The sequence below is a fragment of the Pseudopodoces humilis genome, chromosome 3 (genome assembly GCF_049639895.1).
Source record: "Pseudopodoces humilis isolate 2021_Gansu_Grassland_sample_001 chromosome 3, ASM4963989v1, whole genome shotgun sequence".
In the NCBI taxonomy this organism is placed as follows: domain Eukaryota; kingdom Metazoa; phylum Chordata; class Aves; order Passeriformes; family Paridae; genus Pseudopodoces; species Pseudopodoces humilis.
This window is the reverse complement of record NC_142202.1, coordinates 9,269,324-9,413,139: the sequence shown is the minus strand read 5'-3', so window position 1 is coordinate 9,413,139 and position 143,816 is coordinate 9,269,324. Positions and strand designations below refer to the sequence as shown.

General features: G+C 43.3%; 2 protein-coding genes across 12 annotated transcripts in view; one reads left to right on the top strand and one right to left on the bottom strand.

Moving 5' to 3' along the window:
* Window positions 1–42,481, top strand: part of AFTPH (aftiphilin) — a 42,524-nt gene extending 43 nt beyond the window's left edge. Inside the window, exons 1-10 of one of the 4 annotated variants that reach the window (XM_005525402.3) lie at window positions 1–106; window positions 9,023–10,802; window positions 20,388–20,539; window positions 21,043–21,169; window positions 21,494–21,550; window positions 23,086–23,208; window positions 29,678–29,738; window positions 31,399–31,482; window positions 35,409–35,532; window positions 41,258–42,481. The exon at window positions 1–106 is cut by the window's left edge and continues 43 nt beyond it. In XM_005525402.3, coding sequence (XP_005525459.2) covers window positions 9,033–10,802; window positions 20,388–20,539; window positions 21,043–21,169; window positions 21,494–21,550; window positions 23,086–23,208; window positions 29,678–29,738; window positions 31,399–31,482; window positions 35,409–35,532; window positions 41,258–41,402 — 2,643 coding nt within the window. In that variant the 5' untranslated portion in view covers window positions 1–106; window positions 9,023–9,032 and the 3' untranslated portion in view covers window positions 41,403–42,481. The other 3 variants (XM_014254676.2, XR_015772161.1, XM_014254677.2) reach the window with 3 other exon arrangements.
* A 17,689-nt stretch (window positions 42,482–60,170) lies between these two features.
* SERTAD2 (SERTA domain containing 2) lies at window positions 60,171–139,313 on the bottom strand. 8 transcript variants are annotated; one of them, XM_088053490.1, is made up of 4 exons: window positions 139,080–139,313; window positions 137,392–137,489; window positions 82,464–82,621; window positions 60,171–65,682 (listed from the first exon to the last, which is right to left on the bottom strand). In XM_088053490.1, exon 4 carries the CDS (start codon window positions 65,676–65,678, stop codon window positions 64,734–64,736), a length of 945 nt encoding a protein of 314 aa, XP_087909616.1. In that variant the 5' UTR covers window positions 65,679–65,682; window positions 82,464–82,621; window positions 137,392–137,489; window positions 139,080–139,313; the 3' UTR covers window positions 60,171–64,733. The 8 variants fall into 8 exon arrangements, with proteins under 8 accessions (XP_087909616.1, XP_014110095.1, XP_087909615.1 ...); XM_014254620.2 differs by lacking the exon at window positions 137,392–137,489; XM_088053489.1 differs by lacking the exon at window positions 139,080–139,313 and having other exon boundaries at window positions 137,392–137,528.
* Window positions 139,314–143,816: the final 4,503 nt, after the last annotated feature.

Genomic DNA, 143,816 nt, shown 5'->3' with positions numbered 1-143,816 from the left:
GGCCCCTCTCCCCTTCCTCCCTCCCTCCCTCCTTCCCTCCTTCCCTCCCCCTCCCCGCCCGCCGCCATGCCCGCCCGGGCCCCGCCGCCCCCCGCGCAGCCCGCAGGTAAGAGACGGGGGGGGTGCGGCTCGTTCCCGCCGGGCCTGGCCGCCGAAGGGCGCCGGGGACCCCTCGGCGCTACCCCCGGGGGCCGGCGGCGGCCGGGGCCTGTCGGGGAAGCGCCGTCCTTCCTCTTGGCCCGCGGGGGAGGGCGGCGGGGCCGGGCGGGGCAGGGCAGGGGTGAAGCCCCGCGGCTCCCCGGGCTCGTCCCGCCGCCGCCGCCGGAGAGGGGGGTTCGGCTTTGTCCTGCGGCGGGGCCCGCGTTTTCCTGGGGTTCAGTGGCGCCGCACCTGGGAGAGGGCTCAAGGATGTGGTGCAAGAAGTTAAGCTGTCCTGTGCGTTTGGCTTTTCGAGACAAGCTTTCTCTTTCGAGGGGCGTAAAGCGTGTCGGCTGCTTAATGCGTCTGGACATGACAGGCTGAACAGAGTTACGATAATTTTAAGTATGTTTTTTTGTGGGGTTTTTTGGTAAAAGAGGTAATTCTAAAATGGGGCGAAATTGCTCAAATGCTTAATTAGGTGCTAACTCTTCAGTTTGCTGTGAAAAATGTCTACTTGATGAACCAAAATATAATGTTTTTCTTTAGAGAAGACAATGCCTTAAAAACAACGATTAAACCTTGGGATTCCTTCAAAGTGTCAGTAAATTAGCCTCTTAATGGTGACAGCCCCTTCCTTCCAGCTTCAGCACAGAAATGGAAGCCTTCAGCAGCTTAATGCTCCTTAAGCAAACATCTGTTCATAAATGATTGGAGTGAGTAGAGAAACATTGTTGACAGGAGCTGTGCTGAGTTGGTTTTACAAGTTTTGTTTCCATGCATGGTTTAGAGCCCAACATGCTTCATTGGAACTCACATTTCAGCTGTTGAGTCCATGTTAAAGTGAGTTTGATGTATGCTGCTTTTTAACTGGATTGGTCCTTGCAGATTGAGCAAAATTAAAAGTATTTCCTCCTTGTTTTATTCTCTGGACATGCGAGCTAGACTTGGAAAGGCAATTGGCCTACTTTAAAAATAAAAATGTTCTGTTGTATTGTCAGCACAGTCAGAAGTGTACTCATGCAGTGCACAGGTAGCGGTTTCTCCTCCTGAAGTTGGAGCTATACCTGGAGGAATGTAACATTAGTTGTGAGAGCCTGGGGAAGAGTTGGAGAACCTGTGACTACTGAGGGCTTGTTTGCTTATTTTAAACAGTCATGTCAGTGAGAATAAATAGCGTGAATGTGAGAATGGGACTTAAAAATACGTGGAAAAGCTAATGTAGCTCTGGTGTTTTCATTCTGCGTGATAGTTGCATAAAGTACACATTGTATGACCTTTTAAGGTCACATGAAAGTATGACCTCTTGTTTTTACTTCCTTAATTTGTTTATAAGTAAGCAGTTGAGGGATCTCAGCCTCAATTTTTGTTTTTGTTTATGTACTTTGTTTTTGCTAAGATGATGGTTTTGTTTAGTAAAGGATTTAATAGGCTGTGAAATTTGGAGTTCACACAGTGTATCATATTTGTGGTGATGAAGGCTCTGTGTGATCTCTACATTTCTACTTAAAAATTCCACCAGTGACTTACTAAGTTAACACAAGCCTTTTAACACCTTAATTACCCAGAGTAATATTCTGAAACTTTCAGTACTTTGGAAGGACTTGTCTCTCACAGTGGAAATAATAGAGCAGCTTAGGTGGACCTCAATCAACTCTGCCTTTTCCTCTTGAAATATTCATTGAGTTGTCCTTGCAGATCTGTGGTGGTATCAGTTGGAAATCCAGTGGTAAAGAAACTGATGCTCGATCGGGTTGTTTTCACTACACTCAGCAGCATAATCTTCTTGCAGATGCCATTATCTATCTCGACAGAGTGTTCATTCCTTTCTGTGCTATTGTGCTGTTTGACAACTTAAACTGCTTCTTTGTGAACATTTCAGCGCAATGACATGCTAACCCTTTCACAGGGATTCAAAATTCTTATAATTTTTCTGGATAGTCACAGAAGTGTCTTAGATCCTATTCGTTCCTAGGTGTTAGAAATTTAGTCTTAGATTTTCTCCTTCGTGCAAAAAAACCACACTGTGTAAGCTGCTGCTATTGCACACACATACAGAAAAAAAGCCTTGAAATTTGCCTTGCTTGAAAACTGACAGTCTCATTTTCAGTGGACTTTCTTTCATGCTCATGTCTTTAGCAATGAAAAAATTGCAAGGAATATTTCTGTATTGGTGCCATTTGCAAGGTGATCTAAGAAATCTGCTTGTGTAAAGCAAATAATTTGGATTTTTCAAAGCAAAGAGTCCTGACTTGGGAGAACCACAGGGAAGGGCAAATCCTCTCTTGATTTAGTGTGTTTGGAAGTAGGGTGAAGGAAATGTGAAACCTCAAGTTCATATGTCTATTGATAAGCAATGGAAAATGGATTTTATTCTTTGGAGTATTAGGTGTCCCTCCTGTATTGTGTTTTTGATATGAGGTAATGTCTGTAGGTGGGATAAATTATGAATAATGTAAGCCTGCTCACTGGAAAACAAGCAGTAAGTATGTTTGCAATAATGGAAAGAAGACCCATGGTTGTTTTCCTTGTGCAGCTATATTTCCTCTGCCAAACTCTGAGAAGAACCTGTCACAGAAGAGTGCAGCCCTGTAGGTTAGTTCTAATCTACTCTTTGCTGTAGTCTGTGTGAAGTTTGAAGGGTTTCTGTGTGATGGAGATCATACTGCTCTGTGAGGAAGTCTCTGAGAACAGTTTACCCTAGGTAATCTAGTTCTAATACTTTCTAATCTAGCATCTTTTTATCCCAATTTAGAACACATTCCCAGCTAGCATGTTTGAGGGTAACATCCAGAAATAGATTTCTTGCTGAGTTGAGCACTGTTTTAAATGGAATTTAAGAAATTGTAAGAAGGGAAACATGTCAATTATCATTACTTAAAACATCCATCTTTGCACAGTGTGTGGCTGTGTGCTATATGATGGACACAAATCATGCATTCCCCAGAGTCAGATTGTAACCTGATTGACTGTCCCAGCCAGTTGTGTTTGCCCATATGAATTTAAAGTGTGCTTGTTCTTACAACATTTTCCCCACTATCTCTTTACAGGTTTAGGTGCAGTCAGCATCTTCATCTGCAGCTGTTAAAGCACATCAGTAGATTTTGAGTTTAAACATTTTTTTGCTTATAGTAACTTTGAGGATAACCTGGTCTTTTAGGTTTGGGAAGTGATGCTATTCTTGGTTAAAAAAAAGAGTTTAATGAACCAACAGAACGTTTAGATTCATATTTTCCAACAGCTTCTCTCATTCCACAGCTAAGCCAAAATGAAACAGGGAGAAGTGAAGCAGCACAACTACTGAAAATACATGTTTGCTTCTTTATATAGTTTAACAACATTTAAAATGAAAATGCTTATATCCAAGATCTGTTTAAATTTCACATTTGTGCCACCTAACTTGGTCTTCCTGCATTGTCAGTGAAGAGAGGAAGAGCAGCACAGTCAAAGAGGTTTAATATTGCATGGGCTGGATTGTCTAGGGGTGCCTGGTGTTTATGCCAGCCTGAGGAGTGCAGGAGAACAGGAAGAATGAGCTGCCTGAGATTAATGCCAGATTCTTGGTGAAACTCTCCTGAGTTGTGTTACTTTAATGTTCATTATACATACAACACTTTGTAATAGGAGGTTTCCAGCAAATTCAGTGTTTGAAACCACAGTAATGTATAAGGCTTAGATATGTTTGTCTTACTGGAACTGGAGAACATTGTTTTCCTCAACTCATAGATGTCCAAGAAAAGGTACTCTGAAACTCCTGCTTTGGGTAATAGACCTTCTGGCTGTAACAGCATTAAGCTCAAAATCGAAAACATTGATTTCTTGGAGGCTTTATGAAGTAAACATTTTCTTGCTGTATTTTGTTTGCTGGTAACTATTTCCAAAAATAAAAGCAAGCTTATTAAACCCATTTAAGAACATACTGACTTCAGCTTGGACAGACACTCTCTCTCTTGAGTGGATTTGGGTTGTAGAAGTGCTGTTCTAACAGATAGGCTCTCCTCATTTACAACCACCCTTCTAGAAATAGGATCTCAGGTGCAGAAAGACTGGGAATCTGGTTTCCATTGTTCATAAGCCAAAGAAAAGGCAAAGGGATAATGGAAGAGGACAGCTTTTCCTACTGGAAGCCAACACTGTGCTGTAATAAAAAGTCTAAATCTGGTCCTTACTGTGGTATTTTTGGCATTTACTAGAGGAATTCCCTTGCAGTAAGAGTTAAATGTTCTTGGAAAGATCAGATGCTAGCAGCTAATGACTTGAATCCATCTCCTTGCCACTGCAAGGCTTTTACTGTAGGGTATTTCAGTAACGTTGTAATTTCTGTCATGGAGATCTTGATGGTGCCGTTTCTGATTATTGTGTTTCCTGTATGCTTTAAGGAGATGATTTGCTTGACTCAGCTTTTCTTCAGAATAATCCACAGCTGAGAGGTTATTCATTGCTTTACTTCTTCAAGTTAAAGGAAACATTCTGCTCTACAAGGGGTTTCTTTTGAATTTGCACGCCTCAAGTATTTTTTTAGAGATACTCTTTGCGACCTCCTGATTTTGTAGGTCTTATGTAAGAGCCAAACATGCTGTTTCAAGTTTTGCTTTAGAAGATACACAGAGAAAACTATTTATACCTGCTTTTGTGTAGCATAATTGCATTGTTCTCTTTGCTGCCTGGTCTTTGTTAGGCTGTTGCTATTATTCTACAAAAAGGTAGTGAACAAGGATGTGGTCTGTGTCTGAGGAAAGCACATATTGTTCCCTATTTACTGCAAACAAATAATAAGATAGCCTGGTTTTGTTGTAAATGTTTTGGAAACCTAGTTAGTGATCATAAAAGAAGGATATGAATTTTCTCTTTCCAGTTCTTTGCCTATCAAAATTTTCCTAGCTTTACTGATTTCTGTTTTCTCTCTTCTTTTAATGTTTCAATTAACTTGAATTACATTCTTAAATGTTTGTGACTTGAGAAAAAAGGTTTGAACCTTGAATCGTAATAAATTAGCAATTTTTTATTTAGAGTACAATGTCATTATGTACTTGAGAGTGTATTGGTGAATTGCATTTATAGTGTGACTTAAACAGTGGTCTCTTGTTTGTGGTACTGGAACTTGTTAGAGAAATTCGTTGAGAAACACCTGGATGCAAGAACTAGCATTTCCAGTTTTAAAAAAAACCCAACAAGCAAATAGGTAAAAGACAGAAATACAGAAAGTGGCATCTGAGAGAGAATACAATTCTTTTTTTTCTTCTAGAAAACATTGGTATAACCTCATGCCATGAGCAATTGATGGAAATCTGTCTTCAGTCTAATCTTAAACTGTTGAGATCTGCAGAAGTTACTGGCATTTGTCAACATAAGTCTGTGTTTGCGATTAAATCAATCCCCTAAACATGAGCACTTTAACTGTGTCAGATTCCTCACCTCGAGGTGTAAGGTCTGATGCCTGAAACCTGGGTTGTTGCTTATTACAGATCACAGAAGTTAGGCATGTTGTGCTCTGTTACACAAGTAGAAACTGTTATATCCTTCAAATTATAGTTGTTATTATATAGTGTACTGAAAAATAGGTGGTTTCTTTTTGTTTAAGAAATACATGTTTAAAGAATCTGTAAGTGAACAGAGCATTTTAGCTTTATACTTGATTTTTAAATTTGGTAGCAAATTCCCTCAAAAATAAGATGATAAATAATCCATATTATTGGTCATAGAACTTGTTCAAATTCTACTTTGGGTTAAATCATGTTGTAAACATCACTTGAAATACCGGGGTTACAAAATAATGTAGTGGAATGTCTTGACCAAGAATATGTCTGAGTTGGGTAGAAGGACTACCAAAGATGAAGCCACAGTTCCAGCTTTATTTGAGATGCCAGGCAAAGCAGGGATTAAGTAAATGAAATAAGGAACAAAACAGTTGTTCTGTCAGACCTGTGGCTTTTCACCACATGTTTTAATGGGCAGTAACTAATTTGGTTTCTTGTTGGCAGATAGAACACTTTTGGAAATCATGAAAGGGAACCATAATGAAATTCTTCCTGAAGAAAACTACATTAAGACTATAAAATTCCCATGCTGTTTTATATTGTGAAGAGAATTGAGATTATGCCCATTTAAAAAATTTATCACTAATTAGTCAAGAGGAGGGGGAATGCTAGTATGACTTTTTTTCCTTTTCCTACAATATGAGTATGATTGAGTTCTGCAAACAGCAATTACATTGTGTCAATGTAACCTTACACATCTTTATAATCTAGATTCATACATTTTGGAGTTCTTTGTGTTTGGCTTTTAAAATGCAGCAGTAACATACCTGCACTTAAAAAATAATCATACAGAAGTCCATGCAGTTGGTGATGCAGTGGGTTCTTGTGGGTTAAACTGATTAAACACATAGTAGACTATCAAACCTGTGATCAAATTTTTAAATGTACAGTTAATGTTCCTTGCAGATCCTGTTTTGGCAACTGTTATTGAAGCATAGCTGGAGCATTGTGCTGCTGGACTGCTGCTGTGTAAATGACCCCTGTGATGTTTTAAAAGTGCTTTGAAATGAAAAATTGAAGGAAGTTTCTTCTGCTCTGTGTCAGAAGTTGCAGGAGAGAAAATTTTTAAATGGTCAGACCTCTTTCTATGTGTTCATTTGGGCTTTGGCAGTTTGCTTCAGCTCCCATGCAGTTATCTTTGTCCTGTGCTTATCCTTATTATTCTTGTTCCTTGTCTCCCCTTTTTTATGTTAACTGGAGAGAAAAAGAGTCTTGTGGGTAAATTCCCTGTGATTGTGATGCTTGCTCTTCTCACATTATTCAGTTTATTTTCTGAAACTGCATATTTGGGTTATTTTAGATCATCCTTGCCTCCAAGGGTGTTCTCAACTCTATTGTGATTTATTTTTGGCTGAGGTTAAAATACTCATACAGTAAATGGTCAACAAAAAAATGGGTAGAGTTGTTATGATGGATAGCATAGGGATCTATGTAGTTTCTAGTGTAGGTTAAGAATTAATTTTTCTTAGCAAACCCTAAGAAAATGCTTTCTGCCAAAATGAGCTCCACTGATGTAAGGTGGTGTAGTTACTAATACAGACCTGAATGTGATATTTCAAATAACTTAGGTGAAAACAAACCTATACAAGCCTATAAATCTGAAAAGACTTTAAACACATGGTTTTCGATGAACCATCCAGACAAATTTTTCTTTTAATGGGAAAGTTCAGAAGTTTAGAGTGAGTGAAGGTTTTTTCTCAAATACCTTGTTAAGCAGCTGGTGCTGAGTAAGCCTATGTGGGAGCTTGTTGACAACTTAGGCTTTATTCTAAACAAAATTCCTTTGCAGTTCTCTTCAGTTTGCATGTTATGTTAGAAATTACTTCAAGGTTTCATCTGATAAGCATGATGTACTTTTGTAACTGAAAACCACCCTTTTAAAAAGAAATTATAGGTATGTTAGTTCACCCTTTTAAAAAGAAATTATAGGTATGTTAGTCACCTCAAGGATGCCAGTTCCCTGGCAAATATCCAGAGCTGTTTGGCTGAAGTGCTTGGTGTGTTGTGCTTGAGAAGAACTGCAGAGCTTCATTTGTTGCTGTTTTAGCCTTTGTGTGCTGCTCTTAAGGTGCTTTTACAAAGTTGTTTGCTGAAGGCACTGGACATAAGGATCATGTTTTATCTGTGTTGCATAACTACTATTGTAGAGTCTGCACTTATATTGGTGGTCAGAAGTTTAATATTTGCTAATATGTATAGGTTGTTTCCACTCTTTTTCTGTGAGGCTTAGTGTTGTTACAATTCATTCATGTCAAGTATCATTTGGAGAGAGCTTGGTGTGAGCTCTTCTTTTAAGGGTTTTAAGGTATGAAGTAGTTCAGTGATGTGTATAGCTGTGAATCTATACATACTAGTAGTTATTGTTTCATTAATTGCACACAGCATTGAAAAAGTCAAGATTATTCCTTAGGAAAGAAAATTTTCCATCCATAGGTATGTGTGGCTTGTTCTGTAGTGGTTTGCAATGGTAAGACAGAGTCCTTAATCTGTTTGTATCTAGGCCATGGGAATACTTTCTTACTTTTTCTTTTCCCCCTGTGGTTTAGTGATTTGTGTTTAAATATTTCATGAATAATCGTGCTCTGCTCTTCTTTTGAGAATAAGTTTTGATGAAGTGTGTTTGGCTCTAGGCTTTACTGGTGGCATCATGATGGCATTTCTTGGCTGGTTCCTAAGACAGAAGCAGGCTGGTGGCAGCAGCTGTGGGGGCAGTGTGTTGGCTTGTGGGTAGGAAATCCAGAGAACAGGGCAACCAAACAGAAACCCATGGACTGGTAGGAAGAGACTTAAACAGCAGGGCAGCAGATCGTAGCTAGCAGTTCTAACAGCAGTTCCTTCCTCCACTCTTCCTCATTTTCAGAGCTTACAGAAACACTTTTCAAAGTCTTTGACTGTGGTGAAGGTCCCTTATGTGTATGGCTGTTGTGGCATAGTCCATGGAGTGGCTTAATTCTTGTAACACACCTGAGTGCACAAAGGAGTGTGGCAAAACACGTGTGGACCAGGGTCACTGGCAGCTTTGTGAACTGTTGGTGATGGGAGGTAGAGAACTGATGAGAGAAAACTGAGTTTAGTTGTGCCAGTGAGTTGCACAACAGCTCAAGAGGATCATTTCAGCACTGTCTGCTGACAGTTTGATCATGCAATAGTTTAGAAGAGACTTGAACTGTCCCAGTAGATTCTTTGTGACTTGTAAAACAAATGGGTTTGTTTCTTTCTGGTATCTAATACAGATATTGACCTATATACACACTTAAAAAATGAGGCATGAAACTATAAAAATGAAATATATAAGAACATGAAAGCTAGCCAAGTTCTAATATAGCTCTGTTTTCTCCCTTGTACAGAAATGCATTAATGTTGAAGCAGAACCAAACAATGGAACCAGACATTATTCGAATGTACTCCTCATCCCCTCCACCACTTGACAATGGAGCTGATGATGACGATGAAGATGAGTTTGGAGGATTTTCTGGTGTGAGCACTGCTGGCGTAGCTTTTGCTGATTTTGAAACACCGGACTACAGTCATCCAAAGGAAGAGTTTATACCCACAAATCATTTCATCCCACTCCATGATTATTCTGACAATGTAGCTAGCATTGCAACTTTCACATCTGTTAAAAATGGTAAAGACTGCATTGCAGAGCTTCCTACTCAAACTAAGGAGCTTTCTGATATGTCAGCTACTAGTACTATCAAAGAAAAATCTAAGTTTAGAAGTTCAGGTACTGCTTTAGAAGATGTAAACAGAAGGGCGGAACAAAGAGACAACACTGGAAAATCAGAGGGTTTTTCTTCTCGTGTGGTTAGAACTGGTGTAACAGTTGAGAGCCAGGATGAGCAAATAGATGCTTGTAATGGTGAGAAACTTCCATGTCTAGAGATTCTAACAAACGGATTTGCAGCATCAGACCCTGTAAATCCTCAGGGAACAGAAGATCTAGACAGCGTTGGTGACTCAAAGGGACTGAAAACTGTTAGCACCCGTAGTACTGAGCAAAATTTGAACTCAATGCCTAGCTCAGGTGAAGATACTGCAGATTTTGCTACCTTCTCAAACAAAACCCCAATCCATTTAGAGGGAACAGGGCCGACAATATGCAGTGATCTTGATGAAAGAGACTCAGTGAGCATTCAGGAGAACAACAGAATAAACAGAGTAACTCATAGTGAAGAAGAGGTTTGCATTTCAGAAATTAGTTGTGAACAGGGTCCCTCAGCACTGGAATTTGCAATTTCTAGTACGTTTCAGACAACTGGAAGTTCAATATGCACTACAGAGAATGGAGAGCACAGTGGGAGGAGAAGACAACATCACATAGAGAATGGCAAAGATTTTAGTAGGCCTGAGGATTCTTCAAAAGCAGCAGACATCAAGGTTGATAGGATCCAAAGCCTAAGCTGTGATACTGCAGGAGAAAAACCAGGTACTTCTGAAGATCTTAAGAATGGTGGAAGTAGCACTGAAGTTTCAGTTTGCAGTGACAAGCATGATGATGTGTTTGGTGACTTTGGTTCAGTCAGCAGTGCATCTCCCACCTTCAGGAATGCTCAAGACTCAGTAAACGCTCTAAATTCGGAAAGAACTTCTGACCAGCCTGCACATATTAGTGAAACTAACGTGGAATTTGGTGAATTCAGGGACACGAGTACTTTTTCTCAGCAACCAGCAAGTTTGGACCAAGCTGAACTAAATCAGGCTGCTGACATTTTAGAATGTGATACTACCAGTAAAACTTCTGGACTAGACTTCCAGCATACTACTGAGGTAGAAAATGGTGATGATACTGAATTTGGAGACTTTGATTCAGTGCCAAAACCTCAGGATGAGAGTGTTGCTTTCCAGGACTCGGACGACTTTGCGGACTTCAGTTCAGCAGGTTGTAACCAGGCTACAGACTGGAATGCTTTTGAAGATGAACAAAAAGACAGCTGTTCTTGGGCTGCCTTTGGAGATGAGCAGGCTGGTGAATCTCATCACAGAAAAGAGACGTGGCAGTCACATAGGACAGATGCGTCTGCCGGGAGTGATGGCCCAGCGTTACACAAGACTGACAGTGTTGCTTTAGCGTCTTTCCAAGGCACTATCAGTAAGCAATCCCAAGAGCTATCACCTTCAGTTCAGGTGAGGGTTTGCTTGGTTTTCCTCAATCTTGTTCTGCTCTTATGCATACAGTTCTTCCTGGTTCCTGCTTCTGCGTACAACAAATATTTGAATAGTCCTTGTTTGCCTTTTGGAAGAGATTTAATGTGCTGTGTGAGACAGGCTGGTATGAAACATTATGCTGTGTTTGGATCTTGCAGATCTTTGCAGCACTGTTACTTTCCACAGACAAATGAGCAGGGTGTGCTGGAACTTGTAGGAATTTATTTTGATAATTACATGTGATCCTTTACATAAATTGATCAAAGGAATAAGCCAACATGAACATTTCAGAGCCTGTGATAGTTTTTCCTTTTGCTTCATTGTTTACTGCCTTTTGGGAGGCACTCTCTTGCCTTTTTGTAAAATGGGTGTGACTGGAAGCTGGGATTACTGGTTCCCAAAATTTTCCATCCCCATTCTCTGTCAATGTTTTCAAATGTGGTTAAAAATGATGATTTGATTTGTAAATAGCTGCCCTAATTCACTTAGAGCAGACGGAATTCCTCAGCTTGTGTTCTATCATTCTGTCTTGGGAATTCAAACTCCTGGGAAGTTAACTCTTTAAAAGTTCTTTAAAAATAAGTCTCTGTTAGGTATTAATTGTGGGAAGCTGTACATTCTAGCAACATCACAGAGGACTGGTGATTTGTTAAAGCTGCTGCTATTTCTAATAAGAAGTTTCCAGGAGGAGGAAGTAAATGGGTTTATTTCTTACCACCTCTCCTGTGTTTTTTGCTTTCAGTGCTAAGTATTCATTAATTCCTAATTAGTTACTTCCTGAGCCTTTTTTACAGTCATTTTGCAATCTGTGGCTATTCATACAAAGGCTTTTCTTTGTTAAGCGTTTAATAATACTTTTACAAAATTCGGAACAACAATTTCAGTTTAGAATTCAAAGCTTCTTTTTATTCACATCATTTCATATGAGTAGTTTAGAGTACGCTCTGTCTTTTTGAAACGTGCAGCAACACCCGCAGTAAAGGGTGTTAGTGGTAATATGTGTCTGAAAGGTTTGGATCTTCTCTGGCAATAAAAGGAAATGAGGTAAGTCCTTTCTTTCAGGACCTTGCTTGGTGACAGCCCTGCCTCTTCCCATTTCCTACCAGTGACAGGTGAAATGGCTTTTCAGAAGGTTGTGCCAGCTGGAGCTCTGCCAGCATCAGCAAATGGAATAGAGCTTTTGGGACTTAGCACTGATTTCTTGTCACATTAAAAGCTGTGAGTCTCAGGTCCTTACTCTTCCTGCTTGCTGTTCCGTGCAGTGACTAGCATTCCAAACTCAAAGAGATTTCACAAGCCAAAAAAAAAAAAGCTCCTGAGTAAACCTGCAGGCAGATTTTTGTGTCTGTGCAAGGTGTTCCTTATCACCTGAATGTGTTGGTCCATTTCTTAAATTGAAAGCACAAATCTATTGTTATCTATTCACCCATAAAATTGGAGAGTACGAAGATCATTAGTGCAATTAATCTCAGTTGTTTCTCTTGCCACTTGAGAGACTGTCCAGAATCTGAGAAAGAAATGGGGAGGGGAGATGATTCAAGGAGATCATCCTTTTTTTTTTTTTTTTTTTTTTATTAATTAATGAATATTAAGGGGTCTGAAGGTTTCAAATATTTATTTCCATTTAAAGTTTTTTATAATTTTATTATAGGTTTTCAGTAGAAAACACTTCTAAATGTACATGTTTATAAAAGCAGAACCCTCAGAGGCTCTATAATTAAGTTTAAATCACTAAGTCTGACTTAGCAAAAGATAAAAGTCAAGTTAAATTGGAAGTTCCTTACTTAAAGTCTACCATGAATTTATACAGTAGTTTGATTAGATTGTAAAGCAAATTTTAAGACTTCAAGTTTTTTCATTCCTTCTCTTTATGCTACAATTAGTTGTGACTCTTTGGATCTAAAGTGATGTTCTCCCTCCTCTGCCAGTGAGGAAGTACAGCGGAGAGAATGTTTTACACAAATAAACTGGAGAGGAAGTTGAGCTGGACATGTTTTCTCTGTTGAAATAGTTTCCTTGGCCATGCAATGTCAATTGCTACTTTTTTTTCCAGTTAACTCTTAAAAACAGTAGCTATTTTGTAAGTGCTTTAACTTTTGGAAGGATCTTTCAAAACTTTTTTATATTAAAAAATACTTTTTCTAAGATTAAATAGTAATTCTGTTTATAATCCATTGAGCCACAGTTTGCTAATTTGCTGTTAGAAACAGAGATAAACTAATGAGTCAACATGAGCCAGCAGACAGTCCTGGTAATCTGAGTGCAGAATATTAGTAAAATTAAACTCAGATTTTGATCAGCTTCCTTGCTGTTATTTAAGAGGGTGTTACTGAGGTCAAAACGCAAAACACAGCATTTTAAAGGAGTTGCCAATCTTCTGTTTGCTATGTATTAAACTTAGTTCTGCAGCTGTTTGATGCAAAAGCAGAAATACTAGCAGGCAAGATAAATCTGGTGAGAGGGAAGAGAACAAAGTTTTTTATTACCCAGCCTAAAGAAGGATAGGGAGGAGGGGATCACTTGCATCAATGTATTGCTGGCAGATCTAAAAAGGGCTTGCTGTAGCAACCCAAAGGGAACAGGCTGTGTACAAGGGAGAAATACTGCACGTGTTAGACACTTGAGATAGATGGGAAAATTGAGATCTCAGCTTAGGCTAAAGGTGAGCTGGGATCATTTACAAGATACTGAATACACTTGATCAGTGATGGTGAGGCTGGGAGAGTCACTGTAATGTGGTAGTGAAAGAATCCTGAATGGTTTATAATGATCCTAATGGAATTCTTTGCAAAAGCAGAAAATTGAAAAGAATACTTAGCCAGCAGCACTGCTGTTTAAATGTGGTAATAATGTATACAGCAATTTTCATCCATCAGAATGCAGTATGAAAGCAAAGTTATTTATCAGTAGCTCAAGTTTCCATTGAAAAGGTCTCTGTGTATTTTCCTTTCAGTTTCTTAGTTTGTATATTCTGAATGTGGAGATGGCAGTAAAATATTGTGCTTTCTGAATGCAGTCTTGATTGTACGATGTATGTACCATTGGCAAACTGTTTAAAGACTGTGGATTTGGTATAATCTTAAAAATAGGCTTTGCTTCAATTCAACTATTTAATCCAGTTTTTAATTAGAAAATATACAATAGAGAGGATGAAACTAAGTGGAGGGGAGTTCACAAAAATGACCTTACATAGCGACATGTAGTGGCAAAAAGATCATAGTCTTTTCTTCCCTGCCTTTGGTCTCAGGCTGTCTGAACTCTGTGCAGAATTCACAGTGCAGGATTTGTAAAATGCTGACATCTTCTATTCAGTAGCTGTGTGTAGGGGGAGAGGAGAAAGACCATGGTGTACACACAGACTGCCATCTGAACCCATATTAATACTACATATACCTTAATCTATTTAGTTTCTGTCTTCAGCTGGAAAGATGTGATGCTTGGTTTCAGTAGAGCTGCAGTTTGCATTAGAGATGTGCCTTTGTGTTCATGAACAGGTTTCAGATGTGGTCGATCCAACAAGTCTCGAGCAAACCTGCACATGCATTATCCCTTTTATGTGATCACATTGCACACTACCAAGCTATGTTTATGATGAATATAAGGCTTGTAGCACAGCTTTTTCCATGAGACAGTGCTGAACATTAGTCAGCTGAGGGGGTTATTCTGCTGCATTAAGAACATATATATATATATAGGATTCAGCAGTGAGGCACAAGAGCAGTAATAATCCATGGTAATCGTGTGGGTGGGGAATATGGCTGTGCCTGCCTGTGTGCAAGGAGCCTGGGCATCTCCAGAGGAATAGGAGCTAAAGAAGGGCTTGGTTGGAAGGCCAAATCTTATCTGATTTAGCTGAGAGTTAACAAATCCTGGAAAGGGATGAAGGAAAAGGTGAACAGTTCTCCAAATGGGTTTTAAGGTTCTCCACTTATTAGAGAGCCTGTGCTTGCAGACTCTGCCTCTTCAGATTAATCAGTGTGGGCGAGGCACAGTTACTAAGCCACGAATATGTAACAAGACAAAGAAAACCCTGGATCACTGTCAATTGGAGTGTACTCTGTCTTGGGCAATGATCATGCTTTAGGAAAAAAGTAATTCTGACCATAAAGACTTCAGCCCCTCAGTTCAGTGAGGTAAATTAAAATAGTATTGGCTAGTTATGTAAATATATATTTTTGGGAAGGTTTGGGGGTTTTAAGTCCATAGCACAGTTCTGAAGTATTTGCAGCTGAATAACAGTAAAAATCAGACTATTAAAAGTAGCCCATAATTGCTGTTTTTCAGAACTGACTGGCTGAGGGGAATTTTACAAAAGAAAATAGTTTGAGAGGGGGTTGTTTTAGCATTACTATCTATATATCTCAGGACAAAATTATTTCCCATTTTGTACATTTAAGTGTCATCTGCTGTACTTCCTCTCAGACTCTGACTGAAAAGTTAGTACAACACCAGTAGATAATAACTATGCGACAAACTGAAATGGTCAGTGAGTTTTATGTGGTCACAATAAATAACTGTTAAACTGTACTTTGTCTGCATGGGAGATGCAATATTTGATGCATCCTTCAGCTGAGGGAGAGTAAATGGTGAAGCTTCCAGCAGGAAGGAGAGACGCAGCTTCGCATTTCTAGCCTGAACTTCCCTGCAGTTTCTAACTCTATCAGATCAACTAGTAAAAAGAGCAGAGAGGTCTCTAACCATTTTTTTTCACCTTAAGCCACTACATTTTCAGATTTGCTTTGCAGCTGAGCTCAAAACTTTTATAGTTACTCTTTAAAAATGGGTTTGGGATATTTAGGGCTAACATTACTTTCTTTAATTCTTTAAATTACTAAAAAAAAAAAAATCTGGTTCCTCATTTTATGTTGATGAAGGTTTTTTTAGCTCTTGTGGCATCCTCTTCTGGCTTGCGAATCTCAGTTACAATGAGCGTTTTCATTATAAACTTCCCATGTAAATAAAAACAAATATTTCAATTCCGTTTTTTACATCTAAGAAATATATAGCACTACCTTATATTTACCTGCTTTTAAAGTGGGGATGGAGATAAGCCATCACATTTGAAACATGAGAAGTTAAACTAGTGTTCTTTGTAAGCTTTGCTTGTCTTTACTCAGGAGTTTTTCTGCCTGCAGCTGTTCTTTCATTGCTTCTGAGGAGGTGTTGCCTATGCTTCAGACAAAGAAACAAATTGTTGCTATGTGAAAAGGAAATGGGTTCATAGTTTAAACTGTCCATAAACTGTTTCAAGGAAAAAACTGTCCCCATTTAATTGAGAACTCAAGGATTTGTTGCTTGTGTGCTTTTAGTTAACCGTTCAGCTTTGTTTGATGCTAGAGTCCAGAAAATTTTGAGACCCACAGAAGTTGATTGGTGTGTTCCCCATGGTGAGTCGCGTCCATTGAAACTGGCTCTTCAGCTCCCTTGTGTTAGCTATGAGGTCATGAAGTTTGGCTCTTAAAAAATCCCCAGACCAACACCCCCCCCTCCCAAAATGCTCCACGAACACCAATAAAACTGACCAAACAAAAACCCCAAGTACACCCATCCCATGCACACACATGGTGAAGACAGAGGAGTAAATGGCGACTTAGCTCTTCACAGGCAAATGTGTTGCTGGAAAATGTGGTTTGAGTGTTAAATAATCCAACAAAGGGAGTTTCTCATTTAACCTCCACTTGATTTTATTAAACTAGTCATAAAAAGCTCTGCTAGGCATTCTGCAGAACAGTGATTAGAGTTCATGATTTAAGTTAAATAAAATCTCAGCGGTTAATAATTTTCTTTCTTGGCCCCTGAGCTTTGTTCCATCATTTTGAGAGCTTTCATTCGTCTTCTGAGTTCCAACTAGAAGCCAGTTATGTCCATATGAACTTTTTTCCTTTCCTGCTAATTTATATGTTTAGCATCTCGGATCTTTCATAGGCTCATTTCTATCTCCTTTAAAAGGTTATTTTTTTTTTTACATTTCACATAAGTTTGAATATCTAAAGATGCTCAACAATTTAACTATTACACTGGTTTTATTTATTCTTGGGTCTTCCAGTTTTGTGTTTGGTAGATGCAAACAACCCAGAGTTTGTGTTGCTTCCTCTGTGTCCTCTTCTCTTGGTAGCAGGATGAGGAGGGTTGAAGGCATGCTCTGTTTTTGATTCTCCCTTCTTAAAGCACCTCTGGAGGCTGCCAGAGCAGAGATGCTGTGGGATGTAAGATTTCCTAAGAGAAAATAAGGGCTTGTGTTAAAAAATGGGGCTGTGCCCTCCAGTGGAAAAGGGACAGGGTGGAAGGACAAAGTGCCACTCCACTCTTTGAAGGGGAGTTCACCTGGATGAGTTCCTCTGTCTGCTCCACAGCCCATATGTGATCAGAACCATGGAGAGAAGCAAGACTGGATTTTTTCCACTCCTGCACGCAGAGTTCCCCAAAACTTCACCCACAGCAGCATTACAGCAGTCATATGGTGGAAACTGCCATCTGTGTCCACTATGTCTGTAGTGGGGCTCAAGTGTGTTGTTTTTATGGCAAATTTTATTGTCTCCTCATAGCTCTGAAGAAAGGCAGTCACCTGTCACTGTTGGGTTCATGTGGGGGCAGCTGGGGAGGATTTGGTGTGCTGGGTGGTCAGTGAAGGGCTGCTGTGTTGAATGAGGTCATGGAGTCTATGACCTTGTGGCAGAGAGAAAATAAAAACCAGGTTGCATAAACCAACTACTTCAGGCTTTTAGCTCTGAGAGATGGATCTTGCCCGCTGTTTAATTGCCACATTAATTCTAATCCTGTGGTTATCCTTATTTTTTAAAAGTATCTCTGATACTTTGGTTCTGGTGCTGATTACCACATATCTTAACTGTCTACCAAAATCTTCTATGCATTTATAGAAACTATGGGGCTTTAAATTTATCAATTTTTTTTTGTTGTTTATTTATCAACTGTTTGGAGAATCACAGTTAATGTTTAATGGTAGCTGTAGCCTTTTCATATCTTCTGTAAGTGCCTTCAAGAATTATTCTTCTCAAATGGCTGTGGAGAATAATCAGGTGACATGAAAATGGATAAAAATTCTTGTTTTCTGCCTTTTTTTTTTCCCCAGAAAGACAGACTGTCCTAAACTAGGACACAGACGTGACATTACTTCTGGTCATACACACTATTTTGTTGCAGTCCAATTTATGCACGAATAGATTAAAGTTTGTAGGAGGTGGACATTTACACCAGCTATGAAATTTTGGTGATGTCCTTTTTACCTGGAAGATGTGACCACAGGACTTCATCACCAATTAGAAGAACAAGCTCAGCCACTTCCATTACCACTGCCTGGAGATGTTTGTGCACTCTTCCCTTTGTCCATTGGCACATACAGAATTAATTACTCCGGTTTGCTATGGAAACCATTATTTGTCATATAGAAATAAGAGCTATGCATCGCTGGAAATTTAGAAAAGATGACAGGAAGTGTAAAGAATGCTATAGTTAAACTGTTCCTGAAATTTTGGCACAATTCTTAAACTCAAATTTGAAATGTGACACTGACTGAGATGCTGCTTCGTTCTTAGAGATGTTCTGTTAATTCTTTCATTACCTAAGCAAGCATATTTTTAGTCACTAGCATGTTCTCAAATGTTGATCCTTTTCAAGAAATGTGATGCCTTGCTGTTTCCATGATCCAATGCCATTCATCTGTCTCTTGCTTTTCCCTGGGGATATGTACTCTTGCTGTATTACAGAAATTAAGTAAGCATCACTTGTTGATGTAAGATAAGGGAAAGTGATACATTGTGGGCAAAGTTAAACTTAAAAATTGAAGCAGAGTATGCTTTTGTGTGCTGAAGCATTAGGCCAGAATCTGGAATACTCTTTAGTTTTACTTCCTAAAAATGTAAATTAGTCTCTTAGTTCTGGACAACAAACACAAAACAGCCTACAAGTATTGCAACTTAGTGTATAGGCAGAGTGACTGAGCACTGCAAGATAATTAAAAGGAAATATATACTGTAGAACACAGCTCATTATGGTCAGAATTTACCAGAGAGGTAATGAAGAAAAAAAGAAAAAGGAAAGAAAAAAAAAAGGGTGAGTCAGGTATGCTTTGAATTCAGATCTTTGCACCTTTTTAAATTATAGTTTGGAAGTGACTGTACCTGGTGGCTGTCCCTGCCAGGCATTTCTTTCACAGGTAGTAAAACTGAAGAGCTGATGCTCTAAGCCAATTCATTTTCCTGTTTTTTGCAGTTAGTGGCTGAATAGAAAGAATAGTCTGGACAGACTTGATCCTAGTTCCTGACTCATCATCCCAGTTCCAATACAGAATCCAGATATTCTGATAATGTGTTTACCTCTGTTATGTTTGCTGATGTACATGGCCAATGAGTTGGTTAGTTGAGATGAGAGACAAGGCAAATTTTCAGCTAAAAATTCAAATGAGAAATGTTGTAGATAACTCTTGAAATTGTGAAGCAGATATTTTGCTGCATGAAAGTTTGTCCCAGTTGTATTGATTGGCCTAACTTAAATGGATAACTTCTCCCTGCAGCCTTGCTTTTCTGAACTTTAAATCATCTCAGTTGTAACAAAAGCCCTGTTTTGAGGGCTTATGTGTATAAATTCAACATTGTTGCTGGAATATGCTGCATCTCCACAGGAGGGCTCTGCTGGCACAGCTAGAACAGCACACGCCGTGGGATCCTCCTTGGATTTCTGCCTACTCTGTTTCGTTTCCATTTCCCCAGTAGAAAAGCAGGTGCTGGAGCAGCTGGATGCTGCCCTGTGTGTGTTGCAGCAGAACACTGGGAAAGTGGTTGTTGAGGAACACTAAACTAGGAAGATGGAAACACTGCATTGAATGCCAGGCTTATACCTCCTTTCCTTAGCAAGAAAAGAGATTCAGGTGTTTCTGGAAAAAATTAGTACATTAAAAAAGGCTTTAATTTAATTTTTACAAGCATACCTTGCGATTGGTATTTTAATAAATAATAAAAGCTTGATGCTTACCTGTTTTTAGTGGGTTGAACTAAGAAAAAAAAATTCCATATCATTACTACATCTGATGTCCAAGACCAGTTAAGAGAGGTGCAAGAAGTTGAAATCCTGTCTATCTGGAACTACGAAAGAGAAAAGAGAAATGTAAGGGACAGACCTGAAAAGAAAGCATACTATGCTTGTTAAAAAAAAAAGGGGGGAGGATTTTTTTTGTATTTGTGAGGGCAGGAAGTTGTTTGACTTCTGGTGCAGTGCATGCTCTGGAATTAAAATGTCTGGAGACCATTAGTTCCAATATATGCTGTTTATATTGCTGAGACATCCTTTCACAGCATAAATCTTGTTGCATACATTTTCTGCTAATTTCTAACAGAGTGACTTTGGACTCTTCTATAAGAACTCACTTGCAGAGGGCAAGATCCTTACTGTTTCTTAGTAGCTAGAAGCCTGTATTTGGTGTTTAAAGAGTCCTCTAACAGTTAATATTTTGTGGTAAGTGTTAGCTATAAGTTCCATCTTGCTATAATATTGAACTTATCTGTATAGCAGTTAGCAAAACTTGACATAAATATTTTCTCTTTGGTATAGACAACATTACTAAGTCGTCTGGAACGAATATTTGAAGTCTGTTTTCCTTCCATGCCTGTTGCTGAAATTGAAGAAGAAATAAGTTCCTTGAATCATTTGTTGGAAGCAGGTGAAAAGCAGATAACAACGGAGGAGACCTTAGGAAGTACTGGGTAAGAAATTACAATGCAGCAAATACAAAATGAACTTGAGCCACATAAGGCAGTAATTTAAAATGAGGCATTTGCTTCAAGCATTTTGAGAAGCCATCGTGTGAAAATTATCTATCTATCACAATACTTCTTTTCAGTGACTGCATGTGCCAGGAGTACTTCACTTAGCAACTCAGCAGCCTATCATCTTCTTTTCAATGATGTCTCTGAATTAACCAGATATGTCTCATTAGTTACACTTGCTATAAATTAGTATACGTATTCATGTGATGAAGTCTAAGCAGGCTTTGTCCTGTCTGCTGTGGACATCATTTTCCAGTAAGAAGTCTGAACTGTAATTGTTCTGAGAACACTGTGCAGTTTTAGTTCCCCTGGGTACTGTGCTTGGGCATAAGTTTAATTGGAATGTATATTAAGTCACTTGAATTAAAAAACAGAATAAATATTCAAGGCTGCTGAGCTGTTTTTCTGAATGATAACTTGATTTATGATGGGTTGTGCAGGGAACTGATGGACGTGTGGGCAGAGCTGCAGGACATCCACGATGCCTACGGACTGAGATACCAGTGGGGTGGCTCCCACAGCAACAAAAAGCTTTTGTGCTCCCTGGGAATCGACACAAGAAATATTGTGAGTCTGCCAGTAAAACTGTCTTTCTAAATAACGAGGCTGCTTTATATGTAGAATCATCAGGTGGAAGTGTCTGGTGTGAGTGCCTTCTCCTAATTGCATAGTTGCACAGAACATGGTTGTTCATGACAGACCACCTGGCAACCTTTTATAAGCCCTAGTAATATAAAAAGTTGCATCAGTTTTTAACCATTGTATTATAATTAACATAGTATTTATTCTGTGATACTAACCTTACACAAGTTATGTAGCATTGAAAAACATTTCCATCACTGACATAGAAACTCTTAAGTAAATTCTTTGTTGTTGTTGTTGTTTTATCAGCTCTTTACAGGCAACAAGAAGCAGCCTGTTATAGTACCCATGTATGCAGCAGGACTGGTAAGCTTTTTTTAGTATTATTTTTTGTTATAGATCCAGTAGCATCATATAATGAAATATATGAAATGGCATTAAACACCAAGTGTGCTGAAAGATATTTTTGTAAGTACAGTTATGGCGTAGGCATCAGTAGAAATGCTAGGAAAAAAAATAGCAAATAATTTTCATTATGTGTGTGAACAGATAACTGATTTTAAGTGAAAGTATTTGGTAAAAACAAGAAGATAAGGTTTGTGATTTTTGCTGGTCTGAGCAGAGTAAATGTTCCTGTTTTCTCAAAAAACATTACATATATATGTATACACACATGCAAACACACCTGTGTTTTCATATGAGCATTCACAAATGGAATAGTAAAAAAATAGTTTTCTTTGGTTTATATTAGCCTGATTTAATGAAATAGGTTGATTTTATAGAGTGACTTCTACAGTTTTCTGATGCATCAAGATCAGCTCGTGTACTTCTTTGGATGTAAACATGGTATTCTGATACAGATAGTTAAAACAACTCAAATATTACTGTTTTCTTCCTGTTTGTGAGCAGGACTATGTTTGCAACATATACAGTTATTTTTTGCAACAGATTGCTCTTGCTGATTAATTAATCTCCTTTTGCACACAATAAGCTGAATTGCAGTGATAGCAGAAATTACTTGTTGCCTTTCTGTTGCCACATTGCTTTCTGTGTTTTTGTGCTGTCCAAAACAAGTGATTTAACTGGTGGGTAAATTCAAAGCTCCCCTAATATGGTGTAGAAACATTTGTGGTACAGCTGATCTTGGCAAGTGACTTCCTGAAAATGGTTTAAAAAGCTGTAGCTGCATACCCCATGCTTTTATTTGGGGGTATCTCCTTGTTCTCGGGTGGTTGGCACGTCTCAGTGCAAACTTTGGGCTTTCTGTAGATCTTCTTGCCCTCAATTTTTTTTTCAATATCAGATTTCAGACATTTTTCATAATACAATCTGTATTTGAAATGTTTGCTTAAAATTAAAAACTTTATTTTCTTAATGGTTATTAATGCATTTTTTTCCCTCTCAGTACTTGGTATCATTCTGAAAACTGATTATTTTATTTTATTTTTTTTGTGGATTACTTAATTGTTGAAATGGAATGAATGCACTTGTACTTTTGTGATGGGTCATTTGATATTTCTGGAATAGTCTACACACAGTTGGGAGGAGAAGACATCACCTTATCAAGTAACTCTTTTCTCCAGCTTAAATTACATTACTGAAAGTTGAAAGCAAGCTCCAGCTCAACACTTGGGTTTCTGTTACTGGCTCTAAAATGTTTCTTAGGCTAAGGACCCCAGATGATTTTCCCCTCCATCTACTCCTTCCCCTCTGGACACAGTGAAAGTGTCCCAAAGATACATGGTTACCTCCAAGCCCTTAGTTGAGGGCACTACTACATAGTAGTGTATTCTAGTCTTTGGCATCTGCAGTTCTTAAAATGTCTGTAAATGTGTGTGTCTGTGTGTGTAAGTAATTTTTTTTTTTAATTAGATTATTTATTTGCTTGTTTATTTATTCAGGGTATGTTAGAACCTACCAAGGAACCCTTGAAACCAATATCTGCAGCAGAAAAAATAGCTTCAATAGGACAGACACCTCCTGTATCACCAGAGATGAGCACATGTGCATCTGATCAGTTCCAGGTAAAAAACAGAAAGAGGATGAGGAGAGGAAAAGAAAAAATTATGGAAATAATGGGATGCTTTGTCTCTTTATGTTTAAAATATCTAGATGGTGTATTCAAAGACACCTCTATGTAAAAGGCAGGTGTTGGTTGTGTCAGATTGAAGTCCTGCTCTTGGATCTACTTTTCATGTGTGACTGGGAGTCCCTGTGACGAGGCTGTAGCAGTTGGTGGCCACCATTTCAGAGTCCTGATGATCCTTACTGTTACACAGCAGTTTGCTCTCAAAGGCAGTGGGCAGTTAGACAGATTTTATATGTAATGTTAGACTCATCTGACCTCTGGCTAAGGTTCTTCATCTTTGCTTATTGTGGAGCTTATTAATGGAGGTTGTTCTACTTGTTGGTTAGCACTTGATTTTCTGAATTATTCTATTTGCATTTTTACTGTCCATGTTCATTTCCTTTTGCCCTTTCTTATTTCTTTAGAGTGTCATGAAAAGTAGCCCAGCTGCATGGCGAGAGATTTTGGGTGTGGTCATTACAAGCATATGTGTCTGACTTTTTGATTGCATGAATTCTCTTGGCCCTTTGTGCCAGATTTTATTGAATTATCTTTTACACACATTTGCTTTGCTGGCTTCTCTGTCTTCCAAGTCTGATACAAAATGAATTCAGAGGAGTTTAGGAGTGAGCTTTTGAATTTCACAAATTCTTTGTTGTTGTTTTGATATAAGAATATTAGAAGAGCTCTTGAATGCCATGCATGTTGCAATGTGTATGGATGCCAACAAGGTAATGGGATATGCAGAGATACTTCATTTTCAGTGTCATTACAGTGATGCTCAGTACGTATTCAGCATCTCAGCTGTGTCCTTCCTTAGTTCAGGTCTTGTTTAATCCACCTAGCATCTTCAGTTCCCTGCTATGCTCATGACTTCTGATTGAAGGCATTCCAGAAGGAATTATTCCTGAGCTACACCTAACCTTAACAGTAGGTACTTATGACTATAGTGATGTTCTTGCAGTCCTTGCTCTGCCACACTGCTCTAAGAATGAGAGCTCTAAGAATGACATGCTTGTAGCAGAGAGTTCTTTTTCATTGTTGAGTAGCAGTTTGTCAGTGAGCTCAGAGCTGACATTGTTTTATACAGCAATACACATTTGATGCTTCCTGTGCTGCTTCTCATATGTAGGGGAACTGAGCAGCTGAACTGGATATAAGAAAAGGTAACAATACTGATTACTGCAAATAGTCTGACCTGAAGAAACCTACTGTGTGGTAAGAAAGCTGGAACATTTCATGGTCTTTTTGCAGCATTCAAAGTGCCTTTTTTTACAGAGGAGATAAAACATAAATTAAGTCGTACACTAAGCAGTGTAGAGAGCTGTGAGAACCTGAAGTAGCAACATCTCTGACAAGTGCCATTTTCTCAGTTGCTTGACAGTCAGAGTGCTGAAAATAAGAACTTCTACTTACCAAAGTCTCTCTTTTTTTTCTGTAATTATGAATTCCTGTTACAGAATTTCTGATTACTTGTCACAGTTTGATAGTCTTGTCCCATGGCTTGTTCTGACAAGACCATCTCTGTTTAATAGCTGTGGTCCATGAATACATCTGAGAAGCTTCTGTGCTGTCTGTCTGCACTGTTGGCATTAGGTTAGTTTTTCCAAAAAGACAAACACTAAAATAAGCTTTTGGGGAAGAATTGGGTTACAGATTGTGCCTCTAGGAGGCTACACTTAGATGATATTCTGAAAGTTTCAGGACATGATCAATTCTCCACCTCAGAGACCTCCTTTCTTTCTTGGTCTCATCTTCCTGTCAATGATTGGTGGCTTCTGTTTGCTTTGGGGAAAATCCAGTTTCACATCACATTGTGCAAATGGCTCTTTCAGAATATTTCAGGTTGTGGTAATAAGATGATGTGCCCAAACATTTTGTTAGGAACTATGCTACAAACACTGTTATGATATTCAGTGGAAATACAGGCAGTTTTAGTGGACTCTGAAATGTCTTATTCTAGAATTACTCTTATTCTGAAACTTCTTATTCTAAGTGCAAGTGACTTAGGTGCAACAATTCAAGTATCTCTAAAGTGTACCTGGTTAATATGTAATTATTTAGTTAAACTTCTAAATTTCTCCATTTTCAAAATGATGATTTATCCCTATTTTCAGAAACTTCAGAATATTGACATTCTCTTTGGAAGGAGTGGCTCTGGTTGATAGATTTGTGTTCTTTGCTCAAGGAAGAGTTCTCTGAGAGCTGGCATTTATGGCACTTGGATACAGATCAGTGTCTGTGCATGTATGCATATGACTTCCTGCTAAGGGAATAAGACTTTGGAAGACTGGTGAGGCAAAAGTAATAGTGGAAAGAACATTTGTAGAAACACAGAAGTGCGTCCTAAATGTTTTTGTTGTTGGCAAACAGACAAAAGCTTGCGGAGATTTAAAATGGGGAACTTTAGAGCAAATAGAATGAGGTAGAAAGCAGCAAGTGAGCTGCAATGTTTCTTCCTAGTTATCGTATAAACTCTGAATGTTTTGCCTTCATTCACTGCAGTGGATCTCACTGAGTTAGGCTGTGGAAGTAGGGTGGACAAATTTCCATCTGAGCCATTCAAGCTACAAGGACAAGGGTTTTTGAAATTGAGTTCTCAAGTAAGTTACTGACTGGTTTGTTGCGTTAGTTTATTGTATAAAGATGATTTTTGTGGAGTCATTCTCTTTTATATTTGAAGGTAGCATCTAAATTCTTCTTTGATCAGTTGTTTATCTTGACAATTGGTTTATTTCTCTGTTCCTCTGTGCTCATAACTGTAAGGCAGTAAACAGAATATGAAATAATCCCCTAATTACTGTTGCCTTGATCTAAGCATGGCATCTCAAAGACTTCACAGGGCTGAAGTAAAAGGCTCTGTCAAGGCACATCAGGTGTAAGGAGTGGCTGGTGAAATAGGCACCCTTTGATTGTGAGACCCAAGACAGGTGCCTTTCTCTTCTTTTTTCTGCAGCTCTAGTGGACTTCTACATCACAGCCAAGTCTTCAGGCAGTGCATGCAAAATACATTCCAGTGTTAGTCGAAAGGGTTGCTGACTGGACTTAATGATGACTGCTTTCTCTTGGTTTGATACTGTTTTCTGGTTAATGTTGTTTTAAAGTTCATTTATCTGCTTCTCTTCGGGTTTTTTGAGAAAAGTTGTCTAGATAGTTCTGCTTTACTGCTATTTCTTCAAAGATTCTCTTCTCTCCATTTGAGATTATGTTCCTTTGGTAGGGTTACCTGCCAGGTTTTACTTAGTAAGTTTTATATTGGAATAAAAATCTGCAGTGACCCAGACATTTCTAGAAGAAAATTACCAGTGATTCTTTTCTGCAGGTGCCCATTACAGCACATCTGCTTGCATGTAAGCCACTGAATTAGGGATCAGGTTATAATAGAAATATACATCTTACACTTGCTGGCTATTAGGGACTGAACCTTAATTAAACCCCGTGGGGTGACAGTCTCTAAAAACACTTTTAATTACATAAGAGACCATCAGGACTTCTAACAATGACAGATGCAAACTACCATATTATTGGCCACTAGCCAAAGGCTCCATCAGGAACAGCTCTCCAGTTATACGTGTGAGAAAGATCCAAGAGTGTGAGAGTGTCTGTAGCTTTGTTAACAGAGTAAGAAGGAAAGATTTGCAGGTAAGAGATGCTGCAGAACTTGCTGTTCTGTCAGATGTGACAGCTGTGTAAAGGGGTTGTCTGAAAAGAGCAGTTTTCAGAACTGATATAATTTTTCCGATGAATACACACAATGAAATGTATGAATTACTTGTATGTAAAGCTTTTTCTGGAATGTGTATGATACTCATTTGTGGGATCCATCTAAATATTGACATTGTATTTGTATTACAAGTCCTTTTATTCTTTTTGCCCAGCTTTAAGACAGCAAAATGCTTCCTTTTTTGTATTTTGTTTAATTTTCCTTGGGTAATTGTTGGCACAGACACAAACATTTACATTTTACTCTTTTGATTATAAGAGCTCTTACATAATGCATTCTAAAATTACTGCGTGAAAACATCTCTCGCTTGTATCAAAGTGAAATATGATGCAGTAAAACCAACAGGCATTTTAATTTCCTTAACATTTCCTTCCTTAACATTCAGAGTTGTACTCTTGACAGCTGAGTATGCTTTTTCATTTCTTTACTGTGTCCTGTAATCTAAGATGGAGGCCTCAAGGATTGAAAGCAGTGTGCTTCATTTCTCAGTATTCTCCTAGATTGGACACTTCTCCTTAAAGCATGTTATTAAAATAATAATTGCAGTAGCCTAACAACCTCATAGTTTCAGAAAGGCTAAACATTATATTGCCATTTGCAGGGTATGTTCCCACTGGCTGAGGTTTCAATGCCTGTGTTCAGGTGTCCCAGTGTAGTTTTCTTAGGGCTGAGGTAATTAGAAACAGAAAACTTTGTTTAATTTTGCTTTTTCCTCTGCCTTCTCCTTTCACTTTCTTTGCTACTGTATAGACTGAGGCTTGCCAGCATCCTGTATAGGTGAGGGCTGCTTTACTTACCCTCTCTTTTGCAAAGTTTAAATCAGCAGAGAGGCCTCATCCCACAGAGCAGAGTAATATACCTGGTATATTCTTACTGATTTGGAGTCAGACTCGGATTTTTTCCCATTTTAGGAAGAATTCATCACATCCTTTGTCCTTTCATTGTCAAATCTGAGAATCAAGCCATCATTAAAGGCAAACACTTAGCAATCCATTGGTGCCACTTTTTCCATGCAGCTCTGTCACAGTCCTCAGTCCCAACTCAGGCCTTTGACACAAAATCTAGTGGGTGCTTTCCTCAGTAAGAGAGTTGGTAGGAAGCCACTTTGTTTCAATTTGACTTCATTTTGCTCAGGACAGAAAGCTACTAAATTGTCATACTTACTACCCTTTTATTTTCCTACAAACTCCTTTCAATGTTAATATATTTTACATGTGACAAAGTTTAAACAAGCTACTGATGATAGAGATCATTACTTCATCAAGTGGAGCTTGCACACTGCTGACATTATATCTACATGCAAATCATTTCAATGCCAGTAATAGCATTCCCAAAGCAAAGTAAAAAGTGAAGAATCAGTTTCTTAACCTCCATGGAGAGAATACTGTTCAAGCTGTCCTCAGTACTGAAAGCATTTTTAAAGTCGTTAAATAGTAAATGTCTTGCTTAGAAAAATCTTTGCTATAAGTAAATACAGAAATCTCCAGCTCCCTTTGTTTTGCTTCCTGTAAACATCTAGCACTGAGGAAATGTCTTTTAATGTGAGTATAATTGGGCTACAAAGCTACCTCAGGTTGCTACAGTCTTGATTAGTGAATTTGCCTTTTTCTTCAGTGTCAGATGGTTGGAAGTTTTGAAATTAAAGAATTAAGGCTGATTTTCTACAGAAGCAAAGAGAAGGTATGGCTCAGCCACTAGAGTCTTAACAAGTACTGATGCATTTTAAAAAATATTTCTGAGAACATCCATTCGTTTCTTCCATACTGTGATTGTTTCATTGGAAGTTGAGGGCACATCCTTCTCCAGTGCTTCACAACAGTTGACTTCTCTGGGGAGAGAGCAGAGTGTAATGCACAGAAGTAGAAAGGTTTAGCTTCTTTCAGACATTTCTGCTGCTGTCCCATCAGTTTGTGTCCTGAGAGTACAGGAGGACAGTGCTTGCAAGTCACGCTGCACCTGAACACACCTTCCCTGTAGAGTATGGTCCCTGCTGCTTGCTTGTGTCCAAAAGGCTTAACAAGAGGAAATGAAAAGCAAAGATGGGCTCCCAGAAGGAGTCAATGTTTCCATACTCCTCTTGTTCAAGCATTGCTGCCAATGGTTTGTATTTAGATCAGGATGAGTTAACTGTGAAAGGATAATAAGTCACAGAACTTTTATTTTTAAAGAGGGTGGAGTGGAGAGGGTGTTGGTAATTTGTCCCTCATGTGTGGGGATTATGTTTCTTAAGAGCAAAACAAACCAAAAGAATGATGGGTTATTTGATGATAAATAATATATATGATCAAGACAAAGCATGGATACACAGACAGCTTTCACTGCTCTGAATTTGCCCTGTAATTGTGTATACATAACTTTCTATGCTATGTTCTTCATCTTCCATGAAAGTAATAGTTTAATTTTCAATGATGCCTTAAGGTTTGTTTTTCAATTCATATGTTTTAGTTAATTTGAAAATCCTGTTTGAGTTAAAGTTACCTAATCTGTGCTGTTCAGAATTTAATAGATTTTCTGTGGTAGTACAAATCTGCTTTGAATCTCTAGTGCATATTATGAAAATACACACCCCCCAAAAGTTTGGGATTGATCATTTAGTATTTTTTTTAGTGTTTAGACGCTAAAGAATCTGTTGTTTGAACTGCTTTGCATTGTTGTAACCTGAACTGACTATAAAATCTGATTTCTGACTTTTCAACTCTAGGAATCTCTACCACCTGTCCAGTTTGACTGGAGTAGCAGTGGCCTTACTAACCCTTTAGATGGTACGTCTCTCCGTAGAGCCTCTAGCACCAGAGCTAGAGATAAGAAAGCTACAAAGTTCAGACAAACATCTATCTGCTGATTATTTTTTTAAAATATATACACACACACATATATAAAAAAATATATATAATACTTATTTCTTACTCCTAACTTTGGAAATTCAGGCTTTCTTTCTGATTAGCAGTGCCCCTATGTGAAGTATTCATAGTTTGAAAAATACAAAGTTAAGTGTTATTTTAGATTCCTTCTAAATGCTAGTGACACAGTGGCAATATTAACACTTCATTATGTATAACTGCAGACTATAATGAAGCTCTGAACAAATGAGCATTTTAGATTGATGAGTTTTACTTCTTAAAAGTATTTTTCACCAGTCAGCTATCTCTTTAGACATCCTCTGAACGACAAACTTCTGTATAGTGGCTACTTCAAAGCACAATATTTTAACCTCAAACTGTTTGCAAAATATACACTTCCTGAGCTGAAAGTTTTCAGATTTAAAGATAATTTTATATTTCAAAAATGTAACTTCATTCATTATCCCTTTTGCTTATACTAAAGAGCTAATTATAGCCAATATATTAAAGAGGTAGCTACAAACTTATTTGTATCTGTAAATGTATATAGTTATCACCTAAAAGACACCTTTCACCGATGTCTATTTTAATAGCCAAGTGAGTTGTGCCACTGCCTCCAGTGTCAGAAATGTAAGTGCATGCAAAAGAAATAAAACAAGTTCTGGAAACTTGTTTGATTGACAGACTAGAAACCTATCAAGAAGCTCCTTGACCAGGAGCCTGCTGACAACAACTGATTGATAACACACAGGTTCAAAGGCAGGCTCAGATAAAGTGTATCTCTTTCTGCACTGGTGTTGCCACACTGTGTTGTTGCAGAACGTGTGGGGTGTAAGAGTTTGGATAGCTGTATCATGGTGCTGAAGGAAAGCCTGGATGGACCCTTTTGCTGTTGTCTGGTGTCTTACTACTTCAGTCAATCATCATGCTTTCTTTTTAACAAACAACTTTAAAATGTATCTTGGTTTGATTTCTGTTTTAGTACTAAAGGGGAACAGTATAATTTGTCAGTGAGGAACTGGACATAAGAGTGGCATTTGTTACCCAGTGGTCACACTGCTTTAAGATAACGATTATTAATAGCTTAAAGCTGCTAAATAAAATTTTTAATTTTTTTTTCTTTTTTTCTTTTTTTTTTTCTTTGCTATTTGAGGATCTGCTAAGTTTTCCTGATGAAAGAATGGCTTTCAATTTCAGTGAGGGGAGAAAAAGCCTATTATATTTCAACTATCAATTGACCTATATATTGTTTCCCTTTAACTGGTCACTTCTCTCTCTCTGGGTCGTGCTGGTTCTCTTTCATTTTTAGATTGAAATAAATATTTCTATTTTAAAGTTACTAGTGTTGATTTCCTTGCTGCATTGTACATGAGGAAATGTGCACTGAATTAAGTTGTTAACATTTTAGAAGGTACAAACTAATACTGTAAGCATTGTTTTCATGTCGATTTTTAAATTGCGTACTGAGTACTAATTATAACTTGCATGTTCAAGTGTGTGTCTTACCCCTTTTTACACATAAACCCCTCCCTTGGCTTACCTTCTATATGGCTGCCTACCAACACGGTCACTGAATTTCAAGCTAGTGGAGGTTCCACTCTTCTGAACCTTGATTTCTTTGGGCCCGTGGATGACAGTAGCTCTAGCAGCACCACCACAATCCCAGGTCAGCAGAGTGTTAAAACCACAACTGTAAGAATATAACGACTTACTAAAAGCATGAGCACATCACTTGACTTTCCTACAAACAAGGAGAAGTTTTACATAGCAGTTTCTCTAAAATGTCTCTCTACTGCGTTTTTCCTTTAATCTGTGTTCTGTTTTCTGATGTTTTGTATCGAGTACGAAGTATTTAAAAGGTACTGTCAGCTCTGTATTTGTCACCTGCTATAGGAATGAATGGCTTTTATGCTCTTGCAAATAAGATGTTAAAACACTTGTTTCAAATGAGAAATTCCAGAAGTTAACTCTTCTAAGCACTTAAGGAAATTCGAAAAATGGTATAGATGTGGCAATTCCTAAAATATGAGGCTTGCTCTCTTTTCTAAGTGCCTCCAAATTACAGGATTATGACGATGTTTAGAAGCCATGTGTGAATATAAATTTATCAGTCTTGGTATATCACAGCCCAGGAGGTCATGGATTGCTACTAATAATACAGTGAAAAAGGTGTTTTAACAGCCTTTATAATAGAAAAGAAGGATAGTTGCATGTTTGTGGGATATTAGAAGTTCATTAATGTTAATTTTGAAGCCAAAGCACATTATCTGCAACTTACTTCCTTAAAAAAGAGATGAAAATACCACTCTCTCATTGAATAATGCGTGAAAGTAATTGAATTAATTTATCATGTGGTTTTTATGTGCTCTGAGTATTTTGCACGAGCTTGTGAAAACCTACACCTTGAATAAATTTCTGCAGGAATTTCAGGGAACACTTTGGGGATTTGTTCCAGTGCTTAGGTTAAGTTGATAAAGCAAGTACTCCTTCAATACAATGCCTGAAGCCATGATAATAAATTTTTTTCATAGGAAAGATATTTTTCCTCTTAGTGATTTTAATTTTTAAAATCCGTTCATAAGATGTTTGGGGTCCTCCCACATTTCAAATAAGTGATTATAATTATTATGGTATTTTTTGGTTTTAGAAACATGCTTTTTTAGTTTTAAAATCTAATCACTGAAAGCAATTTTATGGCATGGCAATCTAAATGACTTTTTATTCCACCCTTGAGAAATGTCATTATCAGATGAAAGAGGGCAGATTTGTCATGGAAGTGACAGCTAGCAAAGTCAAGGTGCTTGAATCCTGCAGATTCTTTTAAGTGTGTGCAAGTCCACTGACACAAGTCACCAGTGCCCAGTATTACTGCTTGTGTAGTTGGGTACATGCATTATTGCTTGTGCAGAAGGTGTGCACACTGGAAGGGGTTACTGGAGGAATAGTCTGTTAGTCTTCTATTGCATTTTATTTTTTATGTTGTTTAATCAAGTTACAGGTATCACCTTCTGTGGTATGCCCTATAGTGCTTCTTTTTTTCTTCTTTTTTTTTTTTTTTTCCTTTATTTTGGTTTGGCTTTGGTTTTTTTTTCCTTACTGACTTGTTTCTGGGAAAGTCATTTGTTTAATGGCTTGCAGCTCGTGTGTTTGTGTGTGTGTTTAGGAGCTTTGTGTGGGGTTTGGTTGGCTAACTTTCCTTCAATATCTCATTAAGGTTTTACAGTGGTTTCCATATATATATTCTCTCATCATCTGTGGTGATTGAAATTTCCATTTCAATAAAATGGAAAATATGCAACTCTTAAAAATACATAAAATAATTGAAATACAAATTGCTAGATTTTTTTTTGCTTAAAGAAGATACTTTTATCAGAAGTTTATTCTTTCTTTGGAGACTTAATTTTACTTGTTATAGATTGACACTGAATTCTTCTCAGTCTGATGTCATCAGTACTCAAAATAACTTTTTATATACAAATTTTCATTCCACATTATGAACAGGGAGTTACTAATTTCTAATATTTTCCCACAGATACAATGTATTGTTTCATTTTTCATGTAAAGAGTTTAACATAAATGCAGCTGAGTAAGAGGTGCCTAAAGAACAGTAAATTGATCAGTGACATCCCAGTACAGGACTGTAAATGGGAATATCTAAATGATGTAACTTACAAGGTTGCATTTAATGTTTGTTGCAGAGTTGCATGTCAAAGGGCTCCTTCCTTCAATTAGCTTTCCAATTTGTACCTTAATGGGATTTCGCAGGCTTCTGCAAGTCAAAGTGTATTTCTTCAAGGCTTCCTCTCCCTGATTGAAAGTGGATATTTTATGGAATATTTGGGCTTTTTCCTATTTCTAAGTTCTGTAAACATCTGACATTACTAGAAGTCTTGGTATACCAGTCTCAGTACAGTACGTATTTTGATATTTTGCATGGAACTGGATCAAATCCACTGTGAAAATCCAGACGTAAAAAACCCCCAAAAACTCATGTAAAAAGGACATCTGATTAATTTCTCATCAACTCATATTATACTAAACAAATCTTCCACATCCTGTAACTTAACCAAAATGTCTTTATTTTACATTTTGGTCAGCTTAGTTTCCTCACAATAAAAGAAGAATTAACTTGTGCCAAAAGGATAAATGGTGAAGACACTGCTTGTGGAGAGCTCACGCAAAGCAGGTTTGAGGATGGTTCTGTTAGCACACACAGTGCTGCAGTTACTGGTGGTAAAGGCAGGACAGTAGGCACTGGCATTTATTTTTAGTAATCTTTTGGTGTTTCAGGAATACTTCTAAAAGCATCTTGGTCCTGGGAAGTAAGCTGGATACAATCATCAGCAAACATTAACAAATGCTATTTTTGTATCAGGGAGCTGCAGGGGACCATCAGGTCCCAGTATTTGCAGTGTTTGTTCTGCAGTAGGATGAAATGATTTTATGTTGCCCACACCAACAGGCACAAGTGTGACACCTGTTTAGCACAGAGGTGTTTGTAAATGAACACAGTGCTTATGAACAAAAATTCTGTGCTGTCTTTGAAAAACACCTTGGGAATGACACATATGCACATTTCATGAAACACATGAAGTGAAGCATGGACTATCTGAAACTGTAACTAGGGAAGTATCAGCAATCTAAAATGCAACAAACTTTGTTGTAACAGTCTTTCCTCTTGATTTGTTTTGGTAATTCTAATTCCTAGATATTTTTTTAAAATAGTATTTAATATTTAAAAATCCTAGAGCTACTTCCTACTGAGATGTGATGCTTGATATTAAACAGATAGAGTTTAACTCATACATATATATTTTTTGCATGCAGGTTTCCATTGTTTGCAGTGTTTTCAGAATGACCTCTGCTGCTAAAATTTGAAATCTATGTGCAACAAATGTGATGTCCAAATTCAGCATCTGACTTCAGATACCTGAAGCTGCAAATTCAAGGCTTAAACATTCAGATTTTTAATGCATTAGAAATACGTGAAAGGTGAAAAGGGAGTGCAGACTAAAAGTTTTGGTAGTCCTGTGCATATTACTATGTAACAATGGCATTTTTAAATGCCATTCCACTTCTATGATTCATAAGAGCTGCTTTTCCTCACTTAAAATTTCAACACAATCCCTAGAGAAAAGCCACATACTACATGCACTCTATTGCATGCCAGTGTCATTTGTAATCTCTAGGTGAAGAGTTGGTCCCTGTTAACATGCACTGCTCTTTTAATACAGGCAGTTGAGTTGAAGTAGTTGAAACAATCCTTTTTGACACAGCTGATATTTTTTATAGAGGTTTCACTCTGAAAAGTCAATCAGACTGGTTTTGTTTACTCACAAACTGAGACCTGGTATGCCAGACTTGATCCAAGTTGTGTGTTTTGTACTACAACTAAAAAAGCTGCTGAAAAAGGATGGGGAGAGAGGATGATGCTTCAGAAATGCAGATGTGTTCTGTCATGTTCTTTTCATGTATCTTGAAATTATAAATGATTCAGATGTTTACAGAAAACAATCTCTAGCAAGTTGGTCTGTGACTAATTATGATTCTACTTGCCTCCAACCATCACTGATTATTGTTTTATACTGTAAGGTGTGGATCCTGAGTTGTATGAATTGACAACCTCAAAACTGGAAACTTCCAACGCAAGCAGCAGAGTGACTGATGCGTTTGCAAGGCTCATGTCCACAGTGGAGAAGGCAAGCACGTCCACAAGGTAAATGCTCTTCATTGCACGTTTTCCTTCTGTTTCCAAGGGTGATGTGAAATGTGAGGCGTGAATGTGTGTGCAGTTTCAGGGCAGAAGTTCCTGAACGATCAAAAGGCTTTAAATTTTAAATCTGATGTTCATTGTACTGTAGTTCTTATTTCAAATGATCTCAGAATTCTGAAATGAGATGGGCAAGAGTTTATGAGCTGAAGGAAAAGGATCACCAGGACCAATGTTGGGAAAGTAGAGCCAAAGACTGAACTGGAGGAAGCAACTTTCTGAACATCAGAGCTGGTTCCTGAGAGTGGCAGGGTAAACTGAATCAGTTCTGTGACCTAGGACTGAGAAGACTCTCCTTGGACTCTGTGTAATTTATAAAAATAGAATGTTTCCCAAGTAAAACAGTAACAGGCTAATAATTTTGACTTTATTTGTTCCTTCACATATATTTCTAACACCTGTCAAAACTTCAGTGACCAAACATCAGTATAATTTTGCTGTTGCAGGTTAAGGATTGAGTGTTTAGTTGGTTCAGGATGTAATTTCTGCCTCAGTGGAGCACATTGTGAAGTAGTTTTGTGTTTTTTCGTAGGTAGTATCTATAGAAAAGCTTTAGACATCAAACAGCTTTCTTGGAGTATGGCCTTTTGATTTGGTACCAAATAGTCTCTCCATTTATAAGCTTGTATTCTTTGGGTTTATTTTTTTATGTGTATCTTAGCAGTAGGATCCTAGACTGTCTTAACATGTGATTAATGTCTGTGCCCATTGAAAGAAATTCTGAGGAATCTTTGCTAAGTAAAACATTGTTTTTTTGGAAGTGTGTGGCTCGACATGCAACAAGTAGATGGTAACTTATCTTCACTCTCAAGTGAGCTTTAGGGTTTATTCAGCACTCTTAAACTAGATGTGTTTTCATGCAACAGCCCTTAGGAGGAGGCATGGTAGTGGTGGGATAGAGCTGGCTTGCTTAGAATGACTAATTTGTAATTTTCAAGAGTTCTTTTAAAACATGCTCTTTTACTGAGAAATCTATCTTCCTGGTTTTCCTGCAGTGATAATTTGAAAGTGAACATGAAATCAACAAGCCACGAAGTTTCAAGGGAGAACCAGTAGAGGGAACTCCCCACTTCAATGCTGATTTTTGGGTCTTTTGGATTGTTTCTTTTTCTATCCATGGAGTGCACTTACTCTTCCTAGAGATTGTGTAGTGGAAGTTTTGGCTTTCAGGAATTAGAAAACATAGTTACAGTTGAAATACTTGTGTATTATATTCTAAGCTTAATTTAAAAGTAACCACAGCAGGACATGCAAACTCCAAATGTATCTTTGTTGTATCTGCACTCTTAGATTTGTACATTGCTTTAAGATATCTTAGCTTTTTGTTTACAAAGGAACATAATTTAAATGAATGTTGACCCTCATTTTTCTGTAGTTTTTTTATATGAGGGGTTTGGGTTTTTCCCAGTGTTTCCACAGTGCACTTGAAAGCTCTTATTTGTGCTTTTAAAGCTCTTTATCCAGATGTCAGAGCTCTTCCCCTGTTCTGGAGAGCATTACTTACCAACAGGAATTGGTTCTAGATCTGTGATGTAGCAATATATCAGGCTGAGGACCTCAGACTTGGAGGCTAAGTTCAGACATACACAAGGATTAGCTGTTCTCACAATTTAATACATTTTGTTTGTTCTTATCAACTCTAAATTAAACAAAAATAAAAAATCAAGTGCTTTTTCTGCTTGATTTCATGCTCCCCAAAAGAAAAGCAGTCTGTTTTTTCAAGCTAGAAATCTTCTGAGAAATAAAAAGGTATAGCCTCAGCAGTATGCCAAATAGTGTGGCACAATGTTAGCTTTTTGTAATAAATTTATTTTTCTTTTCAGTTTTTTTAAATTCTTTTGTAATGAACTGGAGACTTTAAAATAGGAGAGGCTGGGTACAGCCAGGTCAATGGGAGTAAGGTTCATGCACCAGCCTGGAAATGTTAACTGTTAGACATCCATGATAACTGACTGAGGAGGGCAAAACCAGTGGATTAGGATCACTTTGATGGCAACTTCAGTTGTGCTGAGGCTATCCCGTGTCTGTAACTTGGCTGAACTCGGGATCTTTAGGGTGAAATTTAGAGTGAAAATACCACTGTCCAGCTGTGGGATGCCATGTGAAGAGTTGTCTTTATCTAAAATAACCCTGTCTTTAGTTGCAAAGCCATCTCTTGAACCAGAAAGTCAGTTTCTCAGCAGGAAAGTATTGGGAGAGGAGGAAAAAACTTCCCCCTCAGCTTGAGCCTGAAACCTTGAAGGCAGCAGTAAGTGTTGAAGGTCAGGGATGCAGTGCAGCATTCCACAGAGAGTCTCCAGCCTTGCCTAGTTCCATAGAATTGGCAGAGATCAAAAGTTTATCTGCTGTCTTTTTGAAGGAAAGCAGAGCACTGATACCTTTCCAAGAAATGGCCAAAACCCTCATTTAAACTGGAAATACTCCTTGGGGATGGTGTTGTCTGGAGCAGGCTAACTCTTAATTACAGAGTGTTTTTAAAGTGCATTTCTCTAATCAGCTCATTGTTGCTGATAAAGCCTGGCCTTGTGGGTGCTATCCTAAAAACACTCTGCAAACATGAGAGGTGACTGAAACCCTGAAAGACTTGAATGCTGCAGGAAGAGGTTGGAATGCAAAACAGAACAGTGGCACACAAGTGATGGATGGACAAAGCATTCCCTCTTTCTTGCCAGATTTTCTTCCAACAACTTTCCTGCCTGTCAGTCTGGTTCATTTCTTGTGGCTTAGTGTTAACATGCCTTTGAAAAGGAAATTTAGTGCCTACAGGTAGAGGTACTGATACAAATGCTTGGGTAGGGGTATCCCTCCTGTCCTTTTTGGGAGGGAATGTAATGTAGTGTAAGAGAAGAGATGGATGGGGACAAAGTGTGCTGTAGAGGATTATTTAGAAACCAGAATGAGGCAGAGTCCTTGTTTTGATCCAGGGATAGGTCCTTTCATGGTTTTGTAATCAAAAGTTCTGATTCCAAAGCAGACAGTTGTAGTACAGCTGCCACTGACAGTCCACTCACTCAGTGTCTGTTCTTTGAGCCATGGCAGCTAGGAGTGAGGAGTGCATTAGCAGGAGAAGCTCTGCGAGACTCCCCTTCACTGATCAAGGCTCAGCAAAAGAAGCTCCTGGCAATGGGAATGTTTTCAGCAAAAGTGGTGCCTGAAATTAATGCAGTTATTTCTCTTGTCTCTGTTCAAGGACATCCCAGTTAGTAGTCAGTTTGCTAAGTTTTAAGGGTAAAACCTGTCTTCTGTGATGGTGCTACTTAGTCTTTGAAAATTAGAGAGTTAATGAGTAACTCTTTAGGGTTTCCCTGGTGATATTTGCTACCAAAAGTGTTGATTGTTACAGGGAAAGGGTACTTCCAGTGTCCGGTTTTATTGTATTGCAGAGGAACCTGCCTCTCTCCGTTGAGGAATGGAGAATTTTGGCCGTCTCACCCTTTTCTGCACTGAGATAATTTCAAGAAAGGGTCTGAGTCTCATTACCAAGCGTTTCTATCTGTAGTTCTGTCGTGGTCACAGCGAAGCAGTGGTTGCTGTGTTGGTGTGTCAGCTTCTCCTGCTTTAGAGATACTTTTTACATTGCAGTGGAGTAGATAAATTGTTGCAAAGGGGAATACTTCAGCCAGAAAGGGAGCAGTGGTAACCGGGTGAGATTGAAACCTGACTGGGCTCAGTGGTGTGCCCGTTCTGCAGAGAGAGCAGCTGGTAGAGCAGGAGTGATGGCATTGTCCTGTGATAAAGGTGCTGTATGTGACCGTGGAATGAAATGCAGCGCTGCCTCTGGGACCCAGCAGTGCCATTTCTTAGCATGCTGTAGTTGAGCAGAGGAGGAAGAGGAATATAAATAGCAAGGAGTGTGTGAGCTCCATCTTGCCTGATGAACAATTACAGGAACATCTCCAAGGCAGCCCTCTTCCCTTGGCTTCCTCTGTCAAACACTCCTTTGTTAGCTCTGAGTCCTTGATCATCAGGAGTTTGTACCTTTAAGAGGCTTGTGGTAAGTGATTATTAATAGTGGCACCAGATACTGATAACACAGTGGTGGGTGAGAACCACATTTCAACAGCTCAGAGGTAGTCCTTTGAGTGCAAACAGAGTTGACTGTGAAGTTGTTAGAGGAGGCACATATTGGCTCTCTGCTTCTTCCTTCAGTAAATCCAGCACACAGCTTTGTTTATCCTCCAGAATTTGGTAATCTGCCTAGTCAGTAGCTCGTGAAATTCCATTGCAGCAGAGAAAAAAAAAATTGCTGTTCTGTGAAGGTAAGTCAGTAGACTGCCTCATCTAGAGAACTTTTACCGAGTAGGGATTTCAAGTAGCAAACAAAAGTGATAGTTCAGTGTCACCACAATGATCAGTGATGATGGTCAACACAATCATCAGATGTCAAGGATGTGTTTGACTCCAGCTCTTTTTTTTCTTCTAGCTAAGGAATTCTGAGGCTGCTGTGGAAGCAAACATGTAGCCCCTTGCTTTCCACTGGTCTCTGCTCAGCTGAGGAAACAATCCTCATGGGGGCTGACAAAAAGTACATGCTGCTTCATGGTTGGAGTGGACATTGCCCTCTCATGGGCTTGGTTTAAAGTTTATAAATAAGACCAGATACAGAAATAAAATTTCTGAAGTGTTCTAGGGAAAGCAGTTTCTTTGGTCCAAGCATTTTGTCTCAGCTCGTTTTTTTTTCCCCCAAAGCTGAGGGAGCTTATTCAGTTGGAATTTTATCATTACAAGATTTAGCTGGTGCCTTCTTGAAACTGGAATAATGTTTGCTGGAAAACTGAGTATTTCTAGTAGTAGGCAGTGTTCTTCAGAGATAAGCCAGATGTGTGTAAAGTATGGATTTTTGGGCAGAGGAGGGGGCTCTGTAGCAGTCTAAGCCAGGCTTCATTTTACTTGGGAAGTGTGAGTTTTTTGCATAATTGTGAGAACCGAGAGTGACATGGGATTCAGGCTTCTTTATTCATTTGTGCTCAGTAATTCTTGTGAATAATGCAAAAGGCAAAGTAAACCCTAGTGATTCCCAAAGTGCTGTATGTATCATGGCTACTCGTACTCCTGCACTTCAAAGCAAGTAGATACACTTATTTGTGAGGCACCTTCTGCTGCTGCTGAACCCTGAGGGGAGAAAAGGTTTTGGGATCACAACATAGAGTGGCATGTGTGCAGTCTGAGAATAGTTGTATTGAAAACACAGCATAAGTGCTTTTTTTATTTTAAAATGGTTGAGAAGTAACTTAGGAGTTTCTTAATGTCCTTTTAAGAGCTTTTCACTTTTATTTTTGAAGAATTGTAGCAGATTTAGGAAGTTTAGAGCTAATGCTCTGACTGTTTTATCTCTAGAATATGGGCATGGTTGTCTCTTCAAGTGAGTCTCTTGACTCTTGAAGCTGCTAAAAAAAAAGGAAAAAAATCTGTAAAAATTATCATTTGAATAGGACTTTTTTTTTTCCTTATTGCAACAATATACACAGGAACATTTTGCTGACTCTCTCTGTTAACACATTATTGGTAGGCAGGTAGGTATTATAACATTAGACTACCTTCAAGTAGCTTACAAAAGTGCCTGTCAGTGGGAGACAAGCTGACAGAACATTGCTTCAATCAGTGGTTGTTTCAGTGATCCCAGGGATATCGGGTACTGGATTAATGCACTTTGTTCTTTTCTTCCCAACAGGAAGCCTAAAAAGGAAGAACATCTTAGTGAAGAGGCTGCCAAGGTGATTTCTAGCCTTCCTGACTTAACTTTCATGCATGCCAAGGTGTTGATGTTCCCAGCCACATTAACACCTTCAACAAGCTGCCAAGAAAAGGTAGACTAAAAGTGATGTGAATTGGACGTTTTCTATTGATTTTTTTTTTTCTTCCCTCTGCGGGTCGTAAAAAGCAATCTTGATTTAATTAAAAAAATATCAAGTTCAGATGATTTGTTGGTAAGCAGCACTAGAAAGGTATACATAGTAATGTATATTTATTTACATACTGGAGTCCTAAATTTATATTAGAGAAAATTGTAAATAATTGGGGGTAAATCTTTTTGAAGATCTATTCTTTTTGTTGTGCTGGGCTGTATACATTTATGTCTTTGTGAAATACACTGGTGGTGTCCTTCTTAAAAAACTTTTAAAAGTTAAAAAAAAAAAATCGTTTAAACACACAATGAAAACTTCAATCTTCACAATCTGTGAAGTTCCCCCTTAAGACTTTCAGATTGCATTGAGCAACTTTTTCTTTCCTGCATATATTAAAATATTTCTTGCTGGAAAAAAAAAATCAAAAGGTTATGTTGTCCCTTTTGTGAGTTTTTCAGTTCTTGTTTATTTAAAACCCAGTAATTTCTTTTGTGTTTTAACAAGCTTAAGATGTGTTTTTCCTTTTCTTTTCCCCCATCCCCTTCCCCTGTTTGATTGGTTGGCTGATCAGTTTTTATGTTCTTGAACTTCAGTAGTATGGCTTTGTCACTATATAGCCTTTTGAAAGGTATGCTGTCAGTAATTTCTTGTTCCAGTTATGGATTACTGTCTAAACACTTGATTTTTTTTTTTTTTTGGTCATTAGAAGGTTGTCTGCTTTTAATCAGTTTGATTTGGCAAAGAAGGACCAAAACAATATGAATGTCTTACAATGAATTTACCTGTTAAAAATTTTTATGTTCTGTTGTACCACTATTCCTGTTTGATTTTGCACAGTGTAAAATGACATAATCATAGATTGCTATGGTTTTAGGCTGTATATACAGTAAAAAACTATGGGTTGTAAATGTCTGGGGAAATTCCTATGGAAAAAAGAGAGCTATGTCGAAGAACCTCTAAAAAGGTCAATATGCATGCCCAAGGTCTTTTGAGATTTAAGTGTGTAAATTTCCTTTTAGCTTACACAAAATAAAATAATTTAAAAGATACTTATGTATACAGCCTGCTATCTTTTTTTTCAGAATGTGTGCATTACTCACCTCTCTGTTTGTGGTAAAATTGATGCACTGTAGGACCTTCTGATTTGAGTTGCTGAGTCCCACAAACCACACCTGGCAGGGTCCTGTGGATTTTCCTTCAGTTCTCCTGTCTCTTTATCATGCTGGGTGTCAGTCTTTTACTTCTGTCTCCAATTTCCCTTCTGGCTTGTAGGGCAATGTGGCTCATGATATTTGGGGTTACTGACTTTTTCAAAGCAATTGGCAGCACTCAGCTGTAAGAAACACCAGCTATGGTGAGGATAAAAAGGACAGCTGGGTTTGCTGATTTCTTAGCTACAAAAAGCCAGAAACACTGTAGTTAGTGAAGTCTCCTTTCATGTTAGCTTGCACTGTATCTCTGTGAGCAACATCTCATCAGAGGGTCTCAGTGGATTGGCTGCAGGTAAGGCATGTTCTGGGTGCTGCTGTTTCTTGATAGTACATGGACATAGACTCTTCCATCTCCTTACTAAGTGCACAGCTCTTTAAGTGCTCAGTAGTCACCACCAGTTCATCACTTAACATCTAGTTCTGAGAAATCTCTAGAGTGTTTTTTAATCTATTATTTGAATTTTTTTTTGTCTGACAGCACTTGGGTCTGAAAAGCCTGAGTTTGATGACATCAGCTGGGTAAGATGAAAGGTTGTCCTTGCAAAAGGAAGCTTTTTACTTCTTGAAATGTCCTTGAGACACCAGTGCTGGGGTTCCATCTTAGTGAATGCAGGAGTTTCAGTGAGTGGTGGCTGCTCAGAACTGGGAGAGCAGCTCCTATGGCTATGGTAAAGTTAATTTGTAATGGCTACACTGTCTCCTTTGCCCTCTAATTAGTACTGCAGTGTACAACGATGTGGTATCAAACTGCACCCTGTTGTAGCAGAAGAGGTTTAAGCAAAAGCCATCTGCTTTAACATGTAGTCCCAAACCCACTTCTGTTTGCTGTTTCTGCAGATTTTCATTACAGCACTGACTTCATGCCTGTTACATGTCAAAATTAGCTTTGCTAATCTCCCAGGTTTAGCACAGTGTTCTTTAGTGCATGCTTATTATATTGTTAAGTTCTGGTGTTGGGCTGCTGTAGGTTAAAATTGGTGCCTTTGTTTCCGTGACTGTGGCGTGTCCCTTGGAGCCAGAGCAGTGGGATAGCTGCAGCACAGAGCTATAGCTATTGTTTCAAGGAGAATATGTTTAGGAGCTGACTCATGATCCTTGTCTGGCAGCGAGTGGACTGAAGTATTAAGGAGAGGTGGGGGTGGAAGTGCCAGCTGCAAGTTGATCTTTAGTCTCCTCACAATTGCCTCCAGAGGCAGCTGCCCATTTGTCTTCCAGTCTCCAAGTGCAGTTCTGGTGGCCTGCCGTGGATGGGGGAGGGGAAAAAGGAGATTTCTATTGTGACTGATGTACCAATCTGAAACTTTGTGAAACCTGGTACTACCCAGAATGTGTTTATGGGGTTTTTATGTTCTTTCTGCATCCCACAGACCTTCACACTGCTGAAAGATGTAAAGCTTACATCCAAATTCAGCTTTTTGGGATAGATGCTGCCTGCCTTAAAATGTAGGACTGCTTTTTGTCTCCTAGCTTAAGCCTCCTTTTTTGCTGTTGATGGATGGGATGGACAAACAGGATCCTCTTGCCTCTCTCCTCTGTCTTGTACAGGTGGCTTTGTTCATATGCAGAAAGTTTTGGCTAACAGATTCAGCTGCATCGGGGTTGTCCTTCTATGCTGTTCCTGTTGACACAACACGTGTTGTCTAGTTTAATCTTGCCAGTAGCCTCATGGGCAGGATGGCAATTGATACTTTGTGCACATTTGGGTTGCTGTGCATTGTCACCAGACATGTCAGGGTGCATCACTTTCACCCCAGAACTGGTGTCACTGAAGAGGGAGCTCTTATGTGCCCATCCGGCACAAGCAGCACAGGACACCTGGTTCAGATGCAATTCCCTGAGCTGGCACATGGCCATGAGGCAAAGTCCAAAGATCCCACTGTGAAGTGAGCTGCAGGCTCCTAAATGACTGCTAAGAAGGGCTGAGCTCTGCTTGTGAGACTTGAGGGTTCAGCTCTGCCTTACCAGAGCACCACCACCTGCTGCAGGTGCTGGCAGTGCTGGACTGCCCACAGCACCTGGAACGTTGACATCTTCTCAGAATATCATTAGCTCAGCAAATTCATTTTGAGATGCCAAAAGTGAAGCTTGCAAATAATGTGTGTGCATGTCCTCAAATGCAGTGAGTGCATACTGAAGTTAACTCTTCATCACATTGAGGTGTTGTACAGAATTTTGCCTGGTCATGAAATCAGCATGTGGAAAGTTTTGCTGTTGGGCTGCTGCACTTGAGCTGAATATCTGGTGGGCTTTATAGGATGTGAGAGACATAGCTCAGTGCATGTAAGGTGAATCACCCTTGGTCAACCATTTACATTTTGTGCCAGTTCTGCAACTCTGTATATTTATCTTCTAAATTTCAGAGCATTTTGAAAATACAGGGTAGTTGCAAAATACACTTGAATATAACTTTTAAAAGCATACGTCATTAATAATTGCATAGTACCTGCTAGGAGTATCTGCTACAAAATCAGAGAAGTTTTTTGTCTTCTGGCCTCTGCCAAAGAGCACAGCCACTAAAGGCAGCAAGCAGCTGGGTCTGCTCCCTCCAGAGAGCCTGGACTGTGAAGGGAGATGGGGAGAAACACATTTAAATCCAGAGGGCTAAAAACAAGGGGAGGGGGAGCTGGAAGAAAACACAAAGCAAGAGTTCAGCAGAAGCTCTGAGTAGGGGAAATAGGAAGGTGAAGCAGTACTCAGAGTATAGGCAGCTGGGATAGCTGTAGGAAGAGCAGATGGTGGAGAAAGTGGGATACAAGCATGAGGAGCAGGAGCATTTGGAGAGAAGGGAAAGCCTGGGCTGGATTACAGGTGCACACACTGTGCCCACTGGCTGCTTTCCTCCAAATCTGGAACTGAGCCTTGGAGATGCAAGGGTCTGAGTTCCTGTTCTGCAGAGGAAATGTGTCACAGCCGTGGGGTGAGTGGGAGCTGCATCGGCACAGCCCCGCTATTGCTGTCAGTTATTGTTGGCAGAGAGCTGGACTGCAGACTAAGGGGTTTAAATGCAGCTGCCAGTGCCTGTCGTAGCATTGATACAAGTCCAGATGTTAGAAGACCTTTTTCAAAAATTATTTTTAGATAAGGAGGCACATTATAGTTCCTCACTGTAGATATAAAATCAAATCCTCCGTAGCAAAGCTCTGCTGCGGATTTGGAACTGCAGCTTCAGTCCTGTCATGTGTCTGCAATGTGACAGTTGTTGCTTACATATCCTCCTGTCTTCACCTGATCCTTGCCTCGTGCCCTGTGCAGATTTATTCTCTGAATCAGTGTAGTGCAGTGAAATTCTCTGAAGGGTCCCTGCTTCCTGTGTGGCTGAAGGGAATGGCTGGCCCTATGTGGAAATTGCAGAGAAGGCACAGAGGAGTGTGATGCTCTCCTGGCTGGAAGCAGCTGGCTGTGCCAGCTTTTTTTGCAGGAGGTCACTTGTGCACTTCTGCCATTTGGTACCCAGCATGAGTTGCCTGATTGGGATGTGCAGAAATGCTAATTTCTCTGGGATGTAGCTTAAGCAGTTAGGAGCTTTCCTTGTTTGATACTCAGTCGTGGCTCTGTGGCACTGGGGGTCAGGTGCATGTGATGCATCCAAAACTGATGGTGCTCTTGTTTTCACCTTGTCCACCTGTACTTAAAAATGTAATATATGTTGTTAGCCCTGTGTTACGGACAGGTTGCAAAGATCAACTCTTTGTCAGCAATATCTGAGAAGGACTCAGCTGGCACAGGTCTCACACACTTCTCAAAGGCAGAGGAGAATTCTGACTATCTCATGTCTGGATTCACTATGTGGTCACCAAAGAAAAGTATTTTTCCTAGTTTAGGGTCTCTGAGTCTTCCTCTGCAGCTCCACCGATTCTGTCAGGACCCTGCTGACCAGGCACATATCTTGCAGAGGTTCCTGGTGCTATACACATTACAGTAATTGGAATGTGTGCCTCAAGTAAGGCTTGGGACTACTTTTACAATATGAAATGGCCAAAAAATGTTTCTCCTTGAATTAAAAGACACTGGGGTCCTGTGGAAAACAAAATAATTCAAAGGCTAGTCAGATTAGGGTATTGTACATATTTTTTAAAATGTTTGCCTAAATATCCTTAATGATTCTTCTGGCATGGTTTTCCACATGTTTAATGATCCTTTTGGCACCATTTTGTATGTTTAGAATATACCCCATGTGTGCAATATACTGATCTGAGGCATCAGACTGGGCTGTATTCCCTGAGGGATTCTGCTAGGCTGTCACCTGTGCCCTCACTGCTTTGTGTGCCCAGGTGGCATTTGCTACACCTGCTGTCAGTGGAGCTGTTGTGGGTGCTCCTTGCTCATCAGGGTTTGTTGGTGCTCGTGCATGGCCAGGTCCTTGTGTGGTGGCGTGGTTCACACTGGGTCCAGCAAGCAAACCCGCTCAGGAGACGAGGTTTCCTGCTGGGATTGCTGCCATGGTGTGAGCCTCACCTGCCATGTTCTTTGGATCAGACCTTATAGCGTTGCTTGGCCTCCAGCTGCTCAGCAGGGTACCCTGTAGGAAAAGGAGTTACCTGGGGTACCTCAGGGAGCTGTGGTCTCGTGCCATGATGCTGTGGGCACCCCAAACCTTGCTGCAGTACAAACCCCAAAAACCTCTGTGGTGTTCAGCTCCATCCTCATGAGCCATGCTGCCATAGCTGGCCTGGCACTGCACAGGGGTGAACCTTTTGGACTTGTACCTTGGGGCAAAAAGCCCATCCCAAGCACTTTTGGTGGCAGGGATGGAGCACCTTGTGCCACACTGGGAAGTTTGTCTGTTACAGACCCCAACTCCAGTAGTAAAAGAAGCAGACAAATTGACTTCTCCCATGCTAGTTCCACATTGCTAAGTGTCAGCTGCAGCGTTTTGGTCTAAGTAGAACCACTAGTAAGGGTCTCCCTTATTGCTTGAGGGAGCAACTAGTCTTGGCCACAGTGACACAGGGGGAAGGAGGGCAGTCCTGCTGCTCCTGCCACACAACTCTATCCCAACATGTCTTTCCAAAGGCAGTGGGCAGCTCTGTGATCAGAGGAGCAGCTTGAAGTACAGTGGGACGTGCAGAAGGCACATGTGTGGTCATGGCAGAACTGTCTCTGTCTAATGTCCATATTCTGGTGTCTTCTTGGGCTGTCACTCCAGTCTGCAGAGCTGTGATATTGTCTGAATTGTAATTTTTGCTGTGGTTGGAGCTGGTTTTTCAGGTCTTCTTCAGCTGAGGAAAATAAGTGTATGAGGAGACTGCCTGGAAAAAGCAAGTGAACACTGGCAGCTGTGTGCAGGTACTCCATGAGTAGCTGGACTGCTGGTTTGGTTTTTTTTTTTACTCTTTTATGCTCACCAGTCCAAGGAGTTTACAGAAGACAAGGCAACAAAATTTGCTGAGCCTCTCCCCAAAGCACTTCAGTTGCTCACAGTAGTCTTGGAGAAGGATGTGGGAGCACCTTCTACAGGAATTCAGAGCAGAGTGGAAAATACCTAACAGGCACCTTCAAAAATGCAAAGGCTGGCTCAGGATCCATAAGGCTTTTTTTGATCACGTTTTGGCTCTTAAACTACAGGGAGCCTTAGCACAAATAGAAAACATGGATATTTTGGAAGCAAATCAAAAGCAGTCATGTCCCTCTAACATCTTCAAATCCTCCCTTTCCTCTCAATCTCTAGCCCTAAATATCATCAAACATTTTGTCCCAATCACAGCAACTTGGACCTGAAACCTGTTTGCACATGAATTCTACTACCAAAAAGGGTTTTTTTTTCAAGGCTGTGTTATTTTACTGGTGCAGGGACATGTTTTCATGAGGAGCACTAAAGCCTTTTGTCACTTAGTTAACGCTGAAGCCAGTTAAGAATCAATGTGCAGCTGGTGGCGGGTGTTTTGCAGCTGTTCAGACTCTTGCAGGTTACTCCACTCTCCCTTGGGCAGAGCTGCCTCCCTCTGACAATGGCAAAAGGAGCAGTTGTGCCGCTGCTTTGTGCTCCTACGGGAACATTTTCTCCCCTTTTCCATTTTGAAAGGGTGTCCTCCCTCTATCCGTGGACACCTAGATGAAGTCTTTTCTGGCAACTTTCCACCTCCCCTGGACTGAGGAGGAGGAAGCAGGGTGGAAAGGGAGGAACAGACAGCTGTCCTTTAGGTTTCCAATCAGTCAGCTCCTTAGCGGGCTGGCAGTGTGAGCTCAGTCCTTAGGAAAGCTGTTCTTTCATTCAGGAGGTGGCCTGAGCCAATTCTCCCTAGTCCAGGGCTGAAGAGGTAGAGAGTTTGATCCTTTCTAGCTTACAGGACCATTGCAGCAGGCACAGGCTCCTGTTTATTCCCTGTGTTTGCTTCATGCAGTGCACTGGAGGCTGGTTCATGCTGGCACTGTGGAGGTGAACCTGTCTCAGGACACTGCTGAAATGTTGCAGTGTGTGCATTTCAATTTTCATCTCTTCATGAAAACTACTTTCCCCTGAGACTGGGAGTGGCTGTAGGGAGATACCTGGTGAGGTGCAGCACTGCCCAGGCCAGCCTGACACCACAGCATGAAGGGAGAGAGTCCAGGACTTGCTCTCAACAAATTCCTGAGTGTACTGATCCCGGGGGTGTGTTTTGAGTCGGGAGGATCACAGCTGAAATCTTGTTAGCAAATAATAGCCCTGGTGTGCAGAAATCTGCCTGGCTGACATCTTGGTCTTACTCTGCCACTTGTGGTCAGCAGGATTGAAAAGTCACCTTTGTGTTTGCAAGTGTGAGCACAGTGTGGCTGCCCTGGTTTGCAGGTGGTGGTGAGGAGAGCCATGGTGTGTGGTGGCAAGGGAGATTTTAGTGTGTTTGCAGGAGGAATTTTACAGTTCTGGTGCTGTTGCTAGAGAAATCCCCCTTTTGATGGATACAGAAAATGCTTTCTGCAACTGGGATTCCAAAGGTAGATGTGTCTGTAATGAGGCATCAGGCCTCATTTAGCTGCAGAAAGGTTGATCAGTGAAAAAAATACTTTTATCTGGTGCTCTCTGGTTTTCCCCATGAATTTGGGTGTCTGAATATCATGTGTCGCCTGGCACACTGCTGAGTGTCCCTAAATCAGAAATGGTCTTCAAATCTGAGAGTTTCCAGGGGCAGAACATCGCCACTAGCAGCAGATAAATATGAAAAGATTAAGTAATGCAATGTTGTGCTATACTGCCCCAAATGAAATGTTTCCACCTTCAAAAGCAGAGCCCTACTCTCCAAATTTTAAAGAAACCTTGCAAAATGCAGCTGAGCTGCAGGCAGGGACAGATTTGCAGGAAGGGAAGCTGCACAGATACGGCATTGCTTCAACTTGGATGTGGGCATGGGATTTTCTGGTCCTCTACCTGTGCAAAAGGTCACCAGTTCTCCACAAATTTTTGAAAAAGGATAAAAGGATAAAAGAAAGGGGTGGGGGGGAAGCCTGTTGTTTTTTTTTGGTTTTTTTCCTCTGTAAGGGCTGAGTTGGTTCTGCAGTGATGACTGTGAGAATCCAGCAAAGGTGCGCTAAGGGTTTCTCTCAGCTGGCTGCCCTGCAGCAAGTGGAGCCAGAGCATTTGGGCAAAGCTGAAGTATTGAGAGGCAGAGAAAGGCTTTGATTTATGCATTAGCAGGGTCTAGTCAATCCTTGGTCTGCCTGGTTTTCCTGTTTTCTGTCTGCATTGCTTATTTTTGCCTCCCTGGGTGCTTCTCCCAAGACTTCTCAGCTCGTTCAGGTTTAATCTCTGTGATTTGTCTACAGCCCCGCTCACTCTAATCTCTGCAGGTCACCGTGCAGGGCACGTTGGGTTCTCTTTGGCTGTTTGCTGCCATCAGCACATCTGATCGTGGCTGAATTTACATCAAAGGAGCACCTGACAAAGAAGCCGGCCTGATAATAGGCTCTGGTTTCTTCTCAGCAACCCAAACAGGTGGAGGCGGGCAGGACCACCGTGCTCCACTTTCAACAGGGCTTGCTTTTCCCTCCTGCCTGACAGAGCACTGCAGACCCCACTGCTGCTGCAAGCTCACCAAAACCAGAGCTGCCCCTGGAAAAGAGGAAAGCGAGACAGAGGTAGGCTTTGCTCTTCTCCTGCAAAACAAACTCGCCTGTGTGGGAAACTAAGTCACAAAAATTAATTTTAAAGCTCTCCTGCAGTTGCTGTTGTAGCTGCAGAAGTGCAGCCCCGGAGTTACAGGTGTCTTTTCATTGCAGAGGGAGAGGCCAGGGTCAGGAAAGTCACAGTGTGATTGCTGCCTGTTTGGAGCTGGTCACAGAAGGGGCTGATGAACTCAAGATTGCACTCTCTAGCCAAACTCTTCAACTTAAGTGTCAAATAATAGGGATTTGCATTTGCTTTTTTGTGTAATTTATGCTGCCCAGACCATTTTCCCTGTCTAGAGTTTGCTGTGAGGAGCTGATTTTGAATAATTATCATACACAGTTATATTTGGTCACACACACACACAGAGTTGATACAGGGAGATGTTTCCTGCAGTTGGAATTATCCTGAGAGGTACTGGTTGCTGTTTGGGCTGGTACAGATGTGTCTCATGAGCACAGTGCACATGGGAGCTGCTCTTCTTAGGTGCTGCAGCAGTGATCAGGGTGCTTACAGGTTTGTTCTCTGCTGGAAGGAGAACCAGTGGCACCACATCCCATCTCCTGTAGGTTTTCTCTGCCAGCGTTGGGTCCCTGGTACTCTGAGGGGACCTGCAGCTTTCCAAGGATTAAGTGAGTCTGGGCTCTGATCTATCCTGGCGGGCTGTGTGTGCTCACCTTGGGCTGGAGACCTCTGACAGGGGAAAAGCTCTGCTCCCAAAAGGCTGGGCAGGGAGATTTGGAGCAAATCTGGTTCATCCCTCTGTTGATCTGTCACATCACAGGAGGTGTGAAACCAGGAGTAAGTGCAAGGAACAGGAATGTGTGTGCTGGGAGCTCCCTGCAGCTTGTCTCTTCCAGAGGTGTGGCCAAGGACTGCAGAGGTCCTGGGTGCAGGAGCTCCAACTCCGCGTGCTCTTCTGCACAGAACCAACCTTGCTTATTCTTTAAGTGGGGCTAGGAAGCCCCTCTGCAAGTCTGTGTGTTTTGTGGGGTGCTGTAGCACAGGATGGATTGAGAAGCTGCTGCCTTTGGCTGAAGGACGGAAGTGGTGACTGGAGCTGTGCAGTCGGTGCTGGAACTCCCTGGGCTCCCACTCCCAGTGTGCAGGGCTAAAAGCCACATCCACCTAGGAGGGTTTTCAGCTCCTTTTTGATCTGAGCAGGGTTGGAGATGTCTGGCTCCTCCCAGGTGCGAGTGCTGTTTCCAGGGAGAGCTGAGGCTGGAAAAGCAGGACAGCCCTTCACACCTCACCTGCTGGAAGCCCCGTGGCCCGAGGGAGCAGAGGTGCTGTGCTGTCCAGCTGCTCACCCCTAGCCCTGCTGTGCTGATAGCCAGCTGTTTGGGGATTAAAGGAGCTGTTTAAACAAAACAATAATAATAGCACTGCAGGCAGGTTTGATTTAGTGTGTAGGGACTCTGGTATTCAAATGAGCTCATGATAGATGGAAGTATTGGCTCATTAAATGTTGCTTTGGAGTTTACCCTCGGGAAGGCTACGTTTTCACAGTGCAGCAGTGATTTGAGATGGTCCAGATTCTTCTTTGGGTGGGTTTTTTACCTTCCAAGGATTTCTGCGGGTTTGAAGCCACTTTCAGTTGTGATCTGTTAAAACAATTTCCAGCATACTGTCACTGCCTTTGTCTCTTTATGATATATGAAAGCCGGTTAGGTTTTTTTTTTCTACTGTTTAAAACCCAGGCTTGGGTGAGACATTTGGAATATCTGCTCTTTGCTTTCTTTCCACTGAGGAGTGTGGTGGGATGTCTGGAAGCTGTGAATTACGAAGGCGAGCTGTGCTATAGCTTAATTTAAAAGTACAGCAGTTAGAAAAACAAGGTGCCTTGCTGCCACTTCTTCTCTGGCATGTGAAGCAATTGAATTCTGAATGAAAGCATGAATAAATCTGAATAAATCTGGATAAATCCCATCTCTGTTTCTGGTCCCATAGTGTAGGGCAGTGTTCCTGTCCCAGCTGGCCAGCCTCTGTCCCCCAAGGTACCAGCAGCCAGCAAACTCCAATATTAAACTCCCAAAGCAACAGGCAAAACAGGAGAGGGGTGAGGCCATCCCACTTGTCCTCTCTGGAAGTCCATATGGATGGGTACCTTTTCCCCTCTGTCCCAAGGGTTTAACTCCTGGTTTCCCTGGGTCTTAAACATTTGCAGCCATAGGGTAAGATGCACCCACAGAGCACAGGCAAGCAGAGGCTTCAAATGAAACAAGGCAGGAAGTGAAATGAGCATCTCACTGTGGCGTGGAATTAAATCCTGGATTTGCATTAGGCTGAGTGGAGAGTCAGGAACCTGCATCCCGAGATTAAAAACACCACGGAGCAGCGCGGGTGCCGCTAATTGTGGGTTTACAGGAGAAAGGCAGAAACACGCTGAAAAGTTGGCTCACAATGCCACTTGCTGCATCCTAATCTCCTGGTTCCTTTCTTGCCTTGCTAATAATAAGTAAGACTAATTTAATTTTCACAACATCCCAAATCTGTGGCTCTGTGATTCAGAGACTTAATAAGATTCTCTAGCCGAGCCAAGAAAAGCTTAGTGGTTTTGAGCTTACTTTCTGTTGGGTTTCAGTTTCAGGACATTTGTGCAGTGTTGTTGTTTGTTTAAAACAAAACAAAACAAACTTGTATTCCATCAGGATTACTAGGGTGTCTCTTTAAATTATTGTATGTGTAAATTGGTTGTGCTGGAGTTGGATAAAATCTTGAGCAAAAAAAGGCAAATTTTGGCAAAATTAAAATGAGTTGTTGTGATTTGCCACACTTTTTTTTTCCTAGCTAGAAAAGAAACAAACCTATTTTGTTTCAGCCTTTTCTGAATAAAAGGCTTTGAGATTTTCCTCTTTGAAGCAAGTTTTCATTTGGAATGATCTTCAGAGCTAACTTTTGTTAAAGGGGCTGGAAAGTCAAAGCAAAACATTTGTTTCAGTCGACCCCAAATGATTTTTTTTTTTTCTTTTAAAATTTTTTTCAGGGTTGCCAGTGAACCGAAAAATCAGTTATTCACCCAGCTTTATATCCCACATCCTGACAGAAACTTCAGAGCCCCACCGTGACTGTTTATGTGGTGCAGCTGCCCCTAAGCCCTCCGTTTATATGTTGGTGAATTATTCTGCTGCTTGGGCCGGTGTGAGACACTAAACCAGGCGTGAGTGCCTGGGTTTTCTCCCTTGGGTTAACAAGGAGGCAGCATTTTACAGTGTTTTTAACTCTTCTTCTCCATGGCAGGTGTTGCCTTTGCTGCCCAGGTACAGCTGCAGGACCTGTTTCATGCTAAAGGCTGTGCGAGGAGCAGGCGTTAGGAGCTGGGTTTAAAGCAGCAGATTTGAGCTCGGCTTTGGGGGTAGCACTGCTTCAGAGGAGTGCAGTAATCAAGGAAAGAAAGTCCCTAATTTCAGGGTTAACCACAATCAAACCCCACATTTAAAATGTGCTTTTCTTATGGTTACTCTGGGTGATAAATTATATATTACACGATTGGGTTGTTTAACTCTTTTTGTCAGGGCACATTCTCTCTGTGCAGAGAATTATCTGCAGATGGCACAGGGCATTCTGGAACAAGAGAGCAAAATTTGCCTGTTTCACTGAAGCTGGTGGAAAAAAGTTTAGATTGGTTGCTTTAGAACAGACATCATAACCAGAAATGGTTGGGCCTTGCTTGTCTGGTACAGATTGCAAGTCTTCTGGAGAGGAAAGAGCCAGGCCAGATGGGTTTGTTCTGGCTGTTTATCTTAAATCTTAATTTAGGCTTAAATCTTGATGCCTCTCCCTTGAAGCACTGAAGCATTTAGAGCAGCACAAGAAAACAGGCTCGGTGTGTGCATGTTCCTGAGGCTGCAGTTTTCCCTTGGTGCCACCGTCCCAGGGAGCCCTTCCCAGCCAGCTGGGCACGTTCTGGCATCCAGAGCTGGTGCCAAAACTGGTTTTGCCTGGGCAGGGGTGCTGGGCAGGCTGGAGCCACTGTGCCTCCTCTGAGGCTGGCAAGGATGTCCTGGGGAGGACTACTCTTTATTTTTAAATTACATCTTTTTCATCCTCAACTTTGGAGAGCACTTACCCTGCCCCAGGTCCAGGTGTGAAATGAAGTTAGTCGGAGCCACATGGATTTGCTATCCCCCAGGAGCAGCCCAGGGACTGTGGGAAGGTTGGTTTTCCTCCCCTCCCTTCTAAGGGATGCTTCTGTTCTTCTGTTTGGCAAGTCCCAGGCCCTTGGAGCCGTCACCGCATCCCCAGCACCTCTGCTCCCCACGGGGACGTGCCTGGGAGCGGCTGTGTGGTGGCTGAGCTGGGAGGAAGGTCACATCAGGAGCACAGGGCGTGGGAGGGGAGGCAGGAATAGGAGTTTCTGGCAGGAGGGAGCAAGCTGGGACTTGCCACCTTTCCAAGCTCATCCAAGTTGTCCCTCCTGCCCAGCACGTTTCTCTCCCTTTTTCCCCCACTCCATTGCCTGGGATGACACAGTCCTGGGTTGTCCTTGCTTTCATGTGTGGGACTCCAGACTGGTGGAAACAATTCGTGGTGGAAGATTCACTGGGCACATTCGGGCCCTTCTTTGCTCCTGCAATGTCTGGTTTTAGGGCTGTGCTGTGGCTGCCATTCTGCATCACTCCCATCCCCAGAGCCCCTGTGACACACCACAGGTGGAGAAATCATTGTTGTGCTCCTCCCTGCAGGTAATTCTGGGTGTGCTGGTGATCCCTAACCCACTAAGTCGAGGCTTTTTAATAACCCAAACTGAGTGGCAGAGGTGGTGATGAGGTGAATTAAATTTCCTTGGTTTTGGTTGCATCAGAGTTCTTCACTTGGGCTGGACAAAGGAAACCATCCAGAATTCAGTTTGTACTAAGTAATAAGCCACAAGACCGGTGAGGCCACACCGTGTTTGGGGGGTCATGTGTAGCTCGAGAGGGATGGAGGGGAGGGGGTGTTTTGAACTCTGCTTAGAAATTCTGCTCTGTTGGTTGCTGTTGCTGTGTGTTTTCAGGGTGTCATCCTAACGGGGGTGGCCTTGCTGCCACCATCGTGTCTGCCAGAGCTGCATCTGAGAGGGCAAAAAGAGCAAACTGCAAGCTCAGCTCTTCCCTGGCCCCTCTGCCCTGTTGTTTCCCTGAATCCTTTTCCTTCCCAAGGTGGGAGCAGCCTGGCTCCCAGAGCAGCACAGTCTGGTTCTCCCTCCCCGGCTGCGAGTCCGGGTGCTCCGAGGTTCCTCAGTGGGAGGGGCTGCTCCGAGGAATGCGACAGTGACGCTGTTGGAGCACAGCCAGCTCGGGCTGTGCCCGTGGTGTCCCTGTGTCACAGCGTCCAAGGGTTGGACATGGAGCAGCTGCTGCATGCGTGGATCCACAGGTAACCCCCAAAGGCTTTTCCTGTCCTGGAGCTGAGCTGCTTCTCTCCTGACCGCCAAGCCCTTCCTTGGATGAAAGCTTCACAGCTGGATTGACTCTGGGCTGCCCTGGCCAGCCCCTGTGTGGTTTTCAAGCATCGCTGCTGCTTCCAGTGGTAGGTATTTTCTCCTGGGGAGTATGATCTGGGTCCAGACCCTGCTCTTGCTTTTGTCCAGTTAAAACCAAAGTCTGGCAGCTCAGCCCACCAGACCCTCCTCGAACCCTGGTGTAGCTTAAAGCTGTGTCCCCACAGCCACCAAAGGGAAGTAGGATGCTCTGGTGCTTTAGAAATGGAGTTACATTCAGGACAGATATTCTCCAAATTGAGAATAGGTGCTCCTCATCTCTGGAACTGCAGCATGTTAACTTGAGGCTAGAGAAGAGTGGCTGAGGTGACCCTCAGTCCCATTCAGGGTGGCAGAAGCAGCTGGAGAAAGAGGTGCAGGAGCAGAGGGCTAGGCTGTAAATTGGCTGGAAATGGAGCCCCCTTTCCATTCGTGTCCCAAGGCAGCTGCCAGGCCTCACATGAAAATGCTGCTACTAAACCAGTCAGGACTCCAAGCCCCCCTCATCCACAGCCCCTGGGTTTGTGGCCCCTCTGGATTTTCCCAGTGGGGTCTCCCACTTTCCCCCTCACATCCCTTAATTAAGGTTATACCAGGCAGATCTGCTTCACCAAGTTTTCCCACCAAACAGCAGGCAGGGCAAGGAATGCAGACGACTTCATGTGACAGTTTGGAAGGATTTAGGTGGAAACCTTCAGCTGAACTAAGGTGCCACTTTGGCTGCCACAATATTAACCCCAGGCAGGCAGGAAAAGGGTGGTGGTGCCTGCCTTTTTCTGCCATCAGGGCAGGGGGAAGCTGGTTCTATCCCTCTGTGCCTCCCACCCCAGCAGACCCCCAAGCAAGAAGGAGCAGGCTGTCCAAATTAGCTCTTCCAAAGGGTTGCAAGCCAGGCAGTAAAGTCCCTTTGGAGCAGCCCAAATAATCTCCTCCATGCAAACAGTAAGGCAGCATGCAAGGAGAGCAATAGCTATGTTGCCCTGCCTGAGTGTTGTCTTCTAGCAAACTTCCAGGGGTTTGCAGCTTTTTTTTTCTCTTTTTTCCTCCCTCTCTCTAATAAATGCAGAGCTTGGCACAAGCACACAATCCCTGTATTCCCTGCTCACACCAGGAAAGGGGCAAGTACTGAAGGCCAGACTGTGTGAAGGAGAGGAACAGGGTGAAGGGGAAAAGGAGAGGAAACAGGAGAGGAAATAGTCCAGGGAGAGTAACATGAGGTGAGGAAGGCAGGGCCAAAAGAATGGAAGGAAATCCGTGCAGAAATGGGCTATTTGAAAGCTGTTCCTTCTGTGCCTTCCCCTGGCAGATGCTCTAGATCTGGAGATGTGTGGGGAGGAATCAGCTGTTTTTGGGGGACATGTTGCTTGAAAAAGGGAGAGGGACAGAGGACTAAAAGGATCCTGCTCCTGACCCCAGAGCACCTGGCACACCTGGAGTGCCAGAGGATGAGATGTGGGAGTCAGTAGGTGTGCCCAGCCCACTGCCACACACAGAACCCCTGTGGCTGCTGCGCATGAGGCGTTACAGCTCCTTCCCCTTCCCTGGCCACCTTGTTCTTTGGAGGAGAAGGAAGGGTGGGAGGGAAAACCCATGATCTTGCTGGCCTGCTGCCAGTTGCTAAGGCAGTTTCTTCAAAAGGGAGGGGAGCTGTGGAAGGAGGGAGCTGCCTGGAGAGGAGGCAGATGATGTACGCAGGGACCAGGCAGAGAGAGGAGCCTGCAGCCACCAGTGATGGAGACAAAAGGGACCCAGGGCTGAGTGGGAGCAGGGGGGAAGGAGCCCAGAGGAGAGGGGTGAGGTGGAAAGGGGCAGGGGGGAGAAGCAGCTCCTTGCACAGCTCAGCCAGGGAGCCAGCATCCCAGCAGACCTGTCTCAGCTGATGGGTGTGCTGTGGTTCACAGCAGCTCTGCGAAGCACTGCCTGTGGCAGGAGGGGATTTCATTCTCCAATGAGTTTTCCCTGCTGTGCTTCCTCTGGTGAGTATGAGATGCGTGTGGTCCAGGGAAGCGAGCTGAGCAGGGCTTGCTCCTAATGCCAGTGCTGGAGGAACACGTGTCCCACGTGGATGTGCAGGTGGGAGGCAGGGAGAGTTACCCCTCCTGGCTGAGGCCACCAGCAGCCTGGTGCACAAGGGCGCTTTTGCCGTCCCCTCCACGCCTCAGTGCTGTGTTTGGGTGTCTTTCTGCTCACACTGCAGAAACAGGAGCAAGGTCCCTGAAAGCTGGTGGCTGCCTGGCCTCAGCTCCCTGATCTTCCAGTTACTTAGGCCCAGAGAGAGGAGCTTGGTGTGCCTCTTGGTAGCTGTGGAGTCGCTGCCCTGGCTCGTGATAGCGAACATCTGCAGAGCTGAGTGCAGACCTGGGCCGATGCTGCTGGAAAGGAACCACTGTGGTGCCTCCTCTGCCTGGACACGGGGGCACCACCCGAGGGAGGGAGGGACTGTCCTTCGATCCCCAGGGTACCCCAAAGCCCTGTCACCTCGAGAAACAAGGTAAGCACCTGGCTCCTCTGGTGTGGTGTTGGTGTGAGATACCTCAGACCTGAACCTCATCCAGCCTGTGCCGAACTCCAGCCTGTTTCCACCTTCCTCCTGCTCCCCTCACAGCGGGCTCGGAGCGAGGGCTGCCTGTGGACAAATGCCTGGAGCTGCCCTCTGCTCGGGACAGACACTGCGGGGAGATGCTGCTCCCCACAGGGACACCCCATCTTTAAAGCTCAGAGCAATGGTTTGCCCTCGCTGAGGTGGGAAATTGGAGGGTTGGAGTGGGTGGGAAGCTGCTCCCCTCAGGAGGGGGAAGAAGGGCTCTGTGCAGAGCCTGGATGTTCTGCGCTGGAGGCAGCGCTCGCTGACAAGTCACAAGTGAGGAAATAAACTCTTAAAAGGTAGGCGGCAACAAAACCGGGGCAGCTTCGGGAGTGCAACAGCGGCATCTCCGCTGGCCCTGCCTCGGATCCGTGCACCAGCACCTGGCCGTGTCCCTACGGGAGCCGAGCCCCGGGGCCGCGGAGCCTGGGTGGGAGCCGAGCCCCGGGGAAGGGTTCGCGCCGTGGCCCCGGCTGCGCTTCACCCCTGCGAACGCAGCGCTTGCTGAGCAGACAGAAACCCAACCCCGGGGCCGGCTTTAATTCTCCCACTTCTCCTTCCTTAGCGATTCTCGCGGCCCGTGTCCCCGCAGCCATCCGGCCCCGGGCGGCAGCTGCTGCAGAGCCGGCGGGCCGTAACACGAGCTCCCCGCGGCCGCGATGCTGCGGGCGGGACGGGGACAACTCGCCGCTTTCTCCCGCTGGCTCTCGGTTCTCCGGAAAGCCAAAATGGAGCAGTGGGGCTCCCGTGGGTGTGGGAGGCCGGGCGAGGCGTGCGCAGGGGGTGACTCATGAGCTGAGCACCGCAGCCGGGGCCGGCCCAGGGCGCTCCGGGGCTGCGCAGGCACGGCCACAAGAGGCTGGAGCCGAAGGCAGGGAGGAGACCTCCCTCCCGGCTGGGCCTGAAAGCAAACACCAGGCACCTGGAGGAGTGGGGATGGGAGGAGGGCACTGATAAATGAAGCGGTGGATTAAGGTATCAGATGTTTCCTGCCGGGATTTAATGGCCTGGAGGACAGCGCATTCAGTGCATTAGAAGCGGGCAGGTCCCGCTCCGGGCCAGCCTGGCCGCTCCCCGGGAAGCCGCTCACGCCCCCGGGCTGCTCGGAGCTGCAGCTCCCACCTCAGCGGAGCCGAGCATCCCCCGGCACACGTAGGGCAGGAACGGGCACCACGGGCACCGCTCTGTGCTGGGCAGGACAAAAGCCTCACGGCAGGAAAGGCCTCGCACCAGGCGATGTTTCCCTTGTTCTGTCAGGTGCAGCGGGGTCAGGCCAGGCTGTCCCTCCCCTGTCCCTTGCCACCTCCCGCGGGTGAACACCTCCCACCCCTCCCCCTGCAGCCCTCATGTGCTCCTGTCTTCCCCTGACCGCCCTCTTTCGTGGAGGGAAAGAACAAAGCCGGAATTTATTTTAATTGTTTATTGTATAATATAAAACTACAAAAGTAAGACTGCTCATTTCCATGTACATTTGTCCAATTGTTTTTATGATTACAGCCCATACCTACATGTGAATACAGTAATCTGGTTTCAGATGTCTGTAATATTGCATAGAAAAGGCACAGCTCTAAGGTCTGTGGGAGGGGAAGGGGAAATACAGCCTTTTTTCTTTTTTTTTTTTTTTCTTTTTTTTCTTTTTTTTTCTTATTTTTTTTTTGACAATAACAAGCCCTGTTCAAACAACCATGCACTGAACATGTCACACTATTTACACCTTTTCCAGAATCTTGGCCTTTGTAGGCACTAGTATGGAATACGCTCAGAACTAGATAGGAGTTGAGGTTGGGATTTTGTCTGTAATTTGTGTTTTTAAAGAGGTTCCAGAACTTGCATTAGTCTTATTTTCAGAAAAAGGAAAAAAGTGCTTAAAAAATAAGTGATTTATTTTAAAATGTTCAGTCCCATTAATTAATAGAATATTGAAAGCAACTTGCACAGAAGCAGGATGCTGAAGCCTGACTGGGGAGTTGGGGGAGAAAAAGAAGGAAAAAAACCCAAACCAAAAGAAACCCTGTAACAAGAACAAAAAGTTCAAAACATGCCAGAATGAATTAAACCGTTTGTCAGACAGGACCCATTGCGATTTACTCAATTTAATAAAGTGTAAACGTGGGATTCAATACGATCAGTTTTAAAATAACCCAGGCTCTTACCACGCGGCGTTGAGGAAAAACCACATTACCTCACCCAAGGTCTGAACTTCTCCTGCCAGCGATTGCTCCAGCCGGTGGCAGCGCGGTGTTGCTCTCCCAGCTGGTGCCGGTGGATGCCCGGACAGACGGCGCTGCCAAATCGCTCTCTCCAAGAGGGATGTTCCGCTTCCTTCGCTCCCAGGGCTCCGGAGAGGCTGCGGAGCCCCAGGCCCGGCTGGTCGGACACAGAGCCGGGGATGTGGGCTCTAAGTCGGGCTGTCCTGCCCAGCCCCACCTCCGGGTGAGGAAGTGGCTCTGGCACTACTCCTGGGGCTGGAGGGAACATCCTGCTCCCTTCTACGGGCATTCAGCCCCAGGGACTTCTGATGGGCCTCCCATGAGTGTTTAAAAAATAAGTGGGAAAAAATCATCTTTTCTAAACCTTTCCCAGGCCAGCATGATGGAGATGATTGCATTTGCTCCTGCCTTCAGTGGCAGATTCCAGTAGCGTGCCAAGGGAGGCCTCTCTCAAGAAGCCAGTGGGGGGGGTAGGAGCCTGATTAGGATTAATTTTGAACATAAACCTGTCCCTCCTCCATGCCTTTTTTTGCATATTTCAAACAACCAGATCCATATTAGAAAAAGAGTGTAGGGAAAAAATAATCCTGTGATCCATGCATATCCTGACTGGAACTTAATTCATTCTTTCTGAATCTGGCTCCCATACCCTTTTTCATACAGATTTACATTCCTACAAGAGGATACATTCCTACCATACATTCTGTACATGTTACAATCCAGATGTTGTTAGCTTCACAATAAAATAAATATATTTACAGAAGAAAAAAAAAAGAATAAATAATTTAAGAAAAAAAAAAATCACTTCAAATCCAAAGCTCTCTTATTCTGCTCCCATCTTGTCACTTCATTGCACGTTAATGTCAATCTCCATCCCTGGTGTAGGTCTCAGAGAAATTCCATGCATGGCTGCTGTTGGGACCACAGCACAGGCCCAGCTAGAGACAGTCAGTGACTGTGCAGGGGGACAGCCACAGCTCAGCCCGCATCAGCCTTCCCAACCTTCTGCTGAGTCCCACAAATCAAGCAGGTGTTTGTCCTATGGGGTTCCTGTAGGGATTCTGCCACAGGACCTGCGCTTCAGCACCAAGGAGCCACAGACACTGCCGGAGTGGCGAAGTGGATTTAGAGCTCAGCTCCTGCTCTCTGGGTACAAAAACTTCAACTGATTCCCCTTAAACAGCACAGAACTCTGAAAAGAGCACTGATGGGAGCATTTGCCTAGATGGTATTTATGCAGGTGTAAATATTTAAGTAATCCCAAAAAACAGGCGGCTCCAGCCGTGGTAAGGCAAGCGCCTACCAAGTTGCGGCTTGAACCTGGTGTTGTTCCAGGTTTGTGCGGGATTGTGTTCCCAGATACTCGAGGTGCAGGGACAGAAAGGCTGTGGGTTCTCCTGCAAGTGCTGAGGACTGCTGTGGAACAAGGGCTGGGTGGGAGCTGGAGCTGCCCCCCTCCTCCCCACCCTCCCTTCCCCTGGTCCCTAAAGCTACACTTGGTCAATGGTTTGCCGTTTGAAGCAGTAACTTCCTCTCTCTTTATTCTGTGTAATGACTGCAAATCCATCAGCATCCCAGTGCTTCATGGAGTTTAGCTTGGGAAAAAGAAAAAAGCAAACCCACCCCTGGGCCAGTGCTCCCCTCCTCCCCCAGCCCTGTCTCTCCCTGGCAGATGAACTGGGAGCCAGAAGTGCCTTCCGCAGCTGTACATGATGCATTTCATTTCCATTAGGAGTTCCTTCATTGCAAAAATGTATTTGCTCTCATCCTGTGTCTGTGTGCATATCTATGTTACATCTGTCTATATACTAATAAATATATATGGCCTGTTTTAAAGTGCCAATTTATAAAAAGCTGCCTCCTTAAAAGGCAGGCAAGACCCAATTTCATCCATGACAAGAAGAGAGCAGAATTGACTGAATATTGCCAAATGACGTAAAACATAATTTAAAATTTCTTAAATAAATATAAAAGTTATTCCTAAAGAAGCCATAGGCATGTCAACAATATAGGTTGTAACCGGCACTCAACAACTAAAGTACCATTGGAAAACTAAAATGCCATAGCAACTTCAGCAATAGGCATGATACATTGCAAACATTTTTTCTTTTTAAATTAAATGTACACCACAAAGAACTTAGGGAAAAAAAAAAAAATAAAAAAAAGCTATTGGTGCAGTAAGAAGACTTCTCAGGTGTTACGAGGGAGGGGACCATGCATAGAAAGCTGTGTCTGTATATTCCTTGTAAAACGGGTCTATAAAGTGTAAAGCAGGTAACACAGTTGATACAAGAACCCAACTCTATACGAGATGCCAAGTGGTGTCACACGACTGGCTCCAGTTTCAACAGCAATGGATATTAAAGCAAGTCCATCCAGTGCAGGTACGAGATGAGCTTCACTGCAGTAATACTGAAGCTGCCTTTTCAGCACTTAGCACAGTGAGGTGGGAGAAGGAAGGAGAAATGCTCCAAGAAAGGGCGAGCGGACGCTCCCAGCCCCGCTCTCTGCCCGCGCCCGTCAGTCGGGGAGATGCCAGGGAGGCTCTCGGTGGGCTCTGGGCTCGTGGCTCCCCCTCACACCATTCCCAGGAGCTCTGGCTGAGGAGGTGCCGATCTCCGCCGGGTTAAGGCTCCACGTCAGGCGGGATGGGGGCCTGGCAAGGCGGGCAGGCTTGGGGACAGCGGCCGGCCCCGGGGTGGGAGCTGCGGCCGCGGCAGCGCTCAGGACCTCCAGGAGTGAAGTTCCACAACTGTTTCCTGCCAACTGCTTCACATACGTGTTGGAAAAGGACATGGCTCTAAGTTTCAGGAATCACAGTAGTGCGCAGTGGGTACAGCAGGGAGCAAACACTTGTGAAACTCCGACAGAAGCAGCTCCCAGCCCTTTCTTAAAGCACTTTTTTTTTTTGTTTGCATTCAGGGAAACCGACTGCAGGCTTATTTGATCCAATTTTCTCTTTGCACCATACACATATAAAACATTACAACTCTGTATAAAAGTACAAGTGGTTCTTGTACATCTGAATTATGCAGGAACTATGTGAGCAAATCCTATCAAAATAGCTATTTTTTTGTGTGTATAAACAGCATTTGTTTTTAGAAAAAACAATACCATAAACTGCAGAATCTGTACAAAAATATAAAATAAATTTGGGCAGCAGTTTCTAAACAGCCATGTAAATGCAACACTTAAAGAGGAGCAGGTTAATGCCTCCAAAAGGCTGAATTGCTAAAGTCAACCTATACAGGGCTAAAATGGTATTGAGATTATCTAAATAATAAAATTTTTTACCTCTTGCAATAAAACTTATAGAAAAAATAGACAAGTATGCACATGCAATTTACAGCTTTCCCCAACATAATCCTTGTGCTTAGCTTTTACCTTTTTTTTTCCTTTTTTCTTTCTTCCTTTTTTTTTTTTCCTTTTTTTTTTTTTTTTTGTAATAACATAACATTGTCTACAATACATATTCTTTCCTATACCAGGATATTCGGTCTTCCTTGAGGAACCACTTTAAAAAAAATACATTAGAAGTGGTCATACATGGATGAAGGCACTCCAACTCTGCTCGAAGCAAAAACTAGTGTGATCCTTTTCTTTTCAAAAAAGGCAAGCAAGGATGCATGCACAGTGCTGTGAATCGGGGCTGGGAGGGACTATGGAAATACTACCGAGTGTATATACTGGTACTTAAAATAAAATAAAAAAAAAAAATTTCAACAAAAGAAAAAAAGTTGCTATATTTCTAATATTTTTTAAGACCCAACAAGCACCTCCATGATGTGATCCAGTTCTGTGAGATCCATTTTGAAAGGCTGATTTGGAGTTACTGGTTGACTGCTGTACGGAGCGAGAGTCTTTAGGAGCTCATCTGCTGAGACAGGAGCCATTTTTGAGGCAGCCCCCGTGGCAGACGTGCAGGGGTCAAAATCATACATGGACGTATCAATGTCAGCGAACAGAATGTCATCCAGGGTCAAGTCTGTGAGGAAACCTGTGGAAGCTGTTATCTCAAAGTTGCCAGGCAGGGGGTCCATGAGTTTGGGCTCAGCCGTTCTGCTCTCCGGGAGGCCCTCGGGCTTGTGAATGTTGGACTCGCTGGGCTGGGCTTTAGAGTCGTCGGCTGCTGATTCAGCTGCTACTGCCTCTGCGGAGGTAGGTGCTGGACAAAGCTCCTCGATTTCGTCCAAGGCTGAGGAGAAGCTGTCCTTTACTGGTTGGAGAGCAGGAGGTGGCGGCTTCGTCGGACCATCGTGCTGGACAGCCGGGGAAGTGCAAAAAGTGTCGTCCTCGAGCAAAGAGGCCGGGGTGAGGCAGGACTCCAGGGGCATAGTGCTTACCAAGTCGGCGGGGAGCAGGGGCGGCGAGGCCAGGTGGCTGAACGCCGGCTGCGCCTCGCGGAAGTTGTCGCTGAGAGGGTCGGCAGGCTGCGAAGCGGCCACAAACATGGGCCTCAAGCTGCCTTCTTGTTTGAGTTCTTCCTGGATCCGCCTCAACATGTTGTTAATTAAAACTGTCTTTTGCAAGCTTGGCTCGGTTAATGGCCTGTGGTTATAAAGTTTCATAAGGGAAATGTTGAAGATAGTCTGACGCTGTAAGGTGTAAGACACCTTAGAGGGACCGTCAGTGGGAGACACCACTTTGCCTTCCAACCCATCTTCATGCTCGTCAAACTTCCGCTTTCCTCCTTTCCCCAACATATATCTGCAAGGGAAGAGAGGAGACTGAGGAAGGCAGCAAAGCAGGTGCACATCTGTCCCCATCAACAGCTCGGCCTTGGCCCACGGCAGCGTGACGAGCAAGCAGCAGCCACCCTAATGCAGGGCTCTAGTCCATCCCTGTTTAGGCATGGCTGTGCTGGTAAATGCCAAGCAGGAATTCAGACAGCATCTATAATACTCAAGATCTGGCATGCTTGGCAGCAAATTCCCTCTTCCTTACATTGAGCAAATATCTGTCCATAGGAGCACAAGCCACAGGCTCTGTACTGAACGTTTCCTTACATTCCCTGACTGAGGCAGTGCTATGCCTGGGAATACAAATGTACAGCACCGAGGTGCTCACAATGAATTTCCTCTTTTTCACAGGGGAAGGGAAGTGAGGCTCAGGCAATTGTGTGTTGAGAGAAACCTCCCCAGTGAGGTTGGGAGATCCAGACCTTTGGTACACCAGGATATAGACATATGGGTTTATTTAGCTGATCACCTAAGGACTAAACTATCATCGCAGGAAATGCAGTTATTATTCTCAGAATTAGATAAATTACAGATGAAGAAGAAGATCTGTCAAGTCTTTTAGTCTAATCCCCAAGACCACTCTGCACTACATTCTGCTGCTGGTCAGATGGCAGATTTTGAAGGAAACAAAGGGGATTTTATCAAATTTGCCCTGCATTATAAATAATTTCTGAGCTAAGATTAAGTGGGGCAGTTTAGTCCCCAGTGCCATCTCTTCCAGGATGTTTCAGAGCACCTGGAAATGCTCCTCTACACAGCACAGTCCCAACCTCATTTTGTCACCATTATTTTTGTGACACAGAGATCCCCCCAAACACAGAGGAATGAAGGAGTCACTGAGCTGTGACAGTAGCATGACCTAACGTTATGCTATCTCATTTTCCCAGGTAGAGTGGTGAGGTGCTGGAGCTCTAACCTGCTCACTCTTTCAATATGATCACAAGCAGCTCCCTGTTCATTCCTGTATCCCTCCCTCCGTTTAACAAATTCTTCTGGCATGAAGAATTCTGCCTTTTTTAAAGAGGGGGAAAAGAAAGAGGGAAAAAAAAAGTGGAAGAGGCTTTCTAGCCACAGGTATTCAGAAAGGAGTTGCAACAGCCATTCAGATTTTCACCCCAGACCCGACCCTTCTCACATTATGCAGCTATCATATGGGAGACAAAATTTGCCTTCCTTACTTGAGTACAATTCCCAGTCCTCCTAGTGGGATTAGTACCTGCAAAACGACTGCAACTAGGCATGTCTAACACAGTTTGATGATCACGCACCAGTTCAGCAGACAGACAACATAGTTAAACATCACCAAAAAATGACTGACAAACATTTAAGAGCAAAGAAATCCTTGGAAAGCAGAAGAGGGGGCAGAAGAAGTCAGGGTTTCAGTGCTACAAGAAAGCATTTTCTTGGCGGTAAGTCCAAAACCAGATTGGGTGAAGTGAGCCTCTTCTGGTTAAAAGTAAGTCCCAAATCCAGATAATTTTCTAGCATATTATGCAATTAATAAAAGAAAGGCGGGGGGAGGGAGCAGGCTGAGCAGAGCTGAGGAACAGGTAGGCTGCCATCCAAGCTCCTTGGCCAGCTACCAGCAATTCCTGCGCCTGGAATCTCGGGTGAACAAAACCTCTGAAATTTAGCACTACTGCCGAAGTCTGGTTTTTCTCTGCTCCCTAGTGTCACTTCCATGGACTGCTCCAGAGCTGTGCACATGGGTTTGGGGTGCGAGCGGGGGACTTTGCTATTGCAGTGTTCACAGTAGACACATTTCCTTTCCCTTCAGACAGATAAGAGCAAGAAAGGGAGGATCAGGCTAGCAAGAATTAAAAACCCTGTCCAATTCCAGCACGTTTTTAAAGCAGCAAGGGGTTAGGAGGAGAGTTAGCAGCTTTCCGTCCCTTCCTGTTATCTCCTCCCCCTGAAAAAAGACAGACTCTGTCCTAAAGACATACCAGCGCTCCTTCCACAGTGCTCTATTTAAAGAAGACATTTTTAAATGGCTTGGGGACTAGAAGAGTTTGAAGTTTGTCAGCCTCTGCCAGGAATGTATAAAAACATTCACTGCACAAAGCAAACCTTTTCCCCCATGATAAAGAAAACAGCCCAGGCTCCGTTCCCTGTGCTCAGTTATTCATCATTGCCAGGTGACGCTGCCAAGCATTTCCACTGGGCCCATTTCCACCCAAAACTGAGGTGCTGGTAGCGAACACATTTTTAAAGCTGATCAGTAAGAACTATGGGATCATCACTAAGTAAATACTATGATAACCTCACTACGTCATTTTCCAGGAAGCTCAGAGATGATTCAAGATTTCCTGTATGTGTGACCGTCAAGCTTTTGCATCTCACTCGATCTTCACATAGCTTGATTCAGAGCTTGCCCTTTTAAAAGACAAAACAGATCAGGCAACTCCAAATCTCACCTACTGGCTTTTCAGCACAGCTTTCAGTTTCCTTTTTCCCCACTAATACTCTCTGAAGAGGGTTTAACCCCTAAAACACCAAAGTAGGATGTCAGCCTAAGCACGGGGGGTTTATTCCACCAAGGAGAGGGCTCAAATAGGCACTGCTAGACTCTCAGCTTTATAAAGTTTTATTTTATCCCCTTCTCCTCTGGCTTGCCAACGGGAATTGTAAAGAATGTTTTCCTCCAGGTTCCATAAATCACTTCATTCATGCCAAGCGAAGCAAGGAGGTGATATCTTTTTAGACCAGCTGATAAGAGTTGGTAAAACCAGACATGCTTGGGGGCTTGAAAGTCTTTCTCTGGCTCTTCATAAAGGAATTTCATAGTTTCTGACCACTGAAGCTTAAGACAATGTTGCCTGCTTGTTCTTTACAGCTCAAGCCATCTCTACCCTCCTTCAACCAACCCATTTCATGCCTGCATTACAGGGATCAGTATTGTATGTCTTAAGACACTGAATAACATTTAAAAAAAAAAAAAAAAAAAAGACACTGTACAAGACCAGCATTTGATCTGAATCAGTTCTGTTCATCTCAAAAACTTTGCTCCTAGCCTTTCCAGCCAAACCTCCTGCTGGAAAAACAAAAATTCCAAACTTAAAAGATCAGCTTGACCAAAGATCCCTACAAAATGAGACAAACACCTTTCCAGGTGTCAAAAGAGAGTTGTCCATCCAAGTCATACAGCTGTGACAGGGGCAGCCAGACCAACACCAACCCACCCAAATATGGCACTGCACAGGCAGAGATAAAGGGTAACGCTCATGGAAGATCTTTCATGCATCTATTTTGGCCGAGCAGCAACCTCAGACAGATGTATTTCTGCTGCATTTTCACCCATTTGCTGAGCATAATTTTGAGTCTGGGTGTTAAGAGCTGAGACTGGACATCACTTTGTTGTTGTTGTAATAAAGGGTGTTGCAGGTTTTGGCCTGCCAGTGAGTTTTCAATGTTTCTTAGGTATGTGGAACCAGAAAGCTGAAGAAAGACAATGGAAAAACTGCACCTTTCTGAGGGTTGGGGCAGAGGGAGTTACTTGGAGATCTTCCCCAATATTATCTACCAGTTGGCTCCAGCTCTGGAAGACCTAGAACCAAAAGCTAAAGCATTGTTGCTGAGAAAGATTCTACTTGCTTTTTTGCCCATTTAGGGCGATCGCACGCGCCTCAGCGCCAGAGAAACCCTACCATTTGGAAGTTGTCTTTTCTTAATTGAAAAACAAAAGTAGTATATTTTTTTTTTTCATTTGCTGTCATTTAGCTTTCTTTTATTGGCTCTGCATGCTCTTCAGACAGAACTGGAAAAAAATGCAGTTGGGGCTCAGTGGAAGAGATAATCAGCCTGGAGCGGATGGTTCTCTGGAGTCAACTCTCATCGATTAAACACAGAAGAGCTTGTGCAGTGCCTGTGTCTCTGAGCCCACTTAGCAATGAATCCTTTGCTCTCCGGAGGACAGAGGTATGTGTAGATTGTGAGAGGATCACTGTGTTTATTGGCTGTGCTTCGGACACTTCGACACCACCGGACTATTTCTGAAGTCTTTAATAATTGGCGTTTTGGCATAGAAAAGTATCAGATAAGCAAAAACTGAGAGGAAAAGTGATTTTTCTCACCCAATAATAAAAAATAACCTTTAATTTTAATTCCTGAGGACTTTTAACAATTAGGTTTAAAATACCTCTTAAAACTGAAGGCTCATCTTGGAAATCAATTCTACAATCCTCTAGGCCCTCCCTGCTCATTGAGACAGAGAGGAAGGGAAAAAAAGGAGGAGGAACTGAACCCCAAGAGGAACAGTGGAAAAAGGTTTTGAAGAAGTCACATCTCCACTCACAGATTTATGCCATCCCCTCAGTCAGTCTAGAGGATGAACAGCTTATTAGAGTTGAGGTTACTTTTAGAACAAACACCACATTGCTCAAAAAGGTAAAAGCATCAAATCCCTGAGTCCACAGGCAACCATTCCTCTCCAGGCAGCCGAACACCGAAACACAGGTGTGAACCACAGGGGCTTGTGCCAGAAGAGGAGTTTAAAGCAGGACCAGTTACTTTCTGAAATCTTAGGTAATTAAAACTACAGGGGGGTAAAATAGGAGAGAAAAAGAAAAAGGCAACCTGGGGGAATTAAAATAAAATGCTACTTCACACATGTACATGAAAAAGCCCAACAAAACCCCACAACACAAAAGTTTCCCATAAGAGCCCCCCAAAGTGCAATGAGAGCACTGAATTTATACACTTCATTCCCCTAAGTTTCACAAACCTCAGATGTAAGTGATCCTCACCAGATTTTCTTGGAGAACCTATCCAGTGAATTATGTAAGTGCTCTCTCTGTCACTTCTGGCATATGAAATACAATTTTCCTCTCCTCCATCCTTCACTCCTCATCCTTGAGAGTTCCATTGGTTGTATCCTGGCCCAACGGCAGTCAATGGGTGTTTTGTTACTGACTTCAGCAGAATCAGGATTTGGCACAGATAGCTGCAGGACCAAAATAAAAAGGCCTTTTATGCCAACTGGGTTCAACTGGCAAGACAAGGGCCAGATCCTCTGAGCTAACAGAGGCAGGTTGAGCTGCTGTGAGGTATTTTAGTGCTGCTGGACCCAGCCTGAGGGACCACCTGAACTTGTAACCAGTCTCCACAGCTTCAAAGTATCTTAGAGTTCCTTAGAGCTACAAAGGCAAACCAGTAAACTTCTCTCTCCTTATCCGTTTCCACATCCTCAAGGCCACAGCAGAGAAAGAGAATGGTCACATCTGTTGAAGACCCCTTGGGGCAGGACCATGGGCTCACCCACTACAGAATGATGCTCCTTGGCCTGGAGGATCCTGGCAAAGCACAGCAAACCTGCCCCAGCAGGTGGAAGCACAGACATCTGAGAGCACTGGCACCCTCCTCCCATTCAAAGTGACAAAGGAAAAGCAGAGGGGAAGGCCAGTATAAACCTGGCAGTTTCTCCCAGCCTCACTCAAAACAAGGGGGAAAGCTGAACAGCCCAGGTGTCGAGGTTTAACTCCAGGGCTGGAGCAAATAAGCAGCATGGACTTTCAGAGACAACAGCCAGAGCTTGATGGAAATCGCCCCTCCTTGGGGATTTCATCTGCTGACACCAGTGTTTAAAGCCTGGCACGGCAGCATCCCCGGGAGCTGGGACAGCCTGTTCCATGCAGAGCTGCACGGCCACGCTCCCTGTGCTGCAGCTGGCCTGCAGGGTGTGAACCGACCAGTAGGGACGGGGGGGGGGGGGGGGGGTGTTCCTTTTTAATTTATTTCTTTCTTTCTTTTTCCCCCCCCCCCCCCCCCACAAGGCTGCTTTCTCTGGATCTGAGGCACTTTTTACATGTTGGAGTGTATTGCATCCATGTTGCCTGGATAAAGAGGACTCCTGACGCTGCCTGGTAAGAATTGTGTCTCATGTCACATGTGGGTTAGGAAACAAATCCCACAACCCCCAAAGAGAGGTAGAGGGAATGGAGCTGTGCAGGGGTTTCTGCCCTCTCCAGAGCCAGTGCTCAGACATTCCGTATTTACAAGGTTTGTTTTCCCTGACACATTTTACATTAATTCTGGCTGCCCTTTTTTATTTTATTTTTTTTTTTTTAACTGAGTGAGGTTTAATAAGCACTTACAAAACTCTCCTTTAGAGAATATTAAAAAAATTGGCCTCCTGGGCAGCTCTCTGCTTCCAGAGAGTACAGGGGATTGTTTTTATGTTTGCAAGTCTTCACTGCAAGGCTGTCGGTGCCAGCAGTAACTGTAAGCGGCAGGTATTTCTCACACACATTTTACAGGGACCTAACTCTTCCCCATCTCCTGTGGTGGATGGGTAAACCTCAGCTCTTCCAGAAGAAACAGAGAAGCAAGTAAAGCTCCGCAGAACCCCACTCCTGCATTTAACAAGAAAGGCAGCTTCTCTCCCCCTACAGAAACACAGCCTTTGCCCCCTGCTTTAGTCGCTTCACACAGAGTGAAGAGTGAGTCAAGAGCAGGGAGCAGGCTGAGTGACAGGGGTCTTTTCTCCGCTCCAGTTAAAATCAAAATAAGAAGGAAAACCATAGGTGGGTGACTGTTAGAGGCTAATCTAAGTAGAAGTTAGTTAGGGACTGTGCAAGGAAACCTCTGGCAAACAGGAGACAACAGAGGAAGCTCAGACTCTCATCTGAGAAGCATCTGAAGTCGTGCAGGTCTCACAGGGTTTGCCTCTGATACTCGGAGCCTGGAGTCCCCAGATCCCCAAAGGAGTGTCCATGTTAATCAGAAAGTAAGGTGAAGCCTTCCCTAGCAAATAAGCAATGCAATTATAAAGCCAGTCAATAGTGTAACGCCAGCCAACGTGTTCCAGCGATATTTTGAAACTGTAATCTGATCCTACTGTTTCCATCCTCGTGCCTTGCCTGCTTTCCCTTGTTGCATACTGTACTATTTGAGGCCCAGAGGGCAAAGCAAGCTCTTGCTGTTTGTTCATGATCAGAAACTGCATTTGGAGCGAGAGCTCTGTGTGCGCCGCCCACACCACTTTCTTGAGAGTTTCTTAAACTTGCAGCCCGCCGAAGCCCTGCTAGAAGGATCTCTGCAAAACAACCAAAAACACAAACTCCACTTCTGCCTTCATTTTGCAGCTCCTTTTCACCACGCTAAAAAAAGGCAAAGCCGCGGTCTAAGGCAATCTCTGACTCTGCAGTGTGTTAAGCCTTGCAGGAAACATATACTTCTATTAAATTGGAAACAGTTTCTAATGCTGTCAGTTTGCTAAATGTAACATGTTCCCCTGGAAGAAGTGGAGCAGTTTTAATGTTTTTGACTAACTGCACACATCCAAACAGAGTACGTCTGATAAAGCTGGAATGGGCTCCAATAAATATAGCTTAGAATAAATTACTGCCTCATTAAGTAATTGTTTGGAAAAAGGACAGCAGGTTTTCTAGATTACAGCCATGTTATTAAGGGTGTTTATAATATTAGGAATTCTATCAGGGTAGCAGAAGTTAATGCAAGTTTAAATCAGAGGAGCACTTGTTAGCTTGTTAAAGCATTAAAGACTGCCCTGGCAGAACCAGAAGGTGGACAAGACCACACAGGTTCTGAGCATGGAAAGCCAGCAAGGCACTCAGCAAACCACTGCGAGGCTGAGGGCAAGAGCAAAAGCCCTGAGCAACTCTGACAACTCCTTTTCAGTGCAAAGCATGAAGGAAGATATACCTGGGTAACACACCAGGTTTGAAAAACATTTATTCGATATTCACATACAGGAAGGCAGTTGTCTTTACTGGAAAAAAGCAGAACAGGTTCAGATTGCCCAGCAGAACTCATTTCTGTCCCAAAGATGTCAAAGCCAAAATGCCAATCCTCACATGTTCTACAGTGCCCAGAAGATGCAAACAAGCCCCCAACCTGCCCTTTTTTGGTCTCGTCCTTAACTGGAAGCTTTAGCAATCACGCTCTCTACAGTTGCCAGCCCTGCCACAGCCCTTCACAGGCCTGGTGCAAACATGGCCCCACGGACCACCAACCACCCGCTTTGAGCCAGATCAGGATGGAGTCTCCCCTTCCCACTACCAGGAGATGCTTTTTAGGGTTACCTACTGAGGGCAGAGAGATTTTTCCAGAAGCTGGCAAAGCTACCCTCATCTCAGGTCACCTCTGTACCAAATCTCCTTTACATCCTTTCCCAGGATGGCTGCACACACCATCTACTTGCAACAGTGCCTAAGACACCCCCAGGAGCTTCCTCCCTGGGGTTCAGCTTAGCTGGGCTCTGTGCCTCAAAGAGCCACCAAAAAGAGCTGGGCTGAGGCTATTTTGATATTTGGGTCTCCATGTGGCAGTGCTAAGGAAGCAGCCAGTGTGAATTGAGTTCTGTCGTGCTGTGAACACATGGGCTCAACACTCTGCTGAAGGACCAGTAGCTGCTTTATACACCCGGGCATCAGCAGCAGGAAATCAGAACTGCAGTAAAGCAAACCAGGCACAGCATCGGGCCAGATCCTCTGACTTTACTGATTATTCAGCAGACTCTGCTTCTTGTCACCCAAAAAATATGCGAGGGCTTCTACACACAAGCCTCCCTGGGATCAGCCAAGAAGCTCTTCTTGCTCCACACCACAGTTTCTTCCCACAAGTGCAGCACTCCAGGCCTCCTTGCAAGGAAGCAGGAGGTGCCGGTCCCACAGGGAGGACCACGACACCATGAATTCCCATGTCAGCGGGCATGGAGCCATGCTGGAGCCAGTGCACACAGCTCCATGCTGGGAGAACCAGAGCCATCTCCTCAAGAGGTGGAGCAGCAGCAATTAAGATGGCTGTGTACTGCTCCAGGGCCCAGTTCAGCCAAGACTGCCTTCCATTCCTTCCCACTGCAGAGCCAGCAGGCACCGGCAGAGCGCAAGTGCTGTCTAAAAAGAGACACCTCGCTTGTAAATGAAATTCAAAACAATCTGAAAGACCTAGAACAGCTACCAGAAAGTGACACAGGCTGGGAAACACACACACACACTCCCTTTTCACTGCTAAAATTACACGCCTGTAATGACAAGATGCTACTGGTCAGGCTCTAAGGGAGAATGATGAAATAGCCAGGCTGGCTGTGCATCCCTCCTCCCCTGCACTGGCGCACAGAACAATGGATTACGGCAACGTTGTGTTGTACTGTAAAGACATCTCTATTGGCACGCACGTGTCATGGGCTGCCTGGTATTTTTAGTGTATGTAGGGACTGAGCACTGCAGACCCATCTCCACTGGACCTGTGCAATTCCTGCAAAGGTTAATGAGAATTGTGCGTGCACCCACGAGAGACGAGACCCCTTCGTGTATAATAAAGGAGAGAGTTTTTCTCACCTATGTATAATTACTTTGTTTGAACCCTATCATAGCATCTTTTCCCCAAAGAGACCTTGTTTTTCCCCCTTGTCATAGACCCTTAATAAACACGTGGAGGGGGGAGAAAACCCCCACACTACTGAAAGAACTGAATGGTTTGCCAAAAAGTAGGTTATTGCTCTGAAAACAGTGTTGAATAAATTATCACAGTCAAACTGAAAAGCAACGAATGGCAGGAGGGAAGAAGAGGAGAAAGGACAAAAAAAACCCTCTGAAGAAATATATACTGCAAATGCACCATACAAATCCCAGCAATGATAAGTCATTTTCATTTCAGGCTTGCAGATTTTATTTGCTAACCAGTTTCGCACTACTGAGAGTTAGAAGAAAAGAAAGGTGTTTCCCTAGCATTTTTTAAAGTAGCTTAAACAGCACATGAGTTATTTTAAACACTTTTGTTTAAATGAAATGAACACAACCCTGCAAACAAAAACATTCTATGAAAAAGAACCCACTCACCCTGCAAGTTTCTCTTAAAGAGGTGAAAAAGTTTTTGGGTATTTCTCCACCACCACCAGTGAAAACGAAACAAATAAAAAAAAAAAAAAAGTAGTTAAAATTTGACACGAAAGTTTGCTCAGATGGTGTTAAATGATGTTGGACAAGACGATAACTGCTGGCCTTTCAGTTCAGTGCACTAAAGCTCTTGCATTTGTTGAAATACAGCATATGTTTCCATGTCCTACAAAGGAGCCTTCTGAAAACAGATTAAAGGGAACTTTGGCCAGCCTTGAACTATTCTCAACCTGTAAGAGCTATGAGTTAGAGACGAAAGAGATTCCATTTTTCAAGGCACCTGCTTGATTTCACAATAAAAAGTACTACACCGATGAGATGTTCTTTAAAACAGCTACCATGGGACCCACGTCTCTTCTATGTGGAGTAATTTAAACATTTTCAAGTAAATAATTTAAACTCAGATGGAGACACCCTTTTAACAACATATTTTGACAACATGTGTATTAAGTCTGTATTTTGAAGCATGTTTAGGACAGGTTAATTAACACAGAACAAAGAAACTTAACCACAAACTAAGATTTTGGAAATTGGGAGTGGAAAATGCAGAAGGAGAACAGCTCAGGAAACTTTCAGGAATGTCTGAAACTTTATTTCATATTCAGTCAGGCACAACCCATTCACCTCATCATACCCATGATAGTGTTATACTGATTTTCCCCACAATTAAAAGTTCTCATCCAAGCATACATACATCACGTGTGTCCCTCTGCCAGCAAGGGGAAGCAGAACAGCGACAGAAAGCTTGACACTGTGTGTCACACACACAGAAAATATTCTCTCTTGTATTCATTCACAAGCTATTTGTGGAACACTTTAGTTAGGCAAGGAAAGTGGAAGGGCTGTTTAGAAGAGCCAATTTTGCCAAGCAGATGGAACAGGAGGGGCTAAGGGGGAGCCAGGTCCCAGCAGGGTAACCCAAGCAGGTTATTGGACCCCTGGGAGAGCCAACATGGAAGTAGCCCTGTCAAAATCCCTTTGACAGCAGCTCAGGCTCCTAAAGCCTAAGGCACTGCTCCACCACAGGGCCAGGAGCAGGCATGAGACCTGACCCACAGCAAATCAGGCCATGCCAAAAGTGCTGAAATAGAGTGGCTTGTCTCACACAAGGCCCACAGAGCAGTGAGAAAGCAAAATGTAACCACTGCTGTTCAAAGAAAACACTGTGGTTTGCACACAAACGCTGGTCTCCTATCTTGATGAAATGTATATTTGAAAAATATGCAAATGATATGCATGCACGTGGATGGGTACCTACGAAAGGCTTTTTTCCAAGGGAGAAAGAACGCCTGTAAAAACACATGAAAAGTAAAGTTTGCGGAGGCACCGGAAGATGATGATGATGTATTTCTGAATTAGGATTTAAAACTTCATTTTGCAGCTACCTGAAGTTAAGACAAAGCTGCCTTTAGGCATCTCAAACTAGTCAGACCTGCTATAGCAGTTGCACAGTCTGCTTCAAATATGCCCTCCACGCTCCTTTCAACCTCCACCCCAACATATATCCGCATAGTTTACCTCCAATCAAGGGTGGTTCTTGCTATAGCGCAGTTCACTCAACCTTATTGCCTGCCTGGCACGACAGGAGCGTTTCTTAAGACTGATGTTACAGGCTACTATAAGAAATGGTTTGAAAACAGCCAATAATTGTCACATTTCCATCAAAGGTGAGCGCAGTTCAAACAGTATAAGGGTTTCTGGGGTGGGGTGGAAAATCTGGCATCAAAAAAACAGTTTTAGTTGTTACATCTGAGGAAGTATTAGGGCAAGTTTAGATCTTTCCACCACTTCAGGGCTCCTTGAAAAAGGGAACTTCTTTTTTCTGCTACTTCCATAAGCTGCCCAGTTGTCAAAATAACATTAAAAGAAAACAACCCATGTTAGAACTTTTGTCTCTGTATTCTACCATATTAAGAATTCAATTTTTATTCTAACTTCACTGGAAACAAACTGTCAGATGAAATCCAACACACCTTACTGGTGTGAAAGCAAACAGGTTTTGGCTCCTAATAATTACACAGGCTGAGACTCATGTCATTCAATGCCCCATAAAACTCAGTTCCAGAGTGATATTAAGGAGAAATTTGTCTTTAAAATCGCTGGTACTCAAAACACTGATCATGTTATACAGGCTGGGAACTTCAGACGTTCTATGGCAACATCTCTGATTTTATGTACCAAGCTGAAGAGGTGTAGTGACTTAACCAGCACAGGAGTGTACCAAACTTGGCCCCTCATTTGAAGAACAGTGGTCTGACCTCACCTAACAGAGGGCTCTGAGCAGGGTTTTAATTTCGCTGCAGCAGCCTGAATCCAGTGTCACTCTGATTTGGTGGTGGCTGCTGTCTCAACTGAGCTAGATGAGCCTCCGCCCTCAAAGAAAGGACACATGAAAACCAAAAGCTTGCTCTCTGGTGACTTGACATTTCCTTCGGCCCTTTGAAGCCTTCCCACTCCTAGTCACAGCTTAGAGCCCTTTCTGAAGGCCGATAAGGCTGCACCCAACACCCCTGGAGACTGCCCCAACTCTCCCTTGGAAATGCCCCTCGAATCACGTCTCCCCCACCCTGAAAATCCCCTTTTCGCCAGAGGAATGTCCCAGCCAGCACATCTTCACAGCTCCTCCCTGCCACTTGGCAATCAATGACACCCAGCATCTGACATGTTCACCAGGAGCCATCGGTGAGGCAAACATGGTGGCAGCACAGTTTCTGCCCTGCACAGTGACACACAGTTTAACACCCACACAGCCAAGAGACAGGGCAGGGACCCCGCTGTGACACACACGAGACTTTTTCTCCCACTAAACCTCTGCTGCCTCTCAGCCACACATTTGCTTTGGACCTCAGTTTGGGCTTCACTTCAGCACACCCAAGAGCAATGTTAGCATGGCATTTACAGGCCTTGCCTTCCTCACTCGTGTTGAACAGCCAAGCATTGTTATCTTATTTTTGTTATAGTGTTTGCATTGGTAATGCTGAACAAACCTGAAGCCTCCACTACAGCAAACACAAAAATTGACTCTGTTTATAAAAGAATAAAAGAACTAACACATGTTGAGAGTCTCTCCATTTATAGAAAACAGGCACCTCTTTGTGACAGCAGTTTCTCTGACTGATGAAAAGTTTAGAAATCAAAAGAAGTGGCAGAAAACATGCAATTATATACCCCTGAAGAAAATGAGTGCTGTGCTCAGATTGACAAATTTCATCTTCCACAAACCATTAATTAGCAAAAGATTCATCAAGACTAAAGATCTGTGCTTAGTGCCAACCTGCTTACATTGAAGCTGGACCTTGCTCTCTCCTTTGAAACACTCCTGATCTTTGGACTTGGTAACTGAAAGCTGCTATTTCTGGCACTGATTCGTGTGCATGTTAAGGAACCACTGCAACTGGAGCTGTCTCCTTGTGAGCCAGTTACACTAAAGAACTGAGTTAAAAGAAGGTGCCTCTCTTGCTACCTGGTCCTTATAAGAAATAGATCACGAGAAGACTACTTGCACTTTCAAAGTACTGCATCCTCCTTGTTTGACAGATTACACTTTAAGATGTTACATAAAAGCAAAAATAGTCACAAATACTTTGGATCACCTGTCTAGTGTTAGCACTGCCAGAGATAAACTGTGCCAGGAGTGCTTTACATCAGTGTGAAGAAAGTCAGAGTTCCTAAAAAAAATGTTTTCCCAATGAAATATTTATTGAAAAAATAAAAGCAGCTTGTGTGAATGATGGCAAAATCCTTCAAACTAGATACTGCACAAAACCTGCTGTACTTCATGGAAGCTAAAAAAATAAATTTTGAATATGAAGTTTGAGTGTTTCCTTGCTATTAGGACATTATCTCAAAGTCCTTGATGCCTCTCAGGCAGACAATCTGAGCACTTGGTATATTTATGTTATTATTTCCCCTGTGAAACTATTTCATCTTTCCCATTAAAAAGAGCAGGTGTATAAAGGAACACAATTACAACTCTTAATAAATCAGCACCTACAGATGTATTTAATGCTCTTTAAGGCTGCTTCATCTACAGACAAAACCTGAAGGACCTATGGCTATCAAGTTTCTTTTTGTTTGTTTTCAATCAACTTCAGAGAAAAAGAAATGAGCTTGACACAAAAATCAAAGCAGTGTTTTAATATGCACAAAGTCTAGCTTCGTTCCTTAGCAGTCCAATCCAGTTCCTGCAGAGAATGAGTGGGTGATTGCTGCTACCAACTTAAATGGAAGCAGGATCAGTCATGAGAGGAGGAATATTTGGAGCTGTTACACTGGATGCTGCAATACTTGCCTGAACAATGGAAGTATTCCGAAGGACATGCTCTCAGATACCTGTCCAGCAGCACAAACTCCTAATCCTCCTCCTGCCTCTACCACCACCCCTAGGTCATCATGTTAAATCAGAGCCCAAAGATACCATCCTATTATGTAAAAATGCATGTACTTTAACTTCAGCCAGAAAGGGCTACTTTCAATTTACCCTGCTAAATCAGTTGGCTAATTTCTATAGCAATCATTTTAAAGAAAACACAATTCATTTTTATAGTTTGTTTTACCATGTGAAAGCTTCCTGTGCCCTTAGATGCAAACTGAGGCGCCTCTGTCAATTTTGTATACCCTGTGAGAAGTCCATAAGGACACAGGAACCTTCACTTGTGCAGATGCATGCCTAAAATTATCTGAATTAGAAAAGGTAGAAAGCATTGTTTGAATTCACACACATAAGAAGTGTTCACTCATTTGAGCACAAGCACAAAACTGGTGTTCAGGGCAGCCAAGCCCTCTCCCACCCGTTTGAGCAATAATTCTAGAGTGGCCAAATCCAGCACCCACTGACGGCAGCGAGAGTCACCCTGATGACTGCACCAGGCAGCAGATGAAAAAGCCTGGATTTCCCTGCTCCCGAGAGCCTTGGATCTGTCTGAGCACACGCCGCCACACGCAACAGCTCTGGCGTGCTGCACTGAAGTTCGGGTAAAGAAGCTGACACGGCCCCCCTCCCCGATGGAGATAAAATGGGAAAATTCGCTTTATTTTACACCAGCAGCTGACCCACAGCTGGAAATCCGCCACCAAGGGGCCCACTGGACAGCACACAAGCCCCTCCATAGATTTCCAACTAAAGTGGCCCTGGGATTTCCAGCTTTGTTTCACAAAATGCAAGAAATTACAGCAGGTAACTGTACTCCTATTTTCATGCTTAGGAAGAACTTATTTTTCCAGATCCTGATGTGAGTAAAGCTGCCAACGCTCTAAATCAAAGTGGCACCGCAAAAGGATTTTTTTTCAAGCGTTCATCCACCCCGAAGAAAATCCTAATAAATATACGTTTTTGCCGTCGCTTCCAAAAGATGAACTACCTTACTCACAAAATCCCCCCCAGACGCCTGTCCCTCCGTGCTGGCGGTGCTCCCAAGGAAGACCCATGCGCGCTATTGCTCAGGGAAAAGACAGGCTAATCCCCTGCCCTAACACCAACCCCTGAAAAGGGCCAGGCAGCGGGGCCAGCCGGGTCCTGCCCAGCCATATGTCAGCTTTGCTACAGCGGAGTGAAAGTCTCCCCCAGGCCCTTTTAGCTCTCCCGGCACTACGGCATGCACTTTTCGGGGTTCCCCGAAGCCCTCGCTCTCGCTGGGAGAACGGAGCCAGGATGCAGCCCCGGCTCCAGGGGCTCCCCGGCGCACACGCGAACTTACCGGGGTGGCGCGGCTTTCCTGGCGTCGGAGGGAGCCCGGCTCCGGAGAGCACAACCGGCCGCACGACCGGGGCCAGCACAGCCACCTCGATAAAAAAGTATATTCCAGCTACCCGCACCTGCTTCGGCTCGGGATCCCCCCGCATCGGCGGGGGAGGGGGCGTATTTTAAGGTCAACTCCGCCGCTCTCCCTCCTCTGTTCATCTCAGCACGAATCCCTCCCTCCCCCCCCGGACGAGAGGGGGAGGATCCCCGCCCCGGGCTCCTCTGCCCGGGCACCAATTTAAAGGTAGGGATAAAACAAGCCCCGATGACTCGCAAAGCCAGAGGGGGTGGGGGACTGTCGCCGCCCCCTGCCTCCCCCCCGACGCCCCGCAGCCCCCCAGCCCCACTCACCACATGCAGCTCCACCTGAGAACTAAAGCATGGAGAGGGGGAGGTCGGAAACTCTCGCCCTAGAGCAGCTCCATATGTCGCTCCTCGCCGCGCCGCTCCGGGGAGGGGCCGGGTGGGATGCGGAGGAGGAGGAAAGGAGGAGGAGGAAAAGAGGAGGAGGAGGAGGCAGGAGCAGGCGGCGTGAGGATTTAAGCCTCAGCTCTGCCCCGGCGGCTGCGATCACGCAGCATTATACAATGGAGGAGGAGGAGAGGAAGGAGGAGAAGGAGGAGGCACCACCAGCCCCGGCTCCCAGCACTTGCCGCCAGCACTGACGACAGGGGCGGCACCGGCGAGCTCCTCACCCTCCGGCCCGCGTCAAAGCTCCGCCTCGGCCCCGGCCTTCCTCCCCCGCCCCCCCCGTCCTCCGCGGCTGCTGCTGCTCCTCCCCCACCCCCGCTCCGGCTCCCCGCGCTGCCCACGCGTGCCCCGGCCCCCGGCGGGTGGCGCGGCCCCCGCAGCCGCCGCGGCTTCCCCGGGGAGCGCCGGGCCGGCACAAAGGCGGGTGCCAGCGCGCCCCGACCGCAAATATGACAAGTATCCCTGCTATCCGGTGGCGGGGACCCGGCCGGGGCACGGGGCTCTGCCAGCCCTGCTCCCCCCTCCCCTCCTCCCCCCCTCCCCAGATTGTCCCGCTACAACCCAAAATTCTCCCCCCGCACCTCCGGTCAGCCCCCGGCCTGGCCAAGCAGAGCCGGGGCGAGGGGGCGATGTGGAGAAAGCCCGGAGCGCTGCTGGCCGCCCCCCGCCCCGGGACCTCACCTGGGAGCCGAGGGAGGCGGCGGCCCCCGTCCGTGGAATCCTCGCTGCTAATTTGGGCTGTGCAGATACCACCGAAGCACAAAAATGAGGCCAAACGGAGATGTTCGAGCGCGCGAAGACTTGGGGGAAGGAGGGAAGCGCTCGCCACCAGGCGCTATCTGGAAAGAAGATGATTATTTTAAGTCACCTCAATGACTGTGTTTCCAAAGGGGCTGTAATCCCAGCCGGCGCTGTTAAAGGCGATTCAAACACCTTATAGTTTTGGCTGTAGCCCCAGCAGGCATTTCGGATCGTTCCGGCCTTTCATGTTCCACTAAACCGGTTGTACTTCGGGACAATAAACCTTTAACACCTAATATAAAGGCGATTATTAGTCATTAATACCACAACTCGTTTAGGTATTATGCTCAAAACGTTCTGTAATGATTTGTGATCAATCAAGATGATGGTCTTGCTAGAAACTAAGTTCCATTTTCAGTTAGAAAACCGAAAAGGAAAAAAAGGATACTTCTAGAAGAAAGGTTTCCTTACCCTGGAAACTGTATCTGACAAAAATCCACAAAGGAAAAACAACACCAAGTAATTAAAATAGTGAATCTGCCAAAACAAAAGGAGACTAAGTGCTGATTTTATGGATTCTTAAAATTAGAATCGAAAAGGCCCCATCTAATTGATGTTTAAACACCATGACTAGCACTTGAGCACTCTGCTGAAATCACTAAAAAGGGAGGCAAGGGCATCAGATCCTAAAACTGACGTTTTATTTTACCGGTTTGGAGGCCTCAGCACACCTTTCCCTTTCCGCCCGTGCTATCAGCCATTCCCCTTCGAGGAGATCCAAGCTCTCTCATCCCATATGGCTGGCACAGAGTTAACCCTAAACCAATCTGCAAAGCAATTCACGGACCGTTTACTAGATTTTGACGAGTGATTCGCGAATTTCCCAGGAGCTGGCAAACATTAAAACCAGAATCTCCCTGGCTGGATACTTTCCAGCAGCAAGGCACTGAAATTTGGTTCTTCTGCCTGGGGAAACAAGTCTCTCCCTGAAATTACCAGCATCACGATAAAATCACTAAGTAAAAGGAAAAGGTTCAGTTTCTTTAGGGCCTGTGTGATACCTGTTCAGTGGGCTTCTGCCTACTCAAAGGCCACACAGAATATCTGTAATACTTGCACATTGTTGGCTGGATTGTTTGGGGGTTTTTTTTTGCATGCCAGATTCACTGAATTTCAGGGCCCCATTCCGCCCTCCTTTACACGAGATTTGTAACACAGCGGGATCTGGCCTTGCGCAATTGCGCCGTGGATGCGCCCAGCCGAGCAGCGCCCGCCTTCCGGAGCTCAAAGTCCGCAGCAGGTTTACAGTCCCCGTGCCTGGGTGTGTGCACGCTATCACCGGCACCAGAGGCAGAACCACAAACATTTGCTAAATAAGCAGCTGGGCTCCAGCCCGATATGCACAGCCCTGATCTTGCCATGTTACACTCGGCAGGAAAAAGCCTGAGCCTGTGTCATTCGAGTTTTAAATGCTTCTGACTTCGCTCGGTTGCTCCAGTTTTACACCAGCATAAGAAAAAGCTCACCGCCCCTTCTGTTTCCTACTGTAACTCTCCCGAGTCTTTCTTGGCAGGAGTTTATAGTCACGCTGTAACTCAAATTGTGCCTCTGAACACAGCTAGTACAACCTGCATGCACACTCAGAAGCACTCCCAGCTGAGCATAGGTCACGATACGAATCGATATGAATAGAGCTCCTTCCTGTGCTTCATGCACAGCACAGGCTCCGGCGCGGCGGGACGAGGTTGGGCTACACAAGGAGAGTAATCCCGCTGCCGACTGCTCCTCACATGGCCTCACACCTGATTGAGAGAGACCTTTCTGGCCAGGAAAGTCTGCTCTGCAGCTCTGGAGCGGCCTGACCAGAAGGTGTTTGCAAGACCCAAATGCAGTTTGCCCGAACACGTCAGTAAGCGTGGAGAAGCAGCCTGCAACGGAGCCACAAAATGCTGTGCTAGGAAGTGTGTCGGCAGAGCTTTCCAGAGCCTGTGGGAGCAGGAGGGGGGAAAAGCCTGAGTGTCTGCAAGGAGGAGCCACCCAAAATGCATCCCATTTCAGAACCATGCAAGCATGGGCTTCCCAGGGAGCAGTAGCACAGGTTTAGTTGTGCTGTCATAGCCTTGCCACAGGCCCTTGAGCTGCTCACATGTGAAGATGACACAGTAGAAGAGAAGGAGCCGAGCTGTGCCTTTCTGCAGCAGTACCTGACGTGGGCTGCAGGCACAGCCTGAGTGCAGCCCTGGCTTTGAGCAAGGATGGTCAAAGCCTGCCTGGTTGAGGCCCGGTCTCATGAAGATCATTCAAAAACCACCCCTGCATTGAAGATAAATAAATGAACAAGGTAATAAACGAACAAACAGAAATCAAAGATTGGGGAGGGGGAAACACTGAGCTTCATAAATCTATTAATTAGGAACACTACAGACTGCCAGGTAATCTGCCCATCAACACGCGTGCTAATTAGGAAAGAGTGGCAAAGTTTGGTGTGCTGGAATGTTGGCATCCCTTGCATTTTTCAAAAATAGAGGGAGTGAACTGCTTCCTATGCTTCTAATTGCATCCTTGGCCTTTTCCTCTCTGATTGCAGTACATATGAATACTATGATATTTCATCAGTTAATTGTTCAACACAACTTCATTTTCTCCATGGATGTCTTTGCTTTGGTGCATGCAGGAGCTGGCAGGCAAACACCCAATACTGCCCCCCAGAGCAGACAACTTTTTGCAGATAAAGACCCCCTCAGCACTGGTAACTTGGGAAAAGCTAAACAAAGGGCCTGCCTACAGCCAGAGCTGCTCGTTCCACTCGAGCAGCGCTCCTCACAGAGCAGCCAGGCTCTCCTGGGTAAGGAGAAAGCACACTGCAAGCAAAGGCACGATTAAACACTGCTCACACCTCGTGCCGTCTCCGTTCAGGCTCAGCTCTGACCTCCCAGAGTAGGGCCCTTCTTGTGCAAGGCTCAGCCACGAATAAAAACAAGTTCCTCAGTAAAAAGTTGGGGTGCTGCATTACTGCAGTCTGTACATGAGCAGAGAGGGAGCTGCACCTGGGAGCCAGGCTGCTTTCCTTGAGATTTCAATGGCTTTTTCCTCTTTTTTTTTTTTGCTGGTGCAGCTCTTGTACTCTAACAAGGCTGTCTCATGTGTCCCAAGGCACAGGAGCCAGTAAAAACCAAAGGAAGGAATGCTCCACCCCTTCTCACTCCAGCTTTAGCTCTTTTCTCCCCCCATCATTTTCTGCTTTAGTTCATATTTTTCTCCTTTAATGTTTTTGTAGCAGTAGGAGAAACACCATTCCCTAGAATGCATAATATGCTTAATTATCATTCTCAGTTAGTTCTCCAGGAAAAAAAAAAACCCTACAGGAGAAATCAGTTTAATTAATGAGTATGACCAAATGCAGCCTTAGTTCTAATGCAGTATCATATATTATATGTCCAGTTGGGCAGTTGATCTTCTTTGGGTAAAATGAACAGCGATGCAAAAAATGAGCGAGCTCATGAATCAATATTCTGAGTGCAAGTAACCCCTTTTGTATAGTTATTCTAAGCTTCCTACAGATTTTGATGACAATGTCAGTTCCCAAATACCGCTTTTGGCTTTGGTAACGCAGGATCAGGCCTGTTCAGTCTAGTAATAGGAAGCTATTGCTTGGCAGTACCAAGGGTTGTGCCACATGGTAAATTTGTTAAGTAATTAAGGAAAGAAAAAAAACAACCCTTAACTCCAGGATAGCTCTCAAATAGCCATACCAAATAAAAATCCCCAGTGTGTGTGAACAATGGGAGTAGCAAGGTTTCATCTGAAAGTAAGATTTGGTGATTTAGATGCTTTTTAGAAGGGCTACTCTTCACATACTAAATTATTAAGGAAATATTATGGAACAGGATTATCAGGAAAGAAAAAAAAAGGCAGTGTGCATTAGCTGGCTTAGTCAGAGGAGGTTTTGCTGCATTCCTCATGCACGGAGATGACTCCCTTCCTCTGTAATTCCCTGTGCACTCCCAGTTCTCTGGAGACTGTTGGTGTGCATCATCCTTGCTCCAGCTGAAAGACTGTCCTCTGACAGAGGTTCAGGCTGCCTATCATTGCTGTATATATCCTCACATCTTTCTGCCTTTTTATAAAAATCTGTGTTCCTTTCCAAATCCCATTCAGGCTGCATCCCCTGCAAGATGTGCTTCATTCCTGGCCCAGGCCAGACTGTTCACACTGGCACTGCCTGTACGGCACACAGGTTCCTAAAACAGCCTCCCCTTCCCAATCCTGCTTCTTGTGACACAGTGAATTGTACTCGGCACTGAGCTGAGTTTTAAACAATTTCAGGCTGCTTTTCTTTCCCTTTCAATGCTCACTCTGCAGCCTCTATCAAAAGCACAAGTCATTCTTTTCGGGAACACTTGGTTACTTTTTTGAAGAGAGGCTATGCTGATGTCCTGATATTCATCTCATACCATGGCCAGTGGATCAAGAGGGGAAAAAAAATCTGCAGATAAAACCAAAGCCTGTTTTAGAGCTGAGGAGGGAATACTTCTAATCAAGAAAAACCACAGAAACGGTGGTGAAAAATAGAGAGATGTCCAGTCTTCAGGCCTAATTAACCACTGGTGTAAACAGATGTCGCTGCAATCAAGCCAGAAGACTTCAGGCCACCCACCAGTCTTGTGCACAAACCCAACACGAGCCTGAAAATCTTAACAACGTGGGGCTGTCAAACATGCAAGCCACACACATCTCAGCACAAAGCTTGCCACCACGTCCCCAGTGCTGAGGGACCACCTGCTCCTTGTTCACCAGGGGAGAGCAGCTCCACTGCTCTGGCTTACCCTGAGCATTGCACAGGCTACAACCCTTTCCCTGAAGCAAAGCTACTCCTACAAAGCTCTCTGTGGAGCCACACATTTCTGGAGCACAGATGCCTCCCCCCCACTTTTCCAAAGCACTCTTGAAACCTGAAGGAGGCCTGGGTGCATAGGCAGGTTGGAATATGTTTAGCACTGCTCAACCCTGCTCAGATGCCAAATGCTTGATAGACCAAAATAGGGCCACCAGTGGGGTGACCAGAGGCTTTTAGAAGAGGATCTTCCTGCTCAGATTTGTTGCATTAAAGCATTATACAACAGTTACAATGAGTTTGAGGCTGGGAGGGCACAATCAAAAGGGTGTTGTGGCTACAGTGCTGATGTAGAATGTTACATAGCATTTCAATATGTTATGCAGGACTTAAACCATGTCACTGGAATTAAACGTGTTTGTGCTCAGATGCATTACCAGAAAAAAAATAAAAACCAAAACCCAAGCCCACAACAAGCTATTTAAATCCTTATTTATATGAAAACATGAGTTAATACATAGACATCCAAATGAATGCACTCACCTATAGCTGCTTCTCCTGGCTGGAATACAAGCTGCAAAGCACATTAATGCTCCTACGAAGATTTAGGGGCCTGGGCCCTATTGTTTAAAACTACCTTCTACAGCTTCCTAGAACCTCTAGATTCAAAGAATGCTTACCAAGATAGAGGCATATTCAAAGTAATTCAAATTTGCAATGATAAATCCTTTCTCTGACTGTCCCAGGTGCAAAATTCTTTACACATGATGTTTATCTGTACTCCTTTTAGACAAAGGTTTCTGAGGGTCTAATTTTAAGTAAACAGTGAGTGACCTACACCACTTCTTTAAAAAAAAAAAAAGCAAAAAGCCAAAACCAAGAAACCCCAATAAAACAGAAGTTGAATCTGTAGGGCCAAATTCAGAAGAGGAAGAAAAAAAAAAAAAAAGAGCTGGCAGAAAACCTAGCACAAGAACATCAAATGTAGCAGCATTAACTCCCACTGCCATTCTGTTCCTCTACAAATAATTGAAGATCATATAGAACTGAACTCATTGAGTCAGTGCAGTGAATGCACAAATCTTTCTCTTTTAACCCTTCACACCTTCACAAAATGTGTAACTTCTTAGATTTTGTGCAAAGAGGCTATTAAAAAAAAAAAAAAAAAAGACGGAATGAGTACATCAGATGCTTTTAGTGACTATGCCTGTGGTAATGATTCATTTTGTCTTTCTACATTCCCTAGTGCTAGCACGGCTAAGAGTCAGCAGAAGCTCATACTGTATATGCAGGTAAACAAACTGTGGGTGATGTCTGCATTTCTTAACTCTACCTAAAACCACCCCGTAACCATCAGAAATGCATTTTATCTTTCTGAAGAAAAAGGGAACTGCACAAATTTATTTAGGTTCTACTCTAGCCTTTTTTTTATGTTCTTTCACTTTAAAAGAAGCTGCTCGTTTATAGTGACCATTAGCCAAAGGCTAAAAGAGGTTTACACCTAATTAGTATTCCCAAGCAAGGATGAAACACTAAATCACTGCAAACCCACCCAGCATTTAGGTCCTACCAACAGGACAAAGAAAAAAGGTGGAAATCCACCATTTATCATCAGAGTCCCCTTCCTTTCACGCCTCTTAATGGTCTCTTTCTTCTTCCCACTGGCTCTGAGGTGCTAATGTCCTTGAAATGTGGCAAGGGTCTAGAACAGGGGAGGGGCAACTCTCCTGCCTGGTCACACCCATATGACATAGATTGTGTGAGAATTTCCAGGGGTGCAAAAGAAAATAGTAGGAAAAAGAAATAAAAGAAATTAAAAAGATGTCCTGAGCAGGGAGGTAGGGAATAAGGTGTTGCAAGTGGCATACGGCTCCCTAAAGCCTATGGTGGTTTTCTGTGACCGCCATAAACAGGTTGCTCAAACGGTAATAATTGTCCCCTTTTATTTTTATTTTAGCCTTGGTGAGGGGGCAAAACAGAGACACAATTGGAGTACAGAGGGGAACAAATCAAGGGAAAGGAGCAGACCCAAGAAACAAGGAAGGAAGAGCTGCATTCCCATTGATGGTGCTGCTACCAAGTCCAGGGTCTTCCCTTGTTAGACCACTGGACAGCAGGCAGGAGAAGAAAATAACACGAGGTGTATCACCGAGGCTTTCCCTGCTTCTTCTCCCAGCGACAAAGTTTCCCCACACCCGTGGGATGGGCAGAAGGCTCCCAAATCCCTCTCTCACAGAGATCGGCTTTCCTACAGAGGTTAAACTTTACAAACCAGTTTCTATCGGATTCATTTGTAGAAGGGAAGGTGCCAAGCACTGAGCCATAGCTGCTGTCTGCAGAGTGAAGTACCTGCCCACCCAGAGCAGCCAGCCCCAGGTAGAGCAGAGAGGCACTTTAGCAAGAGCCGGGCAGAAAGAGGCACCCTCTGCCAGAGGCTCACAGCAAGGGACCGACCAAGCCAAGGAGGGATGGCTGTCCATCTGCTATCACTCGTGCCCCAGTGCATTTTCTAATCATCCACACGCAGGAGACGTTCCTGGTGTGTTTCCTGCTAAGCAAAAAAGTCATAATAAACCCCAGTTACTTTGCTTGCTTACTTACTACCTACAGTAGATTTAACCTTCACGTTAAATGTTTTTCTTTTTTCCTCTCAATCTGCTCTTCTGCTAATTTTATTGTACTTTTGCTGGATGTTCAGCCCCTGCCACAAGAGCAAAAGAAGTTAGGCAGATGTCAAAGTGTTGATAATTTGACTCAGCAGACATACCCAAATACTATTGCCAAGCAGGTCAGCATACAGAAACTTTTTTTTGCTGGCAGTGCTTTTCAAAGGAAACTCTTCCTTCTCTGAGCAGCTGGGAAAGTGCAAGTGCCTGCTCCTTACTTGATTTGTGGGGTTCATAGAAAGACCTGCCCCCAATAACATCTGTGCATTACTCCTGCCAGCAAAAAGGGACGCCTGGCATTTGATGGGTTTGTTTCTGTTTTAAAACCAGAACAACCTAAACCAAATCACCTCTGTTAGAGAAACATTGTCATCCATGAGATATTCAGGTGAAAGACCTCAGCCTCCTAAGATCTTTTTGCTAGCTGCTGCAGCTGATGTGGGCACAATAATGAGAAGGAAATGCACTTGTTGTTTTGAACTTCACTTTCTTTCATTTAGCAAAGATTCCCCTTAAATAAATGGAAGTGAGGAGATCTTGGAATAAGCCTTAGCAAGTTTTAATCACACTTTTTCTTCTTGCAATCGAGCCGTCATTCAGTAGCTAGGTGGTTCTAAATAAAGAACTCTAGTCAACAACAGGAAATAACTCCCACAGAAAAAAAAGGGCAGAATACAAACTCGCAGCAACTCTCGTACATAGCTCACAACGGCCTTTTGTTCCATGCGCATTAAGTCCAAAATCTTTACTTTTCAGAACATGTTCTTACTCCAAGTAATTAAAACTTATTTTTAACTTGTTGCAAGTACAGATCCCTTCCTTGCCTTCCTCCCAAAAACATCATGTTAAGAGTCAGAAAATTACAAACTATTCCCATTTTCCCTCTTTCATTTAGTAAGTATGGACATTATAGGAATGCCACATGATGACCAGGATTTTAAAATCTACCGATGGTGGGGATTTTATCTTCTCCCCCCCACTTTTTTTTTTGTCAAGCGGAGGTGCACGGTTGTGTTCTCAGCTGCAGTTAACATCCTTCACAATGTTCAAAAACCACTGCATGTTCAGAAAGTACAAAGCACCTGGCCTGTGGGAGGGGGATAGAGGAGAAACCACACATCTCTAGACACTTATTAAAAACTCTGGCTAGTGTCTACAATAATCAGCTTTTAAATTATACAACACATCACACATAACGGGCCAATGACTGAGCACAGGCACCAAGCACAACATCGAAAAATGCACAACCAAAATCCCTTAAAGAATACACTGGTTGATTCCATCTGGCTTTGAAAAAGTGTGGTTTTAGTGTGCCAAGGGGGGAATTTTAAGATGGCTGCTGCTTGTTGGCTGCTATGGACAGGTCTCTGCAGGAGGTGGGAGAGCTTCTTTAGGAACGTTGCTATCACTTGTGGCAAGTATCTTCTGGAACACACAGATATAGCAGATTTTAGTGGCCAGCTGATTCCAGCATCTCTCCATCAAATCACCTGACATGGCTCTGTCACACTGCAACTGAAGTGCAAAAACAATTTCCATTCTAGAAATAGAATGAATTCTAGAAATAGAATAGAATTGAATTATACAGCTGCAAGAACCAGGGTTACAGTTCCAGGCTGGATTTTTGTCTCTGGAATATGTGCACTGGCTCAGTGTGCATGTGTGTGTACTGTGTGATCGTGTGCACATGCAGCCATCAAAAGTTTACACAAAGAGCAAATCACATTTGCTTCCTAATGCACAATAAACACACAGGCTAAAGCAACTCCACATTCAAATCTAGCCCCAAATGGGTGGTTGTGTTTTGAAGTCCTCAACAGTGGGTTCAAACCTAATCTTGCAATTATAGCCTTTTCTTGTTTAGAAAATAGATGTCACTGCTGACAAATTCAGACTCCTTCTGAACCTTCAGAAAGGAATAAAAATTAACAAGGTAAAGTATCCCAGAGCAGCTGTCCCACTGTTTCCCAGCTCTCACCCATGAGGTTAAATACTACAGCGATTTCACTGGGACCAGCACACTTTAAAAGATGTAGTCTCTGTCTTTTTCTCTCTCTCGCTGAATGATATTTCTGCCCACATGCACTGACACATACCGTGTCTAACAAGGCTGTGATTCATTTTCAGTTCTAGTCATGCTCACAAGTGATGCAGTGCACTAGCTGTGCCTTCAGGATCTGCGTAATTTAGCTTCATTTTCTCTGCCCCCACCCTGCATTAAGTGAAGTTCCAACAAAGCCAAGTCATCACCCACCAACTCCCCCTCCCACCTGCTTGGGGGATGTGTACAGCAGGAATCTGAATAATAATAATAATAAAATTAAATTAGTTTTTTTAGAAAGAGAGAGGAGGGGATGAGAGCTTGAGAAATATCATGAATTGTTAGAAAGCTTTCTAACAGTGAATAATGTGAGTGAATAATGATAATGGGATGTATACTACCAGATCACTGAAGCAGCTGTATCAGTCCTGAATCATCTCCCCATACACGTTAAAAGCAGCACTGTGTCTTGCATTGTGAATATCCTGCAAGTTCATGCTAAAAAGTGATTGACAGTAAACCTGAATCCCTGATTTATTAAGGCAGGCATCTCCTCAGCCTCTCCCATGGTAGCCTCGTGGTGACCATTCGCTGGTCCCCTGCCCCTTGCAGTCACTTGGACCAGACGCGAATGTCAACGGGAGCCGTCAGCACGTCCCAACTGCAAACCTCCTGCACTCAGTGGCCACCATCCATCACGAATTACACACGGTGGTTTTGTGATACAAATTACAAGCTGCTTCTGAGCTAAACTCCATGTATTTGAGGCATGAGGCCAAGCTTGAACAAAGTGAAAGACAGGCTTTTTATTTGATAAATCTCATTATCTCGCTGGCATTCAAAATTCATCTCAGACACAGAAATGCATCACAAAGTAGTTCTCTAGTTACTTGGAAGAGCCAAAATGCTTTAACATGTAAGTTAAAAGGTGTTTACACACCCACCACACTAACATTTCTAGCTCTCCTCCACCTTCAACCTGGAACTATGTTTTGATGGAACAGAAAACTTGATTTTCTAAAGAAAAACAAGTAAATCACATTTTTTCAGCAAAGATCTCTAGACAAAAGTGAGTCACTGAAGACTCCTTCAAGCAGATCTTAGTGATCTGCATGACTTCCTTAATCCCTGGCCAATGACACAGGATAAAAGGATTTAGCACCAAAAGCTAGAAGGCACTTCAGCACTACAGGTGTAATACTGAGATGGTCCTTGTCAACACAGATTTACAATTAACTAAATGAACACGTATCACCTTTCTTCCTTTACATCTATGTGGTGGGAGCTTTGTGTAGGTCAGGCAGAGCCTTCCACGCTAAGCAGCCTTTCCTATTGCTGACCCCCTCCATCCATGACCAACGTGAGCATGCCAGAGTCAAGATTAAATTCCCTACTCGCTGTAGAGATCCATCTCCCTCTGTTCCTCACTCCCCAAATGCTGACTCAGTTTGACCGTGCAGCTCACCAGTCCACTTGCTGGCACATCCCACTTCAGGTCCTGAGAAAGAATCCAAGAGGGCACAGAATTTTGGGCTACCAAAGGCTTGTCCAAGCCTCATGGTTGGGAGAGATAGATTTCGTCTCTCTGCCTTCCCATCAACATCCTCTTTTCTGCCAGGACGAGCCTGGGCTGATCAGGAGCTGAAGAAATACATTTCCTCATAGTAATTTGTTCCTGATCCATTCTCCACCTCAGAAGCCCAGCTACACCAAAGGAATGAAGGAGTGACAGCCAGAGAAGGGCTGATCTACATTTCTGATATGTAACACACATGACAATGAAGGAACCAGGTCATCCCATGAGGCTGGAATCATGAAGGGCTCTGGGAGCTCTGAAACATTTGGAGGATGATTCCTGGGGCTGGATACTCGTTGGGAGTAACGGGTCAGGCAAGGAAAGGAGCGGACTGTCATTTCAGCAGAAGGGCTACTGCCTCATTTTGCAAATTGAAGAAATGAAGCACAGGGAAACTACGGCCTGGCTTATTGTGGAAATGAAAGTCAACGCCATGTGTTTTGATTTCCTGAGCTCTTCACACAAGTCCAGCCTTCCTCATCCACGAAGTCATGCTGTAAACATCCTCAGGGCAGGGCCTACACCTCTCATTTGCTTTATGTTTGTGGCTTCCAATCTTCCACAGTTTGCAGATCCCTTCACGCTTTCCAATAGGGCTGTGCACTTAAACCTGCTGACGACAGGCTTGGCTTCCCTGGCTTTCCTGCACATCTTGCACGTAGCTCGTGGATCTTCGTGAGTCTGTTCTCTGTGGCCCTCTGCAGATTCCTAGACCCCTCTCTTCCTACCAATCCCTACACACCACAAGAGCCAGAAGCAGGCATTTTCAAAGTGGCCCTAACTTCATCTAGCTGCCCTAATTTGAGACAAAAGCACAGAGCTTCCCTGTCATTTCAGCATTTCCCATCTCAAGGTATGGGAGCTGTTGATCTCCCACATGAAAATGCATTATGCTGTCAGCCCAGCCTAAGGGCTGTTATTTAATTTACTTGAGGAGGTAAGTGAAAGCCCCTTCATGCAAATGCTTACAATGTGATCTGGAAAACAGCAGGCGTAATTAGATAAAATGGCAGCAAAGCCCACCAGGGAAATAATGTTAATTCATGAGGATTTTCCTCTCTACCTCCCTCTCAGCAAGGTTTGAAGCCAAGGAGGGGAAGAAAAAAAATAAAAGAAAAAACCAGAATGCTCCTCAATGATCTATCAAGTAGGAAAACAGGACAGCAACCAGTGGGGTCATCTAGAAGATGCCTCTGCATCTTCTGCACCCCTAGCAGGACTGGCAGCTCATGCTCCTAAGTGATGCAGCACTGAAAGCAAAAATTGCTCTGTCACTCTCATAAATTAATCTGAGTAGAGACATAACGAGCCATCACCCCTAAATTTCACATCATCTCCTGACCAAGGCCTAGCCAGGCCACGGAGATTTGTCACATGGGAACATCACTGCAGCCCCCTGCCCCCACTAACAATAACAGAACTCTTTTGCAAGTCTTGAAAGAAGATCTGGCATTTCCAACCCACTCATGAATTCTTTCCCTCAAAAATATCCAGGAAAGGGTTCTGACCAAATTGTCACAGCATTGGTGGTAGAGGGGACCATGAGGACACCCCGATGCCAGCGCATGTGACACTGATCCAATGGAGAGAAGCTCTCCCAGTGACATCAGGAAACCACAGCTCTGTGTTTCTGCTGCTGCTGCCTTCTCCCTCCCACCTCGAAGCCAGCCAGGAAAGCCACCTCCTGATTGCTGACCTGCCACTACCAAAATGGATTCCAATTAGCCAACTCACTCACGGCTATTAGGAAAGAGAGACATTTTTTGTTGTTGAGTAATTACTCCTCATGAAATGGCTTACATCCCTAGTTGATTAGGTCACAACACACTGTGAACAAATTGATGTAACAGAGATATCTTTAACCTGATAAATTAAGGCATACTTTCTCAATATAGAAAGCTTAATTGAAGTTATGCATGGGGTATTTACCAAAGGCATCTAGAAACAGAATTGTAAGATGCACAAACAAACAATGGTTGAGATCCAAATACAGCAGCCCATACACATCCAACTGGCATTTTTATTGGTGGGGGGGAAAGCCAGTTTTTCTGCTTAATGTGAAGATAGTAAACGACTCAAAGTAAACAGAGTAGCTTGACATGAGCAGTTAAGTAAAGGCAAAATTCAGGTAGCACATGTGAAAGAAAAGAGATTTTGTTTGTTTGCTTCCTTACATACCTTCCCCCATCTATGAGAGGAGAAAACCTTTTTTTTATTATTTCTAGTCACAAATTTACTTGCTGAAGCAATTAGAGATACACAAAATATATAGAAAGCCTGAATAACTACATAGTAAATGTGCCACAGCAAGGGTTCCCAAAATACAGCCCATGAAGTACCTCCAGAAGAATCTTGAAGTCTGCCTGGGTTGTATTGCAAATAAGTTTGATTATATTTTCTCTCCCTTCCTAATCCTTCCAAGTCCTAATCTTTAGTGTTCCTTCACAAATAAAACTTCATCTGCCTGGAGAACAGCAGCCCATCCACCACTTCTATCAAGTCACCCATTGCAGTACACTGGTTTATTTAAAACCAAACCAAATTGCCCAAACCCGTAAATACCAACTGCTTCCTGAATTTGGGACTTGCCCATCTATTAAAAAGGAAGCCGTTCACTTTACAGACCGTGGCCTTAATCTTTCAAGCAGTTTCACCCGTGCTTAGCAGGAGCATGCGAGCACTTCGGTCCAATGTAAGCATTTGCTGAAGTGAGGCCAATGTTTCCTGTTGTAGTTAAAAGCACATTATACAGCGAGGATGGAAAAATATGTCTGCGACACAAAATCAACCCTTCTCTTCCCATTTCAGGAGAAGGGGGTCGGGAAAGCACTCCCAATGTAAATGTATGTGACAAGGGCCTGGGTAGAGTGAGTGCCATGAACAGCTTTATACTGTGCTGGCTTTCTAAGTCGGGAAACCAACTGGGTGTCATTTAATCTCCCAGATTAAAATCACTTAGCGAATATTGTATTGTTTCAGTGCTCTCGCTGTCAGAGCAGCATTGGGGGCCTCGCCGGCGCTCTGCTGCTCGCTAACTCACCACTAATGAAACCTCGCGCGGGAGCAGCTGCCGGAATCTGTGTCAAACTGCATCTGGCACCCATCTATCTTCCAGCCATCTAAATTCACCTCTGAAATCATACAAAAGCAGCCGCAGAGCTCCCTGCAGCCACTCCAACACACCAGGCTTTGTCTCATCAAGCCTGTTAAGCAATTTAAAGCAATTTATTTTTTTAATTTGCCTTGTGTTTTACAGCAGCAGCTTTCACAGAAGCAGTGAAGAAGTTAAGAAAAAAACTGGGGGGGGGGGAAAGGAAAAAGGTGCACCCTTTTCTTTATTTTTTTTTTCCTTTTTTTTAAAAGAAAAAAAATAAAAAAGTCTGTCAAGCTCTCAGTAGACTATCATTAAACCAGTTTTGGCTGAAACTGTATGTTTAGGGGTTTTCCAATGGAGACACTCTGGTGCCTGCAACATTCAGACAGGGAGGGGAAGCTTCTATACAATTGTTGAATTGTTGTCATGGCTATTAAATATGCTGTAGCACAAATACCCAACAGAGCTGAAGGTTTGTCGTGTATTGGCTCTGGAGAGGTATCAAAAATACTGGTATTAACTAGCAGATAAGTGAGTTATACAAACACCAAATAAAAGATTCAGTCTAAAGTTTTAAAAGGTTTATTAACTTCATTCCAAACCTTTCCCCCCACCTCCTCCCAACTGGGGCTTACAGTACTCTGTAAATTAAAAATATTTTACATTTACTGTAGCAGCAATTTAACTGAGTCTCCTCTAATGTTTGGGGTAAAACTGTCTCTTCTCTCTGCATTTTCTGCAGAGGACAGGAGTTTTGCTCCAGAGTCTCGTTAGGCTCATGAGTGGCAGTTTGAGAGAGTGGCACAGTAAAGCCACGACTTGCTGACTAAAACAGGTCAATGAAAAACAGGCTAGTGACTGAAACTGAAACTTCTCATTTCTCTCAAGAAAAGGGTGTATTGTCAAGATAGAGTCTAGCATGTCTATTAAGCAACTTTCAGCTGTGCTCAGCACAGCAGCACCGCAAGCTCCCCAGCACGAGAGGAGGGGACGCGGCCCCTGGCACAGGCCCTGCCGCACACCAGAGCCCAGCCAGCTGCCGGGAAGGAGCATTAAAGAACACGGAGTGCAGAGGGCAGGGGATGTGCTGGGCTCCCCTCCCAGGCTGAAGTTGTCCATCCAGCCAAACAGGTCATGATGCAGGTCTCAGTGACACCCAGCCATACAGCATGGAGGACTCTAGGTGAGTGTGCCAGGCCTTCCGTAAAGGCAGCGGTGGGTGAGTATGGGAGGCGTTTCCTAGACTGAACGCAGCAAACTGTGGACGGAGCAGGAGAATCAGGATCTGTCAATCCATCTAATTAAGGAGCATTTTCCCCACGCAGATTCATACACATCTCTCCAGGCTATAGGGCCCTCATTTCTTGCCTCAGCCCAAAACAGACTGACTGTATTTTGCATTTCTATGGCAATTTGTTCTCAGCATTTCTCAGGAAGAAGCACAATGTACATGTCCTATGAAAATGATCACATGCTTGTAGATACCTCTGTCTCTGCTGCTAATTCCATTGTGCCCATCCACTGTGCAGCTAACCTTTTACAGCAACTGAAAGAATCTGAAAAAAAATGGAAGCATGCTCCTTTTCTGTGAGCTTCCCAAAGTAACCACTGTGACAAGAAATCGCATTTTTGAGCAAAGGATACTAGTCCAACTGCAGACATTGCTGCTCCTCTACCCACGAACTGAAAAGGAGAGTTTGATATACCCTGCATAGGGTCACTTTAAAGGGATGTCCAAAATGGAATCACCATTGCTAAGAGGCTGAGCGATTATCCTGGGCAGACCCCTCCAGCCCTCAGCTGAGCTTAACAGCAGGACTGACAACAGCCCCAGGATTGTGGCCACCAGGAAAAGCCACAGAGATCGACAATTCATTTTTTACAGGCCAATGGGTTGACCTCTGGGCAGCAGTGGAACAAGTCAGCATAAAGGTGACAAAGCTCTGTATACCATTATAAATCATCCAAACCAACCAGCAGAAAATCTGTGTGCTGATCATGTTAGCTTATACCTCTCCTCTTTATTTTTTCCCCTGTGTAAACAGCGTCCTCTCCCCCATCAGCTCCCAAGGCCCATCTGGAGGAATCATGAGGGGCGTTCTCACATCCTGCTCCCTGAAGAAGCCGGTCCTGCTCGCCGAGCACTCACCAACGTCACGCCAAGCGATGACGCAAGCCATGACTACTGTCCAGGTGGTGGGGTGTGACCTATTTCTGGGCTACAGGGGTTTGGTTTGGGAGGAATGTGCAATGTCTGGTGATGGAGGTGGGAAGAGGAGAAAATTGTTGTAAGAAAGTCAGGAATTGATCATATTCTACGTCTTGGCTCCGTGTTTTCAGAGGGAAGTAAGAGGCCAAAACAAAAGCAGTGCCCCAGCCTCAGGATCTTAACATCAATCTGTAGTGGAATTAAGAAGGAGAAAGCATCCCCACGTAGGAAGCAGAAATTTTTCCTGCTTACAGAGCTAACATGTTCCCCAAATCTGGTTTCCTTAATAGTATATGGCATCAAAAGGAGAAATACTTTAAAGACACAAAGACATTTCACGCCTCCCCTGCCTTCCAACAAGCACATTCATTCAAAAACAACCTGTGCAGCATCACTACCAGGTGTCTCAAGTTTTATGCATGAATAAGCTGTCCTGCAACTGGCACAAATGTTCATTTACCAAGTGAAGTATTTCTTCAACCATTCAACTCTGACACGATATATGCAACCAAATGAGCTCCGTAGCAACAGGGTAAATTTTCACAGCTAATTTTCCCTCTTGCAGGGTTTTCTTTGGCATTGGGCTGAAGCATCATTGGTCTGCTTGTCACTTGATGATTTTGCCATATTTTAGAGTAGCTATGCTGACCAAAAAGGACACCAGCACTGTCCTACACAAACAAACAGTATTTCAAAATTTACAGCACTGCCCTCAAGTTGCAGTCCAGAGGGCATCCCACTAAGGTTGTGAAGAAAAGGGAATCAAATGCACTTGATTTGCACAATGCACAGCACTCCTTTAATTAATGGAGACTCTCAGTAGGCCTGTACCTACTTTTCTGAAATCTTTGGGGCTTTCCAACCCTCCCACAACCCCTTCATCCATAGGGAATTCTCCACAGCTACCTGTGCTAGCATTTTGTCTTGTGTATACAAACCCGATTGAGCTGTGGTGGGTTTGTATTATGTGGCATGTGCACATTGCCTATCCAGAAAACAAAAAAAACTCTCCAAAATACCCCATTCCCTCTATTGATTATGAAAAACTCCACAGTTCCAATTTCCAGGAACTCCTAAAAGAGCAGGTAAGCCTTGGTGCCTACATCCCTTAAATACAATTTGAGGGGAATTATTGTTTCAATAATAAAGGGAAGCTTTTTTTTTTCATGGGGGAAACCAGAAAACCAAATAGAGCTTCTTTATATCAGGTGCTGTGTTCATGTAATGAGTTTTTCTGTGGTGTAACAGTTTTCAAAACAGGGCAGCCAAGAATTGCTTTTTCCAGTTATCTATAAATCAGGGTTGGAGAGAAAAGAAACAGTTCCAGAGTGTGGTATGCATCAGTCTGAGCAATCACTCCAGCGAGTCATGCAGGTAAACAGCTACACAGCATCAATTAGCAACACAAAAAAAAGGGGCCATCAACAAACCAGAGTACAAGAAAAAAAAAGCTTACAACTTTGCCAACTGGCCACTTATCTGTTTGAAGACAGGGGAAAGGGAGCTACCTCAATTTGTAGGGGTCACCAGAAGAAGGCACAGATATCAGAGCATGGAGCATTACAGACAGAGCAAAGGGGGAAGCCTCCTGAATGGAGAGGAAAATAAGAGCTAGAAACTAGGCAGGGGGCTTGCAGGCAAATATGAGTTAAAACAGTTATTTTTATATATATATACACACACACACAGCTGCAAACTGGCACAGAAAAAGCTCCAAAGCAAGGAGGTGGGGAGGGAAAGGCAATGGCAAGAGAGGGATCTAGACCTGATTATGGCAGAAAACAATTTGGGTGCTTTTTTTTTTTCCCCCTGCATTCATCTGGATAAAAATAATGACTGAAGTGTGAGTCCAAGAGGCCAAGGATGGGAAAATTTACCACACCAGAAGCAAAAGATGACCCAGTTAGGACAAGAGGTTTATGCAGAAGAAAATCAAGAGGCATGAAGGAAGCCTGGAAACTTGTGTAGAAAAGATAGCAGCAGGATTTAGCAACCATAAGGAACAGGAAGGGGGATGGGTAAGAAGAGGGGAGTTAAAAACAACAGAGTTGCAGCCATGTTTCATGGCACTAATTCAGCAAAGAAACAGCCTCAAATGGATGTAAACAATGGACTATTCATTAGGGGTTTCATTCCCTGCAACCCAGCAAACTATTGTCTGCAAGTTTTAAATACTCTCTTCACACACACACAAACTAAATTACAGAAAATGTGAAACATCAGATAATCTCAACAACGTGTCTCAAAATCACTGCCCTCAAGCATGCAGTATGCTTGGCAGACTCTTCTTCCAACCACCTGCCAGCACGTGGAGAAAAATAAATAATTAACACACATCTGGGGTCAGACTGTGAGCTACAGCACCCAGCCTGAAACTCATGCCTGAGTAAAGGACAGGCAGTGACTAACAGCACATGTGGATTCAGTTCTGGGGAGACTTTCCAAGCTGTCCCTAAGCATCCTGTCCACCTTGCTATGGGAGCCTCCCACACTGACATGATATGTGCTTCTATCCCACACTACCCATCTGACATGGCAGCTGAACAAGCAATTCAAAGTTTGGGGCTACATTTCCAGTTGCAGAAGGTTCAAATTTCTCCTGATGCCACTAATCCAGTAAGGGATAGCTTGGATAGGTAGAAAATATGTTTGACATCTGGTTTTGCTCATCTGAGCTTCATCTGTTAGAGCTGTCCAGTAATACCCTTCCCTGAGCACCAGGGTACAAAACAGAGCAAGAAGGTGTGATCCAAATATGATTGCCTTGTTCTCAAAGGTGATTTGGCTCTTTGAACTGTGTCCCAGAGCAAGCCTCCAATCCACAGCCCCTCAAAGAGAAGGGGTTTGTGCTTCCCAGGAAAGGGCTGGCAACCATGGGAGGCATTTGTAAGGGCATGATGGAAGAAGAGACAGATAACTTGGGCTTTCTTTTTCCTCATCTACTGAAGGCATCTGCATAAAGTACCTTCCACAGTGTGTCCTTCCTCTTCCATAGGCAAAGGCTCAAAGAACCTATCCAGTCTGCAGACCTGCAGAGCACAGGCAGCACATCCTCATTCAGCAGCTCTCATACCTGGTAGGATGTGACCCCTCTTTCAGGAATCTGGAAGACTGCAGGGAGAAGCTCCTGACAAGAGGCTGTCTCACAGCTTTTCTTCCTCTTGCCCAGGTCCAAAGGTACATTAGCACAGTGACTCTGCTCAGTGTTACATCACATTGCTGAAGTGAGCACCAGGAATTACACAAACATAAGGAGACCTTGGACTCCCTTCAGGTTTTCACCCAACTTCTTCAAACTCCTACTGCTTGCACTGAAGGTCTGTGGAGATGAGGGACACAATCACAGAATCTGTTGAGCTGGAAGGGACCCACAAGGATTGTCAAATCCAGCTCCTGGCCCTGCACAGAACCATCCCCAAGAGTCACACCATGAGAAGGGACAAGTCTTTTCTTATCCCTAGGTTTGGGCATATGGGTAACAATAAAGTACCTAAATTTTGTTCTGTCTGTTATCCAGAAGTGCTGTGTGTTTCATTGAGCAGTAATGGAAGCACGCAAACACACAGCCCACACAGGGAAAAACCGGCCTGGAAAAGTGGCAGGAGGGAAGAACTTGATGGTTTTAATTCAATTTGTGTCTTTTATATTGCATGGACTCTCTTTGCTCATGCTACACAGCACACAAGCAGCACACACAACAAATCACTGTCCACTAAACTGGGAAAAAGAAAGACAGAAAAGCTGAAAATATACAGATTCATTTATGGTTCTCCTCTGATCTCAGCATGCTTCACCATTTAGGGTTCATGGAGTATCTCAGTATAGCAAACACACACTGACAAATACTACAGTTTAGGGACACCTTCTCAACTGCCACATGGGCAGCAAGAAGCAAAATCCTTGTGTATAACACTGAAATTCCCCTTTCCAGCTCTCTGAAAAGCCCCCAAAGCTGCCCCAGAGGCATACAACCTTTGGGGTTATAGGAGACGAGTCCCAGAGCTTCTGCAGTTCTGTACATGTTTTAATTTTAACCTAAACTTTCAGTGGGAAGACAATTTCTACTTCTTTTCACTGCAAGGAGCAAAATGTGAACTGAAGGCTGGGGAGAAAAACTGAGGAAGCACAGAGAGCAGGAGTTTCAAGTCACGTGTGGTCTCCAGCATATGGACAACAGTCACACTTAAATAAGGAAATCAAATATCAGTCCACTACTACTACCCTGTCCCAAATTAATCTCTCTACTGATTCCCAAGAATATGCAGCTTCAGAAGCTGAGTGTCTGCTTGCAGGAACAGGCAGAAAGTAGAAAACACACACACAGGGAAATAACGAGTTTGTTCTGCTCCTCTTTTACCCAAAGTCCTTTTTATTAAGTGCTTTTCACTGAGCTGTACAAGAAAAGGAAGCAGGAGAGGAAGGGGGCAGAGGGAGGAGGGAAGGGGGAAATATAACATTTCCCATCAGCTCTACCAAAGGAAAGGCATGGTGGGGAAACAGAAGAGCTGGCTGCAGATCATTCCAAGCCAGACAAGTGCAAATGAGCAACAAAAAGGACTAACACATGGAGAACAGCAAAAGGAAAAGCAGCACACAGGGGAAAGACCAAGAGAATACATAGGAAAGGAAAAGAGGATGTGAGAAGGCTCTTCTGGTGGGATAAACTACTGAGGAAACAGCCGAACACATACCACCACTCTGAGACTCAAACAGAAGCAGCTGAAGGTTTGAAGAAAGCATCCTAACACAGAAGAGGTTCTGTCTGAGAAAAAAAACCAACATGGTTCTTGAAAACCCCAACAAGAAAAGAAATGCTAGATAGAAGGTGATAACGAGAAGGTTAAAAAAAAAAAAAAAAGCATACAGGGGTTTGGCTTTCTTTTACACACTGCAATCTTCACTCAAGTTCATGTCTAACTTGGACAGCATAAAATCTCAATTTCAGCAAAAAAGATCCGAGTTTGAATTAGTCAGCCCATAAAGGATATTTAGTCACCACCTCTAATCAGCCTCCTATTGCAACCAAGGACATGCCAAATATCTGAAGCAGACTAGGTTTAAAAACTAAAACAGTACCAGAAATAGTAACAATTCCTGGCTGAGTCACATTTTAAGCTACACACTTTTCCCATTCAAAGGATTTAATCTGAACATTGCTATTGTTGAAACTTGTTGGTTTGCCTTATTTTGGTAGCTCAGATGAGTAGGAACAATATTTCCTGTACTACGGATGAGATGCTTTTTGATCATTACAGGGGCTTTCCTTCCTCCTGTTCCCAGCCTTCAAATACCTCTATTGATGGGAACTTTCTTTGCAGTGTCCTTCCCAAGGACAGACCTAGAGAAAAGATGACTTTCCTTAGAGTTTTAACAGAGACATGGGGGCTGATAAAAATGTTCACTTGGGTGTATGCACTGTGTGAGCCAATGAAGCTGCAACCAAATGTCTTCACTCTTTCTCCTGTAACTTGATACCTGGCTTTAGCAATCCCTCCAGCTCTTGAATTAGGAATGGAAAATATGAGAGCTCTGTTTCACAGCAAAGGTTTAGAGACAGGGGAAGAAGAAAAAAAAAAAAATAGGACATATTAGGGCTACTTGCAAATAGTATTTGCTTTACACTGGACTTAAACACCTGACAACAGCACACGTAGGCTCTGTGTACCCACACATACCTATGGGCACCCATGCTACAGAGCACTGCACAGCCCAGTCAGAGCTGGTGGTTGGAAGACTCACCCCAAATCAGGTCTAAAAACTGATTTCTAAAGCAATTCCCTTTACTTTGTACCTCTCTGCTCCAACAGCTCTGGGTGCAAATAATGGCATTTGAAAGCAAACAGCTACCGCTAGTGCTGAGGGAGCAAGATATTAAAAACTCCAATAGCTGCTTTTGTGCATTACTGCAGTTTGTTGTGAGAGTAAAACAGGATGCTGGGCTGAAAGCTTTATGAAAATGGTGTCCCTAATCGTCACACTCATTTCCAAGTCCTTTGAAAAATATTTTTAAAGCATCTGTCTAGTTATATCTCTTGTTATGTGCTCTTAGCCACAAATTGGCAAATTTCAAATCCCGAAAGAGAGCACAAGAGCCCTTCCCCAAACATCAGCTCTCTCAGCACTTTGTGGTATCCTCGGCCTTCCCAGACTGCTCTCGTGCACCAGGGAAGAGTGGAGTGCGCTCGCAGGCTCACCAGGAAAAACCTTTTCCCTGAGCATTGTGGCTCAGCCATTTCAGTGACACAATTACAGCACTTGCCAAGGAGCTTGCATCATGTAACATGCTGCGAGGCTTTTCACGGCAACGCGGCTCACAAGCTTCCCTTCGGGGGCCCATCCCCGAACGCCCTGCTGCAAAATGCTGCAGCTCCCAGCCCCCGCCAGCTTCTCCCACCTCCACAGGAACAGCAGCAGGGATCCTGCACCTCTTTTGCTCCTTCAGCCCTGCGGAGCTCAGTTTAACGCTGCTTTCCAGTGTTCACAGGGAAGGATGACTGTCACCTCTCAGAATATCACCAGTCGCCTTTGCAAGAAGGTTTTGATGTAAATCAGGTGGGGAAGTGACAGAGAACCAGCAAAAAACACTTTTGCTGTGTTCTCAGGAATACAAATTTGTGGTGCTGCCGCTTGTTTGACAGAGGTCAAATTTTACTAACACAGGATTAAATACTGTCCCTGGAACCATATGATGCTAATGGCAGGTAGTGCTGAAGATCCAGGTGGAAACAAAGCTTAACTTTGCCTTCTTTCTTCCGATTTACAGATCGGCAACAAGATTTCTAAAACAGCAGGCTATAGCCATGCCATGTATCAATAAAGCTGGAGCTTTGCTGGGATGGTGAGGAACGAGCAGTGTGCGCTGCGAACTAAAAGAGTACAAAAACCCAGCAAATTAAGCAGTTTGTTCCTGAGCTGAGGTTTGTAGAGATCTGATGAGCTGCAGGATATTGGCTCTCCATCTTGCTTCCAGCTGCTTCTACAGATGTCCAGGCTCCTCAGTGCCAAGAAGAGCTAGGAGGCTAGTGAAAGCAGCTGGAAGAGAAGGAGCCGGAGGAGGAGTCAGGCTTGCACCCTCTGGGGAGGGCACAAAGAGGAGGAGGAGGAGGGAAGCAGGCACTGCCCACACATGCTCTACAACCCTGGCTGAAGGTGCTGACCACTGGGAAAAGGCATAATGTCTATGGAGAAGGGAATGAGGAACTTCAGAGTATTTTTTCTTTTTTTTTCCTTTCTTTTTTTTTGCCTTTTCTCTTTTCTTTTTAAGGAAGCTAGAGAGGAAAATTAGGTCATTGAGTAGCATCTCTGCAAGAATGTGGGAGCAAGGAGGGCAGTGATTCAAGAAAGAACCAACAAGGAGAGGGAGGGAGTCAGAGAATCAGAGAGAAATAAAAGTGATCAAAAATTAGTGGTGTATGCAAGAGCAAGAGAATCACTGAGCAGATGGGAGGAGGGAAGAAGAAATGATTAATAGGGAGTGTGAGGCCCTTCCCCCTCCCTCAAGCAGTACTAATCACGTGGAAGACAGCTAAAATCTTACTTCCTAATATTGCTTTGCCGCGGTAGCTGCTACGTGATGGAAGAGAGCAAGCCCACCCCCAAGACAAAAATCTCCCTAAAAGATGGGAACAAACCCCTCAGAATAACACAACCATGATGTTTTGGCGGCTGGTGCTAAAGGGACATCTGTCAAGATAGATCTGTCATCTCCTGAGAGCTGATACCTGGTGTTCCTCCAGGACCACCAAGTCCCACAGTGAGTCTAAAGCCGCATTCCTGCTTTCACCCTGGTCACCTCTCCTGCCTCCAGCCTTAGAGAGGAAAATGACCGGCCTTTCCATGTAAGCCAAATGCATATGTTCAACTTCCCTACACCAGCAGCCAAAAATTCTCATTGCCTGATGTCAGAACACACCTCTGACCAAGCATTTGTGGGACCACACCTGGATACGAGCACGCTGCCTCTTCAGCACAAGAGCCCAGGGAGAGCTTTGCCATTCCAGCATCGATCGGAGGTGCAGGTCAGCTCTGCAGCTGCTCTCCTCTCCTCTCCTCACTGGGCCAGAGCCAGCTCTCCTGCAATGGGAAGCACAGGCTCCCTTCCCACCATGTGTTTCTCAAGCTTGGCCATCACAAAGCAGGAGAGAAGAAGGGCCATTGCCACAGACAGTTCCAGATAAATACATTTGCTAAAAAGAGGCTCCTGTAGATTTCTGGTGACAGCCTGTCACCAGGACTGCTCTGCACAAAGCTCCCACAAGACTCAAGTACACAGTCCTTTTCCTGAAATATATGCTAAACAGCTTATTCCTTCCCACATTTTACAGGTGCTAACGTGTTCATCCATCCCCTCACTTATTTCTTCCATGGACTGAGCAACCCCAGTACCTACACTTTCACTGTATAGGTCATGTCTGCTAAATCATCCATTCATTCTACATGTTATTTTCCTCCCTCTATCTTTTTTTTTTTTTTTTTTGACCCACTTTTGAGTTGTTTTGCTGTTTTTAAAGGCTGTGAGCATAAAACTGGTTCAAGACTCCAGCTGAGACCTCACCAAGCTGAGCTGAGTGGAAGGATTACTGTACCCTTTTGGTTATAAACCTCAGCTTGCCTTTTTCACAACTGTACGAGGCTGGTGACTCACAGTCAGCCTGGAATCCACCATCAACTCCATCTCCCCTCTGCAGAGCTGCTGCTCAGCCAGCCATCTCCCATTCTGGGGCTGGGCAGCCCATTATTCCTACCTACGTTAACAACTTTGTGCTTGTCGTTTTCTGAATAATCTCTCATTTTTTCCAAGTGATTTCTCAGCTTGGTCAAGATTTTAAATCCTAACCCTATTCTCAAGAAAACTCAGAGCTCCTCCCACGTCAGTATCATTTGCAAGTGTAATCAGTTCCCGCAGCAGAGAAATCCCCACAGCATGCCACTTCTGGGGAGAACACACAGGAATTGACCACTGTGGACACAAACTGGTCCTAGAGTGTTTGTGACATTGCACCCCACAACATCCAGTCCCTGGAATTTCTCCAGGAGAAACCTGAGAGTCACAATAAAGTATGGAAGACAAAGTTGTTAGGGATATCATACAAATATGCTCTGCTCATGATTGGACCACTGTGCTCTGCCACAAGACACAATAAAAATAATTCAGATCAAGTGCCATGCTGTTATTTTTCCCAGTGTAAGGGAGATGGCTGCAGCTGATTTAAATAAAAAAAAAAAAAGAAAAAAAAAAGAAGCCTCAGCAAGATAAAAGTGAAAAGGAGCATTTGTCTGCTCATGATGGTAGAACATCCAGCAGAACTAACTGTGATGTCTCCTGCAGGAAACAGGCATATCCCCCTGAAAACTTTCACCAGCAAGTATCACTGCTTCTACAATATTAATCAAAGCTATTTCAATCCACACAAGACATCTTTTCCACTAGACATTGTTTCTCTCCAGGGCTTTGACACTACACTATGATGGCAAATATCTTTAGACTGATACAAAGTGAGCAAAAATTCAACTGTGGGTAAAGGCGAGGAGGCAGAGATTGGCAGAAGCGGGGGCTGAATTTACCTCAGACAACTGACCTGGAAAAAAAGACCTGAAGACATTTCACACCCAAGTTCTGGTCACCATATATAGCTCATGGGCAATATGGCAGAAAAGCACTTTGATCCCAGGCAGTGTTTTAGGGGAGCAAATTGCAGCTGTCCTACAGGACACCTCTTATTAATCCTGCAGCAAAATATACTGGGCTATAAATTCCATCAATTGCCCACTGTTTAAAGAAATTAATTTTCTTTAGAAGAGGAGTATGCTGTTAAAAACATGCCTGACTCAAGTATATCTGATCCCTCCCCAGTTTATGCAGGTAGAAAGACTTTTGACTTTTTTACTTTGGGAAAAGCAATGCTCAAAATGTGACATGTCCTTTTACTCCCAGAGCTGACATAAAAGACAAAAAACTACAAAGCCTAGTCTGTGTTTGCTGTTTGAGGTTTGAATCAGAAGCAAATGGGACAAGCCCAAATGCCAGGAAGGTGAGGAAATCTGGATCCTAGGGACCTCCAGCAGAAAAATATCTAGTCATAATTCCAGTGGGGGCTCTAACACGTTCCTTATGAATAAAAAGCTTTTTTTAGTAGAGTATGTGGCAGCAAGATTGCCAAGAGATTATTCATAATCACAGCACTGCAGACCTTTGCTTTGTACAGTTTTAGCCCCAGAATGACCAACTCCAGCCTCTGAGTTCAGACAGTGTAAGCTCTGGTAAACCAGACAGTACCCATGGTGTTCTGAGAGATGATGACACTGATAGTCTAGAAAGGCACCCCAAATAGACCACTGAAAGCAATGAGAATGTATTTTATTTATTCCTTTATGCCAGCTCATATCAAAACTGCTGCAGGAGACTGCAGTAGAGACAAATTTAAAGTTTTTGTTTGTTTATTTATTTATTGCTATTTAGGGTAGAGCAGACTCACCAAATGAAGGCAACACAGTATGGTGGGGAGAGAATTGGAAAAAAAAAGTTAGCTCAATATTCTCCCTCATTTTTTGAGGATTTCTTTCCTAAGCCTGACAAAGCCTTGTAGCTTTTCATGCTCCACACACCGTATGACTCTCCCCACCAGAAAGATTTACTGCATTCGGAAGTCCAGGGTGGAGTGCTCCAGCAGAACTGGACCAGTGCTACAGCCGGATCTAAAGTGATGTCAGGAAATGGGTGGGGGCAGGGAAGGGGAGCATAGCGAATGACACAGCCCTCAATCAGGAAACTCACTTGGCAAGATTTGTGGAAAACCGGAGGTATACAGGAGTAAAGCCCCATAAAGCAGTGCTCCGGCTGCTCCCACCGCTAATCTGCTCCCGTTATCGGAGCTCAAAGAAAAGAGGACAGTTGCCAGCTCCGGAGAATCGGGAGCCGTGCCAGCTGACGACACGCTGTGATCGGCAGCCGCCTGGCCCTGGGTGAGGTCTGCTATCATGTGATGAGCGCTTGATAGCGAGGGAACGGGAGGAAAGCACCCGTTCCAGAGAATACCTACGTCTAGTTACCCAATAAAGGTGAGAAGGATGCAGGAGGAAGGGAAGAAGAAAAGCATCCTGGAGCTGTAGGGCGGCTACAGCAGACAACTATTACAGAGGTAGTTAGCCCAGAGATGGCAGAGGTCAGGAGACTTCACAGCAGCACTCAGGCAACATCTGCCCAAGCCAGAGGCAGCTGCAGCGCTACACCACTTTCAGGGGAAAATGCGGTGAGACAGAGGTGAAGTAGCAAAGCCTTTAACACCTGCAGACAAGCCAGCAAATCCCCTAAACCTCACCAGAGAAGGAGAGACAGAGGAATCACCCCAGTGGATCTGGTTCACAGAGTTTGGGGCTCTCAGGTGACCAGCACTACTCCTCCTCAGACGGTGTGTGTGTAACAGGGGCTGGAGGGGCCAGGGAACCCGGGGAAGGAGAGGACTGGATGTGGCAGAACGCTCCTAGGACGTGCTGCAGCAACTTGCAGAGGAGTGTGACTTTCTTGTTCCTACACCGAGGAGTTACCTAGAGACAAGCAGCCTCAAGTACAGGAGCTCCCAGGATGGGAATGTAGCCACTGCAGCTTCAGAATGGCAACGCTGTCACTGCTGTCCTCCTCTTGAACTCAAGAGATTCTTGGGGGTCCAGCTCTACACACACATCCATGTCTGGACACAGAGCCCTGTGCCAGGCATCTTACAAGCTAAACAGATACGTCAGAGGGATGGGAAAAGGAAATACAATCCTCAGGAATTAAACAGCAAAAGGAATAGCAAATGAAAGAGAGCAAAGGGAACATTTAGAGGCTGGGCACTCAACTCAGGTCTCCTGATTTGCCTTCCCACCCTGCAACCCCCCTGCTCTCCTCTCCTCACCTGTATTCCAGTCCACTGGAAGACACCTGTTTTGGTGGGGGGGATATATAAAAAATTATTCTGCAAAGCACCTATGCTATTAAGTAGGCTAAGTACTAACCAAAAAAGTTTTTCCCTGTGAAGAAACCAGTAAACCCAAAAACAACACAAGGCAGCTTCAGAAGCGAAAAAAAGGTATTAGCACAGCCTAATAATGACAAATTTGGAGCAGGAGATATGAGATAGATGTTCCTATAATATGGACAAGAATTAAAGCAAACATATCCAAAACCAGGCTAATTCAAAGGAATGAAAGTCTCGGAAGTTATCGCTATTCTCACAACAGTTTATGGTCATAAAACATTAGGTACCAAACAATCAAAATCAGGTCTTTTATTTAGGTCTTTTACTTAAGAGCACCTCAGCCTGGAAAGATACCTCTGTGGGCATCAGATGGCTTTCGGTGAGCAAACAGAAGTATGAGATGCATAAACAGTTCTGCACCACACACACAGACTCAAAGGGACAAGTTAGTAGGTTTAAGAGCTCAACAAGGTTAGAAGCAAGAGGATCACAAACGGAAATTTTACCTATAGCAGGTCTGACTTTTCACCAAGGCCCATATGTAAAAGAAACAAAAAAAGCCTCAAAGACTACGCATGCCTTGGAGCATCCTACTAAATATGCAAAAATGTTCTATTTCACATGCACAGTATCCCCAAAAACTGGATGTTTTTGACTACTTCATTTCACTACCAAGTAGTTATTCACTAAAAACACAGGGCTGAACCTCCTTACATTATTCTACTAAGCAAAATAAATTTAAAAAATAAAACAATAATTAAAAATTCTCCATTATACCCACATAGAGAATGGTAAGATTACTTTAGCTGGTTTTTCTCATACACTTGCACAGATATGCACATCTAAGAAGTGAAGGCCTAATTAACATGTAAGTGCTGGTACTTTTTGATAGAAATTCCCCCTTCCAAACCAGCCATCCAGCATGCTCACAAGACAACCCAGTCCTGCACACTCATGACAGATATCACTGATGGTATGGCAATCTAATGTCAGGCAGGCAGATGATTTAAAACCACATATCTGACTCTCCAAGAGACAGAAAATACTTGGATATGCTTAGTAAAAACACAACTAATGCTGAGATTGTATTCTTTTTGAGACTGTTTAATTAGGCTATGAGTCACACATTCTACAACAACTCACAATGAAGTCTGGAGAGAACCAAGCTCTGTTTACAACTGCAAGATGGTGGGGTATGGTCCCCTTGGCTTAGAGGAATCTATTTTTCCCCACTGATCAAAAGAAGTAAAAATTAGAGGCAAAAAATCAATCAGTTGTGGCTGTCTGAGTGGTATTTGGAAAGCTACTGTGGGCACTATAACCTAACACTCCCTGTGTACACTGTCTCTGCCATGCAAAACCAGTACAGTGACTACCTGAAACTAGAATCACCAGTTTGGTTTAATTTTGTATGTCTAGTTATTGGAAATTCTCTCCCTCTTTAGGTGTCTGTGCTCCTGCTTAATTACCCCAAGTCTCTGCCTCTGGGCAGTGGCAACTCCTATAGTCACACACCCATATCTTCTGTTATGGAAAGGAAAACATCTTCTACCCTCTTTACACACCATGCCAAAACTCTTTTTAAAAGGGTCAGCAGGTGACACTGACTCCATTACAGTCAGTAGCAGCTGACTTTCCAGGGCCCAGGTCTCATGCCAACTGTTCAGCTGACATCCCAAAAAACATTATCATCTCCATGGAGTAATTAGCATGTTTTAGTAGCTGGTGGCTTCAAAAACTGCACAAACTTCAGCAGCCTTAGAAGTATCAGACTTTATTTTTGCCTTGCTTTGCAGTTTGAGTTGTCTTCAAATCTGAAAGCAAATCTCAGTTTTTCTTGGTTTAGATTTGAAATCATGCACAGATACTGGATTTTGTGACATTTATGCCTAACTTCTATGTCAGGCTCATTTCAAATCACTGTTGAAATCTGTCCATTAAAAAATTTATTAAAAAGAAAACCTGAAATTAAACAGATCTTTGACCAGTTTCTGAAACAGAAAGGGGAAAACGTAAGGGAAAGTGATTTTGGCATATATAACCAACCAAACCCAAAGCTTTGAGAAGAGCATGTGTCTCTAGAAGGAGCACATGTCACTAAAAATATTTCTGTACTCATATATACCTAAGCACAGAATCACTTTATACCTGGAATTTTATCCCAAGATCAGCCCTCCTCTGATCATAAGTAAGGGAAAAACTTGACCTGCTAGGCAAAATCAAATCAACTGAAAAAAGGCTGAAATGTGAATTCAGAATGTGTCAGAAAGTGGCAGCTCAAAGGACCAGACAAACTGCACACCAAAGCTTAAGCTGAAGTAACAAAAATCCAGAGACATCCTCTTCTCCTCGGCACCTCCACACACACAGCTTTCCTTCGATGAATTCATCAGTCATTTTTGCCACTGCAAACTTTTTGGTATATCATCTACCAGAAGTCTTGCTAACAGTATAAAAATCATCAGCAACCACAGCAAGAAAAAACTTCAAGGCTTGAGCTCCTTGGATCCCCCCAGAATGAGGTCACTTCGATTCAAGGCTGAATGACGCAGTCAGAAACCTGTAAGGGTATTCTGCCCATATTTATGTCCACACAGATTAAGAAGAACGCTTTGTTAATGTTTTAGTCAGGGGGTTTTGGCCTTTCTTTTTCATCACACCGTTTTCAAAAAAACTATTAAACATGCTGCACTCGTAACAGATGAAAAAAGAAATGCATTAATATTTGGCTTCAGCATTCATTAAGAACACATAGAGCAGGAGAAGGCTTCCTGCTCATTGATACCATCAGTGTCAGACCTTACATTTCCATGCCTACAGCCATACCCCCGTTTAGCTGTGATCTAGGCAGTTCCTGCAAGGCAAGCAGGGTCAGGTTGGGTTAATACGCAAAGGAGAGGCCCCTGGGGAAAGATCCAAGTGCTGCAGATACTAGAACTGGTAGTGATGTAGCAGCCCTGCTCTGCTCTCTCACGGACTGCCTACCCCCAGGGAAGCTGCTGTGCAGATCTGCAGCACGGTATCTCTCAGCCTCACAGCTCTGAGCAGATCCTTAAGGAGACATGCGACGCACTTATGCAACACACACAGCTCCGCTATCAAAGCTGACACCACATTATCCATAAAGGAAAGGATAATGCAAAGCACCCTTTACCTCACCCTGCACACCCCATGCCTTGGCTCATTATCTGTCCTATAACCAAATCTGGAGTAAGGAAAGTTGAACCAAAGAACAAGAAAGTTTTTGTAACTTAAGAGAGAAAAAACTGGCCAACAACCAACAGTCTGCACTCTACAGAGAAATGAAATGTCCCAGCCAGACAACTGTTAAACCCTCATGTTAAACCCTTTACCAGCTTCTGTTTTAGGTTAGGTTCTCACTGTTTCTACAGGACACGGTGAAATTCTCCCACTTCTCATCCCACTGCCTTGTGTGCTGCCATGCTGCCATATACCTGCCACATCCCACTCCATACCAGGCTGTGGCAGAGGAGAGAGGAACAGCTCCCCTGTACAAGTATCCATAGTGCAAAGTGTGTTAAGGTCTCTGTCATTAAGTCAATTAGAAGTATGCACTCTTGAGTTATTTTTCTTAGTGTAATTAATGTCACATGTGGGGAAAGGCGCCTGGAAAGCACCAAAACTCCTCTTCAGCATTTATTTGTGAACAAGCTCCAAAATCCTCAGGGAAAAGTTTACGGTAACCCTTAGTCTCAGTTAATAACATGATTTGGTTTATATACCTAGTGTACACAGGGTAATTCCTGCCACCCCTGTCAATTTGACTTGACTGGAGATGATACAAACTCTGAGAGGGACATGTTTCACAAAAATCCTTTGTAATCCTTGCAACAAAAGGGAACTCAAAGAGTCAGATGAGGAAAATCCCCAGAACTCTCAAATATCGCCCCCGCAGAGTCAAGGTGATTTCAGAGTCACGCAGCTTTAATAATGGGACTTCCTCAGGGACACAGTATTAAACATATAGAGAAAGCATTTGAAAAGAAACTGTATCATCAACCTGATTTCTAATCTTTTCACTTTCAGCTACTTAGAAGTACTACAAACTTACTTCTAAATGATGCCAGGGTGATGATGCATTTTGCAGGGAACAGGGCTGAGGGGGAAACATACTCAACTTCTCTCTCATTTGTATTTCCTACAGATAAAGTTCAGATTTTAATTTTTATTGACTGACATCTTTAATTTATCCATCCACTGGGTTGTTTTTAATATTAAAGAACAGTGCCTTTGATAGAATATTATATGAAAACCAAAAGAACTAACAAAACAAGCCCCAAAATACAGTTTCGCTTTCCCCTGGTCTTATACTAGGTAGTCCACTGGAAACTCAGCCTTCTCAAAAACATATATGAAAGTGGAGGGGACAGGAAGAGAAAGCAAAAGCAAGCCACGGAAGTCCTTTTCTGTTGCAGCTGCCTGCGGGCTCCAGGATCATTGCCACACACACTCATTGTGTACTCAGAAGGAAGAAACAACTGGATTATTCTATAAGGCTGATCAGAGTGAAGTATAGGATAGCATAACTTCAGGCTTCCTTTTGATGTTGTTAGAATAAAATCTCCAGATAAATCATTACAAGAGTCTTTAAAAATTCTCACATCAGTAAATGGCACATAAAATTGCCTCAGGAGCTCCCCTCCATCCCCCAAAAAACAGACCTGAAGCACAGCATCACATTACTGCCAACCTAAGAGCAAGTAGCAAGATCACTACTTGTTAGGAGCTGATAAGTCTGAGATCATTTTTACTCTTAGATGCACATAGTTTTTCCCATTGACCTCACATGTGACATGAAATAGACCAAATCTCCACATATTCCTTTAAATTTTTTTTTATTTGATGAAAAAAAATGAAAAGTATTCAACCAACCAGTCTTAGGAAGATAAACCCTATGCCTTACTTTAAAAAGCAAAACCAAAATACATTTTGTCCACTTTATCCAAAGGGAAAGCTTGCCAACTCTGAAGCAAACAATTAGAAAATAAAGCAGGGTCTGCATCTGTTTTACAGATTCTACGTCCCTGTAAAATTATATACATATATACTTTCACCTCAGATTTCTCTGGAAAATACTGCCACCATCAAGGAAATCTGACAGAGTAAAGGGAAAAAACCCACTAAAAACCCCACCGCCTAGTGAACCGCAAAGCATTGTTGAAAGGGAGAAACAAGTTAAAGAATAAATTGTGAAAGAAAAGCGTTCTCTCTAACATCTAATTTATAGTAACTTTCTAAGTCAAAGCTCATAGAAAATGTTTTCAGATTCACATGTTGATCTGTTTATCCCCCTTGGCTATTTTGCTTAAAATAACATTCATTATCCACAAGGAGGAAAAGCCAACAAAGCCTTCCACTTGTGAGAGCTGGGGCCTGAGAAGGCAGGAGGAGCTGAGCAGACCCTGCCAGGCGCACGGAGCCCGTGCCCGGCTATTGCAGGCACAGCTCCGCTGAATTCAGTCCTGGCTCGGCAAAGCCACGCTCCGTGCTTGGCACAGGGTCCTGGCTCCTCTGCACGGCCCTGCCAGAGCCCGGCACAGCAGGAGGAAGCGAGCTCGGGCCAGCAGATGTTACTAACACTTACGCCTGTCACGAACAGAAAGGACAAGAAAAGTCTTGAAGAGGCAGCGACTTGTTTTCTTTGTCAGGAGTTGGGAGATGGGGCTGGGGGGAGGGAGCAGGACGGCACCTCTCAGGATTGCTGCTCATTCAAAGCTGTCTTTGTCGGCATGCCATTGCTTGACTATTACTGCTACCAAAAAAGAAAATAAAATCAGTATTATAATTAAAGCCACTCAGCCATTTCAAATCAACACATTATTGTAGTAATGAGAAAACTGAGTTTTTAGTGGCAGAAACAAACATTTCAGTTGCAAAAACTTTTTTTTTTTTTGGGGGGGGGGAAGGGTGGTTTTTTGGGTGATTTTTTGGGATTTTTTGGTTGGGGTTTTTTTTTTCCCCCAAATCATACTATTTTATTTCAGGTGAAAAAAAAAATCCACAAGGAATTTGCACAGGTAAAACTGGGGGGCTTCAACAGAGAACAGCAGTACCATGGAGCTGAACAGAGGGCTGTGCATTTTACTCAACCATCCAAATAGCACACAAATCCCTGTTCTGCTCAGTGTGGATCCACAAAAGTCCAATTTCTCCTGCTTATCCAGTCTATCCCACCCTCTGCTCTGGTTTTCTTTATTTATCCCTCCATGATGGGCTTTTCATGGCATTGTCAACAAGAAGAAATCAGTAAATTTCCTGTGCCTGACACCACCCTTAAAATGACCAAACAAGAAGAACCTTTCCAGTCCAATGAAACGCCTGTAGGGAACTTTGGGATCCCTCTGGGTGGGATGGGTCTCCTGCTCAATGAGACATGAGCAAGGGAGGGTGTGAAGGCATCACATGCTCCACAGGATTCCCTGCCCACTAGGGAGAAATAATTAAAGAGAATTAAAAAAGGATGGAGCAAGCTATGGTGGCTATCTATAAGCTATGGAACAGGATCACTGTGCCTCCCTCCTTTTTGCTCTTGCTGGTCTCTTCAGCTGGACACCCACGTTTTATACCTGTAAAATGAGAGGACATGGCCAAGGTCCTATAGAAAACTATACCTGGGAAATGTTCTTGAGTTTTTTTAAGTTTAGATAAAGCCAATGCAAGTTGCAAAGTTATTTTGTTCCTTCACTTTGTAAAGTGTCTTAAACAAGAAAAAAACAAATCACAAAATCTACTGGAGGCTGCCCTCTGCCTTGTTAAACTCACTGATGTGTGTGCTGTAGCAGAACAGGTCTGGGAGCAGCTCTTGCAAGGCTCCAGTGGCAGAGGCTGGTAAGAATTCTCCATCCCTCAGTCTTGCCCAGAGCTATTTGTGCATTGCACCTCACATTGTGATCAAACATGGGGAGAATCCATCCTTATGATGATTCCTTACTACTCAGAAAAGTTGTAAGATTCCAGAAGCACAGAAGGGGCAAGGCCAGGAGCACGCAAGATTTCCAAGCACTGAGAAACCACTAAATCAGAACTTCAGCTCTACTATTTTTCTTTTGGTTTTTTAGCCCTTTATGTTAGACAAAAATCTTGAAAGTATCTACCTGCAAGGATCCAAAATCATCTAAGTGCAAAAGGATGCCCTCAGCATAATTTCTTTAGAAGCCTTGCAACGTTACTTTGAAGGGCCTGACCACAAGATGTTTCTGAATCTTCAGGGAAGGACAATTCCTTTCAAGCTGCATGACAAAGCTGTTCCAAAATTACACTTTGATAGCAAACCAGTCTATTTGGGAGCCTTTTTACAGCTTTTTCCATAAAACCAAAAGCAAACTCAAGATCTTTTTCAACAGATTAAAAATCTGTATTATTGGATACCTAGCCATTCTAAAGCCAAATGTATCTTCTCTTGATACAGAGTGAACTGTAACCTCAACAGCCATCTAGTAGACTGTGCTGTACACAGAGACAAGCAGGGCTGAGTATCCCAAAGGCCATTCTGCAGGTTTCCAGCAAGAGGAAACATGCTACAACATGTCTCCAGCTTCTGGGTTAGGTCAAGGCTAGCATGAGCAGTTCTGGCTAACTCTTACCACCAGCAGAAAATGCAAATGTTACCCACTTGGAGGCAGAGAGAAGTGTAAAGACCTTTCCCACCACCTCATCTCCCTATTTAGAGCAGTAGCAGGCTGGTTAAACAAGATGAAAGTAAATGAAGGTAAAGAGAAAAAACAACAACAACATAAAGGACTTTTCCTACTGCACATCTCCTCCCGGTTAAGGCCTAACATCATCTTCAGGGAGGCTGTAGCCGAAAGATTGACTACCCATGTGAGCCCCTGGTCCCTGGTTTAGTTTTTGGAAGGGGAAGTTCTGCTCAGGTTGTGACTACTACTCAGTACTGCTGAAGTGACCTAGGATGAGACCCCTGCTCAGCAGCCACTGTAAAAATTTCACAGGGCTACAAGTCCCAGTTTTCCCCTCTGTAGGCACAAGCCCAGAAAAGGAGGCTGGCTGCAGGGATGGCATTGTCTCAGAGCCTACCACCAGACACAGAGTAGGAAAGAGATCATAAACAGATCTAAGTCAGCCTGTTCTGAAGTTTGTATACAGGTCATGCTGCCCAGCCTATGTGACATCTGCCTAGGAAGGACAGCTGAAGAGGTCTGCCCTTCTCCTACATGCTGGCAAGTTCACGTTTGCACAGGGCCTAAGCTGCAACACTGGAGCTGCATGTGGGCCCTAAAGTGTAGGAAGTCTGAGACCTTTCCTCCAGCCAACTTCTCTTGAACAAATTCCTTACCTGAGCTGTCAACTATTCTGCTACTGCAAGCTCTCAAGCACAAGCTTTCTGACAGCTTGGCTTTTGGTCTCTTCTAAAATTGTCCTGGGCTTTTCTCATAAATCAAGTGCAGTCAGGCTCTGCCACATCTCAGCCCCTCTGGGGAGCAGGATGTCAAGCAGCCACACGAGTCTCCAAGGACAGTCAGACTCACGGAAAGCGAGGACTGCCCTGGTTTTTAAAGACCTGTTGCTCACCCTTTCCTTCCCCTCTGCAAGATTAATAATCCCAGTTGTATCGTTATGAGATATACAGATCTATCCTGTACCTGCTTTTGATGACTGAATTTACCAAGAAGTAGAGGCTCAGACAGGCCCTCACTTTCTTGCCCAATTTCACAGAAGCTGTGAACTTTTGAGACTTGTGCCTCCCCATCAGATTTGGTGAAAAGGCTCAAAAACTACTAATAGGACAGACACAGTCCTAGAAAGAGTCCAATTTTTCTTTCCCTCTTGCATTCTTGTCCCTCCCTGCTAAGACAGATTTTATGATTAACCTAGTCTGAATGTACCCTAAAAGCAGATGTAAAAATGTGTACATTAGAAAATGTTAATATTGGCAGATATTCACATTCCTTTCCAGGGTTTCACAAAACTCTTAAATCCCTGGTGACAGGACCTAAATGGAACATGAACTTTTTGCTATCTTTGCAGCCATACAAGAAACAAAGCAGAAGTTGATGCGCTGTTATTTATGTCCTTGAAATACTTGCTTGGAAGTGTCTCTGATTCAAGAACAACCCATCAGATAGTTATTCTGGTAGGTTTATCAACTTCTTTTACTTTAACATTCTGATTTTCTGTCACACAACACAATGATTTTCATGTTTGTTTTTCCTGTTACCAGAGCAAACCATTCATTTTTAACTGTTGATTTTGGCATAGGAGGACTCTAAGTTCATAATGGAAATGTGTTTTCAGCAGTAGTAGTGAACAATAGAAAAGTCTCTTTCAACTGTGGGGTTATGAGGAGAACCAGCTGTAATTAAATTTAAGTCATAGTGGCTCTGTTTCAGAAATGCAACAGTCTTCACTAACTTTGTAGTCCAGGAGTTTGCAGCATTTCAGGAAAACAGCTACTTTTCTGAAGGCCTTATCTGAAACCAGTACCACAAAATGGTCCCTTTATTCTAGCTTAATTTCATAATGATGACTAACCAAGTATCTTTCAATAAATCTTTTCTGGGTGTTGTGGCCACAATGTGGGGCCTCAATGACTTAGGTCCTAACAGAAATGGAATATACAGAAACCAGCAAAGATCTTAGCATTGCCAGGCTCAGGTTCTTTGAACTACATCTACAATTGAATAAAGCAAACATCAAGAATTGAAATCATAATGAAAGTGCTTAATTCAACACATTAGAAAAGTCAAATTTCATCATCTGCTTGATTGACTGTTCTACAGCACTTTAATTGCTCTCCAACTTCCAACAGGGCACGAACGTGAATTCTGCAGAGCAGCCAGGACTTCAGAACCTGGAGAGAACAACTGCAACTGATGAGCTGGAAATCAAAATACCCTTTGGTGTAAGACTTAAAAATCACTTCTCCACCCTGTATGAAGTTATCAGGAATTGCTCTATTATTTCTATCATTAACCAGCCATTCCTCCCCCCACCTTTGCACCAAATCCTCTCAAGTGCAGCCAGAGATTATCAGACCCAGCGATAGCCTTTCAACAGCTCAGCCAGTTGAAAAATCTCTCAAGTTCTGCTGCTATCATCGCTGCGTGAGCTGACGTCAGGCTGTTGTTTACTGGAGATGGGATGGTGCCAATTTCCACTGAGCCGAAGACAGCCACGTCCAGCCTCTTTTGGCTGTGCACAAGCAAGAATTCCTTGTGTGTGCTTGCATGCATGTGAAGAGTGTGCACGCGTGTCTGCTTGTGAGCACACACAAATGTGGGGGAAAAGCGACTGGCTTTTGTTTTCCACTGAGATACCAGAAATATGAACAGAAAAAAAAATATAGCACTGCATATTTTCTGAGAAATAGAAAAGCACAGAGAGAGAAACAATGCCAGCTTTTTTGTAAGAACTGTCACAGTATGGACGAAAACATTATTAAAAGCTTAGGATATCCCTAAAATCCCTGCAAAGAAGTTTACACAGTCAAATAATTTAAAAAAAAACAACAACCTAATGCCTGTCCATCCATAAAAGGATTGAGGTGAAAATTTAAATATTTAACAGAATAGAAGAAATAGCCAAGTTTTACCAGGACTGTATAAGTTTTCAGAGTAACTTCATTGCCTCCCTCTTTTAAGACTGTGAAAGGATCAGAATTCTCTGCATCAAAATACTCTACATCATTAGTAGTCCAGAGGGGGAAAAAAAAAAAAAAAAAAAAGAAATCCAACCATGTGTGACTTTTTTTGTAACTTTTGTTCATTTATGTTATTCTCTGTAAAGGAACACATTACACAATGGCATCAAGTCCTGTTTTCAAGCACAACTTTTATATGGTACAAATATAATTATTGTAATGGCAGTAAGGTTCCATTTCAAGTTTTAAGTATTACACTGTCATTTCTGCCTGGGAAAACACTCCAGCATATTTGAATCTGAGGAATACTAAAAGCAATTATTGGCACCTCAGGTGAATTTTCCAGTATTTGCATCAACATGTGGACTGCCACTGTCATCTGAGTGAAAGAATTAACTATACTGAAGATTTTTGGTTCCACTTAATGGTTTCTTCCCCTTAGCACCTAAATACACACTCCTCTGCCTTATTATTTCACATTAATATATTCCAAAAGGATCTTCACCTACACACCAACTCACCCTCCTGATGATTTTAACTCCATCTTGTCCTCTCTTCCCATGGAACATTTCTTTCAAGTTTAAATAATTTTTCAAAAGTTTCTATTGAGTCAATTATCTGAAGATGTTTTACAGACCATTAATACTGCTCTGTAGATTTACCACAAACAACAAAAATAATTGTTTTCCTCTTCATTTAGGGAAGTACTGAGTTTGAGATTCCCCCTCTCAACATCAGAAATAGAGTACACATGGAAAATACACAAAAGTGGGGAAACTTAATTTGAACTATCAGAAACAGTGAACTTTACTCTGTGGGTCCAATGTTCTATATTTTACTTACATGTAGTTATAAAAACACCAGTATGAGAATCAGCATATCCATTCCAACCCCCAAGACAGCTAAAACATGAAAGAAACCAAAATATTTAACCTTTAACAAAAAAATTTATGAAGAAGGCACACTGACTACAGCATGCAAGTTAGTCAACACCTTGCAAATAGCCTTCACAAGAATTGCATCACTGCTGGCCAGTGGTATCAAACTGATATTCTATCAGACAATAAAACACATGCTGCCTTTCTAGTGTGACAAATTTTGAGAGTTGGTAACAGTTTTCAATATAAAAGTTTAGGAACTTTTACTCTGAAATGATACATAGCACCTCTTTACATGTCACTGACTGCTCTCAATTATTTCTCCTCAAAGATACCAGACAGGATATCACCACCTAAAACAAAACACAGAACTGGCATTTTGAAGTCTAGACACAATTTCCTCTTTTGGAAGCCTCCTCATCTCTGTACCTTCCCCATGTAACCACACTGTCAAGATGGCCTCATCTAGACCTTTTGTATACAGACAACAGTTCAAAATAGCATTTATTTCTGTACACCAGAACCATATACTAATAACTCGGTTGATAACTACATTGAATTGTCAACTTTTACTTTAAACATGTTAATCTTTTCCTTCATATCTCAGGTAAAAGGGGATGCAGCATGGATCATACACACTGTTGGAATGTCAGGACCTGTATCACTATCTCACACAATTTCCTTAATCCACTATTCCTTGATACACTTCTTGTGCTCTTGAAAAAAAAATGCCCTGTTTCTGTGGTGACCTTGGTATTATGTTCTGCAGCTCCATCTTTTTCAACTCCTGTGTGCATTCCATGCTTTGCAATCTGTTCTGATGACAAGCTTTCAAAAAGTATGATTGCATGTATTACCTACACACATATCTATGCGTGGTAATATTCCTTGGGCTAGCTACCTACATTTCATACTGCATTCTGTAGGTATTGCAACTAGATTTAGCAGTCTCTATTCAGACTGCAGTTTGACCTTTGTTTAGCTGTGGTCTTCAGCAATTTTACTGTTTTTTCATTAGGGAATAATTTTCACTTGCCTGCTACATGCACACTGCTCTTTGTAGAAAAAAAAAAAAAAAAGAAAAAGCTCTGTTTCTCACTGTGACAGACTTTTAGTTTTGTCTGTCTGTTATCAATTTTTGATAGTTTTCTGGTCTGGAGGACTATTGCAGAGATGTGTGCAGCATGCTTTGAAAAAGGGAGTTAAACAGTTGTGATTCCATTCTCATGATACAGGACAGACTCTGGGGGGACTGCAGCTCCCTTTCCCTCTCCCATGTTATATTCAGCAAAATGTGGATTCAAGACGAGTGAAATAAATTTGAATTCAGTGAATAGCCACAAAGATTCTTATTCTCCTGAAACTAGAAAACTGTTTTCAATCACTCTTTAACCTAAAGGACTTTAGACAATCCAAAATACTTGGGTTTAGGATTAGCCAAAATCTTAACTTTTCAAAAGTTAAAAGAAACTTTCCATGTTTCAGGTCAAACCAATCCACATTTTTGATTCAGCCACAAGATCAAACACAGTTAATCACAGCTCTAATAACTTCTATTGCTACTCCTCAACTTGTTAACTAAAAAAATAAAAAATAACTAAAAAAGTAAACTAAAAATTAAAAAAATAACTTTAAAAAGTTAAAAATAAAATTCCATTAATTATTTTTACATTTCTACATAAGGCTAGAGAAAATGGTCTCAGCTGATCTCTTGTTCTCTCTAAAGAAGCAAGAATACCCCTTTCTTGGGTGGTATTCCTCACAGAGCATTCAAACAACTTCCTGGGAGTTTGCAATCTACTTAATTTCTGCGACTGGAGCCTACAGTAAATCTTGGGGTTTGGGATTCACAGGTTTCATTTTATCTTGTCTGGCAAAATGTACTTGAGAACGGCTTCTAGCAATATCAAGGGAAAAAAGGAAACGCTTTTGGTAGGTAAGTATTCCAACTGTATCCACTGATACACAGGCAGCATACCAAAGCATGGAGTGATGTGTGAGAACACAGAACATCAAAATCTCTACTATTGCCCCATGCAAAGCCATATAAAAATTGATGGTGAAGTGAGCCTGACCAGAAGGCAGCCCTCAGATCTCAGCTGCAGACCTCTGAATTCAACCAGATCCCATGGAAGGCTAAGGTCTACTTTAATACCAATAAAATCTGTTTCCAAAGACCCAAGGCACCAGGGAAAGACCACTGGCTGCATTCTCCAGCTTGCACACAGCCTTGGCATCACTGCAGGTCAAGAAAGCTGACTTTTTTTTTTTGTCACAGTCAGCAACAAAATTCAGAAAATGACTTCTACTGCCAACTACTCTTTCCACAGGCATTCAAACACCAAAGGGACTATGTGGACTTGTTGACTGCTTAGCCAGAAGCTTGTCTGGACTTCCTGGAACAGAGAGGACATGGAGGGGCTTTGCACCTTCAGTGGTTCTTGGTGAAGTCAGAAACACACGTCATGAGCATGCTGCACTGGAGTTACACAATCAAATTACGTGCTGTACTGAGTATCCAGTCTCCTTCTCCTTGCTATTCCCCCTCACACACAGTGGGAAAACTACTTCAACTGGTCCCAGAGATCGCTCAGTAATCCAAGTTTTGGCTCCCCATTAAAAAGGAAAGGCTACTTCGTGGTATTCCCTTCTTCAGGGACAGGAGGCTCAAGGTCATTGCAGGCCTGAAGGTCTCAAGTCAGAAAAATGGCACAACTTGTCTTCCCAGAGGCCAGCCTGCTTTGTACAGTGTGGCCATGCTGGAAGGAGGCACAGGCAGAGCAGTGTGCTCGGCACAGATGTGGCACTGGCCCCACGCACAGCTTCTGCTGCCTGTGCCTCTAAAGGTGCCAGGGCTGGACACACTAAAATACCCCAGGGTGAGGGGAAAACCCCAGGGATTTTCAAGCCACAGCTGCTACACCATTTGTAAGGTGGAGAAAGGCCTTAGCAGGTAGAAAGATGCAGAAAGAGCTGGCAAAGGATTGAAAGTTTTTCCTCGCTGTCCTTTTCTAGGCAGCAGCAGATGATCCTGCTGTCTCAGGTGTCCTGAACAATAGCCATGGAGCCAGGCCCTATTTTGGTGGTAGAAAAGGAACTGGCTTTCTGGGCAGAGTCAGAGACAAGCCAAGCCAGTTTCAGACTGTCATTTTTCCTACTGGTTCATTCTGCTCAATTCACAAGCTAGAAAAACTGGAAAGGTAAGCAGCCCAAATTAATGGGAACATCAAGTGAACTGGTTTGTTTACACATTGGTTTAACTCGAATAGGGAGCACAATTCCAGCTTTGGGCACTAGCTTTGCAGACATTCCCTTAACTTACCTTTGTACCAGAGAAAGCCATATGCAGACCTGAATTATTCCTGGTCTATCCCTGAAAACACATCATAGTCTCTTGAATCTTCATGCTTGCATGGCACCCATGACCACAGCTCTTATTATTGGATGGCAACATTCATATCCTACCAGCTCACTCTTCCAAATCCATGTAATTAGGGGAAAAAAAAAAAAAAATCAGGAACACCACAGAACAGGAAGTTGTCTTTTTCTTCACACTGTTCTTCATGCATTATTGTTGTCACATCTAACCTGTAGTGTTTCTTTTGCCCACTGAAAGGATATTTTTCTCATGGAAGAAAAAGTAGTTCTTTGGAGTCCTACAACTAGTAGGAAATAATCAATTTAAGACTAATGATTAGAAAATCCCCAGGTATATAGTCATAGTTAATTTCTACCATAGAGCAGACTTCACCAGATGCTCAATTGCATTTCATCCTTAAGAGCAAACAAGGGCTCCTGCAGATGAGACCTTTCCAGCAGAGCTGCTGCAGATGGGCAGATTGTGGTGTCCTGCTAACTATCCCTGAGACCACTGTGGTACAATGATTCTACTTGCTAAAAGCAATAACTTACAGTAAGCGCCACAAAGGGAAGAAAAGTGACATGGATCTTGCACATCATTCCCCTTAAAATTTTTTAGCTAAAATATTTTATAAACTGCAGGGTGGAGCCACATTCTGCAGACGGGGAAATTTGAGCATAGTGACTTTGCTGCAAAACTCAGTGAGAGAGGGAGTGCCTGATATCCCTGTACACACCAAGGGCTGGCCATCCTCACCGTATTCCGTATTATCAGCAATCCCAGAAAGCAGCTGCTTCTGTGTGCATGTTAGAAACCTGAATGAGAACATAAATGAGCCAAACTGTCTTGCACACTTTAAAACTACATCATGACATAACTGCAAGTCATTGCCATTAAAAGTTTAGGGAAAATAAAATCCCCACCTGCCAAATACAGCTCTGTGGTCTACTGCTGAGTTTTAATGACAACTACTGCATCCTGGAAAGCTGCTCAATAATAAGGTAGTACATTTTCCCTCCAGGACCAGAAATCAGGTACTGTCACTTATCTACACAAAAGGCATACACATGAAAATACCCCAAAGCCATGTGCCTCGTGCAGCAATCAAAATCTTGGACACCCTCTGCACACATAAATTTGCTCTTATTACAATATATTTAAGTTGGTCAGCATGCTAAAAATCTCCACTCAAGATTTCTGGCTTTTCCAATTAAGCTTATACACAAAACCTTTTTTTCTTTTAATGACATTGCCATTTATTGAAAAGCTATGATGAGTTCTTATCTCATTGTGGTGCCCCGTGGTAACTCATTATTCACTGAACTTCACTTTTTGATGTATGATGAGCAGCAACATGTACTTAAATAGTTCTATTTAAACTGGCCCTATAGTTGAAACAAATCATTCCAAGAACAGCACTGCATTACACTCAGAAGTGCTCAAAAGCTTAGGATACAATATTCTTCAGTATCCACAGAGCTTAATATCTTCGAATAGAAATTACTCAAGCTGATGTACCTCTCATTAAGTCAAAGTTCTTCCAAACGAGAAGAGGATGACTGATAGTCAGAGATTACCAGTGAGAGATCACACTCTTTTTGGCCACAAGCAAGCCTGAGAGGGCTCAATCCCCCACAGCCCAACATGCTCGGAAGGCTGCAAAGCAACCTCAGCATCCCTGTCCGAGAGCCCAAAATTCCCAGGTCTATCTGGTGCTGATGGGGAACAGAGCATTGACTACTCCTAGGCCACAGCTGCAACAGAAGCTTTCAGATTTTGTGTAAGATGGAAAAACAAAAGAATGCACAACAACAAAAGTCCCCTGAGGCAGAAAACAACACATGTACTAACACAGCTCCAGACCTCAACCCCACCCCTCCAGTTACTCTCCAGAGGGTAAAGTGAGATGTCAGGACCCTTCCAGTAACAAGAACTGCTGCTTGGATCAGGTTCTTTGATCTGCGTAACACTGAAGGGATTGGCTTGAGAATTCAAATTGGTTAAAGGTGCAAAGTCTAGTTTGGTATGTTTAGAAATACTTTGGAAAGTGAAACGCGGTCACTGGCCTGGCCCTAGCAGCTTCCTACATCAGATGCTTTTGGCACACTGGTATTTCAGGAGAGGAGGAGCCAGATTCACATGTCCTAAATTGCACCTAAGTCACTGTATCTTTTACTTCCTCCCATCTGACTCCTGGCCTTCAAGCATAGAGCCTTAGGCACAATTTAGGTCATGGGAACCTGGTCTTCAGCCTCTGAACAAGTGGAAATACCCACAGCTGACTCGGACTAGAAAATACCAAACACTTTACAGGACAAGCTACACCTGCTGAGTGTATTCATATACACATGGCAGAGCAATTCTTCTGCCTCAGGTGTCCCCAGACTGTAAACTCTGACCCATAACACAGAGAAAAGCAAAACTGAATTCATACATATGGACATGGAGCATGTTCCAGCTGGACACTGCAGGTGAAGTGTGCAATGTGAACATCCTCCATCTGCTGACCATGCTCTGCAGGATCCAGAAGCCAGTTTTCAAAGCAAGAGACTGAACGTAACACCCCTCATGTCTGTTACCACTGTACTGCATACTCAAGCTAAGCTACTGAAATGTTTCTGAAAGTATAGGGAGTGTTATTTCCTTTCCAAAGCTGCTATGTATCAGGAAAGATCATAATCAGATAATATCTCAGGCACAGGTAAGAAAGATGGCAGAGTCAACATATCCAACCTTTTTCACATGAAAGCACACACCCTGAAATAAGCCAAAAATTCTAATTGTGTTTATTGCACTATAGTATAAACAGCAATTATGAAGCTAAAGAAAGTAACAAAGCATCCCTGCCTGAAGGGTCTTCTCCAGGCTATCATGTATCAGAAAAAAAGATAAACACAGAAGCTTTAGACATAGTCAAAGCAAAGCTCTCCCGAGATACAAAGTCCAACACTGCGCCCTAATATGCAAGAGTATTTCACTCTCCAGGGCAGAGTGGCTTTCTAGGACATTTCACATCCCAGATCCAGAGCAGCCCCCCGAAAGCACTTTGCGAGGCAGCAGACTGACACAGTGTTCAGCTTCAGTGGCATGGGAGGATTTCACAATCCCTGCCTGCAGTCACAACAGCTCCAAAGGAAAGGGGACAGCTGTTCTCACCCTAGAAGAGAAGCCCTTCTGCAGAAAGCCTACAGACCCACCAGCCATATCCCTCTACCCCAAACTCAAAGTATACCAAGGAACAGGACAGTACTTGAACTCCTGAGGTCACCATGTCACTGTGGAGAGTCAGCTCATAAGAGATGCCAAGAACAGGGCTGCTCCCTTTGCAAAGAAGCAGAAAGGAGGTTTCTCCATCCATGCACTAAGACAGAATCCTGTCCTTCAAAAGCTGAAGTGCTTCATAAACAAGGCACTAAGCAGCCTGCATTCTCCATGCAGCAGAGCAGGCCTTGGCACTCTCCAGTCAGGCTGATTTCCTCCCTGCCATTCCCACTGTGATCCAAGTCAGCTGAGGTCTTGCAGGAGCAGTGCCCTAAACCTCCTGACTATCCTGTGTGCGGTGGAGAGATGGCTCTCAGCTCCTGCAGCAGAAATGAGCCTGCCTTGCAGAACAGACTGGTTAAAAAGCAGAGCAGGAATGGGGGGCAGAGAGGTTCTTCTTGTCTGCAGAGGCACTCCCCAGGGAGGAAAAGCCACTGGTCCCTGCTCTGAGAACAACTGATCCAAAACAAAACCTTGTTACTGCACCAAAGACCTGAGGTCAGGCAATGAATCCTGGACTCTCCTCTACCTCATCTCCAATCATCCTCCAAAAGAAGGAAGCAGCAAAGACATGTCCAATCCCACGGGCATGCATTTGGTGAGTTTCAATGCCCCAAGGAGCTTCAGCAGAAGGACACCCAGTTTCTACATTTAGGTTTGAACTACATGCAGGGCTGGTCGCTGCTTGCAAGACAAGGACATTCCCAGTCATGGTCAGCAAAAGAGAAAGGTAACAATAGAGCTGTTAAAGGAGAGCACTGAGATTAAGGGGCCCTTCTTTCTACTGCCTATTCTGACACCACATTAAACACTCCTCTACCAAAAAAAAGCACAATAAAACCCTTTCTTGACATCACAAGAACACTTAAGACTAAGTTAAATGATTCAGGGCCTTGGCCTTCTTGCAAATCAAGTGAAAGACAAAATACATACAAGATAGTTTACATGAACAGATGACGTTTTTAAAAATCAGACCTTCTTTCTTGTGCACTCAATACTACTATATTTTTCCTTGTTCTGTGCAAAGCAGAGAAGGTTAGAAGCAAAACAAAGTCTTCTCCCACACTTGATATTACACTGGCAGTATCAGATGCCTTGCTGCCCATCTTCCCACACCTGGGGACATTCCACGAGTACCCCACTGTTCCCATCCACTCCACATCACGCTTAAGGAAAACAGTTTATCAGTGTTAGTCCCCTTTCCCAGTTTTTGGGCTGCTGAGAAGGTGCCACGAACAAAAGCGAACAACATACAACGGCTCCGTTCGCATGTCCCAAGGACTGGCTCTGCACACTGGTGCCTGCAGAACAAGCACATTGCAAAAGCATTATGTTTCCAGTGGCAAGATGCATGGGAAAAGTGCCAGCCACTTGCTATAACCCTTTTGTCATGCCAATTGCTGGCTGCTATGAGCATGTACTTTAGATACCTCCTTAGAAAAGAGCTCTGCATCTCATCCTTCCAGATGGAGGAGGAATGATTCATACACACATAAGTATGCTAGAATGATGGCTGAAGAGAAAACATTTTCTTTATGTTTTCTGTTTTGCATTACAGGCATGCTCAGGGCCTTAATCACAGCAAAAAAATTGAAGATGATGACACTTCATGCCCCAAAGAATGCTTGTGCAAAACCCCAATGCACTTCTCCCTGTCCATGTCAAGTCTCATATTGCATGCACACACCTCACGTGCCTCATTCCCCTGCTCTCCCACTTTCACAGCATTCCTCTGCATAGAACGTGACAGAATAACTCCACTTACAAAGCCATCACATCACACAATCACAAATACAGGGAAAAGGATGCAAGAGACAGATCAAGAGTTAGGAGCGCCTAAACTGACCACAGACTGACTTGCAATGCAGAAGAAAAGCAAAAGGATGTATTTTCTTTCCAGACACACCACGTGCCCGTTTCTTTCCTGGAGGACACTGCAGGCATCCTCCTCCTTATCCTACCTGCACAGCACCTCTGCCACACACCTGCACTGCTCTCAAGGGCCCTGCATCCTGTGAACCTCGCTCTGTTCTCAGCACTAAATTCCCACCCAGTTACTTTCCTCTGGCCTCCCTGATTTGTGAAGTCCTTGGAGCAGAAATTATCTGTAAGCACCTGGAAAGTACCTGAAATATCCCAAGTCCTACTGCAAATAAATAAACAAACAGCAGTGCACAGTATGTGTATTAAGCCAACCATATAACAGTCATCTCCGACATCAAAAATTAGGACTGTAGCTTCTTCCTACAGACAGTGGCAGTAAATCCACACTTTGGGGTACATCTGTGGACCAGGGAAATGTTCAGATTTGCTTTCTCTGCTACTCACCTCCCTGCTTCCCCCATCACATTATCCATTTCTGGAATCTATGCCTCACTTTTTATTATAAATTATTCTAATCAGGGTTTGTGGCATGGCAGAAATCCAGCATAACCTTCAGAAATATACATACACACTGGCTTATATAGATTCTTTATTTCATAGAAGCCTTTCAAAGAGCCTGGTACAGAGTCTGGGAGGATTTGGCATCCTTTTTCAGCAGCATCCCTGTGGTGGTGACCCTTTCCTAAAGGGTGCTGGATGCATTCACTTACACTATTTCCTCTCTTTGTAAAAATCTCTCATTAAAGCCAGGAAAAAGTGTTCAAGCAGGAATTTTTCCTCTGCTGTTTTTCAAGCTGAAGTAGTGCAACTTAGGGGCGGCAAAGGGACTAGAGAGAACACCTGAAGTCCAATGCAGATCTTCTTTCCCACTCCATCCTCTTCTGAATGGGAAGATGTAAGATAGGCTGGATAAGTGCCCCAGCTCCTTCAGAATCAGGGTTCAAGTGGAAAAAAAAAGGTAAAGGCAAAATAAAAAAATAAAACAAAAACTGCACAAAAGCCCCAGCACTTATAAGGATTCTTAACTTTTCTAAGGCAAGGAGCACAGGCTACTTAAGTAGCTCTTGAAAAAATCCCTACACTTTTTTCCCTCGTGCTGCAATAGTTCCAGAAGGAATCTGGATCTGTGGCTTTCCCATAAATCTAATAAGGAGGTTCTGAACTCTACATTGGGGAGGTGCAATAAAAAAAACCCACAACAACAAGCAATTTAGACACAGAGCACTACCATCTTGTTAAATAATATGTTAAGAACTCATCTGCAAGTCTGTCTTGGCCAATGAGGGACATCAGTCAGGAAGATACAGTAATACTCTCTAGCATGCAATTCGTCTCTGCTGTAAGCACTTTAACTCCGGATTTCTTGGATTATATTATTGTTTGTAGCAACTATTATTATTGCTTTGTAGGAGTGATATGATAGCTGTCCAAGCACCACAATCAAATTATGCTACCAAGACATTTGGGCAAGGGATTATCACAGCAAAGGAAATGGATTATCACAGCTTTTATTCTGAACAAGGATAAGAACAAGATGAGATATCATTCTGAAAGTGGCAGGAGAGACAGAAGTAAACTGTATTTGAGATTTACTTTTTTACCTCCTCCCTCTTATGGATTTTTCAAGATAGGCATGCTACAAAAATCTGCCAGTCTAAAAAGACAGAAATTTTTGTAGAATTTGCACTGAAATATCTGAAACAGAATAAATTTAAAATATTCCAAATCAAAGGACAGTTAAAACAGCCTCCTTGTATTAGCTGAATACCTGTTCCTGGGCATTTTCTGACTGCATATCTGCCACTACTTCCTTCACTTGACATCAGGCAACAACCATCACCACCACCTAAAGACATCAGCTCTGTTTTAAAAGTTTACTATCAGATTTGTTCCCTCTCACAGGAAGGAGGACTGCTCACCTTCCTTCAGTTGAGTAGGCTCAGAAAAGAACTGATGTGTTCCTTTAGAAAGGTTTAATAGCTTAAAGGTTCTCTAAAAAATGCTGCATCTTTGCCTATCTCATTTTATACTTTAGTTCTCACACTGCATCTCAAAACAAGTATTAGCTTTTTTTGACTTACAAATCTTGTTTGATTTTTTTTAATAGCATTTTGGTATCTTCAATACATATGCACATACACTTTCAGTGCATGGTACTCAAGAGGCCAATTTCTTTGGCAAGAGCCAAATATTCCAGACGGGATAAGGGAAAACACACTAGCCTTAACACCCCTGTGATACAGTTTGAGAGGTCATTAGTAGCTATTACATATTAAAGAGGAGAAAAGACAAAACCAGAAAAGACAGCCAAATAAATAGAAGCAGAAAAATAAACTAAAAAAAAAATAAATATATCTCTGCAAAGGATAGAAGAAGCAAAAAACCTGCTTTGCTACAGCACAGGGCACGTGTCTGAAAGCTGATGACACCTGGGTATAATTTCTGGCTGTGGCCCTGACTCCTTCTAGATGACTGCACCAATTCAAGTCACACCTCCTACAGGCTCCCCCTTCACATTTTCCATCGGACTACAGGTCAGCAGTGGTAAACCTTTTCCTTGCCAAGGACAGAGGACACTAAATATTATTGGCATGAGATACCTCAACATGGACCTTGTGATTCTATAGACAAGCAGCAACATTGGTAGTTGATTAAAGTTAGAAGAAACAATAAGAAATTGAAAAAAAATCTGGAATGAAGTGGAAGGAATCAAAGCAACAATAAAAAGGGGATTCAGTAGGACAGAAAGTAGGAAAGCAGATGATTAAAAGGTTCATAGAAGGAAAGAAACAAAAAAAAAAGATAAAAGAGGAAAAAGGCATCCACATGAATATCTGACTTCATTTGACAGGTGAAAAACAGGGTGTGTTTCTATTTTTTAATAACAATATTGAAATTGGGTAATCCAACAAACAATATTTTATTTTGCCCCACAGAAAATACATGAATATAGACTCGTACATTTTAAAGAAAAAGACTCCAAGCTCTCAATGCACTTGTTTTCAGAACTAATGCTTTAGCCACATTAGCAAGGTTATGGACAAGACCACAGAGTAACTACAATTCCTTCTCTAAATAGAACCTGATTTTTCAGAGTCACAATCTCTACAGTAATTTTGCAGTTCTGTGAGACTTTACCCTTGTTATTTATTGGGATTCCTCCCTACTTCAAATGGGAGGAGCTAAAGAGGTTTTGTTCTGGTTCAGCTATGATCTCTTTATCCTTTTTTCTTTTCTCCCCCGCCCTGTATTTCTGTGCTTTTTAACTGTCCTTAACTGGACACACATGGCCAATGGCAGATATGAAGCACTGTGGATCACTACAGCTATGGGTAAATATTTTAGAGAATCAGGAATTTAATTTCAGATCACATTACTCCAACATCTCTGCCCTTCCTGTCACTTCACCTGCTTGTAACCATTAGAAAGCAGAGTGTCATTTCTAAGCCGTAGCTGAGCACTAAAAGCACCATGCTGCCCTTCCCTGGATCTACTTAATTAGAGATTAGCAGGAACAAAGCATAGGGAGACTATAAACATAATTTTGCCAGTTTATCAGCAAACAGGTTTGGGTTACCAAAGAGATAAGAGTAAGGCTGCTATTTTATCTGTGCAGCTGGACCCGTGAGTTTACCTTCACTGGGACCACACCTCCATCAGAATTCCCTCTGAAATGTCAGCATGAACCACAGTATTCATTTTCCAAGTTGTCAACCTTTAGTGCTGTCTGCATCATACACTCAGCATCTTGGAGTGTTTCTCTTTGTACAAGAACATGCTCCACGAGCCTCATGATATCCAAACTCTGTTACACAGGCTGCTTACATGTCACAGAACAGATGCTCGCCACAGCATCCATGAAGACGCCACAGGTTGGACCTTCTTAGTCCCAGAAAGTCCACCAAATCAGTATCCACCAGAAAGGCAGAGAGGGGTCCCCCAAAGTGTACCTTAGCGTGAATAAACCATTTCATCAGGAGTCATAGCATACAGCTACAATAAAACAGAATAATTTGATCATGAACTTAAGTTTAATTTCAATCGGGGAGAAGAGAAGAAAAAGCCTTGGAGTAGAAGACAGCCGTTCCCATTTACAGCTCCTCCCAATTAAAATGTTTTATATAGATCATCAGAACCTAATGCATCGTACACGTTCCACAGCGTGCAACATAAGGCTGCTGGTCTGTCGTGTCTCTGTAAGAGCTCAGTGTGATGAATGATCTGGATACTTGTCTCTCTGGTATAAAAGCAGGAAAAGCTTTGAGACAAAGAAATAAAGGCCAATGCATATTACACATCTTACAGTGCTTAATATCATTCTTCCTGACTCACACCTCTGAAAACAGTTAAGGTCACTATTTCTCGTTTATTTTGAATGTGGATTTCAGCATCAGTATCCTCCAAATCCTTGGGAGAATTTCATTTAAAACAGAAACAGGAACATCAGGAACACAGAGCATTTGGGCTACAACAAACAATGCCACACCAGCATGTCATAAGAAAAATAAGAGACCTTCCCTTTTGCCTCTGCTGACAAACAGACACACGTGAAGCCGCTTGCAGGCCAGGATGTTAGTGTGATTTCTGGAAGACAATCTAATAAATAAAGATTTAAGAGTTTAAAAAAAGCAAAAGAAAACAAACCTGACTACTGATTGCCAGAACTGAAAAAATCCTGCCTTTCCAAATCAACTAATGGTTTGGCAAGCCTACGTGAAAGGCAGACAAACAAATAGCATCTTTTCCTTTTAACATGGAATCCGCAATAAGAAAAAGAAATCAGCATTTTATTGATTTCCATAATGCCATCTCTACAGCTTAACAAACTCACTCAGCTGCTAATGCTAATTCACTGATGCTATGGAACCTTCCCATATAATTATACACCCTCCACTTCGCTGAGCCCCAGGGCGCTGTTTCTAACTTTCCAGAGGACCACTGCACCAAAAGTAGAAACAAAAAAAATATCTCTTTCATTACCCAAAGCAAACTGCAAACCAAATTTTGCTTATTTAAATGGGAAGTTAGAGAGACTTGATTTTTAAGACAGGGAATAATCTGCCAGTCTGCATATATTTTCAGATGTGATTTCATGACAACCAATTCCCATTTAAGCTCTCCCCACCTCTATTCTTTTTCTTCCTAAGAGCACAATAGAATACAATATATAAATATTGCAACAATTTTGACTTCTAGGGAGAAATTCTAAAGTCCTTCTCAGCTCAGAAGGGTTTCAAGAGGGTGATTCGGAATCAGACATGGAGACTTTTGTGAATGTCACTACAATTAACATTGTAAAAAAATTATAAAATGTTACCATTGCTACAGGGATGTATATTTCAAGGGTATTTTTATTAAGCTTTTCTTTTAAAAAGACAACCCTGGAACACCTTCTAAACCAAATTTAAGGAAGATATCTTCTCCAAGTCTAAAATCAAAAACATCCTAAATAATTAATGAAGTATATTCTGCTATTTTTCTCCATTTCTCAAACAAATTCAAGCAGGCAGCTCCAGTATGTTTTAGTGAGGGTTTTGTTCAGTCAGGGACAGTAGAATTTGGCCCGATTGATCTAGTACTGTCTATCTGGAAAAAATGTAATGGAACTCTGCAGTGTAAACACCCTCCCCGAATGACTGTACCTAGAGTCCCCTTTCCTGCTCCCCCTGTTTGCGCAGCCTTGATATTTCAGATCCAACCATACTCCGTTCACCACATCCATCAAGATTCAACATGCCATTCGAGCTAATATAACTTGATTTTGCCATGGTTTCCCATGCATATATTAACTTGGAATCGGCTAATCTATTTCCTCTGAGAATGGTGAAATGTGTGGATTTTTGTTCAACAAACAAACAAGTTGACAATATCAATATAGAGTTGGAGAGCCTCTAAAAACAATCTAGTTTGCATAATTAATGTTAATTACAATAACATCTCAATCAGTGACACAAAGGCTTAGCAATGAACACAGTCATATGAGGAAGTGAAAACATGAAACAAACATGAAGGGATTTTGTCTTGTTCTGAGAGTATCAAACAAACTTTCAAGAGATTTATAAATAAGTACAGAAAGGCAGAAGACAATTCTTCTTTGTTAAGATGTAGTTTCTTCACAGCCTGCTTAGCACAGAGCTTTTTTTCTGAGATTGTAGTAAGACAGTAGATCTGAGCCGTGGACCCACCAGATAATATTATCTTTCTACAGCATCACATCCAAGTCATTATCAACTGCTTTAAAGAAAACCAGCCGAGGGTCCGATCCTTCTGCCAGTGATTTCAATAGCAAAAACTTTAACAATGCAACGTGAATGTCTGGGGAGTGGGGGCGGCTCTAGAGACAGAGGGGAATTAGGAAAACAACTCAAACTTGAACACCGCATATAGGTATGGAGTCCCACAGGCGCAGAGGAATTTCAGGACAAGATAATCAATTTTTCAACAATCTTTTTCCTACTTTATGTAGCAAAAAACAGAGAGAAAACTTACCTGCCCGTTTCACTTGGAGCACAGAAGTCTTAAACAGGAGGGGGTTTTTGGTACGGTCACTTAACAAAGCAGATTTACATTTAATCCTCAGAAGTTTTCTTCATGGCCCAAGGAAAAATAGTTATCCAACACGTTGTCATTTCAAAGAAAGGGAATAAAATAGTTATGAAAAAAAGAAGCGCCACTCTACCTCACCCAGATTGGCACTATAGTACACAAGTAGTCACACAAGCATCGCAGGGAGCACTTGCGCAGTAAAGTGCCACTCAGAGTGAGTAAGGGTGGTGTAATTGGGTCTGATGAGGGGAGGAATCACGACTTGTCACGTCATTACTACAGGGGCCTTTCTCAAAACGTGAGCTGCTTGATTACTCCTCGTATTAATGCAAATCTGCTCTGTTAAAGAAGTTACACTGGTGCTAAACCAGTTCCAGAGGAGAAACAGGCCCACTTCATACTGATTCAACAGACCACGGTTGAAGTACCCCTCCCCATAAAGTCAAAAATTAGGAAGTCTTCAGGTTATGTTGGGAAAGTTACCCCTTGGGAAAAGGGCTGATTTTCTATTTGATGTCAATATCACAGCTAATTTATTTTTGTTTCCCTCCCTCTATTTATAGAGAAAAGCAAGACAAGATTTAGTAAAAATTTAGTTTTCTCTAGAAATTCACTGACCTTCTGCATACACTTGAGTACTCACTGAGTAAAGGACTTATTTACAAGAGTGTTTGCCTTTAGAAAGAGAAACTTTATGTGGAGGATTCCCCGAATGATGCTGGCCTTTCCTCTTAACAAAAGTTATTTTTCAGATGCCTGAGATGGATGATTTTGGAGCCCTGTGAGGTTTGGTAAACCTTCAATTCAGCAATTAGTTTCCATGTGATATAAATTACAAAGATCGAGCAATTAATATTAATAAATAAACCCAGCAGAGTACTGAGGCTTTGGATGTCCTGCGCATGGAAGCACTGCTGTATTTGCTGGGGTTTTCCATGCCTCTGTTTTATTTTAGCTGGTCTGTACGTACAGAACCACATTCACGTTCTAAAAATATATTAAGGAGAGGGAAAAAAAAAAAAAAAAGAAAAAAGAAAAATCAATAGTGAAACAGAGACATAACCATTTCACATCAAGCGCTCCCAATACCATGCCAAGACACCAAAACTCCCCGCTGCAGCTTCCCCCTTCCAAACACGCATGTTCTTGCCACGGCAAGTGAAGCCCAGGTAACAGCGAAATATCCAGGAATGACAGGGTGGGGAGGAGGATGGAGCACCTGGAAATACAAAAGGTGGGTTTCCCCGCTTTTCCAGGACGGACAGTGACCAGAGCCTGCCATGGAGGGGTTGTTCGACCCTGGTGGCTTTCGGGATACCCTCACGTCAACCATCACCACAGCCTCAACCAGGGCGGGGAAGAAACCAAAATAAAATCAAAATTACAATCGCCGGCAGCACGACACGCATTAGAAGCTGGCAACGACGCCGGGAGGTTATACCTATTTTTTTTTTTTTTTCTCCCTTCTTTTGCAGTCCGAGCGGGCAGTGCCAGGCTGCGCCGGGAGGGGAATGCCCCAACTTTGGAACAGTTTTCGGTGGCCGCCCCGCACAGCCCGGGGCTGCCCCGGCCCGCGCCCCCGCACCCCCAGCCCCCTCAGCGAGCCCGGGAGGGCCGTGCCCGGCACTCACCCGCTCCGGGGGCTCCGCGGCGAGGACCGGCGAGGGAGGCGCCCGGGGGAGCGGGGGCTCGGCGGAGAGAGGGGGCGCGGGGGAGGCGAGGAGGCTGCGGGGGAGACACGCGGGGGAGGGATTTAAACTGCGGGGAGGTCAATGAAAACCGAGCGGCGGGGGCGGCTGTGCCCGGCCCTATCCCATGCCGCCGCGGCGGCCCCGGGCGGCGGCCGAGCTCGGGAGGGTGAGCCGGGTCGGCAGGGGGGGGGGAGGATGTGACACGGTGACAAGTGCGGCCCGCCAGCCCTGTGCCGGGGGAGGGGGGCCGGGGCAGCCCAGGCAGCGCCGCCCGCCCGCACACGGCATTGACGGCGCTGCCGTGACTCACACACGGGAGTGGGCCACAGGGCGGCACCGCGCGGGCCGGGGCGGGGGGAGCGCCCCGCCCCCAGCCCGCCTGCCAGCCAACGGCGCGCCGCGGCCCGGCGGATTGGCAGGGCGGATGGCCAATGGGAGCGCGGGCCGGCCGGCGGCAGCGGAGCGGCCCCTCCGGCCCAGCGAGTCTTCTGAGGACACTCCGCCGCCAAGTGCCGGGGAGGGCCGGGGGGAGCCCCGAGGGGCGGGACCCGCGCGCCGGCCCGGCAGCCGACCAATCAGCAACGAGAGCCGGGTTGATGGGTGGCGCCGGTGGCCAATGGGGAGCGCGCGGGGGCGCGGCGGGGAGATGGTCACGCAGGGAGCGGGGGCGGCGGTGGCCGCGGGCGGCGGAACCTCGGCGGGCGAGGCGGGGCCGGCGCCTCCGAGACCCCGGGGAGGGGAAGGGCTCGCCCCGGAGCCGCCTGCCGAGCGGGAGGTGGCCGGGGCAGACCGGGGCTGGCCCCGGCGCCGTCCAAGGTCGTTTCCCTCGGGAAGAAGGAGAGCGGAGCCGGGGCCTGGTCCGGGGGAAGCCGGGGAGGCCCCGCTGGCGGCCGTGAAAAGCCTGGGGAGGGGGCTGGGAGAGCCTCGGCTTCCCTTGGGACACCGGGGGCTGGAAGTGGGAAGATGGGGGTTGCCTGTGTTTGACAGGTGTCACGGCTCAAGGTCTTGGTTGTTTTTTAGTTCTGACATTTTTGGAGAACAAAGCACATGCCAGGATCCGGCATGGTGTCAGAATCTGCCCAGGTGAATGAGAAAAATGAGAGCAATAGCACCGGCAGCGCAGTTCCTGTCTCCTGCTGCTGAGGGGGAATTGACAGGTAGGAGCGGCGTCAGTGGTGTAAAAAAACGACACTGTTACCGCAAATGATTAATACCGGAGGAATTTATTTTGGGCACGAGGAGGAAGTAATGCCCAGTAGGAGTTTCCAACAAACACTGGAACCTTACCAATATTTTAATCCCCGTGAAGGAAATGAGATACTCAAATTGTGTTTCACCTCTTCATCTCTACGTACAAACTCTTACACTAAGATCTGCTTTTGGCAGTAAAGGCATAAAACAGCTGATAGACTTCTGTAAGATGATGAGATAACAGAATAAGGGACTACATTGGTGTTTTAACAGGCTGAAAAAATACAATTCTGTTTGCTTTAAAAACCTGTTCCATCAACAGACTGCTATAAATACAGATTTTTTTTTCTTATTTTCACATACACAGTAATTGAAGAGGTGAAAAATGGTAACCTGCAATAATTTGTTCATGTTTTTCACTTCAGAAATGGTGGGACTAATTACAGTTCCTTTCCTGCTTGCTTTTATTGAGATTCAAGAGAGTTGGAAGGGGGATTTCACAGTTCCTCATTTGAAGCAGGAATTGTTAAATCATACACTGAAAAAAACCCTACAAACAAAAACCACCACCCTTTCAGATTTGTGTCTTAGCACCTAAGGCTCCATTCTGGCAGCCTTGCCACAGTGTCTTGTAAGAAATCCAGGATGGACAGTATACAGATTGCTCTAATGTGAAAGGGGAAGAAAATAAGACCATTAAAGCCATCCTGTCAGAAGGAAAAAAAAAAACAGTGATGGTAAGGTTTTATTTTCAACTAATCATTTGGAATAATGAGGGATGTTTATAAGTGACTCCCATCTTTGAACTGATAACAAAAGCAGAGAATTTAGGATTTGTCATCTTTTTTTCCCCCCTTGCCATTAGCAAGAGGTTAAAATACTTGCAGGGTTCTGCAGCCTTCAGCAGTGCTCACACTGACTCATGCTCTCAGGCTTCTGAACGCTGCACTAAAGGGAGCTTTGCATCAGGTCCTGTGCAATTTGGCAAATAGAATGAACAGAGCATTCACCATTCAATGATAGATGAAAATATATATATATACACACATCTCTTCAGAGAACTGAAAAGGGTGGGAATCTCAGGGCAGACAATTGTCTTTTTGTAGCTGTACCTTCTTTGACAGCAATAATCTAACAGAACTGAGACAGAAATTAAGCTTGTGAGTTTGGGCACGATTGTTTCTGGCTGGTGAAAGTCTGTAAGCAATCATCCCGTGCCGCTGTACCTCTTTCCATGGGGGCTTTGCACACACTTCCAGAGACAGCAGCTGAGGAAATATGTCATAGCATCACGGCACTGCAGCTTTCCAAATGTGCAGCAGGGTTTTTTCAGGGCCGGTGCTGGCAGGGAAGCAGTTGTATGAAGACTTTTACTTTTAAAGTCTCCATTTCACAGCTCCAGAGAAAAGTTTGAAAAGGCGGCCTGCCTGCCAAACGTGGTTTCTCTCAGGTGGTTTGGTTTGGGTTTTGCATGTTTGGTTGTTCAGGATTGTGCTTGCTTCAGCTGAAAGCAGCTAAGCTACTCCTCAGTTAGACTGTGCTTAGAAGTTACAGTGCTTCTACCAGACTGTTTCAGGCATGCTCACAGGTAAACCAGGGCCTCTTTATAGAGGATCAGCTCTGCAGGGATAGCTGGTGTCCCAGCTCAGAGATCCAGGGCAGCTCTCCCCCTGTAATTTGTGTGTGGGGTAAAACTGCAGGAAGTGTGTCGTGGGTTTGGCTTCACCTGGGAGAACCAAACCACAAAATTCAGAGTAAAAGGAGCTTGGGCAAGCAGGTCTGCTGGAGGTGCGCAGTGTGCCTGTAGCTGGGGTAGGGGGCTTGATGCAGCCCTTCCACCATTGTGAGCAGGAAGTAATTCCCCCAAAGCTCTCAGGTTTGAAGTTTCAAAGCCTGAATTAATTCAGGGTCTGACAAGAGGGCCTGATCCCTCCTTGCTCATCACACCCATGCACATCCCAAGCAGTCAGAAGTCTTTGATCCCATGTAGGTGTCCTGCTGACATAACCTTCACTTTCAACTACATCTTCTAGGGAGCATCAGAAGTGTGTATCCTGTTGAGGGGAACAGTTGCTAAAAATATTTTTTCTTCTGAGCATAATTGAGATTATTTTGTTGATAGTTTCATACTAAGACCTTGGAGCCTAGCTTTTTTACCGCACCACAGCTGTTTACAAAATAAGATTGTTTAGTTAGTTATTGACCTGAGGGAATACCTTTAAAAACCTGCAAATACTCACTTTTAAGTGAATAAAAGCAGTGCATTTCCTTCATCTATGTTTACTTTTTGAAAACATTCCCATCAATTAGATTAGTGGCTAGAAATGTTTATGGAAAGATTTTTAAGCCTATTTTAGAGTGTATTTATGGAAAGCAAAATTTTATCTCAAAAACACAGTCATCTTACCAGGTGTTAATTTATGTTCTGGGAATGCAAACCAGTATTACGTGTCTGATTTGTTCAGGATTTGTAGCTCTGCTATTTATCCAGTTTTGTCTCTTTTTCTGCCACACTGATTCCTAGTCCTCTGCTGTTCTAGGAATGGAGAATTGAACATTTTATTTGTTCACTTCACACCTTCTGCATTTCCTTCTTGAACAGAGGGCTCCTTTCTTGAGCAACAATGAAACTAAATCATTATCGCAAAGCAAACTTTGGGCCCTGGAATATAAAACCCCTCCCTGCAATATTTAAATTCCTTTGAAAACCATCCTCTGCTGTAGGCCTATAAACATTGTCCAGCTGCAATGAGTTTATCAATTCTTGGAAACCATCTGTATTTAGCAAAGAAATATCAATACTGTGTGCTGAAACAGAGATAATTCCCATTTTATACATTTCATTTAGATATTGGGTACTTCTGATCCTTTCTCTGTGAAGTAGAACTGGGAACAAAGGTATATATACCAGTATACCAGTGTAATATGCTTACTTTTTTTAAATGACATTCATCTTTCTAAATAGTTATATGAAAAGTACTGGGTTTATTACAGGAGAAAGAATTTAATTGTGTAGTTTGACAGATTGAGATTTAAGTTTAATGTCATTGCTACCATCACATAATCATGCTCATGTGCATTCTCCAGAAGTTTAGCATCACATTCCCAATCCCTTTGCTTTGCAAATGACCAGGAGAGAGGATCTGAGCTCTTGTTGCAAGAAAGCAGACCCTCCTTTACCTGAAGGCAAAAAAATCTGTGATATTTTATCCCTAAATCATGCCATTTATACACATTTGTAAGCTGCTCTTCACCTTGGACTGTGTTGGTTCTATTGGTTGGAACGTTTTCAGCTGTCCAGTGTCTGTCTCCCCACACAGCACTGCCAAACACCAACTTCTCCCATAACTTAAAAACTCAAATTACTTCACTGATATCTTGTAAATGCTTCTGCTCATGCAGCTTTATTGCCTGGTTTACAAACATTCCCAGCCTAATCCATGAATGCATAACACACGGAGTTGCTTGTATTATTCCACTACCAGA

What these genes read in the sequence shown, in the direction of transcription:
- SERTAD2 (XM_005525404.3), bottom strand. Translation starts at nt 81,470, where the DNA reads ATGAACAGAGGAGGGAGAGCGGCGGAGTTGACCTTAAAATACGCCCCC. An exon ending in AGGAAAGCCGCGCCACCCCG is followed by an intron (nt 65,683 to 81,267) that starts GTAAGTTCGCGT and finishes CTTCCCTTGCAG; the next exon opens with ATATATGTTGGGGAAAGGAG.